At 43.3% G+C, this 144179-nt stretch overlaps 3 protein-coding genes and 1 non-coding gene across 6 annotated transcripts in view; 3 read left to right on the forward strand and 1 right to left on the reverse strand.

Moving 5' to 3' along the window:
- Window positions 1–2069: 2069 nt before the first annotated feature.
- On the forward strand, window positions 2070–56887 carry ZFAND6 (zinc finger AN1-type containing 6). 2 transcript variants are annotated; one of them, XM_070358418.1, is made up of 7 exons: window positions 2078–2226; window positions 33197–33357; window positions 47348–47518; window positions 48736–48844; window positions 49745–49845; window positions 53520–53633; window positions 55974–56887. In XM_070358418.1, the coding sequence occupies exons 3-7, from the start codon at window positions 47365–47367 to the stop codon at window positions 56120–56122; spliced, it is 627 nt and encodes a 208-aa protein (XP_070214519.1). In that variant the 5' UTR covers window positions 2078–2226; window positions 33197–33357; window positions 47348–47364; the 3' UTR covers window positions 56123–56887. The 2 variants fall into 2 exon arrangements, with proteins under 2 accessions (XP_070214518.1, XP_070214519.1); XM_070358417.1 differs by lacking the exon at window positions 33197–33357 and having other exon boundaries at window positions 2070–2226.
- Window positions 56888–68088: 11201 nt separating this feature from the next.
- FAH (fumarylacetoacetate hydrolase) lies at window positions 68089–99107 on the forward strand. Of its 2 annotated transcripts, XM_070358420.1 has the most exons (14): window positions 68592–68711; window positions 72329–72439; window positions 74144–74271; window positions 74781–74830; window positions 80630–80720; window positions 82899–82996; window positions 83102–83154; window positions 85374–85473; window positions 86745–86875; window positions 89229–89304; window positions 89734–89780; window positions 91187–91288; window positions 92082–92199; window positions 98863–99107. In XM_070358420.1, the coding sequence occupies exons 1-14, from the start codon at window positions 68631–68633 to the stop codon at window positions 98940–98942; spliced, it is 1266 nt and encodes a 421-aa protein (XP_070214521.1). In that variant the 5' UTR covers window positions 68592–68630; the 3' UTR covers window positions 98943–99107. The 2 variants fall into 2 exon arrangements, with proteins under 2 accessions (XP_070214520.1, XP_070214521.1); XM_070358419.1 differs by lacking the exons at window positions 74144–74271; window positions 74781–74830; window positions 80630–80720 and adding an exon at window positions 68089–68217.
- Window positions 99108–107573: 8466 nt separating this feature from the next.
- CTXND1 (cortexin domain containing 1) overlaps window positions 107574–144179 on the reverse strand; it is a 49577-nt gene continuing 12971 nt past the window's right edge. The window contains exons 2-3 of the mRNA XM_070358421.1: window positions 112621–112783; window positions 107574–112418 (exon numbers count right to left, since the gene is read on the reverse strand). Of these exons, the coding sequence (XP_070214522.1) occupies window positions 112177–112356 (180 nt within the window). The 5' untranslated portion in view covers window positions 112357–112418; window positions 112621–112783 and the 3' untranslated portion in view covers window positions 107574–112176. The remainder of the gene's footprint in view (window positions 112419–112620; window positions 112784–144179) is intronic.
- On the forward strand, window positions 116827–116898 carry TRNAC-ACA (transfer RNA cysteine (anticodon ACA)). Its single transcript has one exon. It is a non-coding gene; the product is annotated as a tRNA-Cys (tRNA).

Below are 144179 nucleotides of genomic sequence, written 5' to 3' on the forward strand. Positions count from 1 at the left end.
TTCACGACTATACCTTCATCTCTTACAATTCTGTTCAAACCTCACTTTCTCAGTGAAGCCCACCTTGACAACCCTGTTGAACATGGTGACCCACCCTCCTCCATCCACCACCCTGCTCTACTTTTTCTTCAAGCTATACTACTTATCATCTTCTTACTCACAGCACAAAGACCTAATTGTGTTTTATATTTCCCCCATGAGAATGAAGAATCTATAAAGAGAGTGATCTTTGTTTGCTGAGGTTTCCCAAACTCATTAAAAAACTGAAACCCAAGGAGATTATGAGTATTGATCAAGGTCACTGAGTGACCCATCTGATTAGGAACCTGAATCCTGACCAAAATCCTAAGTTCCTTCCTGTAGTTCTTCTACCTGGAGACAAGAGGGCAGTGAATAGCTGAAAGTACCCCAGGTAGCCCAGGCTGCAATTATTCCTAGTATCGGAAGAATCCACCAAATTGTTCTAATTCACCATTTGATGCTTTCCTATTTCCCACTAAGTCAACGACTCAACGTGGCTTTGAAGATCTGTCAAATAACTGACCCCAAAAGGGTCTTGTCTCCATTATAACCTGATCTCCAGGTCTGCATTATCAGGGATGATGACCTTGGGCAAAATCCTCTTGCGCTGGGTGAGTCCATTGTTTGTATGTATGTTTTTACAATTAAATTTGAATGCCTTTTAAATCAACATTCCTGGGCAAGTCCCCCTTCTAATGCTCACACTAGGTTTAACTTTACAGGATGTTCCTTACCTTGCCCCTAAAGCATCTGTTTGTCACCTCACAACCTTTCACATTCGGTCCTTCCAATCCCACACTGCATTTTCCAGCCTCTTAAGGAGAGCAAGAACATGTTTCTCCAGGTTGCCAGCAGGCTGAGCCTTACACACTCTCAGTGCCAAAAACCAATGCCACCTCCTCCTTGAAAACTTTCTGGCCCCTATCTCTCCTCTATAATTAACCTCTTCTTATCCCAAAGGCCTATTGCAAAATACCTTAGTCAGTCACATCAATCTCTCTCTCCACACAAGTGAGATCCAACTAGGGTGAGGATAGTGAGATTTTTGAAACGGAAAATTTTAAGGGGCACCAAAAAAGTTCAATAATCAAATAATATTTTTTACTCCATTTTTTTAACATGAAAATTTCTTCCAAAATATTCCTAAGCAAAACATCAAATATAAAACCAAAAAGGACCCGCAGGACCCGGTCCACCTTCTACCTGCCAGCCCCATCTGAACCCCTCTAATCACGGCAAGACTGAATGACCTCGAACTATAAGCTTATATTTCTTGTGCTGCATCGGAGACCAAGGGTGAGAAGCTGCGGGGGAGCCATTCTGCTCAGCACCCCACGCCCCAGCGCAGTAGCTGGGAAGTCCACTCAGCTGGGAAGTGGACGTGCACTTCTGCAAAAAGTTTTGCAAAGGGGTCCAGGTGCCTGTGGGGGCGTGTGCATCCATGTATGTGTGTGTGTTGGGGCGGGGAGGACACACCTGTGCATGCTCGCTTCTACTAGTTTTCCTTATCTTTCCAAGCAGTGGCTCAGGACCGGGCAGAGTAGTGCCCCAGGCCTTGGATTCTGCGCTTGCAAAAATGGGGGGTGGGGGCACAATGTTGCACGTGGGGGAAAGCTCAGAATTCCTTCTTGCACAAGTGGCAGGTGAAGCGCAACTCTTTCTGGCTACTCGATCCGGCACAGGAACATGCAGCCGCCTTCGAGGTAGCAGAGGGACCTGAACCTACCGCCCCAGACTCGATGACTCTCCTCTAGACCCCAGGAAACGCCCTCCTGTTGTCGGCCCCGCTACCACCGGGAGGAAGCCCCAGCGGAGGAAGGACAGTGGAGGCGGAGAGGCCGGAGGAGCGTCTCCCCTCGCTTCGCCCCGCCTCTGCGTACGCTCCAGCCAATCGCAGCTTGCTCCGAGCCCTGGCCCCGCCCCTCTTCGCCGGCTGCGGCCTGCGGCTCCGCCCCGGCCGGTAATAATTAGGCTGCGGGCGGGGGTTGCCGCGTCAGCGCCGGGCGCCAGCCAATCGCGGAGCTCTGCCCCGTAGTCGCGTCACAGGCCGAACAACCAAACAGAAAAGTTTAATAAACAGCGGACGGAGGGGCCGGCGGCGGCGGGGCCGGAGCTACCAGGGGTTTGGCGGCCTCACCTGTCCCCATTCACCGGCGGCGACCGGCGGCGGCAGGCAGCGCGTCAGGCGGAGGGAGCCGCCGCCAGGTGAGGAGTGGGGCCCGTGGGGCCCCGGCGACCGGCGCTTCCCTTCCCCCTCCCGCTCCCTTCCCCCACCGGCTCGGGCGACGCCAGGCCCGCCCCCGGCCCCTCCCGGCCCAGGGGAGCAGGAAGCGGAGGGCAGCCGGCGGGCGCAGCAGGTGGTGGGCCGGCCGCAGGCCCGGGCCGGGCTTTTGCTGAGGGGTGAGGGGCTTCCTGGCCCCGGGGGCAGGGGCCGAGGTGCAGCGGACTCCCTCGGACGCGCGGCGGGCCCTCGAGGTCCTGGGCTTCCCGCTGGGGGCGGGGGCGGCGCGCCGAGGTGAGACCCCCCCTCCCCATTGCCCCCAGGCCTCGGGGGTGTGGGGAGCCGCCGCTGTCCTCCGATTCCGAGCAGTTGGCGGGCGGGGGCTGGAGGGACCCCGGGCGCCCTCTGGCGCGTCCCTGTCACCGGCCCGGGTCAAGTTCCTCGCCTCACGCCTCCCAGCCCGAGCCCTTCTTGGAAGGATTTTTCACCTGCCGTGTTTCCAGCCACCGGCCAGGGGGAAAGTCTAGCAAGTCAGACAAGGAAAGGGGGTCGGGGGGGGGGTGGTCCTCTCTTTCCTCTGCTTTTGTTGGGTGGACTCAGAATTTCTCGATTTTCCTCTGGAGTAGTGTTTTCACGTTGCCGTCTAACTACGTAAACAAAGAAGAATAATGCGTCTGAGATGATTTTAACTTTTATGTAGAAAGTTTTGCCAAATCAACCACCCGATTAAGACGCTGCGATGATTTATCTTCACACTCAGATTAGTTCAGCAGTGTGAAGAAGTTACACACAGTTGTTTGGTGGTTAAAACAACTGGTTCGTTATTAATGATTTAATGCTCCGAGCAAGAGGTTTAAAGTCGTCTGTCAAATCAAATTCGGAATTTGTTTTTTTAATGTAAAATCCCATAGACTTTTAAGGTTAGTTACGTAATATTTATGTTACCAATTTTAGGACATTTTGCCGAGTTACCCTTAGTCCAGGGCTTCAAGGGAAAATGTTTTCTTTCTGCAGAATATGCACATTTATATTTCCCAAACAGATTATCTTTTAAACTTTTTTTTCTTTTACGTTTTAAAATGTATTTAAGGGAAATAGGGATTGCAGAAGTGTACAGGAGGAGAATTTCGGGGTTGTTGGCTTGTTATCTCAATTGTGATGATTTAATTTCCTGTGTCAAAACAGATCACATTTTACACATTTAAGTATATGCAGTTTATTGTATGTTAATTACAGCTTTTTAAGCAAAGTATTCAAAGTGTATTTAATACCACAAAGGTATGAACACACACAACACAGTATTAAAGTATGCTGTACACAATAGAGTATAAAGAGATAAAAATGTAATAAAAATCCATGATTTCCATCTCCAAACCAAAAGTTGGAATATTACCAAAAGTTGCGTATGTTTATGAGTTTCTTATCTGTCTTACACCTCTGCCTGTCCTTACCGAGGTAATCATTTCAGTCTAGTGTATTTTGTTTACCACCCCTTGCGTTTCACAACATAATGTCTGTGTGCTCAGACTGTGTGTTTAGTTTGTTTTTCTTTTGAGCTTTTTATAAAAAGAATATGTGGCTGTAGTTCACTGGTTTCATTGCTCTGTTAATATAAAGATTAATACTGTGTTAATCTTCCACGACTCATGGGCCTTTAGCCTATGGCTTTGATTCTGTTTTGCTGTCACCAGCTGTGTCCCATGAACATTTCTTGTTTCCTGGCTCCTGGTACACAAGTGCAAGAGTTGCTTTAGAGTGCATGCAGATTTCATTGGGACATTTTAGGTACTCAGGAGTAAAACACATCGAAATACTGGAAATAAATGAAAAATTTTAGGATTCTCTTTTATCTTTTGATGGCAAATTCATATCCATAGTAATTGGTTCATAGTTTTTGAACATCTGCATGAGAAACCAGGATTCCTGTCAATCCGAATGAATCTTGTCCTTGGAAATCCCATGCTAAGAAGTCTGGCACTATTTACTGTCAAACTTTTCACTGCAAAAATGTAAATACAGTAGAAAAAAACACTTGATTGGGTATAAAATAAATCACTTTTCTGGGGTTCCCTTTCCCACCTTTTAATCTCTGGCAAGTTTCTTAAAACTTCTCTTGTGCCAGTACACGTGTAAAAGAAACCTGTTCTGAGTTTATCCTATCAGTTACGCAGACTTTAGTTAAGTGAAGCACCTATCAAATGACAGAGCTTTTAAGGAAAATGATTAGGGCCAAGGTATTATTCTCTGAAATTACATTGGTTGTGTCCTTTGGAACACTTTTGAGAAAGGTGTGTGGTGAGTATTGATCAGGATATGTTAGCAACACACAATTAAGTACTTTTTATGCCACCCTGCCCCCCGCCTCAGATTTGGGATTTATTGTGTGAACAGCAATGCAAAGATAAATTATGAAGCAGTATTAACTTCCTGAAAATGGTGTGTATATAAGTAATAAGAGTTTATGTATATCTTTGAATAAACTTTTTTATAGACATGAGAAGTGGTGTTTTTTGTTTTTTAAGAACAGTGCACGCAACCTGCAGACAAGTTGTCAGGAGGCTTTGTTTTGATAGGACTATTTTATCTTGCTTTAAAAAAACAAAAACAAACCTCAGTTTTGTATTTCATTACGAGGGCAGCTTTTTTTTCCCCTAAACCATCAGAAAAGTTAACAAAGAATGAGTAATTATTAATATTTTGGCAGGTATCCTACCAGTCTCTCTGTTTTTGCTTTTCTTATCCTAAACAATTAAACGTTGAATTCTAAGCAGTACTAGGCTGCTTCTGTGTTCAAAACTTAAACCAAATATGATCCATCTCAACACCTTTGTTGTACATGGTATGGTGGTGGTAGTCACCTCGATGGTATCTTTGCTTCAAGGTTCTCTCCCTTTCCTGTGCAGAACAATCGTTTCAATGTGTAAATTAGATTATCTTATTCTCAGACTCAAAACAAATCCAGATTTTTTAATACTCTTGACCAACAGTGTCCAATGAAAATACAATAGGAGCTACAAATGGGAACCACATAAGTAGTTAAACATTTTCTAATAGCCACATTTACAAAGAGAAACAGGTGAAATATTTTTTAACCCAAAATACTGTGATTCAGCAAGTAGTCAGTGTAAGAAATTACTAATGGGATATATTTTACTTATCTTTTTTCAGACCGTCTTCACCATTGGTTGTGTGTTTTCCGTTTAAGGTACCTCTTGGGCAGGCCTTGTTTGTGGCTGATCTAGACTGTTGGGCCTATCAGCCTCACAGGCTTATCTTATGCTGCTCACCCTGACTCCTGTACCCCCAGCAGTGCCGTATGCCAAGCTTAGTTTTCTTAAAATTGTTTTCTGCCTGAACACCCAGTCGTGTTTTGCTCAAATGTCACTCCTTATGAGACGCCATCTCAGATCACTTTCCCTGTCAGCTGGCTGTGTTACCTTCTTTGTGTCCTTTGAGAACCTAGCATCTGAAGTGATTTATCTGGTTATTGTCTGTATCCCCTGCTTGAAGTAAACTGCTTATGGGCAAGGATTTCCTCAGCTTTACTGTTCAGTTCAGTCGCTCAGTCGTGCCTGACTCTTTGCGACCCCATGGACTGCAGCACACCAGGCCTCCCTGTCCATCACCAACTCCCGAAGTTTACTCAAACTCATGTCCATTGAGTCGGTGATGCCATCCAACCATCTCATCCTCTGCGTCCCCTTCTCCTCCTGCTTTTTTTTTTAATCTTTCCCAGCATCAGAGTCTTTTCAAATGAATCAGTTCTTCACATCAGGTGGCCAAAGTATTGGAGTTTCAGCTTCAACATCAGTTCTTCCAATGAATATTCAGGACTAATTTCCTTTAGGATGGACTGGTTGGATCTCCTTGCAGTCCAAGGGACTCTCAAGAGTCTTCTTCAGCACCACACAGTTCAAAAGCATCAATTCTTTGGCGCTCAGCTTTCTTTATAGTCCCAACTCTCACATCCATACGTGACTACTGGGAAAAACAGCTTTACTGTTAGGTCCCTATATATTGAAAATAAGATTTTTAAAAGGTACATGGCGTTTCATTTTATGAAAGTACTGTTAATTTAACTAGTCACTTATTGTTTATAACTTGCTTCTTTATCCTTTTTTTCACTATTACAATGTGTGAAGAACATCTTAAGAGCTACATCTTACTATGTATTTCTTATTTCTTTAGGGTTCAGCCGTCTTAAAATTGCTTAAAGTATATGAACATTTTTTTTACTAATGAATACTGACAAATTTTATCTTAAAAGTTTGACTAACATTGCAGTATAAGTTGACCAAACCTGTATGAAGTTCGATGAAAAATATGAGAGAGTACACATTTCCTCTCTATCTTTACCAGAAATGATATTTTTTCTTTCTTTTCATAAATTTATAATTTATTTCTTAGTGAGTTATGATAATGAATAGAGGTATAGGTTCTGGACATCTTCTGGTTTGTCTTTGGCTCATTGGAGTGGTGTTTATATTTAGGATAGCCACCCTTTGACTCATCCTACTAACATTTTCCCTTGCTCTTCATTAGCCTTTTGTTTACTTTTTTAATAATTAAAAGTTTTTGTCTTTTAAGAAGTTTAGGTTAATAACATTGTTTTTACAGCTTCTACTTTCATAGTTGATAAACTATCCTACCCAGATAACTGTTTTCTTCTAGTTCTTTGTGGTTTCATTTTTCACATCTCTCTCTTCTGTTCATCCAAGATTTATTTTGACATAATATGTAAAGTGAAAAAATTGTCCTTAGTTTTCCTTAGTAGTTAATCCGTTATTTTAGGCCCATAAAAGAAAACTTTTTCTTTTGCCTTCAAATAAAGCTGCCTTTGTCATATACTAAATACATTTATGTTTGGTTCTTTTTAGCTTTTATTCAGTACCAGTCAGTGCACATTGTTTTAGTAACTGGGAGTAATAATGTGTTTTCCTTTTGTTATTGTTAAGTTTTACCATCCTCTTCCCCCAACTCCCCCTACAATTTTTAGTTGTTGCTTTGTTAGTCCTCAAGTTTTTAGTTGATTCCTTAGGGTCTTCAGGTTGTTTTTGGTCTTGAATTTTTTAATTTAGAAAATACTGTTATTTCTACTTAATGTTTTATGTTGTATAATGAAAAAAATTTAATGCCATTAAGTTTTCCTTTGAGCCTAGTTTAGGTATTTTTTCCTTTACATTTAACCTGTAATATCTTTATTAAAATCCCTGCTGTTGCAGTTTTCTTTTTTGTTGTTGTTGGCAATTTTCATTCAGCTGTTCCTCTATGCTACTTGGGCATTGTGCTAAGTGTTGAGGAGACAGAGATGAATAATACAGGATCTTTGCTGTCATGGAGTTTACTGTCCGTTGGAAGAGCTAGGCTGTTAACAGACCACTGCGTAGAGTTTTCAGATGACAACTGCTGGGAAGGAGAGAAGTAGGGTGTGCTGATAGAGATTGGAAGGTGCTAGTTGGGATGTTCTGAGAATGTAACGTTTAAAGTTAGTGATGGTGTGTGTTTTGGAAGTTTTCTTAACTTCCCCAGTCTGTCACAACGTTTAAAAAAAAAAAAAAAAAAAGTGACACACTGAATTAGTTCTGTAAACATGTTTTGTAAAAATTGTCTTGCAAACAGGTTCAAGTCCCTGTCCCACCCCCTCCACGCCATATCCTCCAGTTGGATTACTGCCTCAAACCCTGTATGGAATAGAAATTTTGGAACTGTGATTCTGACTTCTAAGATCTGAAAAATACTGGGGCAAGTTTCCCGAGTAAAGGGGACAAAAAGAACCTGGCTCAATTTAGGAGGTGACCGGAGATTGGAATGGCTGGAGTTTACTGAGTGAAGAGAGTGGGGCAGACTTTATTGCAAGACTTATTTCCAAGTGCTAAGGCTGCTTCCGCTTCACCACCTTCCTATCCTATTTATAGTCTGTGATCCAAATTGGTCACTTACAAATAAGCTGGATTATTTTGCTCCTTGGTACTTTACTTCATTATTTCTACTGTATTTTCACTTTCCTCCCACTCAGGATATTTGCATAGGCTGTCCGCATTTGCTAAATTGTGATTTCCTTTGATAAATTAACCCTTAATGCTGGCAAAACAGGTTAAGTTCTCTGTTGGTTATATTTATTAATTTCCCATTTCCCATTGGACATTTCTTTTGTAAATACTTGTAACAACTGCAATTCATTAAATGCATGTGATTTGTTTTAGCAGTCTTTTTCTCCTAGAGCTGTACTTTTCAATCTTGTAGTTACTAGCCACTTGTGGCTATTTAAATTAAAATTAAATAATGTAAAATATTCATATCCTCAGTTTTACTAGTCACATTTCAGGTGCTCAGTATCCATATGCAACTAGTGGCTATTACAGTGGACAGCAGAGATAAAGAGTCTTGTGCAGTAATGAAAATTTATATTAATTTCTGAATAATTATGTGGCTAAAAGCTACAGTATTTAAGTAGCCATATCTGGCTATTGAAATATGGCAAGTCTGAATTGAGATGTGCAGTAAGTATGAAATATAAGCTTGATTTCTAGCACAAAAAAGGGAAAAGAGCTCAATTTTTAAGATATTGATTATATATTGAAGTAATGCTACTTTACATATTTCCTGTTACAGAAAATATTTATGACAGTTAATTTAACTTTATTGTAGTGTTTTAATGTGGCTACCAGAAAGTTGAAGATTGCATGGGACTCACATTATTTTCTAGGTGGTCAGCACTGGTCTGACTCTAGATCGTAAGTTTCTACAATGGAGGGACAGTTCACTATGGCGTTCACAGCAGCCAGTGGTGCCCAGCATATACATAGTAGGTGTTCAAAATGTTTGATGAATGAATAAGCTTTTCAGTAGGTAGAAAACATTACCTATTCAACTTTTGCTTTTTAAAATTGTTGGTTTTCTTCTGGACTGTAATTTAAAATTTTTTTCCTGTGACTGTTGAGAAAAGAAGCTTTTCTTTTGATAGCTAAATAAAGAACTGTCCTTATTAAATAATTGCTGTGTATCATTCATCTTTTGGTTATGTTTTTCTGGCTTTAGGCTGCTAACCAGAGAGGGAATTTAAAGTCTGCCAACCTGTTTTCTGTCATTTTTCTTTGTGTAGCAGTTAACTTAGATGATCGATTGTGTGTTGTTTGGCACATGAAAATTCATGACTATTAAATCTAAATAATTGAGGACTATGAATGCTTTTCTTTTACTTATACTTTCGTCTCCATATTATGATCCCTGTTCCTTTTTAATTTACATTTATTGGTGACCTTGTCTGTTTCTTTGGACTTAGAACAATTTACTGTCTTACAGAAAGATATCTCTTTTTCAGCTTGGTTTATGCTTTTTTACCTGTTTACTTCCTAAATGTTTCCTTTGTGTTTTGTATTCTCCTGAATGGACCCTCACTGCCCCCCTCCTTCTCCCCCATACTCACTTTGTATTTTTTTCTCTTAATGAGAAGATAGTCATCAGGAGTTGCAAACTCAAATACATAACCTCACTTCTGTAGACACTGTGTATTTGTCAGGGAAATATTTCTTAAATATTTTTTTCCTCCATCAGTTGATGGTTTTCAGACTTTATCCTTAGTGATCCTAGTCATGTTTTGCTATTGTCACCAACTATTTCACCAGCTGTTGCCTTAACTACCTGTAGCACTCAGGGATATTACTGCCAAGGAATAATTTCTGTTGTAGGAAGAATATTTTGAGCCATTCTCAGTCCCTGAAAATTCCGTGGAAGTTTTCCCCCTGCTCTGAACGTACCAAAGGTTATTCCTAAAAGTCTAGGTATTGCCTTTTTATATAGGGTCTTTTTAATAGTAAGTGAAATGAGACCAAGTTGTTTAGTGGCTCGGTCTCTTCTAAACTGTTTTCAGTTGATAGATTTGTGAAAACCTCTGAACTCTCACAAAGAGTACACCCTTTGAATACTTGATGTTGGAAAAGTGATGTCACAAGCAATCAGGGAGCCTTGAGGAAGCCTTGACCCTTTTGCTGCCTCCCTGTTCCCAGGAAGCAGAGTTACTTTCAGATAACCTCAGTTGTGGTATCGCTCTCTTTTTAGTTATTTTTTCTGTTGTTTTCTTCTATTGCGGATTTAGAAGAGGAATAAAATGCTCTTACTTTTAATCTGTAAGCCACCTAAAATGATATTTATCAACTTGCAGTTCTTTTAAATAGGTCCTGGAGGTCTTTGAACCATCTGGAATAGTTCAGTCTATATTTCCATCTATATTTTCTTTTGGTTATAAATGGAGGGGATTTTGGTGTTAGATTAGTGTATGTTCTACGTCTTTGTTGTACACAAATAGTTAAACTTTGATGTGAAAAATTGATGTTAGAACAAAGGTTTCATTTGGTTCCCATAGCTGAATACTAATTTTATGTTTGCCAAATTTTAAAAGTAAAATGTTTGCTGTCTCTTTTTCTATAACCCTATAAAATTTTGGCCATCTGAAACTTGTTTTATGATGTAACTCAAGTTTGATGCTGTAACTCAAATTGTGTATTTTTTCTACTGTCTGCTCCTGTACCTCTTCTACTCCCAGGGTCTTTTTACATGTGTCCACACAGTGGGAAGAAAACCTGAACTTGACTTGTGAAGTACTGGGCATTCAAAGCTGTGAATCCTTGCAAAGGATCTTGGGACTGGACCTCTGTGAATTGGCTCTTTCAATTTGTCCACTTAAAAGGCATAATAGATTATGCAGCTGTTTGGGCTTCTGTGGGGTATTACTCCATATTCATGTCTAGTTGCAATTATGTGCATTTTCAGTTTCTTACAAAGACTTCCCGTTGTATTCAAAATAAGTTTGTTGGCTTTATGTTGTTTTAATGTATGAATTTTCTTTGAGGAAAAATGCTTGCAAGATTTTTAACTCAGAAAATATTGTTTTAATGGATGAATTTTCTTTGAGGAAAAAATGCTTGCAAGATTTTTAACTCAGAAAATGAAATTTAAATGAAAAGTTCTTATGTAAAGTAACTGAAAATATATTTTAAGAAGGAGCTACTCTGATTTGTTTTAATTTTGAGTTTTTTATAAGTTAGTCAATTTTGGTAGAGGTGAATACTCTTTAAATTTGTCATTCAATCAGATAATGATGAATGTCAGAGTAATAGTTAATGGATCAATCCTAAAAACGTAAACGGTTCTAATTTAAGCATACAGCAAAATTTAAAATACAGCAAATTTTGTAATGTACAAAGTGACCAAAGATCTTTGTTCAAAAGTCAGAATCTCTTTAGAATCTCTGTAGTAAAAATAACATTTAATGTAACTTATATTTTAAGAGGAGGATACCCTTCAGCTCTCCCTTAGGGTTACTGTGCCACCTTAGAGTAATATCTCAGTAGGATGCAAAATAGTGTCCACTTTTCTTTTAAAAAAAACTAAAAAAGAGAATGACTTGAACCATCCTGAAGTTTATACTTGAACATGTTCATTAGAACAAGTTGTCTTCTCCTTGTTTTTGCAATGGATAAGCATTAACCTTGCAAAACATGACATCAGACCTGTAAGTGTGGTGACATAGAAATAATATTTGCCTCATTTTTCTTCAGTTTTAAATAGAAGTATCAGTCTGATGTCACTGAAAATTTTACTCTATTCTTGTGATGTTGTATTTGATATCTTAGAAATTTTTGCATTCAATATTTTAGTGCTATGTATTTTCATTTAAGATACAGTTAAGTCTTAGAGAAAATACTATTTTGTTCTCATTAGCAAAATTTTTGCGGTGGATTTCTGTTGCTGTTTTAGAATTTTCTTTTTTTTTTTTTTTTTTAGAATTTTCATACCAAATGTGAACTCTATTGAAAAAGGAATCTTGGCTTTATAAAGCATAACTTCACTCTCAGGCTCTGTTAAAAAAAAAAAAAAAATCAAATAATTTCATTTGAAGGCATTGTATTTTAAACACTTGGTCACTGAACTGCAAATTAACACTTCTTCTGTGAGATTTTCATTGCTGTTACTTGGTTTATTTATTTTTTACCTAGACAAAAGAGTAAGCAAATAGTATATGATGGGAAAACTGAAACATTACCTACTGTTTCTTTAAGAAACCAGCTTATCCAGGGGGTTTTAGTATGTTTAACCTAACCTGCTAGCAAGGAAAAGTTCTTTAAAATAATGGATATTAGCCGTATCCAATCACAATTATCAGTTTCACTAACAGGGAGGAGATTTGACTCTTCAGCCACTAGAATTGGAGAAGGTGGAGCTTGGTATTCAGGTTTGGTTGCTTTGGAGTACAGCTTCAAGTGAAGTTAATCTGAGGTGAAGCAAACAGAAAATTGTGGAGGTTTTGTTGGTAGGATTTTTGTTCTAATCTTTTAATGATCCTTTATTTTACACTTTTGCTCCTTTGTGCTTCTGTGTATGCTAGCTTTTGTCATTGTTGGTATTTTCTGATGCAAACTGAACATTAAAATTAAGCAGGGAAGCAGAACAAAAGGGCTGTTTGGACAGGAAATAGGTGTTCAGAGAATCAAACTTGACTTTCTTTTATCATTATTTTTAATTCAGAATTTAAGTGTCATTAAAAAATACTTGCATAAAAACCATCTCCAGTAACAGTCTTTTCTCTCGGATTGGATGTTTGAAGAGTCATTTGTCAGTTTTTATAAATGACATCTTGAGGAGAAGGTCTGTTTATGTCATTTTCCTTAAACTTAAGATGTGAAGTTGCTAAAAGACAGATATATGTAGTAGGTTTAAATGTGTCCTTTTTAAAGAATTGAAATGCCAACTGTTAATTTTTTTTTTTTTATCCCCAGCATACATCCCCTCTTTTTAAACTTCAGTGTATTTTATATCTACCAATGTGTTGGTGCTTTTTAGTATGCTCATAATTTTAGTTTTGCTTTTTTAAAAGATCATAGATTCATTTTATATAGAACAAGGTAAAACTTTGTCCTCCTTTCAAACTTCATTTCTTTCAAGGTGGACGTAGCAACCAACACCCTTTTGAAACAGCAAATGAATGAATTTATATTTTTAAGAAGTATAGATAGGCTGCCAAAACTTAAAAAGTGTCTATGAATCTATTGACATTTCTTACTTAAGAAATAATTGTACTATGTTTCAGTACCAGAAGTTTCCTTTAGAGGCCCTTGTTTTTATATTGTTGCTCTTTGATCTCATAGAAATTAAGGTATAGAATAATTTGAATAATTGGCCCAAATGCCACCTAAGCATTTCAGTCAGTATACTTGTATTTACTATGCTGCTTCTTTCAGATCACGCAAAAGGTTTTAAATTAATGCTTTCTGCTCCATCTATTGCATAAGCAATACTATGTAATAAAATCAAGAAAAGTCACCCAAATATCCACAAGAGCGTTGTGAGATGGTCTTATTTATTTCCCTGTTCTATTCTGTACCTTACCATATTCTTATATTTTTCCCATAATTGTGAATAAAGACAGTTTTCTATTTTTTATCAAACTGTATCATTTATTATTAAAATTGTTTTCATTTCATTTGCTATAGAATTGTCTTAGGTTAATAGGACCTTAATCTACCTAGTTTTTTGCCTGTTTTACATTTAGATTGTTCCTAATTTTTCACCATTTTAAATGGTATTGCTGAATAAACCTCTTTGTGTAAATTTCAAGATATTTTCTTCTGTGTTTCTTTTGGGAAAATCCCCTTGAGTGGGCTTACCTAGATCAAAGGCTATAAACACTTCAGTAGCCAAATTGCTTTTTAAAAAGGTTATTCCAGTTTATATTGCCACCAGAAAAATGTGCTTCAAAATTTCTCTAATGGGTAGCCCCTAAGTGTTCTCATTAAAGTGTGCCTCTGAAGGTGTCTGACTTGTTGATTAGTTTTTGCCTAAACTAATAGGCTATTTTAAATTCCGTTTTCTAAGATGTAGATGAATCTGAATCCATTTTCTGGACATTAAAATCAGCTGAAGAAAATTGGGAGAATTTTTGCCTATTTAAGTGAGCAATTATATCTTTGTTGGTTGTATTGTGTGTGTTGCTATCAGTTAAGTACAGGGCTTAATGTTTTACATTGGAATTGTTGCTCACACAAGTTTTCCTCAGTACATGTTTCTTCTGGTAGCACATATCAGAGGATTTTCTTCTAAGAAAAACATCAGAAACATTTTTAGAGAGGGAGCTGTAATACTTAACTTTACTCTGAACAGATATGAATAGCCTTTGTCACTTTGTGCATTTCTGGTTTTTTAAGTACAATATAGAAACATAGATCTATGTTATAAATCCAGGTTTTAAAATATTAGCACTTTTCTAGTGTTCGTTGGGTTTTCAGTTGAAGGTAAGATGACTTTATGTACACATAGTGTGTTACTAGTCCTGTGTTCTTCCCGTTTGTCTTTAAGAGCATTCTTTGGCAATAACTACCGCATTGTGTATGTGCTTGGCAGCTAGTCTGTTAAATAGAATAGGCTAGGATTGTCAGGATGTGACCTTGTTAACTCATGTTCCAGAATAAACTTTTTTAAAAAGTTATTTTAAAGCAAAATTCTATAAGACATTAAAAAAATCTAATTTATAAATAGGAGTCAGTGATAAGTCATGGGTTAAGTTCTAATTCACTGGTGGAGCCAGTAGTTAAGCATGTATGCATAATCTTGAATTAAATAGTTCAGCTCATTTTTCAGTTTAAATAATTTACTTTCTGTAAATTTTTGCTGATAAACTTAAATCTTTGGCTTTTGGTATATTTATGGGGGAAGTTTTTTTTCATGTCTGTTTTGTTTGTTGTGGCTTAGGAGTGACTTTTTCCCCCCAGATATTTTGGTTTTCTTAACATTTGAAATGGATGAGAAAAAAATTAAAACTGATGACTTTTAATTAATGAAGCAGTTGTTGTGAAATACATTTTCTCCATTTAAGTTTGCTAGGTGTGTCAGGATTTTATACAGATAATCTAAATACTTGATTCATGAGTAGAACAATTGTTTCACCTAAATATTTAAAATTTATGTTGGTGCTTAAACATTTGTATCATATTTCCTTTGTTCTGAATTTAAGAAAATGTATTTAATTTTCTTAACTGATTCATCTTATTGCTGCCAGGTAGAGATGAAGGTAATTGTAAATATAACAGTTTTAGTGAAAGTCATTTCAAATTTGGCTATAGATTATATTTTAGTGAGTAGGCAAGATAAAGATTTACCTCCTCTCCTAGTACTCTGGTAACATTAGAACGTTGGGCTTCCCTGGTGGCTCAGACAGTGGAGAATCTGCTTGCAATGCTTTTCAGAACAGATAATCTTGCATTGTTTCTCTTCTGTACTTCTACTGCTGATTTCTGGTGGACAGTTTGAACTAAGGAGTATCCTTTTAGTACATTAGTTTCATTCCGAGGGTAGAGGCCAATTTTCTAGGGGGAGAAGAATCTCTAAATGACCTAATATTGAGACCAGATAACAGTAGCAGTAATTCTATTTTATTCTTTTAGAGTGAAAGAAAAAAGTGATTTAGAGGAAGGATATTAAATACATTCAGTGTCTGTTGTTAGTCTTCATTCAGGGAGAATGTATTGATTTCTTTTTCTTAATGACAGAGGAAAAAGGTTAATGGACAGAAAGTTGGTAAAATGTGAAAGAGCCTTGAAACTGTGGCTTAGTAGTTACAATGTCTCTTTGTGTAAAAGGGGACTTTACAGTTTTGCAATGGTTTCCCTTTATGGCTTCTTTATAAAAGTAGGTAAATGTTTTAGGAGTTTTTTTTTGTTTTTGTAACTTGAAAATGCTTATTTATTAACTGATAATGTATATTAACCTCTTTGGCTGAATCTGATTTTCTGTGTTTTTGTATATTGTTAGAAAAAAAATGAACTCAAAACATTATGGTTAGTACTGTTTTTGTAGAAGCGAACAGATCTTTCTATCCTTATACCCATTTTTTTCCTCCACAAATAAGCACCTTGGTTACTTCTCCTACTCCCACGTTTTTGGTAGGTCCGTGATTTCTTAGCAGAACTTAGTATATTGACTACGCTTTACTTCTTGAGACTCCTCCCCTAAGTTTAGTGAGGTGCCTGGGCTTCCTTTTGTTTTTGAGATCTATCCTTGCTGTTTCCTCATTACAGCTTTTAAGTATTGGAATTTCATAGGATTCTGACCTTAACACTATTCTTACTCTATACTTCTGAGATAATCTCCAGTCCCATATCATCAGTTAACATCTTTATATATTAATGGTTCTGAGATTAGTGTCTTAAATACAGATTTTTTGTTTGCACCTAAGACTCCTGTTCATCGAACGCTCCATGAATGTTTCTTCCACACCTGTGTTAAACTCATCAAAGCTAAGGGGCTTATTTTGTCCTCCCCAGCAGTGTCCTTCAAGACCTTTTCCCCTACTCTCAAATGTGCGGTGGTATAACCATGCATGTCAGAACCCAAATGTCGCTCTGAGCCTTCCTTCTTTTCTTCCCAGTTAGCCACAACTTCCCATCGATTTAAAATCCATAGTAACTCTGGAATCAATCCTTTTTTTCTTCACTGTTTTAGCACACATGACAGTTTGGTTTCTTAGATTACTAAAACAGTACCCTGACTGATCTTCACTTTTAGTTTTGGCTCTCTATAATACATTCTTCACTGTTCATTCACGTCTGTCTCTGCTTAAAGTTCTATAGTGATTTCTTATCACCTTTTGAATTTTTTACCAGCTGATTCTGTCCTAAGGGTTCTCTGAGGTAGTTACCCAACAACCTTAAGAGGGGGAAGTATTGTTACCTTCATTTAACAAGTGAGATGATTTAGAAACACTTCCTATTAATAATTTGTCTAGGGTTGCCTTAGCTTGTGAGTGGCTAGCATACTTTGAACTGAAGTTTGCCATATCAAAGTCCCTTTTTACCACCCAGCCATGTGACTTCTAGGCTAACCCCTGCTTACTAATGCGTCTCCCCGGCCCCTTCCTCCTCCCCCCACACACCATTCTGAGCTGTTAGCAGTCCTTCCTTCTAAGACAAACTCAAAACCTGTTGCCTGTCAGAATGGCTGCGATCCAAAAGTCTACAAGCAATAAATGCTGGAGAGGGTGTGGAGAAAAGGGAACCCTCTTACACTGTTGGTGGGAATGCAAACTAGTACAGCCACTATGGAGAACAGTGTGGAGATTCCTTAAAAAACTGGAAATAGAACTGCCTTATGATCCAGCAATCCCACTGCTGGGCATACACACTGAGGAAACCAGGATTGAAAGAGACATGTGTACCCCAATGTTCATCGCAGCACTGTTTATAGTAGCCAGGACATGGAAGCAACCTAGATGTCCATCAACAGATAAATGGATAAGAAAGCTGTGGTACATATACACAATGGAGTATTACTCAGCCATTAAAAAGAATATATTTGAATCAGTTCTAATGAGGTGGATGAAACTGGAGCCTATTATACAGAGTGAAGTAAGCCAGAAAGAAAAACACCAATACAGTATACTAACACATATATGTGGAATTTAGAAAGATGGTAACCATACCCCTGTATACGAGACAGCAAAAGAGACACTGATGTATAGAACAGTCTTTTGGACTCTGTGGGAGAGGGAGAGGGTGGGATGATTTGGGCGAATGGCATTGAAATACGTATAATATCATATATGGAACGAGTCGCCAGTCCAGGTTCGATGCACAATACTGGATGCTTGGGACTGGTGCACTAGGACGACCCAGAGGGATGGTATGGGGAGGGAGGAGGGAGGAGGGTTCAGGATGGGGAACACATGTATACCTGTGGCGGATTAATTTCGATATTTGGCAAAACCAATACAATATTGTAAAGTTTAAAAATAAAATAAAATTTAAAAAATAGATTAAAAAAAAAAACAAAAAAAAAACCTGTTGCCTGAGGGAATTCCCTGGCGGTCCAATGGTTAGGACTCTACTTCAAGGGCAGGGGGGCGTGGGTTCCATCCTTGGTTAGAGAACTAAGAATCTGCATGCCATGAGGTTCAAGAAACAACAACAACGACAACAACTTGGCAAAGACTAATGTTTTCAAAGATGTAGTTCTGACAGTTTTTTGGAACCTGCCTAAAAAGATACAGAACATTTTAGCATCCCTAGAATGTAAGAAGATAAAAGATTGAAATATAGGAAAAATTAAGGTAGTTTTCCATGTGTGGTTAGTTTTGAATTTCATAGCTGTTGAATTCCTCACATATAATAAAAGCATGAAACCTGGTTGTATAAGAGGATGATTAGGCAAAGTGTGAACGCACTTCATCTGAGAGATTTAAAATGCTAATAATCTCCTTAATGTTAGCCAGAACCTTGTGTTCATTTTTGCATCCGGGTGTATAAAGAATCTATCTATGAACCAAAGTCATATAAGCTTCTGAGTAAGTTACAGATAGGGAAATAGGCTGCATGTATTTTATATCAAATATTGTATCATCAAAAAAGTTAAATACTAAAGCTAATCTTGTCTAGATTAGCTGGACGTTCCAGTTTTAGAACATTTCTATCACTCCAAAAAGATTCTTTGAGTGTTTCTAAACAGGTCTTATTTCCATCCCCAGTCCTGGGTGACCAACCAATAGCCTGCTCTCTTCTCTGTAGATTGTTCTTTCTCAGCATTTGATATAAATTCAATCATTAAATACATGGTGTTTTGAGTTTGGCTTCTTTCACCTAGGTTGTTTTTGTGAGGTATATCCATGTAGCAATGTGTGTCATTAGCTTGGCCCTTCCCTTTCTTTTTTTTTTTTTTTTGCCTCTTCTTTTTTTCCCTTCTTTTCTCCACCATCCTCCGCACCCCCCACCCCATGCCTTTTTTAATCTAAGTGGAATCAAACAGTGTTTATCCTTTGTGTCTGACCCATTTCACTTAGCATAATGTCTTCAAGGTTCATTCATCTAGTAGCATATATGAGAATTTCATTCCTTTTCAAGGCAATAATATTGCATTGTATGTATGTTTATCACATTTTTGTTTTTTTATCCATCCACGGCCATTGGGTTGTTTCTGCTGCTGCTGCTAAGTCGGGGCAGTCGTGTCCGACTCTGTGTGACCCCATAGACGGCAGCCCACCAGGCTACCCCGTCCCTGGGATTCTCCAGGCAAGAACACTGGAGTGTTTCTACCTTTTGGCTATTGTGTAATGCTGGTATAAACATTGTAAATATCTGTTCTAGTTTTTGCTTTCAAATATTTTGGGTATATACCCAGAAGTGGAATTGCTGGATCATAAGTAATCCTATATTTAACTTTTTGAGAAGCTGCCAAACTTTTCCACAGAGGCTGTACCATTTTACATTCCTACCACCAATGCAGAAGACTTCCAATTACTCCACATCCTCAGCAAAATGTACTGGTTTTTTGAGAATAGCCATCTTAATGGTATGAAGTGGTATCTCATTCTGGTTTTGATTTGCATTTCTTAATTATTAGTGATGTTTTCAGCACTAATCATGCTAAATGATTAGCATCTTTTCATGTGCTTATTGGCCATGCTTGGGTATACCTTCTTTGGAAATAACGTCTATTCAAGTCCTTTGCCTATTTTTGGATTAAATTGTTTGTTGAGTTGTAGGAGTTCTTTATATATTCTAGATATTAAGTATTTTTATCTTTTGCCATGTGTTTCCTCCTAGAAGTTTTGTAGTTTTAGCTCTTTTGTTTAGGTCTTCGATCCATTTTCAGTTAATTTTTGCACGTGGTATAAGGTAAAGGGTTCAGCTTCGTTATTTTGCATGGATATTCTATTTTCCTGGCACCATTTGTTGAAAAGACTGTCTTGGGTTAGTCCTTTATTGCCAAATAGTAGTTATTTTCTTTATCCATTTACCAGTTAATGGACATTTGCTGCTGCTGCTAAGTCACTTCAGTCGTGTCCGACTCTGTGCGGCCCCATGGACTGCAGCCTACCAGGCTCTTCCGTCCATGGGATTTTCCAGGCAAGAGTACTGGAGTGGGGTGCCATCGCCTTCTCCGAATGGACATTTGGATTGTTTCCAATTTTCAGCTAATCTGAATAATGCTGCTATGAACATTTATGTGTAAGTTTTTGTGTGGCATACATTTTTGTTTCTCTTAAGTAGAAACCTAGAACTGGAATTACTGAATCATGTGATAACTCCATGTTTAACTTTGTAAGAAATGGTTTAACTGTATTCCTAAGTTTCTTTTGTGTTCTGTGTTCCCATCAGGAATGTGTGAGTTTTTCTCTTTAACCTTGCCAACACTTGATACAGTAGTAAGTCTTTTTAAATTTTACTGTTCTAGTAGACATGATGGAGAAGGCAGTGGCACCCCACTCCAGTACTCTTGCCTGGAAAATCCCATGGACGGAGGAGCCTGGTAGGCTGCAGTCCATGGGGTCACTACAAGTTGGACACGACTGAGCGACTTCACTTTCACTTTTCACTTTTGTGCATTGGAGAAGGACATGGCAACCTACTCCAGTATTCTTGCCTAGAGAATCCCAGGGATGGGGGAGCCTGGTAGGCTGCCGTCTATAGGCTCGCACAGAGTCGGACACGACTGAAGTGACTTAGCAGTAGACATGAAGTGGCATCTCTTTGTGGGGTTAATTTATGTTTCCTAAATGACAAATGTTGAATGCTACCTACTGTTCCTCTGGCTTTAGCCTCCTGTCATTCCAATTCTCACTCCCCTTTTCCCCGCCACACTTAGTCTTAAGCTCTATCAAGACCTCACTCCCAGTACTTCCTCTTTCTTTTCCTTCGCTTCAGTTCCCTCTTCAATCATTTTTCTTCCTAGTATTCTTAGCTTCTAGTCTTGGAGCAGTTCTACCATTTATATACTCTGCTTTTAAACCTAAGCCACTGAATGCGACCAGAGAAAGTCACAAAATTTTTTGTTTTGATACCACTGTGAGTTTTTCTGTAGCTTTTTACTTGGATTTAGTTTCAAACTTAAATAGAAGCTGCATGAACAGTACAAAAAGGTCCCATTCCCTCTTCACAGATTCTTAGTTAATTGTTATGCTTTTTCCCATCCGATTTATATTGTCTCTCTCTCTCTCTGTGTAAAAATATAGGCATATATATATTTTATTTTCTGAGTCATTTGAGAGTAAAGCTGGAGACTTACCTTGGTTACATAGCTATTAAGTGGTAAAGTGGAGAATTAAATTCAGATCTCTTTTTTTGGTCTCCTTTGTATCTGGCACATATGTGGTGCTCTGAGAATGCTTCTTGACTTGACCAATGACTACACCTTACATGCTAGAATCTGTGTATATCTCGTCTCCTTTTGCGGTTTTAAAAGTATAGGTGCTTGAGCTTTGAAGTTAGACTCGCTGGATTTAGATCCTTGTTTTACCAGTTACTTACTAGCCGTTTGACCTGAGCAAGTTCCATAATCTCACTAAGCCTCTGTTCCCTCATTTCTGAAGTGGAGATGATAATAGTCGTACTTGTAAGGGATATTATTGTGAAGATTGGAGGAGACATTGCAGGTAAAGAATTTATCATGGACCCTCTTATTTCTGTTCTTCTTTTGTCCTACTACTCTGATTTAGCTATAAGCTTCTGGTTTGTCCTGGGCCATGATCTTTTACTGGCAGAGTTGATAAGACATCTAAGTGAATTTCTAGGCAGTTAGCAAAGAGAGACCTTTTAGGAGAAAGGTCTGGGCTAGAGTCATGTTTTGAAGACATTTGTGCAGAGCTGCTACTTAGAGCTTTGAAACTTGAACTTTGTACATAGGAAGACAGATTGCCGGTGATAAGATACTGAGATACAAGTCCAGGACCCACACACCTTTGGACATTTCAGTTTTCAAGTATTTTTTTATTGGCTTCTCAACTTCTGAAATATTTCAGTAATACCAACTTTTTAGCATCCATAAAATGCAGGGTCACATACCTGGAAGTAGTATAGAAATTTCAGGTAGTCTGATATTTCTGCCCATTCCCTGCACCCTTTCCGAAGGTACTTTTTTTTTTTAATAAAATATTCTATCTTGTTAGATCACATATCCTAGGTTTTGATTCAGAAGATAACGGTCATTTAACGTGGAGGGGGGAAGAGAAATCATCAAAGGAATTAATTCCAAAGTAAGATTTCATTAATGTTGTATTGTCTTTTTAGTCAGTAAGATGTCAGACACTATTCATTAGGTGATTGATTTATCAGAGAAGATGAGTAAAGGGAGATGCACCTGAAATGAGAGGAAGTGTAAATGATAATGAGAGAAAATGTAAAAAAATCACAAAAATCTTTGATGAATCTAGATGTTTAATTGCTGATTTGTATATGATTAAACTCCAAGCCATATTTTATCCTTTTAATGATTTGATAATTTTCTCAGAATAATTATCCCTTTGAAGGAAATGGGTTGCCAGGGCAGGACCTGTTGTCTGATTCCTTTTACAGAATGAGTTCCATGTAGATAAAAATTTTAATATTATTCTTTATGATGCTGTCTTCCTACGAAAATCAGGGGTAAAATATTCTAGAAAAATAGCACAGAACCTTGCTGATTTGTCACCAATATCCTTGGTTTGGTTGTCTCTAATAAGGAACAGATTCTGGGATTTTTCCTGGTGGTTCAGTGGTTAGGACACCCACACTTGCACTGCAAGGGGCTGGGGTTCAGTCCCTGCCTGGTTAGGGAACTGAGATCGTGCATGCCTTGTGGTACAGCCAACAACAAAGAAACAGTCCCAATTATAGGTATCTCTTAATACCTCACTCTGACTGAGCGTTAGAATTTTACATTCTAGAATTTAAAATTTTACTGTCTGATAATAGTGAGGAAGCTTACTTCTCAAGACCAAATCAATTGCAGTGATTATTCAGTTGACATTTTGGGATGGAAGCTGTTTTATATTTTCAGTACCATAATTCTTAAAATGAGACTGCTGCATAAATTGAGGGTGTGTGTTAATAAAGAGAGAACAATATCCTGTTTTGCTGCTTGTGTTTGCTTGATTTCACATTCGTGGTCCATCTTAAGAGAAAACAGGGGCTTCCCAGGTGGTGCTGGTGGTAAAGAACCTGCCTGTCAATGCCAGAGACATAAGTGACTCTGGTTTGATCCTTGGAGTGGAAGATTGCCTGGAGGAGGAAATGGCAAACCACTCCAGTAGTCCTGCTTGGAGAATCCCACGGACGGGGAGCCTGGCAGGCTACAGTCCATGGAGTCGCAAAGAGTTGGATACGACTGAAGTGACTTAGCACAAAGACAAAACAAAAAATAAATATATGAATAACACAGAAACAAATATATTTCATACTAACCAGAAATCTTGCATGTAAAATGAGTCTAAAGTGGCTGTCGGGTTTTTTTTTTTTAAGCTGAGGGGAAGGAAACTTGAGTGTTTGTTAACAGGAAAAAGAATTATTTTGTATTGCAGGTAAAATATTTTTTTCATTACCTGTCATTTGTTAGACCTAGCTCTTTAAATAGTTAGAAGAGATAAAAAGGTATTAAGTAATGTTCAAAGTACATAGGTAGCAAGATAATTGTACCCCAGAGCTTCTGTAAGGTGTTAGCCACAGCTGAACATTTTTAAATGATCGTAATCCCAGGAGGTCTAATTATTTCATAATTCACATTTGCTTAATTGGAATGTGTATTGAATGGACATTCCATCTTTTCAAGGGAAACCTTTATTGCATAGTTAGTTGGTTTTAGAAGTTTAGAAAAAGCAGGGAAAGAAACCACATTAACCACAGAAGTTATTCTCTGCAAAATACACCCACCTTGCAATAATACTGGCATAATGGCATAATTTATTCTATGAAATCAGACATTTGTATACCTGTCACGTGTGTATGCTAAGTCGCTTCAGCCATGTCCGACTCCTGGAGACTCTATGGACTGTAGCCCACCAAGGCTTCTCTGTCCATGGGATTCTCCAAGCAAGAATGCTGGAATGGGTTGCCATTCCTTGTCCAGGGGGGATTGAACTCACGTCTCCTGTGTCTCCTGTATTGCAGGTGGATCCTTTACCACTGAGCCACTCACTGGGGAAGCCCCACATGTCGCATATGTTACCTTTTTTATTTAAAAAACAAAACAGAGAAAAGTTCATAAAATCCTTAGTTGTTCATGAGAAATAGACATGCTGAAGGACTTGTTTTGTCTCTTCCACTAGTACAGGAGGGTAACACTGACAGTATTCTCATGTGGTTTGGTTCTCACCCTCTGGAAAGGATTGAGGCAGAGTGTGTGATACCAGGGTGCTTTTTTCTCTCTAAAATGTTTGTTTTCTCATTGGGGTGCCTTTATCTTTTCGAATTAGTGTTTATATGTGTATGTATCCTATATAGAGTGGAGTTGCTGGGTCATAGGATAGTTCTATCTTTAGTTGTTTGAGAAACCACGTATCTTCCACAGTGGCTGCATCAATTTACATTCCCACCAACAGTGTATGTATGAGGGTTCCCTTTTCTTCACATCCTCTCCAGCATTTGTTATTTGTGTCCTTTTTGTTTGATGACGGCCATTCCTGTTGACAGGTGTAAGGTGATAATCTCATTGTGCTTTTGATTTGTGTTTCCCTGGTGATTAGTTGCATTGAGCATTTTTTCTGCGCCTGTTGGCCATCTGCATTTCCTCTTTGGAAAAATATGTGTTCAAATCCTCTGCCCAGTTTTTAATCTGGTTGTTTGTTTTTTTAATGTTGAGTCGTATGAACTGTTTATATCATTTGCAAATATTTTCTCCCATTCAGTACTCTGTCTTTTCATTTGGTTGATGGTTATTTTTCCTTTGCTATCCGTAAAAGCTTTTAAGTTGAATTAGGTCCCGTTTGTTTATTTTTGCTTTTATTTCCTTTGTCTTAGGGGATGGATTAAAAAAGAATTGCTATAATTTAGGTCAGAGAGTGTTCGGACTATGAGGAAAACTCAAGACTTTTAAAACTTGCTTATCTCTTGAAATTTTGAATCATACTTTCCTTGGTCTTGGGTTTTCCTGGTAACTCAGAGGTAGAGAATCCACCTGCCAATGCAGGAGATGCCGGTTCAGTCCCTGAGTCAGGAAGATCCTCTGGAGAAGAAAATGGTAACCCACTTCAGTATTCCTTCCTGGAAAGTGCCATGGACAGAGGGGCCTGGTGGGCTACAGTCCATGGAGTTGCAAAGAGTCGGACACAGCTTAGCGACTAAACAACAAAAACAACAAATCCTTGGTCTTTGATTCTATATGACTTAAAGCCAGGTTCTTGGGACTTTTAACTTGCTGGCAGTATTTTGAGGCTGCTAATGGAACTAGTTGGACTTCATCCAGCAGGTGTGAAACAAATAAGGAGCTGTTATAGGGCCCATTGTTGATGAAGTAGATACAATTTCAGCTGAATGCTAAATGGCTTCAAAGAGTATGGTGCCCAGTAGTTTATTTTGTGTTTTATAACTGCACATAGAAATAGAAGAGGAAAGTCTGATCTTGGAATGGCATGTATCCTAACAGGAACTTAAAATTATCAAAATGATCTCTATGTATTATTGAAACAAGATCCAATGCAGATTTGTGTGTTGACTTCTAAGTAGTTTTAAAGTTAATATGCTGCTTTTTTTTTCTTAATTTAGGGAGACTTGAAAATTACAGGTGATTTTTTCAGCTTTTGAAGTAGTGAAAAGATACATGTAGGATATTTTAATGGTGTGGAAAAGGGACTACATTGATTTTTCTTGAAAGGGAAAGTTGCTCAGTCATGTCCGACTCTTTGCAACCCTATGGACTAATACATAATACCAATATAGAATCCATGGGATTCTCCAGGCCAGAATACTGGAGTGGATAGCCTTTCCCTTCTCCAGGTGATCTTCCCAATGCAGGGATCGAACCCACGTCTCCTGCATTGCAGGCAGATTCTTTACTACCTGAGCCACAAGGGAAGCCGTTCATTTTACTTATGTATAGTAATAATGTCTGTCTTAAATGACCTATCAGTTCAGTTCAGTCGCTCAGTCGTGTCCGATTCTTTGTGACCCCATGAATCACAGCACGCCAGGCCTCCCTGTCCATTACCAGCTTCCGGAGTTCACTCAAAGTTGTGTCCATCGAGTCGGTGATGCCATCCAGACATCTCATCCTCTGTTGTCCCTTCTCCTCCTGCCCCCAATCCCTCCCAGCATCAGAGTCTTTTCCAATGAGTCAACTCTTCGTATGAGGTGACCAAAGTACTGGAGTTTCATCTTTAGCATCAGTCCTTCCAAAGAACACCCAGGACTGATTTCCTTTAGGATGGACTGGTTGGATGTCCTTGCAGTCCAAGGGACCCTCAAGACCCTTCTCCAACACCACAGTTCAGAAACATCAATTCTTAGGCGCTCAGCTTTCTTCACAGTCCAACTCTCACATCCATACATGACTACTGGAAAAACCATAGCCTTGACTAGACGGACCGTTGTTGGCAAAGTAATATCTCGGCTTTTGTGCTGTCTAGGTTGGTCATAACTTTTCTTCCAAGGAATAAGCGTCTTTTAATTTCATGACTGCAGTCACCATCTGCAGTGATTTTGGAGCCCAAAAAAATAAAGTCTGACACTGTTTCCGCTGTTTCCCCATCTATTTCCCATAAAGTGGTGGGACCAGATGCCATGATCTTAGTTTTCTGAATGTTGAGCTTTAAGCCAACTTTTTCACTCTCCTCTCTCACTTTCATCAAGAGGCTTTTTAGTTCCTGTTCACTTTCTGCCATAAAGGTGGTGTCATCTGCATATCTGGGGTTATTGATGTTTCTCCTGGCAATCTTGATTCCAGCTTGTGCTTCTTCCAGCCCAGCGTTTCTCATGATGTACTCTGCATAGAAGTTAAATAAGCAGGGTGACAATATACAGCCTTGATGTACTCCTTTTCCTATTTGGAACCAGTCAGTTGTTCCATGTCCAGTTCTAACTGTTGCTTCCTGACCTGCATATAGGGTTCGCAAGAGGCAAGTCAGGTCGTCTGATATTCCCATCTCTCAGAATTTTCCACGGTTTATTGTGATCCACACAGTCAAAGGCTTTGGCATAGTCAATAAAGCAGAAATAGATGTTTTTCTGGAACTCTCTTGCTTTTTCAACGATCCAGCGGATGTTGGCAATTTGATCTCTGGTTCCTCTGCCTTTTCTAAAATCAGCTTGAACATCAGGAAGTTCACGGTTCACGTATTGCTGAAGCCTGGCTTGGAGAATTTTGAGCATTACTTTACTAGTGTGTGAGATGAGTCAATTGTGCGGTAGTTTGAGCATTCTTTGGCATTGCCTTTCTTTGGGATTGGAATGAAAACTGACCTTTTCCAGTCCTGTGGCCACTGCTAAGTTTTCCAAATTTGCTGGCATATTGAGTGCAGCACTTTCACAGCATCATCTTTCAGGATTTGAAATAGCTCAACTGGAATTTCGTCACCTCCACTAGCTTTGTTCGTAGTGCTGCTTTCTAAGGCCCACTTAACTTCACATTCCAGGATGTCTGGCTCTAGGTCAGTGATCACACCATCGTGATTATCTTGATTGTGAAGATCTTTTTTGTACAGTTCTTCTGTGTATTCTTGCCACCTCTTCTTAATATCTTCTGCTTCTGTTAGGTCCATACCATTTCTGTCCTTTATCGAACCCATCTTTGCATGAAATGTTCCCTTGGTGTCTCTAATTTTTTTGAAGAGATCTCTAGTCTTTCCCATTCTGTTGTTTTCCTCTGTTTCTTTGCATTGATCGCTGAGGAAGGCTTTCTTATCTCTCCTTGCTGTTCTTTGGAACTCTGCATTCAGATGCTTATATCTTTCCTTTTCTCCTTTGCTTTTCACTTCTCTTCTTTTCATAGCTATTTGTAAGGCCTCCCCAGACAGCCATTTTGCTTTTTTGTGTTTCTTTTCCATGGGAATGGTCTTGACCCTATCTCCTGTACAATGTCACGAACTTCTGTCCATAGTTCATCAGGCACTCTATCAAATCTAGTCCCTTAAATCTATTTCTCACTTCCACTGTGAGTTACATTAAATTCTTGAAAAGAATATCATACAAACTAGAAAGTTTTAAGCACAGACTTGTCTTCTGGCATACTATTTTTAGATTGTCATAGGTTAATCTGCTGGTTGTTTAATGGCTTGGAAAGGGGAAAGGAACTAATTTAAACTGGATTTGTGTGTTCTACACGTGTTAAAGCATTCCCAGATTCTAAAAATTAAAGATGGAGATACTGGTAATTTGATTTTTACATGGGTGATTGGATTTCATATAATTGATATATAAAGGTTCAGGGCTTGTTTTTGTGATGTGGGTAAATGCAAGTCAAGTATTAATCCATTATATAAATATTTGAGTGCCTAGAACACCTGTTCTATGTAGGTGTGCCAAATACTAGAAATTTAGAGGTTAGCAAGACAGATGGCTCCTAAAATATGTTGTTATCAAAATATAGTGGGGCTGAATTACATGGTCTAACTTTGACCACAAAAGTGACTTGTGTATTAACATGTCTTGGAGCCTTTTTTCATTTCTTTCTATAGCACTCCCTTTCTCTTCAAAGTTGGGACCTGTATAATACGGAAGAGCTAAGGAAATATGGCAAATACAGGTAAAGGTTCATGATTTGCTGTGTCCTGTATTAGAGGTTTGCTGGAAATTCAGACGAAGACCATGTTGATCTGACTTAATAGAGCTCTGAAGTGGGCTGTATTTTCTGACTCACATGTGTATGTGTTAACAGTCCCTTGGCAGTGTAGGTTAAGAGTTGATTTAGAAGCAGGTAGGTGATACCTGAAAATTTGCTCCCTGTCCTCCAAAATACATACACAGGTATACATACAGATGCCCATGTGCACATCCCATATTTGAGCTAGAGATTTTAGGTTTAAAATTGGATTAAATTTTTAGGCTTGAGTTGGTCATATTTCATTCACAGTATGAGTTGTTCTGATCCTTTTATTATAACTGTTTGCCTGCAGCATTTAGGGAATTGGAGTTTTGAATCGAGATCAGAGGAAAAGTTTGTAGAGCTAGCAGATAGGTTTGGTACTGGAGAGTATTTGACACATGCTATCTGAGAAAAAGTGAGAGAAGGCAGGGTTTGGGATAAAATAATTTTGCCTGTTTTCTAGTTGGGTAGAATCCATACTAGAAGGGTTAGATCCCTGGCTGGGGAAAATCCCCTGGAGAAGGAAATGGCTACCCACTCCAGTATTCTCACCTGAGAAATCCCAAGGACAGAGGAGCATGGTGCGCTACAGTCCCTGGGGTCACAAAGAGTCAGGCACAATTTAGCGACTAAACAACAACAGTTCTACAAGTGCCTATTCAAGTGCCTTTTTTTTAAACAAGGTAGCGTTTGGTGCTATATCAAAGATTAATCTGATACAGAGCTTGCCTGAAAGAAGGCCACGGTTCAGTAACAGTGCTCCTGACTTGGAATTAGCTTAAGGACCAGTGAATATTCTACCAGTTAGGTTGCTCATACCTGACAGAGGGTGTATCCAGATTAGTATAAGAGACTAAATCATCCCTTCTTCTTTGTCCTGACCCTTGTTTTCCCTCCAGTTCCTGCCTTTGTCTCTTTTAGGCTGTGAGCGAGGTGATGTGTTTTTCTGTTCCTTTTCAAGGTGAACCGTTTGTGAGATTTCCTACTAGAGAGACTACTGTTCTGGGCCTCCTGACAAGTAAAACAAAAATGGAGTATAGGCATAGGATGCAAATGATTGTGTAGTCAAAGCTGTGCTCTTAACAGCTCTTGCCATCTTGCGGAGACTGACTCTTACAGTTAGTAAAAGACAATTGAAGATAAATTAAAGTGAGGGAGAGTGTGTTAAGCCATTGGAGGGAAAGGAGAATGTGAAATCAGTGAAGTGGTATGTCGCTGTCAGGATTTTCTTCTTTCTTGCCTGTGTTCCTATTTTCTCTTTTTTTTCTCCCCCTTTTTTCCTCCCTCTCTTTGTGGATTTAGACCACTGAAATGTTGTATATTATCCATTTATACCTGGGCCTCTCAGTGATTAACATTCTCTTGTCTTTTCCAGGTGCTCTGTAGTCATTGTGGCATGTCCGCTTATTGTGGGCAGTGCAGGATTTGCTTGGGTGGGACGTTTGTTTTATTAACGGTATTTCCCTTGTAGGTTACTGATCACTGATTATCTCTTGGCTTTGGTAATGCTTTGCTACCTGGCATACCCAGAAATTAACTTAATTTGGAGTTTTTAGCAAGGACACACCCGCTACCGCGTATCCAGTTGAAGAATAGCTGTGCTGTCTTGTAGAAGTTTGTCTCTAACTGCATAGAGTAACAGGGTTGAGAAGAGGTGGACATTCACTTGAATCTTTAGCTCTCACATCGATGTTTTAAATGAGAGCACTGCTTCTTATAATTGATTAAAATGGATAGTCACAAATCAGTTTAGACTGCTGTTGGGTTGGATTTGAGTGTACAGAGATGGCTATAGGAAATGATGGTTCTCTTGTTCGGTATCTGGTTGAACTCCTTGAGAACATCAGGTCCAAATATTTATTTTTCTCAAGTATAATTTTGAAATTATAGAAAATTGCATTAATAATACAAATAGTTCCCATCTACCCCCTGGCAAGATTCACTCATTGTTAACATTTTGCTACATTTGGGCTATCACTTTATTTTTTTCTGAACTTTTTGAGAAGTTGTGTGCATCCTGTCCCTTTACCATGTAGTACCTAAAGACGTGTATTATCTAAGAACAGCGTTCTTATAGTTTCAAGGACATTCCAGTTATCAAGGAAATTGATACAATACACTTCTTTAACACACAGCCCACATTCAGATTTCTCTAGTTTCCTCAGTAACGTTCTTTAATAAATTTTTTCCAGTCTAGGATCCAATCTTCAATCATTTATTGACTTGTCATGTCTCTAGTTTCCTTTAATCAGAACCCTATCCTTAGCCTTTCTTTGTCTTTTGTGACACTGACACTTCTGAAGAGTGACAGACCATTTATTTACGGAATCTCCCTCGATTGGGATCTGTCTGATGTGTCCTTGTGATTGAATGTAGGAGGTGTCGCAGTGATTGGATGTAAGAGGTGAGCAGGAATGCTGCGTTACTGCGTGTGATTCTCAGGGCCTCTCATCAGGAGGAGTGTGTCCACTTGTACTCTTTGCAGTGATACCAGCTTTGATCTTCCCATTAGTGTGGGAAAGTTACTGTTTTCCTTTTTCCAGTAAGCAATTTCTGGGGAGATACTTTGAGATTTAATATATGCTCTTCATCATCAAACTTTCATCCTCAAAAAATTTTAACATTCTTTGGCAGTTTTGCCAGAATCTATTGTTAGTATGGTGGTTGAAGTTCAAATCTTTGATTGCACAAACCCAGTAGTATAGGAGGGAGTCTGTTCCAGCTGTTGGTTTCCTTGGCTTTATAAAGTATTTTTTGTTGAACTGGATTTTCTCTTCTGAGACTTTGACACATTATTTCAAATTTTGTACTTCTATGCCACTTGTGAGATAAGCCTGCTGTTTTCTTCTTTGTAACAGCCCCTCAGAATGCATTCCACTTTTGTCTTTTCTCTCAGTTACTACTCCCATTTCTAACAGTTGTTTGTTGTGAGAGAGAGCTTTCCTGAGTTTATAATCATACTCTTGGTTTCCTGCTAACACTCATTTATTAATGTCATAGATCTAGCACCAAATCCAGATACCAGTTCCAGATATGGTTTATATCAGTTCCAGATACGGTTTATTCACTACAAAAGATTGCTGTTGCTTATAATCTAGTTTGAGCACGAGGCTTTGGAGTCAAATAAATCTGGATTCAAGTTCTGTCTCTTCAACTTATTAGCTCTGTCCTCTTCAGCAAGTTCGTAACGTCTCTGAACTTGAGTTCCATAATCTGAAAAGAGTTGGTAATAATTGCAGCTACCTTTTAGGGGGGAATGAGGATTAAGTGTGCATGTAAAATTCTGGGAATGGTGTCTGTTGCACTGTAATCACTCATCAAATGTTTATTGTTATTATATAGAAAGGATGCTTCTATTTTTACACCCAAGATTGGTGCAGTTTATTTTTAGCTGTTGTTTTTTATTGTAGGCTCATTTAAATCTGTGGTGAAAATGAGAACGTTTTAGTGTTACTGAAGCACAGTTAGACTCTTGAATAAATATTTTAACTTATGTGAATATTATTCTATCAGTGACAACTTTGATAAAGTTTAGAGTCATTTCTTAAATTATTTATATGTCCATTATAAGTAGATTATAAAGTAACAAACATTTGAGTTATTTTGACTGAATCCTAAAACCTTTAGCCTTTTAGTGCATAGCAAATACACAATCAGTTTTTCAGCATTAAATAATATTTTAAAAATTAGCCAGTGAATTTTGAGTGTTTGTATGCTATTTCTTACAGCATTTTAAAACCATGTTGTTAATATAAATAGTAAATTACTTTGTGAAATCCTAAAACTTTTCCTAAAATTTACTATGGAAACTGAGTTTATTAATACACACATACTGGGGGAACAGTTATCCAGGTATTTTAGGACATATTGATTGAACACAATTTTATTTTCCAGATAAGCTGTCTAGAACACTTGGAGAACCTGTTTCAATAATTATAATATAGGAATTTGAGTCTGTGGGGAAATGTGCTGTAACCTTTCATTGTAATGTTAGAAGTATAGCTCCTCTTTGTATCACAACAGGACCAAGAGTCTTATTCTCCTTAGTCAGAGGGTCCCCAGGGATATTCTTGGTACACTCAGGGCACCCCATTGACTGTCTCTTTACAAAAAAAGTTCTTTCACTGGTGGTTATTTATGCCAAAGAAATAAGCTAAACTTTAGGGAAAAAAAGAAAGACCTAGTTTTGCTTACTTTGAGTATAAATGATTATAAAAGGTAGAAAAATCTATATGTCACAGTTACATATTGTTCTGTTACATACATTGGTGTCAGACAGCAAGTGAAATGTTAGTCCTGATTTTACATTGCACCCCTTTTTATGTAGCTGTAAGAGTGAAAGCACTCCTTAAACTTGTAGACAATTAAAGTGTGCATAGTTAATTTGAACTGTCTCAACTCTCTTTCATGTTAAATGTGTTACAGGAATGAATCTGAAGTCTGCTGCAATAAAACACTGAAGGCTTTAAAATGTTTTCTTGCATAAAACTCAAACTTTAAGTAGCTGCTTATGAGGCTAGGGAAGGGAGGAAGCTAATGTCTGTCTCAAGATACAGGACAGCTGTTTGCTCATCAACCTCAACTGTGTGAGTAGACTTAAGCCTGTAACACTGTGTACTTAGGCATAATAATAACTTACAGTTTTAAAATCTAAAGTACTTAAAGATACACTTAAGTCAGCATGATGAGGTATTTTTTAGGGTCTATTTTTTTCTGGTGGGTAGAATGTTGAGGGTGGAATGGGTGATAGGTTTTTATTTATAAAGTATTTTTGAGAATAAAACTTAACAACTAAGTATCATTAGTGACCATGCTCTTTTTTCATTATTCTATTATTGTGAAGCAAAAGAACTCTATTTTATAGTTGATTTCATCCTTTTAAAATAAATATTTTAATCAATCATAAAATGTATTTTGGAAGTATGATGTGTTAGATATTATATAGAAAATAGTTCTTGGAAATAATTTAATAACTTAAATTGTAATTAATAATTTTTATAATGTCTGTGTTTAATCAGAGAGAGTATGTACTTCAAAATAAAGGAACTCTAGTTTATTGAATGTAGTTAGAAGTCTTTTACACTTGCCAACTTTGTTTTTAACATACTTAATATAAATTCCTGTGGAAAGAAGAATTCTCCTTTTTCTCTTACTAAAAGCTATCACCTTAAGAATCATTTTGGAATAGAGGGGTCTGATTTTTTTTTTCTACTTTCTTTTTTTGTTTTTGTATTGGGTTTTTTCCTCCTCCTTCATGGATTTAGGAGTAAGACTTTTTTTTTTTTTTTTAGGAGTAAGATTCTTAATTGAATGTTTCCCGCAGTAGAGAAATGTATGGTTTTATAGAAAAGATAATTAAAATATAAGACATTGCCATGAGCAGTGTGATGACCATGGAGGTTAAGATTTATCAAATCTTATTAACTATTTAGGGAACTATGAAATAAAAGAAATGCTGTTTGCAGTAAGATGAGCTTACTTTCTCTTTCACATCAGAATGTGTTGACTGAAGGAAAATAAAAATTGACTGATTTTAGAATCAGTGAGTGAGGAGGCTCTTAGAAAGCATAATGAAGAACATGTAGTGAATATGGATATTCTTATGAAAGTAGTCAAAGAGTACATGCCAGAAATGAAGAGAGGAATATAGATACATTCAAAAGTAGTTAAAAAACTTGAAGTTTCAGTCTGGTCGATTTTTTTTTTTTTTCCTTTTCTGGGCTGGTCAGTAAATGGACAGTACTGTATGAATCCCCAGGGGTTACCTTGGTCCTAATTTTTCAGTAGCTCTAAAGAAATCATGTTTAATGATGACAAGTCTCACTTTAGTAAGGTTTTAAGGTCTATAATATGAGGTTTAACTCTACAGTTTACAGTCATTTGGTATTTCCCCTGTAAAGGGTGAGTTTAATTTGGTACTATTTTGTGCAGTACTCTAGCACTCTATGCTCTTCTCTTAGTGTTTCTTTATTGTCGAATAAAGAAAATGTAGGTGAAGGAAGCCTTTAGTACATACTTAGTGAAAGTTTGATTTATTTATTTTTTTATTGAAGGATAATTGCTTTACAGAATTTTGTTGTTTTCTGTCAAACCTCAACATGAATCAGCCATAGGCGAAAGTTAGATTTTTAAAGATAAAATTAGGCAGAAAGGACACACAGTAGGAAACAAGAGAAGCTTGTATATAACTATGGAGGATTTGGGGGAAACTGTATGCCAATAGATTGGTCCTGTTTACATTTCTCCTTCTATCGCTCTGAGATGATTCTTCGTGTCTGTGTTATTATTCTACTGAGCAGGTAGAGCAGAGTGCTGAGGAGCTAATTAAGTTTCCTGGGCTAGGAAGTGCTTGCAGGAGAGAGTGAGCACCATTCGTAAACTCTGCTTCTGCTCTGTCCCTGGCCTGCCCTACCCTTAGCATACCACATAGGCTTCTTGTTGATCTTGCACTCACTTCTGTGACAGAGTTTTGCCTAGATCATATGTATATTTTAACTTCTTATGTTGTTGTGTCTTGCAATTTGCAGTAACATGGAGTTCCTGAGTTACACTGAAAGCCATGTAACATGCATGGTTAAGGGCCCAGGGTGTACAGTCAGGCTGCCGATTCAGATCCTAACATGATAGTGAACAAATGACTTAAACCTTTCTGTGACTCACTTTTCTAATCTGTAAAATAGATACAGTAATAATTTGTTACCTGATATGGGGTATTGTGAGGTTTAAGTGAGTCATCGATACTTGCAAATTATTACTTTTATTATTAATCTTTTGTTTCTTCTTTGAGAGGAATAATAGTAAGTGGCCTATTCCAAGTCCTTAAAGTAATGAGTTGTAAGGCTTTAGGATCTAGAATTGGAAATTCAGAAAGGAGGGTATTTTCAGTTGGGTATCATGGAAGATCTCTCTTGATCAGTAGAATAGAGAACCTTACTCTCCTGCCTTCTGTTCTCCTTCTGCTGTATTAGCTAGCCAAGTTTCAGTTTTCAGTACACATATGTGGCTAAGTGTGTTGGACAGTGCTGTTCTAGATGGTTGGATTTGAATCTGTAATATATTTACTTTAAACATGGCATATCTTGATGACACGCAGCTGTATTTGTCTAGAACATGAAAGATTGGTCTTGGTGTCAGATGTAACTCCACACAAGAGGAAGAAAGGAAGGGAAAATACTTACTGAGGAATATTGGTTAAAGTTAGGAATATTTTCTCTGAGTTTTAGGTCAAGTGATTTTTAGGCACTTCAGCAAAGTCAGTATCAGTTTAGTCACTCAGTCGTGTCTGACTCTGTGACCCATGGACTGCAGCACACGAGACTTCCCTGTCCATAATCAGCTCCCGGAGCTTGCTCAAACTCACGTCCGTTGAGTTGGTGATGCCATCCAACCATCTCATCCTCTGTCATCCCTTTCCCCTCCTGCCTTCAGTCTTTCCCAGTATCAGAGTCTTTTCCATTGAATCAGTTCTTGGCATCAGGTGGCCAAAGTACTGGAGCTTCAGCATCAGTCCTTCCAATGAATATTCAGGACTGATTTCCTTTAGGATGGACTCACTGAATCTCCTTGCAGTCCAAGGGACTCTCAAGAGTCTTCTCCAACACCACAGTTCAAAAGCGTCAATTCTTTGGCACTCAGCTTTCTTTATGGTCCAGCTGTCACATCATACATGACTACTGGAAAAATCATAGCTTTGACTAGAGTCATTATAATGATATTTTAAAATAAGGCATGGATGGATGAACTAAGCAGTATTGAAGGTCTTGAGTTCTGTCAGTTTAATGCTGGAAGAGTGCTTTCTAATCTAGAAGCACCTTTGAAAGCTTGGCAATGTAATGGATGGCAAACTTAAGTCTCTCAGGAAGGACTCAGTACCAGTGTTTTATTATAAGAGAATCTTCCTCTGTTGGAGATGGTCCTGCTAAACCTTAAAGTAGTCTGGAGTCAGCACTGGTCATCACTCATTGTGTGTGTAGAAATGTGTGTGTGTGTGTGTGTGTGTTTCTGCTGCTTCTAATAGGAAGAAGTAGAAACATGGTTTTATGTTCTGTAAGATTTTGCTGTTTTCTGGAGTCTAATCAGGGGCCAGAACACATTGGAACAGATATCCATTCTAACTGAAAAAGGGAAATGGGAGATTATTTTAAAAGAGATGTGAAAAATCTCAGGGAATTGGCAAGAAGTTTACAGCTTTGGTACCTTTTTCTGTGTTTGGTGTTGTTCCTCTTCTCCACCACCTTTTCAGATTGGGCCATTGGGTCAGGTTTTCCCCCCTCTCTACTTAACTTTTCTGGAAATATCCTGTGGTACCAGTGGGGCAGTTAGAGTTAAGACCTGAAGGTTGTACATATTGTATTAAAAGGGAGTTGAAGGAGTCAATTGACATGCCTAACTTCAGTTTCTTTAACTGATTAAAAAGAAGGGAGGAACTCTATGAAAGTAGAGTGTTTTGGGTGCATTTTATAGTTTTGTGGCTCATAGGGATTATTGAAATTAAAAGTGACATCTGTGTATATACATGAAAGTCACACATCCGTATTCCTATCCTAACACTTGCACTGATCCTTATAAGCAGAGCCGTCTGTCATAACTTTCATCTTTTATGGTACCTCAGAGAGCAGTAGGCAGCACAAGTGTATAAGCAAGGCCCCTTAAATGAAGAACTGGGATAAAAAGAAAAATCGACCTATAATCATTTAATTTTGCTATATCTTTTCTGATCACACTCTAAACTGCATAGTTTTGAAGGTGTTTTTTCATGTCTTACATTTGAGTGCCTCTTGTGTACCTGCCATTGCTCTGGAACAGGAATTGGCAAACTGAAGCCCATTACCACCTCTTTTTGTTAATAAAAGTTTTATTGGAACAGAGCTATGCCCATTTATTTAGTCGTTTGGAGAAGAAAAGTAAATGAAAACACATAAATATGGGAACCAATGGGAAAATTTGAGTGGGTTCCCTATTTTGCAAAAAAAGGATATTGAATTGTTTTGTGCAGATAATGACTATGTCAAATTCTTTAAGATATGCAATATGGAACCTGCATAAAATTGAGAACATAAAATTGACTACAACTTTCATTATAAAATAACAACATGGTGTGCCAGCTTAAGCACATTGCTAAATGAAGCCCTCTCTGAGTGAACTGAATTAGAAAAAATACCCCGAAGCTCAAGAGAGTGAGGCTGAGCATCTTTGTTCAGGGCACAAACTGTATAACATTTAGTGGTCCTTGCTGGCAAACCTAGATCCTGTCTCGAACAGCAAATTCAGTTTCTTTAGAAGGAGCCTATTGCAGCCTATTTGCTTTGGGGTAAATGCTTATTTCCTGCAGGTTGTAGTACAAGGCTGCTACTTTGCAACACAGTTTAATTCACGTATTCAGCAAATACTGAATATCTACCATGTGCCAAGCATTTTTGTAAGTTATCAGTGGACAAAATGGACAGAGTCGCTGCTGTTACAGAGATAACATTTTAGTAGAGGGAAGATAGATGAAATAAGTGTAATTTAATAGTAAAGATTAAGATAAGGGCACTGAAGAAAAATAAAACTGGATAGGGTAATAAAGGATGCTGGTGGTTATTTCAAATAGGGGGATGAGGGAAACCCTCCTTCAGAAGATGACAGGTGAGCAAAGGCCTGAAGTAGATGAGGGACTCCTGTCCTCCTAGTGACTTCTGGAAGGTAGAAGTTATAGCAGTTACAAAGGCCTTAAGACCGGAGCATACCTGGCAGTGTATGTGATCCGGAGGAGTGGGAGAGAGGAGGTCAGGTAATGGGGGAACAGATTATAAAGCGCCTCTATGTCGGTAGGGAGTTTGGCTTTTACTTGGTCAACTGGAGGATTTTGAGCAAGCATGCAGTGTGCTTTGTTTTAGATTTAACATGATCACTGGCTGCTGTGTTGAAAATACACCATAGGAAGGTAGTAAGAGAAGCAGGGGAGACAGATGTATCAATAACTGTATTGGTTATCAATAACCATATAGCACATTACCCCCAAAACTTAATGGCTTCAAACAACAAACGTTTATTGTCTCACATGGTTTCTGTGAGGAATAGAGAAGCGGCTTAGCTGTGTAATTTTGACTCAGGGTCTCTCATGAGGTTGCAGCTCAGATGTCAGCAGAGGTTGCAGTCATCTGAAGACTTCACCAGGACTGAAGGGTCTGCTTCCAGATTCACTCACATGCCTCGTGGCCTGAGGCCTCAGTGACTGAGCAGTTGGGTCCCTCCCTACAGCACCGTCGGGCCTTCCCCAGAGCGAGCGATCCACGAGAGAGAGTAGGGCAGCAGCCACAGCGTGCAGCGTCTGCCGTGACTACGGACCATCACGTGCACAGCATTCTTTTGTTATCCAGACCAACACCCAGAAAATGCGGGTGGGGACTACCAAGGGCCTGAATGCCAGGAATCCTGGGGCTCTCTGGGGGTCGCCTTGGAGGCTGGCACCTGGTTTACATGGTATTGTCTCAGTGTCATCACAGCAAAGCCTGCCTCTCTCTCAGCAGTACCAGTGAGTTCCAGGGAGGAGTGACTGAGTCATAGGCCAGACTCGGGTCACATGCCCACCCCTGAGACAGGTCTGGCTCTGAGGAGGCGGGGTTAGACCTATCTCAGCAAGTGAGAGAGAGGTTCTACTATCTGAAAGGGTAAGGAGGAAAATGTACCAGGCAGACAGAAACTGTCAGTTCAGGAATATGATATCTTCATGTCCAGTTATTAAATGCTTTTATAATGATTAAGACACCATGGATGTTATTTATATAGCCTTGGTGAATAGAAAGCAGTGTGCTAAATAGAGGACAGTTTGTACCAAGAACCTTGCTGTCCTTTTTCCCATCATAGCTACAACTCTGTAAACTATACCTGCTGTTAAAGATTTGTGTGAAATATTGCCTTTCATAGTTTTTTCCCCTTATTGGGTGATGAACATATACTTAATTAAGAGATGAAGGTTAGGGAGCAAATAATACTTTAAATTTACATTGTCTGGATTAGAGAGAGTCCCACAGTTAGTAGGACCTCTGCCCCTGGGAGTCCCAGGCCCACCTAGACTCCCCACATTCTCTCCGGTGATGATTACATTAACACCATTTGCTTATTTAATCCAGGAATTGGCAGACTTTTCGTTCATCACCTATTTTTGTTCAGCACATGACCCAAGAATGGCTTTTGTATATTTAAGTGGTGAAGGTAAAAATCAAGAGGGACATTTTATAATGTGAAAATTCTAGGAAATTCAAATTTTGGTGGTCATTAAGTTCAGTTCTGTTGGAACATTGTTGGTGGCTGCTTTGATGTGACAACAGTGAATTGAATAATTGTAACAGGTTGCATGGCCTTGAAATCTAAAACATTTACTATTTGGTCATTTACAGAAAGGTTTGCTGGCCCCTGATTTACACATTTTTGAGTGCAGCAGAGTAGAGTCATCTAAGGTGGGAATGCCAGTCAGTTTTCCTGAAGCCTATCTTCTTCACCTGGAAGCACCATAGTGGCCTCAATTTGTGAGACCTGTTGTGCTGGTCAGTGAAAACGTCTTTATGTCAATAACCAGGGAAGTGAGGTTTGAGTATACTAGAATTGGCTCAGAGGTCTCTTATCCTTGTATAACTTAGTGTGTTGAAACTGATGGATTATTTGCAGGGAAGGAATATGTGGTATCCCCCAGGATGTCATCCTCGTGTTAGCTGGACTCAAGCCATTTTGTCCTTCAGCCCACACAGCAGCAGGAAAGACAAGCTAACATAGGGACCTAGGAACTGCTGTACAGAGAGAGAGCTGCAGGGCACCCTCAGTACAGTAGGAACCCTAACTCAGAGTGAACAGGGTAACCCTAGACTATCAGAGTGAACAGCATCATCACCACATCTTCTACTCTTTGATCTGTTCACTTTATAAATGTCCCTAGGTTTTCTATAACCTTTGCAGAGATTCTTGACCCCCAGAACATATGTCTCTTGCCTATATGATAGCTGATGGAGCCAAATGCTGAGAACCTCTGTGGGAAATTACTATATGCTATCAGGAGACATTAATCTCAAACACCTGTGACAGAACGGGTATTCTTCTTTGATCAATTATTATTAATAAAACAAATTATAGAAGAGTGTTCAACTACTTTGCTCTTTTCTGAGATTTCCATTTGATAAAATTGCAGAGGATTAGCCAGTTTTGAGTGGTAAAGGCCAGGGGCAAAGGGAAAGCTTGTCTTATCACTTTGCGCCTGCAGTTTTAGTTCGAAGTTTAGTAGGCATTCTTATGTAACTCAGCATGTGTGTTTCTTTCTTCTCCTGAAATAAATGGTAATGATTCCAAGTTGAAAAGGTTGTAGGTGTTAACCTAAGAATTAAAACTCTGATGCTTATGAGCCAGGTAACTAACTGAAAGTGAAGGTAGCCTTGAGTTGGAGAGTATAGGCTCTCTCTGAGAAGGATCCAAGCTGATAGGTTTAATTTTGGGAACATCAGTCTACTGTTGTCAGGTTTTGCTATTTTCAAGAGGAGCTGAAAATCTGAGATTTTTTATTTGACATTTCCCCAACTTTTGGAAGTTAACAACTAATTAAAAAAAATTAATATGTGCTGGCTAACCAAACATGCCTGTGGGTCAGATTTCACTTGTTTGCCAGTTCACAACTTCTGTATTTAATTTGTCATTGTAAACCATATATCCTCCCTATTTATTTCAGGAGGAGGGAGAACAATGAAATGAAAAATTATACGTGCCTTTTATAACTGGTTTGGATTACTGATCATTCTTGCTGGGTGACTGTTTCAGTATATGAATCATGGGTACTGTGGTTGAAACATTTTTCATCAGTCTGTTTTCTCCCCCTTTCAATGGAAAATAACCCTTTTGGGGGGCCTGATGTGAATAGTCCAACAAAAATGAAATGTGTGTATTCAACAAAATACTTTGTATTATTCATAGTAGGCAAAAAGGGAATTTGAAAAGGGAAATGACTTGTGTACCTGTAAAGCATTTGAATAATGGGTGAGCTTAAGTGCCCCCAAAAGGTGGTACAGAGAGTGTGTGTTGGAATACAAAACAGAGGAGGATCGAGGTGGACAAAAACGAAACCAGAAGAGGTAGAATTTAAGCTGATTCCTGAATAGGATTGTTGTAGGCAAAGTGAAGAAGCGGACGGCATTTATGAAGGAAGGAGCAGTATGAGTTAGATTTTTGTTTCCAGCAATGAGCATGATTTGTTTCAAACAGATGGGAGCAAAGGAGCCTCTGCTTTTAGGCAGAGCAGAGATAGAGCAGTTACTGAGTTTCCACTCTGTGCCAGGTACTCTATGGATGCCTTCTGTATACATTGTATTACTTAATCTAGTTATATAAATATGAACACCCTTTTAAGGAGTTGAAACCTAGGGAAGTTTAGTAACATGTTCAAGCTCTTATAGGCAATAAAAACAGCAAAGCTGGGCTCTGACCCCAAGCCTATTCACTTTGCACTCGGCATTTACTTTGCAGGGAAATTGGACTGGTTACGGTAAATTATGTAGAGCTCAGAATCCCAGGTCTAGTACTCCTTCCTGGGGCAAATATAGAATAACTAAACTGGAAGAAATATGATGAGAACTTGGTGTTCTAGGAGAATTTAAATAAGTGGATTTTGAGGAGAGGCAGTAGAACAGAAGGAAAAATACTATTAAAATAGCCCAGGTATGAAATGAGAATCAGAATTGGGATGAAAAGAAAAGAGCATGAGATATTTCCAAATGAAAATTATTGGAACTTGGTGACTGAAGTCTAGGGAATGAAGTAGAGTGAAATAAGTTTGACATGTATTTGCAGTTATAATTGAGTCTATGTTGCATTCATTCATTGCCGTTCTTTTGTCAGAATTTTAATAATTAGTAATGAACTTTCTTTGTCGTCTTAAAAGTATTTGATCTTGAATTTTTTATGCTAATGAAAATTTCTTAGGTTAAAAGACATATAGGAAAAAAGTTTCTCAAGAACTTAGTTAAGCTAATTAAAGCTGCATAATGAAAAATTTTAAAAAGCTGCATATTCAACCTTAAGGTTGAATATGAGTAAATGAATGAAATTTTAAATTATCTTTAAATGAAAAGAGTAAGAATTCGTGAATGTTCCCAAATTTGTAGGTTTGGCAGGACAGGATGGACTTTGAAAGTCATCCTCTTTTAATTTTGTTTTTGATTGGAAAAAAAAAAAAAAAAGGACATTGACCTCAAAGCTTACAGATATGTGGCCTTGGGCAAGTTACTAACTTTCTTTGAATATCAGTTTTCTCATTTAAAATGGGGATATCACTAATACTGACATCATAGGGTTCTGGAGAGAATTAAGTGAGGTAATATAAATAAAACAATGAAAGTGGTTTGTGGCCCATAGTAAGCTCTGAGTAAGTATCTGAGGAAGGTAGAGAGGACAGTCAGGTGTGGATTTGATAATGAATGTTAAGAGTCAAATCACATTTTCTGAAGTCTCTTCTAATTCGTACTTTTTTTTTTTTTTCAATTCCACCGTGCTGATCCATTTTTCTCTGGCGATCTCAGTCTTTACCTCCTTGGATTTGTGGTTCTATCTATAATCCCACAATACCTAGAGCAATCAAGGAATTGTTCTGCTTTCTCCTTCTCTTTCCTCTTTTCCTTCCTGAATGCCAGGTTTGTGGGCCCTTCCTAGTTACCTACCAAAAAAGTACCAGAGCATGGGGACACCAGACTTTCAGTTTCTCCAGAGCCACCCCATCTTTGCCACTACACTTAAAGATAAACTAGGACACCCTTTTGTGGCTCTTGGTCTTTTTTCTGAATCCTCATGAAAAGTTACATTTTGTGGCCTAACCATGAATAAATAAAACTGATTTTTTTCCTTTTATTTCTCTCTTCTTTTCCTGTGAAATCCTTTGTGCTTTTTATCTGCCATGATAATAGTTTTTGAAAGCTTTTGACTTAAAAAATTACTGCTGATTTGCTACTGTGCAGGGTATTTTGGCTTGGGGAAATTGTTACAACATTTTGAATTTTAGTCTTACTGTTCAAAAGCAGAGGTTGTGATACAAAAAGCTTCATGGTCATGTTGTACTTCTTACCTGTGACTCTCTGCTTGAGTTTTTATAGATATAAGATAGTTCTCTTTTCTGCTGCTGCTAAGTCACTTCAGTCGTGTCCGACTGTGTGACCGCATAGACGGCAGCCCACCAGGCTACTCTGTCCCTGGGATTCTCCAGGAAAGAATACTGGAGTGGGTTACCATTTCCTTCTCCAGTCTCTTTTCTGGATGCTTGTAATTGCCAGCATATACTGAAAAATTTGTCAGTACTGGTAGGGAAAGTTTTTAATTCTTATATAATTTTAATGTCATTAATATGCAGTATAGAATAGTTGGTGATTTAGAACAGTGTTTCCTGAGAATTCCCTGGCTGTCCAGTGGTTAGAACCCGGCACTTTAACTGCCCGGGCCCAGGTTTGATCTGTGGTTAGGGAACTAAGATCCAGCAAGCCGTGAAAATAAGTAAGAACACTGAGTCTCAATCTTTTTCCTTTATAGCCCCCCCACCCCACTCCCCAGAGTCTTTTGAAACAGTTTTTTCCTTATTGGCTTCCTACCTCCATAAAAATTTAATTCCACAGATGCAGTTATCTATAGTATATATTATATGTACATCTGTTTTATACATACAGAGTAAGGGGGTTTTGTATTCCCATCTCCAGGGTCAGAGTCTGTCTTCTTGAGCTGGTGCTGCTTGCCGTGCTGGTTACAGCAGCAGGTTCTCAGAATTTTTGGTTTCAGGACCTTTGAGTTCTCAAAAGTTATTGAGTACGTTGAAGACTTTTAGCCTTTGTCTGTCATATCTTGTGAAAATTTTATCATATTACAAATTAAAGTGTGAGAGAAGCACAAATATTTATTAGTTATTAATTTATTTAAAAGTTATTGTGAAAAATAACTCCACCTTCAAAGGGTTCAGTAAGAAACATGATATTGTTATGCATTTTTGCAAGTTCTTTAAGGTCTGGCTTAGAACAAACAGCTGGATTCTCATGGTTGCCTCCGTATTCAGGCTGTTGGTTCATGGGGTTGCAAAGAGTCAGACACGACTGAGCAACTGAACTGAACAATGTTTAAAAAAAGAAAGCTGGTGTCATACAGATATGTAGGAAAAGGAAGGAGTATTTTGATAACCTTTTCAGATAGTAGATGTCTCTCTTCTTTGGTATTACACCAAAATGTGACAATTTGTAGTTTCTTAAAGGGATAAGTTACAGTGTAGAATCTCATACTGTGTAAAAATGTTTTGTCCTGTTACTCTGAAACCCATAGGTCTATCTTTCCCTTTGAGTGAGTGTTTTGTTCATGAATAATTTTGTACCGTAGTATGTTGGTCATTTAGAAAATATTGATTTCCTGGCTTATGCAGATCTCCCAAATGTTGATAATAGAACCAGTACTCACATGTCATTAATATCACCACTAATCAGCTTCCCTGGTGGCTCAGATGGTAAAGAATCTGCCTGCAGTGCAGGAGACACGGGCTTGATTCTTGGGTTGGGAAGATGCCCTGGAGAAGGAAATGGCAGCCCACTCCAGTATGCTTACCTGGAGAACCCCATGGACAGAGGAGCCTGGTGGGCTACAGTCCATGGGGTCACAAAGACTAGGACATGGCCGGGCGACTAACACTTTCACTTTCACTTTTTTCACTAATCATTTTAAGAGACTCTCTAAAAATTATTTGTCAAGCTTTTTTACTTTATTATTTAAATATTGTCCTTGGCAATAAATACCATTAGTTATTTTTCTTGAAGTAACAGGCTTCATTCATTTCTGAGAAAATATCTGATATAATCAAGTCTGAATAATCAGAAACAAAAAACCTGTTCTGTGAAGATGACTCAGCTTGTAACTCAAATAATTGTTCAAGTGCTTTTTCTTCACTCACCATACCTCTGTATGCCACAGGAATGCTTTATGTGTATTTCCCAGTTTGTCACACAAAATATTAACAAGTTGTGTGTGTTCGGTCTCAGGATTTAATAAATTAAGAATTTTGCTGTGACAGTATGATGATCAAGAATTTAGTAATGGTACTGTATGTCATGGTTTGACTCCTTGATGAGGCTCCAGGTTCTTACCACCTTTGCTGTTTACTCATCATTGGATTCTGAGATGACTTGGCTTCATAAAGTAAAAAAGATGTTTTTCAAAATCTCAGATTCTATTCCTAGGCCTAAAGGTCTAAAGATTATCAACAGTTTTAGGTTTTTCTTTTTAAAGGTAAATGCTAAACCTAAACCTGCTTTGTTTTATAATTCAGTCAAATGCATTATTGCTCTTGGTTCTGAAATTTGCATTAAACCCACCCCATTCACCCCTCAATCCACAACAGTGTTTGCAAATAATTTAGGTGAAAAAAAAATCTGTTAGTGGGAAACAGTGAAGGTTTCTTTCATTGTTTATCAATTCGAGAAGACTTCAGTGGCAAAACACTGTCCTTCATTGTTAGTCTTATCATTTATGATGTTTGAACATAGACTTCTCTGTAAAGACACCTATACCCATTTTGGAGTAACCTTCATTTCATTTGGGAGGCTTTTTGTTGTTGTTGTTTTTTAAATAAGATAGAACTTGTTATTACCTTCTGTCATGTTATTCATGCCAAAGAACCACTTGCTGTATGGGAGGAATGGCACACAGGGTTCTTCTGTCTGCTGTAATTGATTATTGCCTGTGGTTCCCAAACAATTCCTCTGCCTGTTTTTAAATTTTAAGTACTTTAAATATTCTGTCCCCAATTATATAGTAGTATCTTCATTTAAGAGGATTTTAAAAGTACAAAGAAGATACACATTAGAAAAAAAAAAATCTGTTAGCTTTCCCATCCTTAGATTTTTTCTTTCTGATCCTTGTTGATGATTAATAGGTTTTTAAGCATTATAAATAAGCTGTGAAATACATGCCGTGTGTATATACACATAATGTATTTATAATTTTTTTCTGATTCTACCCAAGTTATTCTGTTGAAGGAGATGATGGGTTCAAAAGGGCAGTCTTTGACAAGGCTCTTAAGATGAATTGTCAATGTCGCTTTCTAAAATGGCTGACTCACTTTCTCATTTTACCAGTGTTCTATTTCTCCACATCTTCACCAGCATTGATATTATGTTAAATGCTTTTTAAACAGAAAACATTATGCAAGTTAAAACAAACTTTTTTAAGCAAAAGTTAAGTGATTAGGCCTTACTAATACAACAAAGAGAAAACTGTATTTCTCATTCCTAGGTGTCCAAGCTGAACTAGACTTAAAGGATTTTTCTTAACATTCTGATGGTGTGCAGTCTTTAGATCTTTCTCTAGTTCATAACATTGTTTGAGCCAGTACAAGCCTCCTTTTGTACAGTGAGGGTCGGAGATAAAAGTTCAGTTTTTGTATCCTTTCGATATTTTTTTTTCCTCTCTCTATGCCAGACAGCTGTAGAGTGGTTTGGGGAGGAGTATATGTGCATTTTCCTTTATTACATAAAGCGGATTTGGATAATATATGATTGTAGTATGTATCAGAGTTCTCTGCTCATTCTGTGTAAATTTCAGGTGTGCAACAGAGGAACATGGCTCAAGAAACTAATCACAGCCAAGTGCCTATGCTTTGTTCCACTGGCTGCGGATTTTATGGAAACCCTCGTACGAACGGCATGTGTTCAGTGTGCTATAAAGAACATCTTCAAAGACAGAATAGTAGTAATGGTAGAATAAGCCCACCTGGTAAGTAGTTCTTACCTGGTAAGTAAAACACAGCGCTGTTCATAACTGAGATACACCTGAGTAGCACAGGATACCCAGCACCTCTTCCTGCTTCCACACTGTACTTAAATTACTACATTTACATCAGGAAAATGTCTCATTACATATTGTAATGATCAGTGGTAGGGCAAGAGAAAGAGGAGTATCTCCACTCATTGAAAGGAACTACTGTAGATCCATCTCAGTCTTACGTGCGGTGCTCAAGAACTCTTATCTTACTAATTAATAAAATAGATGCACACTCCAAGTATGTAGAGCTGTCTTGGAAAATAAGCTCTGAAGGAGTGGGGGCTGTAGGAGGACCTTGATTCTTTTCTCTAGGATGACTTCTGAGGCCAAGGTAGTTGGAGGAGAGAGTTCCACATGGATAGCCACAGATGATTTCAGAGAAAGCCTTCCTCCATTCTGCATAGGAAGGAGAGGTGGGGGCAGTTTGACTCAGAGAAAAGGGTGTTTGTTCATCCCCAGTTCACTTGAGTTCTTTATGCGTTTTTTTGTCAGAGGATTCTCCTGGAATTGATGTGGCTTTTGCTTCAATGATTGTGTAAAAAGGGATTTTGAACATGAACTTTACTCATTTAGGATAGTTCTCATGTAGGTTAATGCCTGAATGTAGGTTTCTGTGGTTAATGAAAGTGCAGGCTGTTACTTAGTTCATTTAAAATTGCTTGTGGAGTCTATTTCATCATTGCTTCCTGTTCAAGCTGGACTTTAAATTTTCTTGAGGCTAAAATCAAGTGAATATAAGTTACTATATTGTTTTGTAAAATCATTATCTACATTTTTGCCTTATGAAGAACAGGTAAAATAATATAACCTGAGTGCAGATTTTAATTCTGAACTTAACATTTGCCTTACTGCTGAATTCTTTTTTATTTTAAAGATCTCATTGTGCACTATTATTTGGAAGACATTTATGAATTAAAGAGTTTGTGCAATAATCCTAAAAAATAGTAGTTTAGGTCTTGACTATGTATATTTTGTATGTGGTAAAATTAGCATCCTTTTCATAGGAAAATTATTGAAAACTTTTAGCTAAAGTAATGAACTGGTATATTACATAGTAAAACAAAACCCGTTTACTGTATTTCCTGGGAAACTGGTCTTGGTTTTTTTAGATAAGGTGCTGGCCCGCCCAGGGCACAGAGTCACTAACATGCGATGTGCTCCTGTTGCAGCGCCTTCTGTCACAAGTCTGTCTGAGTCCTTACCAGTCCAGTGCACAGACGGTAGTGTCCCAGAGGCTCAGTCAGCGCTAGACTCAACAGCTTCATCTATGCAGCCAAGGTAAGAGGCCGCCTCGGAACTGTGGCCAGAGAGCTATCAAAAAGTAAGGCATTTTTTCCATATCTGGTCAGTTCTGTTATTTAAGGAAAACTATTTAAAGTCACTTTAGGATTAACTAGCAGAAACTTATATCTATCTCATTATCACTGACTAGTCAAAAAAATCTTTTTATTGGTATTACATTACAGTGAGAGTAGGGAGTTGTCTTAAAATTTAATGAAAAGATTTGTTTTTCAGACAGCTTTTTTCTTTATTTTTCTTCATATGTATCCTGACCAACCCCTGAAGTCCTTTTGAAGCATGTTAAGTTCTTCTAGTCATAGGCCTTTGATGGAAATACTAGTGCTTTGTATTAAAAAACGGTTTTGTCACAGGTTCTCTGTTTAATATCGTGTGATCCTGTTCTCTGTGTAATATCATGATGTCATCCTGGTATCTATTTGTATTATAGTGTATTTTCTTTTTAACTGAAGTCTTTTAGAAGTTGGAAACACAGAAATATTTGTTTCATTCTTACCCTGCTGTTAGGAAACATATACTAAGTTTCTGCTCTGAAGTTCCTTTTTCCAGTTTTCCTGAGTCCATCAGTGCATCATATACAACTTTGTGTTAGGGTTCCTGAAGCATGTCTTTATCATACTAGTGTTCATTTAGTAAATTCATACACAGTGGACACGTACTATTGCTTTATTTCAAAATCAAAAAATTTCTGGTCCAAATTGGTCTCAAGTTTCAAAATTCTGTAGTTATGTGAAAGTTATTTTTTTAAAAAAAGCATTTCTGGTTAATTCCTGTCTTAATGATCTGCTTAGATATATTGAACTCTTACTGATTAATCACTTAGTTTTTAGTCATGAATAGAGATCATCTTTTAAAATCTAAATATTTTTGCTTTTCTAGCCCTGTGTCAAATCAGTCACTTTTATCAGAATCAGTAGCGTCTTCCCAAGTGGACAGTACATCTGTGGACAAAGCAATACCTGAAACAGAAGACCTGCAAGGTTTGCACATGATCTAGCACATGTTTGGTCATTTATTTAACGTTTGAGTATTCCTAGCCAGGCACTCTCCTAGATGCATGTATTTTTAAAATTACCTGCCTGATACATATTTTTTATATTTGTTTTCTTTATGAGCAGGGTGTTTTACATTCTTAAGTATTTAATTGACTGAAATGTAGGGAGCCCTTTCCCACTTATATGTAATTAGGTCATCAGCATCAACATAGAAATTTAAAATCTGTTTTGTTTGAGCAATATAATTAAATGAATGAGTGGTTGTGTTATACTGTTCTCTTTTACTGTTTTGTCTGTTTTAACCTAAATATTCTTCCCTCTCCCATGAACCAGGGCTGCTGGTTTAAGAGGAATCTCTTGCTTTGGACTTGGATTATCTATTTACTTTGACTGGCAGTGACCCCCCCTTTCCCCACATGTGACTTCCAGGGCAGCAGTCACACTCAGTTACTCTTATTTATAGCATGGCATCTCAAGTTCTTGCCCATGCTCTTCGTATCCCCATTATGTGAACCAAAGTGAAGTGAATCTAGGAAGACTGGAATATGTGTATGAAGGCTTTCTTCATGGGCAGAGCTAGTAGAGGAGGCATTTAGGATGCTGTGAAAAATCTGTGCTTGGTTAATGATATTCTACTAGTGTGTGGAAACGATGTATTAATTGAGGAGGATACTCTGGAAAGAAGCCTGAAGATGAGCTGTGTGTCACTTGACCTGTGACGTGATTTAAACAGACACGATGCTGTACCTATTGAACCCTTCCACTGTACATGGTGTTCACAGGGTGACGACAGATATGCCTGGCAATCTTAGCTGAAGTTTGCTAAAGTTTAGTTTAAAATTTAGTTAAGCTAGCTAATTCGCCTTCCTCTGATTTCATGCCCAACAAATGATTGGCATAATTTGCCTCCTTACACATTTTGCTGTAGAAAGAGAATGTAACTGTTTGATCAGGATAAATATTCCATGCAATTATGAATATTGTAAATATTCATGATTACTATAAGTGAATAATTTTTATTTTTAGTTAAATAGAAAAGTTTAAGGATGGGTGGAGACAAAGGGTATTTTTTAAAGGAGAAATAGAAAAATTCCCCAAATTTAGTTATCCATTAGACATGGGAAATAAGTAAAGGGTTGATGTTAAAGCTTTCAGTTGGATGACAGTTGAAAACGGCAATGATGTGTTTGTTCTCAACAGGGAGGTTGAAAGAAGTGATGGTGAGACAAGATTTTAGATAGAGCAGATTGGAAGTGGTCACATTTCAAAACTTAAAGACTCAATTGGAGGCAGTAGATGGGTAAATGGGTGTTTAAATGTATGAGCAGTCTGAGGTTTGGAAGTCCTTGGCCCAGGTTGGAAGATGAGAGGCAGAATGGAGAAGAGCAGGTAGGGTACCAAGTCTGCACCGGGGAGAGGATACATTATCTGGATCCTGGTTACTTTCAGGCCCTAGATGCAGAGAATTGAGAAACAGGGGTTGCTTGGCAGTCTCCAGAGAGAGCTAGGGATGGAAGAATGAAAACAGGCTGCTAACTATGAAGGTGTTATTTACGTCTTAAAGTTGAACAAATTTTAGAATGTTGATAGTGGGAAGTTACATGCTGCTTAAGAATAAAACAGCAGTGGTTTTACAAGTTTGACCAAAAAAAAGATTTTAAGTTGGTAAACTGTTACAATACAAAGACCCATTTATGGTATATGGATAATAATAAGTTTTATTTGCCTAGTGCTGAGTACATTAATGGAAAAGATGGTCTTGATGCTGTGTTAGGAGAAATTGTGCATGCTGAGTCGCTTCAGTTGTGTCCAAACTCTTTGCAACCCCATGGACTGTAGCCTGCCAGGCTTCTCTGTCTGTAGGATTCTCCAGGAAAGAATACTGGACTGGGTTGCCATGCTCTCCTCCAGGAGATCTTCCTGACAAGGAATTGAACCCATGTCTCTTATGTCTCCTGCATTGGCAAGCGCTTTCTGTACCACTATTGAGGTTTTAAATAATGGGGTTTTAAACTGTATAGACTCCTTTTTTTTTCCACATGTAATTTCAGTGACTTAAGTTAAACCAGTATTAAGTACCTTTCAAGAACTTAGCATTCATAATTTCAGCATAGCAGAATTATTGAACAATCAGGTATAAGTTTCATATGAGTTTGAGAGGGTTAGTTTTCCATGTGTAAAATCTCTTAGGCTAGTTTTTTTTTTTTTTTTTCTAAGTCTTGCTTATACTGTTGAATTGAAAATGTTTTATTATAAACTTGCATACAACTGTGTATCTATACAGGTACACACACTCATGACACACAATATACCTGTGATTTCCCGATTTGATAGGAATAAATGCAGAGAATATTTTTTCCATCTACTTAATAGATGGACAAAAAGAAAAGATGTCTTTGACTCAAGTGCTGTAGTCATTTGAGCTGGAACTGGAACCTGGGCACCTGACTCCAGGCCATTATTCTTTCCACTAGACAGCTGTGGTGCTTCCTGGAGTAGGCTGTCTGTGTGTGTGTTCCTGCTGCCAGCTCCAGCCCCCCTCAGTTCCCAGGGTAGGGTCAGCTGGTTTGGTGACTTGCCCAGGTATCTGTTCTTTCTCTTCCTTATTGTTCCACTTGTATCCCTCAAGCAGAATTTATTGGATAGGAAAATCATCTCAGATGGAAGAAGGCACACGAGTAGCTGCTGTGTGCCTAAACCAGAATTCCCTAACATTGTTTATTGGAGTTTTCAGAGTGGTGTCCTTGAAACAGCTTTTTTAGATATTTTGCTTCTGTAGGTATTTTGCTCATAATCAGGATATGTTGCCACCAGGTGGGTGGTACTGCTTCCATTTGGTCCTCCTGACTCTGAAGAATTTTTTTCATGTTTAATTGGGAATTTACTGTGTTAAAACATCTTTCTCTTTTAATTATGCCTTGTGATTTAATAAACAGCAGTATCTCACTTATACAGTGAGGAATGTGTATCAGTTAGGAATGACAGGTTTCCAGTGACAGGTTTCCAGTTTATTAAACCCATAAGTTAGGGTGTAGGGGCAATAATTTGACCTGAATTTTGGTGCAGATGGCCTTGGGTTCACTACTTAATTTACTATCTTAATTGTAGTGTTTTAATCAATATATCTTATTCCCCATATTTTAAAGGTTTTATATGAAATATTCTGAGAATTTTGAACATAGTAGTCCACTGAATCTTGGTTTTAGGATTTCTTTCCCTTGTACTCTTTGAAATCTACATAGTTCTGACTCAGCAATATTTAGAAGTTTGCATGTGACCATTTTCTTTGTTTCTCCCTTAGAATACCCAAGTAGTGTTTGTGTGTTGTATGTCTTTTATGGGTCAAATACATAATTACCAGAAAATTTTGAAAATACAGCACTTTCTAGAGTTATTGTTAAAATGTCAATGTATAGTTTAGCTTTTCTGCATGTGTGTATACATATGCAGAAAATATGTACATATTTTAACATACATATATGCAAAGGGGGTCATATTATATAAACTACATTGTAACTTAACTGTGGGCATCTTTCCATGCTAATAAATAAACACTCAATTATCTGAATAAACAGATCAGTGGGGGCAAGTTGGGGTAGCAACCACCTCTCCTCAGAATCTCATTGCACAAAGTTTCACTGCCTTCATATTTTTGTCAGCTTCAGTATCAGAAACGGCACAGCAGGCATCTGAAGAGCAAAGCAAGTCTCTTGAAAAACCAAAACAGAAAAAGAATCGCTGTTTCATGTGCAGAAAGAAAGTGGGACTTACTGGTAAGGGCCTGAGTCACAAGGTTTAAATTAAGATTTTATTTAAGATAATGTTTGACTTACTATTAATGGCTTCAATTAAGATTATTTCTGTTTCCATGTGAGTTAATAATGGATATGCTTCACCTCCTGAATTTTCTTAAGTAAAAGTGGCTTTAATTACATACCTAATAGTGAAATGAATAGCTTTTCTTTTAAAATTCATTTTAGCCACATTTGAGAATGTTAGACAAGTAAAGTCAGTATGCCAGGCTCTGTGAAAGGGCAGGGGTGTGTCTCCTGCCTTTAGAGAGCCAGAAATTGTTGTGTGAGAGAGGGTGTTTAAGTGCTTGGTGAGCTGTGTGTAAAACGGCCAGTCATTGGTTGGTGGTGCGGGCTCACAGAGTTCATACATGTAAGGTGATAGACCTGTCCTGCCACCCAATAAGTAATCAGTACATGCTGACTGCTGTAACAGAGCTATTAGATGGTATTAAGAGAGGGGAAAATGTTCGAAATACTACTTGGCTATTTGGCAAAGCAAGTACATTTAAATCCAGTCAAGTAGATTGCTTTGGGAGTTCAGAGATGTGCGTAATTATTGATAATTCGTAGGAGAGGAGCAGAGGCCCATCAAAGAATCTGGAAGGTAGGATGTTTCAGCTGGGTCCTGAAAAGTGAGTAGGACTTATAACTGATGGACATAGGAGCATTTCAGGCAGGAAAAAAGATAGCTTGAATGAAAGCTCAGAGAAAGGAAAGAATAGGGCATGTTGAGGGACCATAAATAGGGAATGTAGCACAGAATATGTGCAGAAGGGTGTTTGAGACCATCAGACAAGGCTGATGATGTGTACTCTGGTTACCTGATGAGGAAGAGTGGCAGCTGTAAATAGTTTCCATTTATTGTTTACTGTGTGAAGGGCATTCTGCTGAATACTCTGCCTAAGGAACTGACTTAAGAATAGATAGGATTTTGAGCAAAATTATGTTTTAGGAGGGTTATATGACTAAGGAGTAAATAAAAGAGGAAAGGAGATTTATAGCCTGATATCAAAGATGTTTTAAGACTGGCTCATGCCTTGGCGAGTGTATTTATTTAAAGAATACAAACATGAAAAAATAAGGCATTTTAAAGTGTGTGTATGTATATATATACTACCTAATATATATGTATAGTATCAAATACTGTCTTTCTAAATCTCAGAAACTTAGACTTCATGAATAGAAGGCTGTGACTTAGTAATTTCTATCTTGTCCAGTCTTGTTAGTCTGGTGTTACTTTTGTCTTCATTTTTCATTCATTATTACGAAGTCACAGGAGACTTCCTGGTGGTCCAGGAGTTAGGACTGCACACTTTCACTCCTGGGTTCAGTCCCTGGCTGGGGAACTAAGATCCCACAAGATATGTAGTGCAGCCAAAATAGTAATAATAAAATTTTAAAAATAGAATGTTATGAAGTTATAGAATATCTTTTGGAAGTTTTAAAAAAATGTGGTAAAGGAAGTTTGCATCAAATGTCAACATTTAAAATATTGATTGCTGTGTTCCAACAATTCCATCATATAGTAAAATCCTTTTTAGGGGTGCAGGACTAGTTTTATTTAAAGACTATTCACCCTGCTTATTTCTCTCTTTTGGCTTCAATTCTTGGGGCATTTCCCTAAAATAAGTAGCATTTATTGCATCTTCACTGTATGTTAGGCAGGTAATACTTCCTCGTTTAATTCTTACTATAACTGATTTCCAGAATTAGAGGTGCAGAAACTGGGGCTCAGGGAGGCTTGGAATTTTGCCTGTGTTAGTAAATAGATTCATGCTTAGGCAACCGCAACTGGATCTCATGCTCTTAGTCACTGAGCCAGATTACAGTTCATATCTCCATTAGAGATTGGCCAAGGAGAGCTGTTTACAGTTCATATCTCCATTAGAGATTGGCCAAGGAGAGCTGTTCTATTTGTTAACAGTTCTGTCCAAAGTTTCATCTTTCTTAACTAAATCTTAAGGTTGTCTTATGACAGTATGCTTATTTTTTCACATTTTAGTATTTGAGAAGTGTCTTACATTTTCAGTTTATCAGTCCTGTTTTTGATAGGAAGCAGTTGTGTTTCGGGTGAAGAAACTTGAGCTCAGAGAAGTGGCTGTGACTTGGGCTGGCACAGACCTGTGTTTGTAGGTGGTAACGAGAACTGAAGCCATCAGCTGGTGAATTTGAGAGTATACTAGGTTGTGCAACTGCTAGTTTGGAATGATTCTTTAGATTGCTGCCCTACAGGCATGATCTTTTTAACATTAATTATGTAGAGAGTTTAATATTTAGACCTTGCACTCAACTCATGTACGTGTATTGATCCATTTTCAGGGTTTGAATGCCGGTGTGGAAATGTTTACTGTGGTGTACACCGTTACTCAGATGTACACAATTGCTCTTACAATTACAAAGCTGATGCTGCTGAGAAAATCAGAAAAGAAAATCCAGTAGTTGTTGGTGAAAAGATCCAGAAGATTTGAACTCCTGATGGAATACAAAATCCTTTGACCATCTGCAAACTAAAAACTGACTTGAGGTTTTTTTTTCCTAGTCATTGGGAATGTAGAGCAATGTATCTTGCATAGACCTTTAATCATACATGTCATCAGAAGAATAGATTTTTGTTTTTGTTTTGAAAATGACTCTGAACATTTATTTCCATTGCAGTTTCTGTGGCTGAAAAAAGTAAACTTTACGAGTATTATCCTTTTAAGATCATTTAAATTTTAGTTGAGTGCAGAGGGCTTTTATAACAAATGTGGAGAAATTTTGGAGGGCTGTGATTTTTCCCAGTATTAAACATGCATGCTTTAATCTTGCAGTTTATTTTCTCATTGTGTATGTATATATAGCTTTTCTCTGCAGCACGATTTCTGTTTTGATAATGTCCTTTAAGGCACAGCTAGTTATCAGTAACTGAATGTATCTTAATCATTATGGCTGCTTCTGTTTTTCCTTAACAAAGGTTATACATATGTTAGCATATAGTTTCTTTGCACCCACTATTTATGTCTGAATCATTTGTCACAGGAGAGTGTGTGCTGATGAGATTCTAAGTTTGTGTGTTTTTAAGTTTTTTTGAGCGAAGGAAGGAAAAGCTGTATGCATTTCATTGCTGACTGCAGGTTTCTTTCAGATAATGTTCATTGGTCTGTGTGTATACAATATGAAGAATGATCTGAAGTAATTGTGCTGTATTTATGTTTATCCACCAGTCTTTGATTAAATAAAAAGGAAAACCATAACGTGCCCTTGTATTACTTTTTCTCCGTTACTCTTGCTGGTAGTTCATTTTGACTTCTGGTCCTTTAGTTTTCTGCTTTACTGATTTTGTGAGATGAGCTCTCACGTCTATCTGTGACTGATACTTAACGATGATAAATTGTGATCTTACATTCCCATGAGTTGAACGTGTCATATTTTCAAGCTCTTGTTTGTTTCTCTGTTCTGAACTCTGTCACAACGAATTAGTATCTAGTAGAAGCTTCTTTTTCTAGTAGGATTAGAGAAACTGAAAGGGCACAACTCAAACACGGAGAGCTGGAGAACTGTGGAGTAGAAAGATCTCCAAAAAGCCGTTTGTTCTGTGGTTTTTAAACTTACCTGGCAGCCAGCCTTTTAAAAACTTGAAATAGTATGTAAAACAGATTAAATAGTATTTTACAATACAGATTTCTAAGGTTATATTTGTTTACTTAATACTTGTGTATTCTATCTTAGTATGTGTATTCTCCCTCCATATGTAATGATGACTTAGCATTGGAATCTGTAAATATTAAATAAGAGAAAACCATTATGACTGTCTTAGTAGATCCAATTAAAGTATATAACAGGATTTAACACCACCCAGTCATAATAAAAACTCTTGATAAATTAGGACTTGAAAGGAATTTCTTTAAGGTGATAGCTTCTGTGTAAATCTATAAAACAAAGAGCATCTACCACAAAGAGGAAATTTCATACCCTTTTAAATTCAGAAACAAAGGGCTGGTTTTCCACTATGACTGCTTATGTTCAAAAGTGTGTTGGAGATCCTAGTCAATAGAATAAAAAATTTTATAAGAAATAAAAAGTAGGAAACACTAATTATTTGTACATTACACGTTCTTATTTTGTAGAAAACTCAAATCTAAAGAGAAAGTACCAGAAATACCAGGGTTTCATTACAGAGGTAGGTGTAACATTAATTTTCTGAAGCCAGTTGCATTTCTTTGTATCAGTAACAATCAGAAAACTGGAGAGGACACGTTTTACAATAGTATTAACACCAAGTACCTAGGAAATTAACAATGTATGTTGAAGACCTCTTTTAAGAAAAAATTTTCCAACATTATTAAGAGATAATAACTAAGACCTGAAAAAGTAGGGACAGAGAGAAGTTTGCAGCTAGGCAGACAATGTCAAGAAGATGTATTTTGTACCCAAATAGCCCTATAGATTCAAAGCAGTCCCTATCAGAGTCCCATCAAGTTTCCTCCTGAAACTTGTTAAGGTGGTTCTAAATTAAAAGATAAAGACGAGCCCAAGGCTAGACATTTCAATAAAGAAAAATCAGGGAGGTGGGCATTTTTCCACTCTATGTAAGACTCATCATGAAGCCACGTTCATTAAAATAGCATGGTATTCACTAAGGGTCGTACAGAATCCTGATAGATTAGACCAATATACCCCAAAAAAAGCCATGGATGAAATGAACTGGGTGTAAGAGATATAGCACACCACACTGGGGGAAGGAGACTGTGATCATGACAGCTAGCCCAACTGGTCGTCAGCATAGAAAAGAGGTGAAAATTGCTCCCTATCTCATACCACAAGGAAAAAATTCATGTATTAAATGTAAAACACAAAATTTTCTAACTCTCAAAAAAAGATGATTACTGCTTCAGCCTTGGATATAGAAGGACTGTTTAAGACAACAAAGCATTGACTGCAAGTGTTACTGATGAATTTGTCTATTAAAATGAGGCATTTTAAACCAAAAATACCATATGGTAAATCCATCAAAGAAAGTGAAAAGCCAAGTTACAAACCAGGAAAAGTTAAAATGCAAATTAAGACCACAATAAGATACTATTTTATACCCATTCAGTTGGCAAAGATTTAAAAGTGTTTGGCAGTATCTAGTTCTTAATGGCACCCCACTCCAGTGCTCTTGCCTGGAAAATCCCATGGACGGAGGACCCTGGTGGGCCTCCGTCCATGGAGTCGCTAAGAGTCGGACACGACTGAGCGACTTCACTTTCACTTCTCACTTTCATGCATTGGAGAAGGAAATGGCAACCCACTCCAGTGTTCTTGCCTGGAGAATCCCAGGGACTGGGGAGCCGGGTGGGCTGCTGTCTATGGGGTCGCAAGGAGTCGGACACGACTGAAGCGACTTAGCAGCAGTGTTTGAAAGGTTGCTGACATTAACCAAAAGTGGTTCAGTCTTTAGGACGGTTTGGAAACTAGTACCTTTTAAAATTGGACTTTTATACATCCTACAATCCACAAATTTTACTCCTCTAAGAAAAACCTGCATATAGAGAACAGTACACATGTACAGCAATTTTCAAAGCCTTGTTTACAGAAAGCAAAAATCCAGAAACCACTCAGTTCCCCTTTGAAGAATGGATAAAATGTGACATATTCTTACAATGGAGTATAAACAGTGATCAAAACTAGTGGGCCCTAGATACAACAAAATAGAAGTACCCGAAGCCCAAGGTCTTAATTACAAGGATTTTTAGGTGACCACATGTTAAAGTCGGGAGTCTGGGTGATGGTTTTTTTGTTTTGATATGTTTTTCCCATGTACATCATTTATTCCTTAAAACTTCTAGGAAAAAGCCCCAGATACTTAAAGGAGGTCATCGTTTTTAAAGATTATTATACAAATTGCTTAATTGAGACTTTAGTTCTGAGTAACTCAGCTTACTAGTATGCCCACCGTTTCTAATGTAGACTGTTTCTAACGTTTAATGAAACACCAAAACCACGATTCATGGAAAGAAAAAAATGGGTAAGTTGAACTTCAAAGTTAAAAATTTCTCTGCAAAAGGCATTGCCAAGAGAACAGAAAGACAAGCCACAGACTGGGAGAAAATATTAGCAAAACACAGTGACAAAAGGCTTACCCTAAATAAAAAATAAGAAAACAAACCCAGTTAAAAAATGGTCCGAATATCCAGACACCTCATCAAAGAATACACAGATGGCAAATAAAACGAAAAGGTGGTCAATATGTCATTGGAGAATAGCAAATTAAAATGAGATGACACTAATACCTACAAGAATAGCTAAAATCCAAAATACAACACCAAATGCTATTGAGGATGTGGAGCAACAGGAATTTGAGTTCATTGGTGATGGGAACGAAACATGGGACAGAAGGAAGAAGTTGGGCAGTCTCTTAAAGTTAACCATAGTCTTACAAGCAATTAGTTGCATTCCTAGGTATTTGTCCAAATGAGTTAAAGACCATGTCCACACCAAAACCTGCACCCAAATGCTTTTAGCAGCTTTATCCATAATTGCCAAAAATTAGCCAAGATGTCCTTCATATGTACCGATAAACAGTGGTACATCTGTATAATGGTATTTAGCAATAAAAAAAAATGAGCCATCAAGGCACAAGAAGACGTGAAGGAACCTTAAATACATATTGCTCAGTGAAGCAGTCCAAAAAGACTTGCTAATATATGACATTCTGGAAAAGGCAAAACTACAGACAAGAGGTGCTCTGCGTTCAGGTAGAAAAAGGAAGGGATGAAAAGATGAAGCACAGGGGGTTTTAAGGCAGGGAAGCAGCTTCCATGACACTGTAATGGTGGATACATAACTATGCATCTGTCCAAACTTGTAGAATCCTACAACACAAAAAGCAAAAACCCTGGGACTTAACCTGGCGGTCAGGGGTTTAGACCACCTTTCAACACAGAGAGTGCAGGTTTGATTCCTAGTCAGGGAGCTAATCCCATGGTGCCTCCAGGCCTAAAAACCAAAGCAAATCAGAAGTAATATTGTAACAAATGCAATAAAGACTTTAAAAATGGTCCAGTTAAAAAAGGCCAACTCAGCTGGCATATGTTTAAAAAACAATGAGAAATAGCTTTGAGGCAGTATTCCATTAAAACATGGATGAACAGTATCTGCAACATTGGCTCAGACGGTAAAGTGTCTGTCTACGATGCAGGAGACCTGGGTTCGATCCCTGGGTTGGGAAGATCCCTTGGAGAAAGAAATGGCAATCCACTCCAGTACTATTGCCTGGAAAATCCCATGGACAGAAGAGCCTGGTAGGCTACAGCCCATGGGGTTGCAAAGAGTCAGACAGGACTGAGCAACTTCACGTTCACGTTCAAAGACAAAAAAAAAAAAAGGCAGGAAAGAAGAAAATTTGCAGAAAACCCAGCCCTTGTTGACCTGGTTCATTTAGCTCTGTTCAGAACAGTCGAGAAAAAGAGGGAACTATGATAAAAGACAAAGCACTTCAATGAAGCAAATGTCTTTTCTTAAGGCTCAAGCTCAGAAATGCTTATAGTCCATATTTTAGAGGGCACACTGTGTGGGTCGGGCTTCCCAGGTGGCGCTAGTGGTTAAGAGTCCAGCTGCCAATGCAGGAGATGCAAGAGATCTGGAGAAGGAAATGTTAACCCACTCCCGTATTCTTGCATGGAAAATTCCGTGGACAGAGGATCCTGGTCGGCTACAGTCCATGGGATCCCAAAGAGTCGGACACAACTGAGCAGAGCAGTACACGTTTTCAAGGGCACACCATGTATTTGGCATGTATACCATACACTTTAGCATCAGAAAGATACATTGTGCAAACGTGAGTGACATTTGGTTCTTTGCAAGGAGTTCAACATTTAGAGAACCTTGGAAATGAGCTCAGGTAATTCGTGTGCAAGTGAAATTTGTAGGGTGGGGAGAAGGGGAATGGATGGACTCCTGAGTGTTGCCCAAAAAGGCTACTCCCCTGCTCCCAGTGCAGGCAGCTCCACATCCTACAAATCTGAATGGCAGGGGCCAGCCTCTAGCAAGACTTTTTCACTCTGTATTCAGAAAGCCCTCTCCAGTTCTCAGAGTCCGGGCAGCTGCTGGAGTCTCCTGTGCTGCATTTTCACATCCGAGGGAGGCATTGAGCTTGGTGCTACAGAGGCTCAAACCAGCCCTTCATGATGGAGGTGCCAGACTCGCCTCCAGTCCTGAAAGCATCCAGACCCTGCCACCCAGGAATTTACACTCCAGCAGCAGAGTAGGAAAAGGAAAACATTTTGTGCGTGCAGATCTCCATGGCTCCAGTACTACAACAGTCTCAAGCACTGCAATTTCTTCAGCCGATGAAAATAATAACGAAGCTTATTTGGGCACAAGGAAAAATGTTCAGGAGAAAAGTCTAAGGAAAGACTGAAAATTAGCTTTGCTGTAAAGGTGGAAAAAATCATGCGCATACAAATAGAATGAGCAAATAACGTGAAAACTGCAGGATGGTGGGATTACAGACATGTTTTTCCTTAAAATTCTTTTTTATGATTGTTGTACATGCTTGACACACTCCCTCCCAGAAGAGGAGAAAGAAAATATAGTGTACTTGCAAGTTATTTACTTCAATTTTTTTCCAAACAGAGAACAGCTTTGGTACTTTTCAGACACTATATATAATTAGTGGGTTGGCAAGTCTATTTTAAAACTATGAAATCTTACTCTCCCTACAGCCATCTCACGCCCACACCCCTTCTCACACACACATCAGCCCTATGCCCTTCCCCCAAAAGGTTGATTTTCTCTCTACATGGCTTTTATCAGAGAAGGAAATGGCAATCCACTCCAGTGTTCTTGCCTGGAGAATCTCATGGACAGAGGAGCCTGGTGGACTACAGTCCATGGGGTCACAAAGAGTCTAACACAACTGAAGCTTTTGTAATCTAGGCTTTCACTAGGTTGTGTGTTCAGTGGAAGTTCCTGGCCCGTCGCTCACACAGCACACACTCAGTAAATAAGGAAGCAGTTGTGCACTATTCCCAATAGTGCCTGGATGAGGTGGGGGTGCTCATTGGTTATTGATTAATTGCCATTAGTCAACAGTTCTGTATTATTTACTTAAGTATTTATGGAGCACCTATTCTGTGCCAGACATTTTTGCTGGGCAATAACAAAGCTACAGAAAGAGTAAGACAGTTCCTGTCTCTAAGGGGAGAGACCAGGCCAGTATGGAACAAGCAAATAGTTCACTGTGTGTGCTTAGTCACGTAGTCGTGTCCAACTCTTGGCCACTCTATGGACTATAGCCCACGAGGCTCCTCTGTCCATGGGATTCTCCAGGCAAGACTACTGGAGTGGGTTGCCATGCCCTCCTCCAGGGAATCGTCCCAACACAGGGATATAACCCAAGTCTCCTGTGTCTCTTGCATTGGCAGGCGAAATCTTTACCACTGAGCCATCCTGCTGCTGCTGCTGCTGCTGCTGCTGCTGCTAAGTCACTTCAGTCGTGTCCAACTCTGTGTGACCCCATAGACAGCAGCCCACCAGGCTCCCCCGTCCCTGGGATTCTGCAGGCAAGAACACGAGTGGGTTGCCATTTCCTTCTCCAATACAGGAAAGTGAAAAGTGAAAGTGAAGTCGCTCAGTTGTGTCCGACCCTCAGCGACCCCATGGACTGCAGCCTTCCAGGCTCCTCCGTCCATGGGATTCTCCAGGCAAGAGTACTGGAGTGGGGTGCCATTGCCTTCTCCGCTGAGCCATCCTAGGAACCCCAAATAGTTCATTGCCTTATAGCTGAAGAGTCACTAGAATTCGGTAGATATTAGGTGGTACCTGGAAGGGGAACCAAAAATAAAGAGTCTGGCTGCTCCTCACTCAAAAGCCAGTGAAGAGGCCAGGTTGGTGGAAAGGAAAGTCTGCTTTATTTTGGATGCCAGCAGGGAGTGGGGTGGAGTAGGCAGATTCCTGTCCAAAGGCTGGCTGTGCCCCACTGACAGTCAGTGGGCAGGGCCTCTTATAGCCCAAGGGAGGGGGCTCCATGCAGAAACAACACAGTCAGCTCCGCAGTCATCTTCAAATTGGTCATGGGTGGTCTGACCAGAGTCATCTTGATTGTTTTAGGTACAGTTAATTTTCATTTCCAGGGTCAATTTGTTTCCGTTTCTTTGAGGCCAATTCTTGGAAGTGTGTGGCTACAGTCTGATCATCATGTAGCTAACTTCTTCCACCTGGTACCGGTTTCAGTATCTATCAATACAAGAGAGCTCAAACAATATGGCTCAGAATATTATCTGTAGCCCTTGAGAAGGCATGAAAGGTCCTTGACTTTGTCTACTGCTTAAACTACTATTGTTTTGTCCTATTTGACTCCTTTTCTTTGCTTCTGCATTTTCTCACTTCTCTGATTTTAAAAGAGAGAAAAGGCAGGCTGCGGACAGGGGAGTGGAGGGGAAGAGGCCTTCTGCTCTGTTACTCCATTGCAGAAGGCCTCTGACAATAAAGCCACAGAACAGAGCTGGGACCCTTTCCTCTTTCTTTTCCCCCTTTCTGGAACCTGTGGAGAGGTTCCAGATCCAGAGCCCTGTGCCAGGGTCCTCTCAGAACTGACTGACCCCCATAGCACTTGTTGCCATGAGTCCCCCTGACCTAAGCTGACCTAAGTCCCTCCAGCTCCCTGACTCCAAATTAGGTAAAATACCCACTCTATAGGGTTTCCCCAGTGGCTCAGTAGTAAAGAATCTGCCTGCAATGCAGGAGCCACAGGAGACATGGGTTCAATCCCTGATCGGGAAGATCTCCTGGAGGAGGGCATGGCAACCCACCCCAGTATTCTTGCCTGGAGAATCCGTATGGACAGAGGAACCTGGCGGTTTACAGTCCATAGGGTCTCAAAGAGTCAGACACGACTGAAATGATTTGGCACGCACGCATGCACCCACGCTGTAGCATCCTAACAAATCACCTACTTAATGCCACCCTCCCAGCAGGAATTTTCTTTATCTTGAGGCTATAAAAATTGGTTACTAGCCCATGAAAAGCGTCGGCTCTCCCTTGAGCCTGCCTGTTGTTCCAACAGGGGCTCTACTCTAATAAACTGTTCTCCTCTCATTCCACCTTATGTCTGAAAATTCTTTTCCAACCTGCACAGGGACCACGACAGAACCACGACAGAAAATGAGTCAGACCACCTACCATTGCCAGAGACTGCCCTTCATGCCTTCTTTCCCAGGGCAGACTTAACTAAAACCAAGGTCCAGCCTTGGCAGAGGTACTCAGAACAGGAGATGAGAACAAGAACAAGAAGAACAAGAAGAGGCTGAGCCAGACTGAGCCTCTTACAGGGTAATCACTGGTCAGCCTCAATCATCGCTGGGCCTACGGAAGGGGGTCAGCAGCCAGCCACTCTTGTAATGCCCCCTCATCCCAGGCCTTCTGATTCCAGGCCATCTTATCTCACATGTTCCCACCGACCCAGCCCCTCCTCCTTCCAAGCCAACCTGCAGGACAGCCTTCCGAACTCTGAAAACTTTTGTTTTAATTTTTAAAAACTGAAGTATAGTTATATACAATATAAGTGTATGATATAATGATACAGTTTTAAAGCTTATATTCCATTTATAGTTATTATAAAATATTGGCTATATTCCCCATCTAACTCTGCAGAGTTTACCCTTGCCTGACTCCTGACTCCTTTTTTTTTAACTGTGCTAGGATCTGACAGCATCCTGGATGGTTAAGTGTGCCTGAACATTTTTTTGTGTACCTTTTGGCCATCTATATGTCTTCTTTGCAGAAATGTCTATTTAGGTCTTTTGTGCATTTGTGGATTGGATTGTTTGGATTTTTTGATATTGAGTTTCATGAGCTGTTTGTAAAACAGATAGCTAGCGGGAAGCTGCTGTATAGCACAGGGAGCTCAGTTCAATGCTCTGTGATGACGTAGAGGGGTGGGATGGGGGCGTGGGAGGGAGGCTCAAGAAGGGCAGGATATGTGTATACATATAGCTCCAACATGAATTTGAGCAACCTCCAGGAGATTAGTGAAGGACAGCATGGCATGCTGCAGTCCAGGGGATCGCAAAGAGTCCGTGGACTGAGCAACTGAACAACAATAGCTGATTCACTTTCCTTGTACAGCAGAAGCCAAGGCAACATTGTAAAGCAACTAAACCCCAATTTTAAAAAAGTGTGTCTGAAGCGCCCACACAGATAACCTTCTCATGTTGTGTTCTCAGAGCCCTGGATGTAACTTTGTTTCTGAAAAGTTCTAGCTGACTGGACAAGAGTGATGACAAACAAAACCTTGAACTCTCCCTAACATTCTTTTCTCCCTCCCTCCTCTCCCCTTTCCTTTCCTCCCCTTCCCTTTGATCCCCTCCCAGCTTCCCGCTTTACCTGTTACTCACAATTTTAGTACTTGATTTTAACAGCAAGATACTTGGTATGCACATTACTGCTGATCTTATTGAAATGGCAGCATTGTTTTAGAGATGAGGACAGAGGCAGGAAGACAGGGAAGAACTGCTGGGGGATTTGGGACTGGCTGTTCACAAAAGCGTGCTTCAAGAATGAAGATAATTGAATCCGATTTAGGGAACTGGACAGTGGATGACAGGAGATATAGGGCAAGATGTTGCGGGAAAAGGAGGTGCAACTTCTTATTCACTTTCGGATCTTTCTATTATTCATTATGAAATGTTTTTGAAGGGAAAGGGTTATATTTACAAACCTTAGGATGATTCTTCAATCTTTAAAATGCTCTTTTAAAATAATTTCTAGGGGACTTCCCTGGTGGCCCAGTGGCTAAAACTCTGCGCTCCCAAAGCAGAGGGCCCAGGTTTGATCCCTGGTAGTGGGACTAGATCCCACATGCTGGAACTAAGAGTTCGAATGCTACAACTAAAGATTCCGTATGCCGCAACTAACACTGGGCACAGCCAAATAAATAAATAAGAAAAAATTTTTTTTCAAATAATAGTTTGTAGGATTTTGGCTTAAATTTGTTTTCAAATGTATTCAGTCAGCTCTGCTTGCATATCAATTAATTCATTAACTTTTGCCTCTAAGGTTGTGAGAATTTCCAAGCAAATTAATCAAAAGCCGGTGTTTCAAATACTGGTTTGTGTGTTGATATGTATTGTGCAGACTATACTTTAATAATTTTAACTCACTTAAAAAATACTTTGTGAGGTTTGTGAGAAATTTGCATTCCTATTATAAACGTCAGTGCTGACCACTTTACCTTAACAGCTGTATTCTCTCCTTTTTTGATTGTCTTCTAAAGAAGAAAAGCAAAACTCAAGTACTAAGAAATGGTTACCTTTCTGGTTGGATGTCCCTTGGGAGGAAGAAGTAGTTAATTGATAACCAAGTCTGTGCCAGGCTTTATTTGACTATCACAGAAATCCAATCTCTTTTTGGAGAAGACTCTTGAGAGTCCCTTGGACAACAAGGAGATCAAGCCAGTCAATCCTAAGGGAAATCAACCCTGAATATTCATTGGAAGGACTGATGCTGAAGGTGAAGCTCCAATACCATGACCATCTGATGCAAAGAATCAGTTCATTGGAAATGACCGTAATGTTGGGAAAGACTGAAGGCAGGAGAAGGGAGTGACAGAGGATGAGATGGTTGGATGTCATCACCAACTCAATGGACAGGAGTTTGAGCAAATTCTGGGAGATAGTGAAGGATAGGGAAGCTTGGTGTGCTGCAGAGTCAGACGAGTGAGCAACTGAACAACAGTTCTTTAACAGATGAGGAAACTCATGATTGGAGAGGGTACTGTCAGAGGTGGCTCTCAAATCTTCATACTTTTAGCTTCATCCTTTCAGCTTCATCCTTTCCAGAACTGGAAAGAGTGTTACTGTGTAAATTTGTTCTTCCTCTCTCCCTCCCTCCCTTCTTTTTTCCTCCCTCATTCCCTTTCCTTCTCTTCCTTTTCTTTCTGTATTTTTCCCCCTCAGTCTCTCTTTTCAACCTTTACACACAAACACGTAGAGCTACTGTATGCCAGAAGCTCCACAGGTGCTCCACAATTCATTCAATTCTATCAACTCTGTGAAATAGGAACCATTATCATCAACCTCATTCAGAGAAGAGAGCTGAGACAGAAAGGGGTTCAGTAACTTGTCCAAGGTCAAACAGCTTATCAATGTCATTTAAACACTGGAATGTGAAATAAACAGGTGACATATTTTCTAGAATATTAATTTTCATTAGTTTAGGCCTTCCAAACAGGCATGCCTGTTCCTTTCACCGATAAAGTGGAAATGCCATAGTTGACAGATGAGCATAGCTGATGAAGGCAGAAAAGATGCGACTGGAAACATAGCTCCAGCCCCGGAAGCGCCGTCTGGCTTCTGAGTGTCTGCTGTGACCAGGACACCCGACAAGACTCGTGTTGAACTCGTGCTGAGCTGAAGATCGGGCCATGCAGCAGGGGGCGGGGTGGGGTGGGGTGCGGGGAGTGCGGGATGAGGCTGAAGTCACCCGGGGCAGATCCTTAAATGCCAAGATGGGTGTTGCTCTCGGTAGGAACAAGGGCCCTGTCCCCGGCAGCTGGACCGAGGTCGGAGGGCCCTCAAAGAGGAAGCTGGGCTGCGCAGAGGTAAAGCTGTAGTGGGAGGGACAGGATGGATATTGAGGGGCTGGAATTTACTGAGGACCAGGCCTTGTGGAGGGGCGGGGCTCCAGGAGAGGCGGGGCCCGAGAAGGGGAGGTCTTGTGGTGGGCGGGGGCCCCGGGAGGGGCGTTCTCCTGGTGGGCGGGGCCCGGGAAGGGGCGGTCCCCTTAGTGGGCGGGGCTCCGTGAGGGACGTCTCTTGTGGGAGGGGATGGGGAAGGGGCGGAGCCCTCGAAAGGGGCGGGCCGGGCCCTGGTGTGTCACCGGGTCAGCTCTGGCGGGAGGCGGGGGGGTCTGGGGGGGCGGAGTCCGCAGGGGGCGTGGCCCTGCCTGCCAATCTCTGCGAGTCCTGTCCCGCAGGCCGCGCGCACACTGCCTCCCTGTTCCGTGCTCGCCAGCATGTCCTTCGTCCCGGTGGCCGAGGATTCTGACTTCCCCATCCACAACCTGCCCTACGGCGTCTTCTCCACCCGAGGCAACGTGAGCTGCAGCGCTCGCTTCCGGGCGCGGGGAGGGAGGGCGTCCCCTCCGCTCGGGACCCCCACCCTCCTGCCCCGCCCCTGGCCTCAGTCCAGCCTTGCCCCCTCTTGCCGGCACCCGACCGAGCTGGATGTGGGGCCCGGGTCGTCGCCCCTCGTGAAGACCCCCGGGGTCGCTTGGGCCCCATGAGCTGTGCCTCTCCTTCTCCTGGGAGGGGGCTGGAGGCTGGGGCTGATCGCCGAGGGTGAAAGTTGGTTCGGAACCTTCCTGCTGTTGGTTCAGATCCCTCCTGGTAGCTTTCCAGATGTGAGTTGTTGAAACCGTCAGCCTGTTTCTGCACATTTGCAAGAAAATTAAATGCAAAATGAAACGAAGCATGGCTCTCCCTCTCAGGCAAGCAGAGCAAGTTATATTAAATATTATTATTACAGAGAAGTTGAAACGCAGTCATACTGCCTACTCCGAAGTCATTTCGCTCTGTTTTCTTCCCTGGAGACACCACATTATGGCGGGTTGTTCACCCTCCATGTTAGCCCCTAACCCTAGAAATATCCATTGAACCGGTATATTTAGTAACTCAGAGGAATGAATTCATTCACATAAGAGCCCTGGGATCCAAGAGGTTAATTTCTTTACCTCCAACTGGCTTTCTTTCAGCTTCTTGGGCTTCTTGGCAATCAAAAGAAGCCCTTTACGGGGTAGGGAAATGAAATTTCACTTAGTGTAGTCTGATGGGCAGAAAGAAAACTGTGGGGTTTATCATCAAATATACAAGAATTTCCGTGGGTGGGAAAAGCAGATTCCCTTGGATTTATTCATGGCATTTTTGGCTTAGCTTTCTGCTCGCAACTTTCATGGTAAGCTCCTGATTAGCTCTGAGAAGCCTCGAACTCCCAAACCTGCTTGTACCCAACAATGTTCAGGAACCGTTTGCTAAACGGAGCCTGTGGCAGTTAGCACCTTCTGGAAAGTGGTTTCCTACCCCCATGACTGATCCTTGTCCCCATGTGCAGCAAATGCTTGGATCTAGAAGAGTCAGCGTGTGGTTTCACAACTGCCAAGCCTGACTAGATGTCGCAAGGATGCCAAAGGTTAACAGTCCCCTGAAGGGCCTGAGGCATGTTAAACCTTAACCTGTGTTGGCCAAGCACACTCTGTTGGCCAGCCCTCCCTCTGCACTCCTCTGACATTCTGCTCTCAGCCAAGGGTCCGCACTTCTCCTCAGGGTGCACATCTGGAGGACAAATCGCATAGGCTGAAGCCTTTGCAAGAGGCAGGGGGCGTACTCTGACTTATCCCAGAGAACTCTAGAATGAATGCTCCTGTGGCCAGTGGCTTGCAGACTCCATACCCCAGCTGTTTTCATATTAGACTGTGCAAGGACAGCCACTGTACAGAGGTTCACTGCCTTCTGAAAAGAATGCTGAGGGTTGTGAGTTGGCTCCCTTGGCATTCCAGAAGGCTGAGGCCCTTCAAGTGGAACTGGCTGTGTTGAAGCTCTGGCTGCAGGCGCTGGACATTCCAGAGGTGGTGACCACCTCTCCAGACTGGTCAGGTCGCCAAGGCAGAGTCCTCCCTCTCCTCTATGCCAGAGGCCAACCATGCATCATTTGGGTGGAACAGTAGTGAACAAGGGTTCCCAGGTGGCGATAGTGGTAAAGAACCCGCCTGCCAATGCAGGAGATGTTAAGAGGCGTGGGTTTGATCTCTGGGTTGGGAAGATCCCTGGAGGAGGAAATGGCAACCCACTCCAGTATTCTTGACATATGTACACTACTAGTGGAAAGCTGTTGTATAGCATAGGAAGCTCAGCTTGGTGCCCTGTGATGACTTAGAGGGGTGGGATGGAGATATATGTACATATGGCTGATTCACTTTGCTGTATAGCAGAAGCTAAACAAAACTGTAGAGCAAATATACTGCCATAAAAAAAAGAGAAGTCCCAACAATTAATGGAAGGACTCGCTATCTCGAGTCCTAGGGTCAGGGTTGGTCGGACACACGGGCTGCTTCTCACCTTTATTTGCAGCCGAGGAAGCAGGCAGCCACCCTTATGATTAGGTCTTGGCTGCTGCTAGTGGCCTCAGCTCCCTTCTTCCTCCAGCAGAGTGTGGGTGCCAGGGTCAGAGAAATGGCCCAAGGGTCTACCAGCAGATCAGCCTCTTCCCAGTTGGCCTGGGGCCTCAGGCCTGGGTAAGGGTGTGGTTCTGGTCTACACCTGTCCCAGGGGCTGACGTGCATGGAGAGGTAACCATCTTCTCTTAGTCCCCGAAAATGAGCAGCCAGTGGAGATAAAGCCAGCCGTTAGCCCTACCTCTTAAACTCACTGGACATGAGATGGCAAAGCTGGTAGTTCAGGAGAACTGGAAGCTCAGCTCAGGATGAGCCCAGCTGGTTGAGTCTGTAGACATGCTCTCAGGTTCCTTCTTTGTTTTTTTTTTTTTTTTTAAAGCTTTACCAAGAGTCAAACACTTTCTGTTTATTTATTTGGCTGTGCCAGATCTTAGTTGTGGCTCGTAGGATCGTCATTGTGTCATACGAGGTCTTCAGTTGCTGCACACTGGCATGTGGGCTCAGTATTTGTGGCATGTGGGCTTAGATGCTCCATGGCATGAGGGATCCTAGTTCCCTGTCTAGGGATCAAACCTATGTCCCCTGTGTTGCAAGGCAGATTCCTAACCACTGGACCACCAGGGAAGTCCTTCTTGAATTCCTCGTTGATAAACCAAGTTCAGCACTGTGAGGACAAAGGCCAGGCTTTGCCAAATACTTGAGACATCTTCATATTCAGGCTTGAAGCCTGGATCTGATGGTGCAGAAAGGAACTTCCCTTGAATGTTCTGAACAGTCTGGCTTCCTGCTTCCTCATGACCTGAACTCTGCTCTGATTGAGCCATAACAGAGTACATTAGCCCAAGCCCCTGACCCTCCTCTGTGCCTGGGACACTGTCTGCTCTGCTGTGCAGAGGAATTGCCCTAAGAAAAAGCCTAGGTTTAACCTAAGAAATAATCCAGTTGCCTGGTGAGGTGGTGAGCTCTCTGTCACCAGAGGCATTTAAGTGACACCTGAGAAACTTTGTTGGGGACTTGGCCTGGATAAGGGTCTTGGACTATGCAGGAAACAGATTCTTTCCTCTCTGTGTCCTCGAGGCAGAGATGGTGCCAGACTCTGCCCAGACATAGATGACAAGGTCAATTTCAGCCCTCTGAGAGGCAAAAGCAGCTGGGGTATGGTGCTAAGGATCCAATTCCTCAGCCCCTCTCTACAGTGTGCATCCATGCATAGTCGTTTCAGTTGTGTTGGACTCTTTGCAACCCCATGATTGAGCCCCCCAGGTTTCTCTGTCCATGGGATTCTCCAGGCAAGAATACTGGAGTAGGTTGCCATGCCCTCCTCCAGGGGATCTTCCTGACCCGGCAGTAGAACCCAAGTCTCCTGTATCTGCTATATTGCAAGCAGATTCTTTATCCACTGAGCCACCTGGAAAGCCCTTCCTCTCCACAGAGGGCCATCTATAAAGCAGGGCCCTTGGGCTCTTAGATAGACAGATTTGCTGGGTAAGTGAGCCCAGCCTGGCCAACTGCTCCCAGTGATGACCGTGCCATCTTCCTTCCAGCCAAGACCGAGGATTGGCGTGGCCATTGGGGACCAGATCCTGGACCTCAGTGTCATCAAGCACCTCTTCACTGGGCCGATCCTCTCCGGACACCAGGATGTCTTCAATAAGGTAGAACATTGGGATGTGGCTTGCACTGGATCTCAGTGGCCATTTGTTGCAAATGCCACTAAGAAAATGGTCTTTACTTTCCATTTCTTTTCTTTTTAAAAATCTATTTAGCTGTGCCAGGTCTTAGATATGGCAGGCAGGATCTTTGTTGCATAATGGGGATCTAGTTCCCTGACCAGAGATCAAATCCAGGCCCCCTGTATTGGCAGTGTGTAGTCTTGGACCACCAGAGAAGTCCCTGCCTTGCATTTCTGACAGCGGTGGTGCCTTGAGATCTCAGGGATTTTCCTTGGATAGTCAGTAATTCAGTTGTGTCCAGCTCTTTTCAATCCCATGGACTGTAGCTGGCCAGGGTCCTTTGTCCATGGGATTCTCCAGGCAAGAATACTGGAATGGGTTGCCATGCCATCCTACAGGGGATCTTCCTGGCCCAGGGATCAAACCTGGGTGTCCTGCGTTGCAGGTAGACTCCTTGGATAAGTTTGAGATTGTTATGAGATGGACAGTTTGGCAGGAAGCAGCCTTGGGACCCTGTAGGGTGAGTTCTGAGGTGAGATGACTGTCAGTCTCTCCACAGGCCTGGGCGCTCCCCAGTTGTCTCTGACATGAAGCTCTCCAATCCTCATTTTAAGACGCTTGAGTCTCTGCTTGTTCCAGGCTGAGTCTCTGCTTGTTCCAGGCTAGTGCCGGGCCCTCTGAGGGAGGGAGCCAGGAGCTCCGCTCTCTAGGTTTAAATACAGCCTAGGAGGAATGAACAGCTGGCCTCAAGTGCCCTCTGTGTTGCCACCACTTTAGAAGTCAGCCTGAAGGACAAGTACATGGGCAATGGATGTGAATGTACTTCCCTGTGAATGGTCAAATGCTCTTTTTAAAAAAATATTTATTTACTTATTTGCACAGGTCTTAGTTGCAGCACAGGGTATCTTTGTTGCTCTGTGTAGAGTCTTGGGAGCATGTGGGATCTAGTTCCCTGACCAGGGATCAAACTCAAGCCCCCTGCACTGGAAGTGCAGAATCTTAGCCACTGGAACACCAGGGAAGTCCCTGTCTAAGTGCTTTGATGTGCATCCTCTCCTTCCACGGAAGGAAGGTGATATTTATTGAGTACCTCCCTATGCGTCAGGAGTTTTACACATACCTCTCATTCAGTGCTCACAATGACCCTCTGACATAGGACTGGCATCCTCATTAGATTTGATGAGGGTCTAACTTGAAACAAGACACAATTTTCCCAGGTCACATGGCTGCAAGGATTGGAGCCAGGACTGGAACTCTGGCCTTGAAAATCCACAAGTGCTTTTTAGGCTGCACCTCAGTGGCTCAGAAACCTCTTCTTAGCTTATGTGAAGGGGGTTGGTGCAAGACCCCTGCGGACTTAAGGCCTCCGCTGGAGGAACGGGCCATTTTCATTGCAGGCTGGGCCGAGCTTAACGGGGCAGCCATTCCAGAAAGCAGCTCTTGGTCTTAGCCAATTGCCTATAAGGCCATGTGGGGATGAAACCCCAATAGGAACAATGACACATCTCCTCCACTTGATGAACAAATGATGGAACTAAGAACTAAAGTCCTGAGGGTTTGAATGAACTGGAGATAAGTGACAGGGGCCCCAGAGAGCTGCTAGGCTGGCTCCTGTCAACAGGAGGGGTAGCGAAAGGTGCTTTCGCACCAGTGATCTCCTTTTCTTCTTCCCCATCTTGGTCCTAGCCAACTCTCAACAGCTTCATGGGCCTGGGTCAGGCTGCCTGGAAGGAGGCTAGAGCATTCTTGCAGAACCTGCTGTCTGCCAGCCAAGCCAGGCTCAGAGATGACGTGGAGCTCGGCAGCGGTGAGGAGTCCGTGGTCCTTGGTGGGCAGGGATGAGGAGATCTGCCTGGGCAGAGGGGGACAGTGTGGTCATCAGGGACATTCTGAGTCATGGCCTGGCTGCTTTGGCCTCATCTGGCTCCCACCTGGGGTACATTTTGGTGGGAAGGCTCTGGGCCAACAGGAATTACTTCTCTGGCTGGACTGGGGTGTCCAGGCTATGTCCGGCCCCCCGCCCCCCACCCCCGGCCCCCTCCCTTTTCACTCAGCTATTCCTCATCAGCATCATCCGTGTGCTTGTCTGGTCTCTAAACTAGGGGAAGTTTGGTTTGTTTCCTAGAGTGGAACATAGAAGCAGGAGGGAGGCACCTTGCCTTTAGCGGGTGGACGTCCATCCTGGTGAGGCGCCAGGCCTGCCTGGAAGTGCTCGCTGCAGAGCATGAGCAGGGTTTGATCCAGGCTGAGTCTGTGGATGGCCAGAGCAGGGACCCTGCTTTGCTGCATGCTTGACCTTGATGCCCCTTCTTTGGTGTTTCAGTGCCTTCACATCCCAGGCTTCCGCTATGATGTATCTTCCGGCCACCATAGGTGAGTCTAGTCTCTTTAACAGGATGTGTTTGGAGCAGCTGCCTGCCCAGGGCCCTGTCCCTGCTTCCTGTGGGGAAGGTCACGGAGGAGGGACTCTGGGGCTATCAGTGCCTCCCCATCAGGGACCCAGGCCCAGCGTTGACCCAGGCGTCTCTAAAAGCCAGCACTTTCACCAAGGGTAGTTGCTCACTGCTTAGATATGTAGCTGGCTCCCTGGCTCCCTGGCTCCCTGTGTGTGCAGGAACTCACTCTCCTTTCCCAAAGGGCTGTGGTGGGGGTGCTCAGAGCTCAGTCCATGAGTCAGCAGCTTTGAGGAGAGAGGCCGGAGGGTCCTGGAGGGCCCCAGGTTGAGCCGTGTGTTGGATGTCTGATTGGAGTTTCAGTCTGAAATTTGCAGTTGTCCAGGGACTTTCCTGGGGGTCCAGTGGCTAGGAGTCCATGCTCCCAATGCAGGGGGCCCAGGTTCCATCCCTGATCAGGGAACTAGGTCCCACATGCCATAAGACCAGGCACAGCCAAATAAATTATATATATATGATGCTGCTGCTGCTGCTGCTGATACTTAGTCATGTCTGACTCTACAGGCTCCTCTGTCTGTGGAATTCTCCAGGCCAGAATACCAGAGTGGATTGCCAATTCCTCTTCCAGGGGATCTTCCTGACCCAGGGATCAAACCCACATCTCCTATACTGCGGGCAGATTCTTTACCCACTGAGCCATTCTGGAGAATTCCTACACATACACAAACACACACACACACACACATAAAAGTACAGTTGTCCAAACCCTCTTGGCCCGATCAGGCAGAGGGCTGAGCCCTTCCTCCTTGTCCACCAGCCCAGGGGGTGGGCGCCTGCCTGCTGTGTCAGCCTGGGCTCCTGGGTGCTGAGAGGCCAGGTGGTCCTGCCAGTCCTTCTGGGAAGATGTGACTTCTGCCTCTGCCCTCGTTTCTGTGGGCCACGTCCTGGAGCAGCACCCCAAGGCCTGCCTTGAAGATAATCTTCCAGAAGACAGGCACACACGGGTTTAGTATATTTGCTGCCCCTCATCTAAGGGTTTGAGGATGAAAGGCAGTTGAGCTGCTGTGCTCAGAAGCTCATAGCTCAAACCTGAGTGTAGTGAGAATGGAATTGTTTCCCTTCTAATCATCACCCCTGGGCTCCCTGCTTCTCCTCCCATACCCCTTTCATGTCCTTTCTCTTGGTTCTTCTCTTTTTCGACTTCTTTCTAAATGCTCCGCCTTTGCAGCAGCTTTCCTGAGGTATGATTTACACAGCCCACAATTCTCCCATTGTCAGTGTGCAGTTTAATGAGTTTTAGACAATATATACCGCTGTGCAGTCATTCCCACCATCACATTGGAAAACACTCAGTCAGCACAAAGCCTCTGTTTGTAGTTGGTCCCTGCTGTCCCTCCAGGCAACCGTGGCCTGTCCCCAGTTTTACCTCTAGTAATTTCATGTAAATAGCATTACCCCATATGCAGGTCTACTGTGTCTATCTCAGCTGGTATTCCCCCTCATTATTCTTCCCCTCATATTATTTTTTCATAACGTGTATTCTTTTATTAAATGAAAATCAGAGACTTCCCAGGTTGTTCAGTGCTTAGGACTCGACGCTTCCAATGCAGGGGGCACGGGTTCGATCCCTGGTCAGGGAACTAGAATCTCACATGCCATGTGGCGCACACCCACATAGAACAAACCACTCAGCTTTGTAGTCTAAGAGGTCTTTAAAAAAATGTTCTAAAATTGTGGTAAAATACACATTATACAGTGTTTACCATCTTCATGATTTTTAAGTGTATCACTGGTATCCAGTACATGACATTGTCCCCCATATTATTTTTAGCTTTTTGGAACAGGAGGTCCTGCCCGCTAAACTGGGCTGCGAGCACCACTGGCTGGGGTGTGGGGTGAGTGGGTGAGCGGCTGGGGTTCTTCCTCTCTCCCTGTCTTATAGCCTGGCCTGGACACCATCTTTTCCCATCCTTTTTAAGTGATCATGAAATGGACTTTGTGTATAGATACTGAAAACCAACAAGGAAGTAGAAGCTGTTAATTTTCTTTGGCAGGAATGCTCTGAAATGTGTGCTGGTTCTACCCTGGGCTCCTACCTGGGCAGGTCTTACTGCAAAATTCAGCACCGTGTTGTTCTAAAGTAAATGCTGGAGCGACATACACTTCTACTACGCTTTATAGTGTGTCAAACAAGTTTTTATAATTGTTTGGAAAGACTATGATTTAAAAAAAGATTCAGTCTTTGAGTCTGCCTGGATTCTCTCAAAGGAGAAATTGAAAGTGGAATAACCATGGCAGCAGTGACTCCCAGTGGGGGAAGGGAAGGGACTTTATTTGGGGCCTGCTATGTGCCAGGCATGGGCTTCCCTGATGGCTCAGTGGTCAAGACTTTGCCTGGGTTGGGAAGATCCTCTGGAGAAGGAAATGGCAACCCACTCCGGTATTCTTGCCTGGAGAATCTCATGGAAAGAGGAGCCTGGTGTGCTGTAGTCGATGGGGTTGCAAAGAGTTGGACGTGACTGAGCACAGCAAGAGCAACATTGTGCCAAGCACTATGATAAGATATATTATATAGATGTATTATTTCCTTTACTGTATCGATGTGCCTGTGATTGGCATCATTACTCCCAATGGAGAAACTGAGTTCTAAAGCATCAAAGGGACTATCTCAAGGCCACACATAGCCAAGAAACAGCAGAATCAGAATTCACAGGGAGGTTTGGGCATGTTGTCTACTGTGTGGGCCTTGCTTATCTGTGAACTAACAATAGAATGATCTACCTGAAGGCATCGTTTTAAAGCAGGTTCCTTCTGGCCCTGAGACCTATGATTTTATGAAATAAAAGGCACTTATTTCCATGTTTCTGTTACTAAGAGAAGAGCTATAATGTGGAGTTTTGTTTTTCTGTAAGTGATTTTCTGTGTCCCACATGCTTTCCATCATGCAAGAGAATTCCACATGTCCAGCGACAAATGGTAGGAACCCAGCCAGGCTTCCCCAGGGAGGGAGGAGGACAGGCAGGAGCCCAGGACCCCCTCCCTGACTCAGGTGGGCGCAGTCCAGCCACTTTTCATTTTTAAGATCCCAGATTATTTTTTTCCCCCAAAGACCTCTTCTTTAAAAATAATTTTTTTGTTAATTTTTGGCCACACATGTGGGATCTTAGTTCCCTGACCAGGGTTTGAACCTGTACCCAGTGCACCCCCTGCATTGGGGGCACAGAGTCTTAACCACTGGACTGCCAGGGAGTCCCCCAAAGACCCCTTCTTGATTTGTGGATGCAACATCCTTTTTTATTAGATATATTAAAGGATTCTTCTTCTTTTTTTTTTCCTGCCCCGTCATAAGGCATATGGGATCTTAGTTCCCTGGCCAGGGATCAAACCTGCACCCCCTGCATTGGAAGCATGGAGTCTTAACCATTGGACCACCAGGGAGGTCCCCTAAAGGATGCTTCTTTTTCAGTCTCCTTCTGGTGTCTCTATTAATCCTGCTTCCTCTCTTTCATTTCTTTTGTGAGTTGAATTAGTACGTCTCTCATGGTGAGGATTCTTCCGGATGTTTGGTGAGTCTGGGTTTTTTTGTGCTCATCTCTTTTGGGGTTGCACTGGGTCTTCTTTGCAACATGCAGGCTTAGTTGCCCTGTAGCATGTGAGATCTTAGTTCTTTGACCAAGGATTGAACCCACATCCTCTGCATTGGAAGGCAAATTCTTAACCACTGGACCACCAGGGAAGTCCCTTGTGCTCATCTTTATTTGGTTAGGAAACTCTCCTCCGTCAGGTGCTGGTGAATGCAGCTCTTCCTATAACCAGCCCCAAGGAAAGGGGCGTGGTCTACTTCTGATGGGGAGCTCTGGTTTTGTTTTGTGGTTGTGGGGAGACTGCCCTGCTTCTCCCTAGTGCTGAAGTCTCTGGGGGCATGACCTCGGCTCCCTGGACCCACCCCTTAGCCCGGGCACAGTCTCCTGCTATTGGCTGCTTGGGCGAAGCTGGGTAAAGATGGGGATGGCCAGCAGGGACTCAATCCCAGGCAGTCTCTTCAGCCCTGCCCTGCCTTCCCATCTTTCTGGCGGCCGCTGGATTTTGGCTCACTGCTTGACTTCCAGGATCCCTTACGATTTCCAGTTGGCCAGTGGTGCCTTCTTGTTATGGATTTATGCTTCTAACAAATATCTCAGCTGTTCTGTCTGTGCTTTGGGACTGAAGATGGAAAGCAGCCATGAAAGCTCAGGGTTCCCCTGCTCTAACAGACCCTCGTAGACTTTTCTCTCTTCTCATCCTTCATCAGGTGGCTCAGTGGTAAAGGATCCGCCTGCAATGCAGGAGACTCAGGAGACCTGGGTTCGATCCCTGGGTCAGGAAGATCTCCTGGAGGAGGAAATGGCAACCCACTCCAGTATTCTTTCCTGGAAAATCCCATGGGCAGAGGAGCCTGGCAGGCTACAGTCCGTGGGGTCGTAAAGGAGTCGGACACGACTGAGTGACTAAGCACACACTAAGCATGCATCCTTCACCACTGCCTTTTCTAGTCTAGGCTGTTGGTACTGGCCCTGTCCAACTTTTTATTTATCTACTAGAAATAAATTTTTTTTTGAAGAGAGGTTGTGGAGGATAAACAGGCAAACTGCCCCGACTTACTATTTGTGCATATTTGAGCAGTGCCCTGTCTATGGGAGCCTGTGCCTATAGCGTGCAGCCCACCTCGTCTGCTCCAGTCTTTATCACCAGGCCCCACTGAGGCCTTGCTCTTGGCACTACGTGTGTGTTAGTTGCTCAGTCATGTCCAACTTTGCGACCCCAATAGACTGCAGCCCAGCAGGCTCCTCTGTCCATTGGATTCTCCAGGCAAGAATACTGGAGTGGGTTGCCATTCCCTTCTCTAGGAGATCTTCTTGATCCAGGGATTGAACCTGGGTCTCCTGCATTGCAGGCGGGTTCTTTACTATCTGAGCCACCAAGGAAGCCCCTTTATTCTTGTCACTGAGAGAGAGTCAAACAAAATGCGGCCTGGGCTAGGCTGCTCTGAAATGACTTCAGTCTTGCAGAGGGAAAAGACCTGCACACACATGACTGGGGCACAAGTGGGACATGGAACCCTCCGGCCGGGAGAAGGGCTGGCTTGGATGCTGAGTGGTCTTGGAGGAGGGGTGATCCAGCTAGGGAGAGTGGGTGTGGCTTCATGCTCTAGGGGGCGGGGCCTAAACTGAGCTGCCAGGATCTGGACACGCAGACACAAGGAAGACGCCAGTCCCCCCAGGGGTAGTCACAGCTTGAGCAAAGGCCTGGTAAACAGAGCTGGTGGGTGGGAGGGGTATCAGCTATTCATTCGAAAATTTCATTGTTTCAGGAAATCTATTTTATTTTTATTATTATCTTTACAAATTTAAGAACTTATTTTTTATTATTAACTTGGAACTATTTTTGATACCCTTTATTTATTTATTATTATTAGGCCATGAAGTGCTGCTTATAGGATCTTAGTTCCTGGACCAGGGATCAAACCCGTGCCCCTGCAGTGGGAAGCTTGAAGTCTTAACCACTGGACCTCCAGGGAAATCCCCTAATTTGTTTCTGATTTTTCAATTGGGAGTTCTCAAAACAAATTTTCAGTGGTGTGAATAGCTTTTGGATGTTCCAGTGTTGCCGGGCATGCGCCTCCAACCCCTGTTGGCTAGCCTTCCTGGCTCAACCGCCCGGACCCTGACCCTTGGAAGCGGCCCTTCCCCGTCCTTCAGCGCCCAGGTTGCTGACAGCATCTCCGTCCTTTCCCCTGCAGGTGACTACACGGACTTCTATTCCTCTCGGCATCATGCCACCAATGTCGGGGTCATGTTCAGGGGCAAGGAGAATGCACTGATGCCAAACTGGTATGTCCTGTACCCTGGTGTGGCTGAGCTCCAAGTCTGTCTTTCTGTGTCCAGCAGCCTGTGGTTCTGGGAGCCGCCAGGTCCTCTCAGGTTAAAGGAACCAGGGAGGAAAGCCCACAAGGGTCATGACATCACCACATCTGGAAACAGTGACCCCAGCTTCTGGTTCTCCTCTCGGCTCAGCCCTGGACCTGCTGTGGAATTGCGGGGTAGTCCCTTGAGGCTTGATCTAGAGAACATGGGTTGGAATTAGATACTGAGTCACCAACATCCTTCCAGCTCCTTTGATTTGTAAGCTGTGAATTATAGTTCTATTGGTGAATTCTAGTGCTGGTTCCTCTGGGAGGCTCTAGGGGAAGAATCCATTTCCTTATCTATTCTGGCTTCCAGAGACTGCTTGCACTGCTTAGCTTGGGACCCCTTCCTCAGATGACTGCAGCCTCTCGGTTCCATCTGCAACAGTGCTAATTCCTCCTTTGACCTTCTTCCCTTTATAAGGATCCTTCCAGGTGGCTCAGTGGTAAAGAACCCACCTGCCAATGTAGGAGACATAAGAGACTCAGGTTCAATCCCTGGGCTGGGAAGATCCCCTAGAGTAGGAAGTGGCAACCCACTCCAGTATTCTTGCCTGGGAAATCCCATGGACAGAGGAGCCTGATGGGCTGTAGTCCAAAGGGTCGCAAAGAGTTGGACATGACTGAGCAGTCACACACACACACATGGTTACACACATGTAGGGACCACCTGATAATTCAGAGTAATCTCCATAATCTCATGATCATTGACTTAAGTCACATCTGCAAGTCTCTTTTACCTCAGAAGGTGATATTCACAGCTTCCAGAGGTTAAGACCTGGATATCTTATTTTTTTTTTAATGTTGCAGTATAGTCGACTTACAATGGTGTGATGGTTTCAGGTGGACAGCGAAGGGACTCAGCCATATATACACATGGATCCATTCTTCCCCAAACTCCCCTCTCATCCAGGTTGTCACATAGCACTGAGCAGAAGTCCCTGTGCTGGACATGGATGTCTTTGCAGGGGCTATTATTTAGCCTCACACACATACATGCACACTCATACATGTACACACATACATACATACATATACCTACATACATACAGGCTTCTCATTGTGGTGGCTTCTTGTTGTGGAGCACAGGCTTTTAGGGCACATGGGCTTAGTTGCCACATGGTATCTGGTATCTGGCATGTGGTATCTTCCTGGAGGAGGGGTTGAACCTGTGTCTCCTGCATTGGCAGGCAGTTTCTTAAGCACTGGACCACAAAGGAAATCCCTTCTTTTTAATGTTGAGCAATGGCCACCTGAGGCAAAGAGCTGACTCATTGGAAAAGACCCTGATGCTGGGAAAGATTGAAGGCAGGAGGAGAAGGGGACGGCAGAGAATGAGATGGTTGGATGGCATCATTGACTCAATGGACATGAGTTTGAGCAAAATCCAGGAGATGGTGAAGGACAGGGAAGCCTGACAGACTGAACAACAACAGAAAATATTCCATTGTCTTATCGAGACCACATTCTTGCTCATCCATTTATTTGTTTCTGGACACTTGGGAGTTCTTTTCGATATTTGAACCATATATGTGTTGACTCACTTTCATTTTTATTTTGAAAGCATCTTGAAATTTAGTCACTCAGTCGTGTCCGACTCTTTGCCACCCCATGGACTGTAGCCCACCAAGCTCCTCTGCCCATGGGATTTCTCAAGCAAGAATACTGGAGTGGGTTGCCATTTTCTACTCCAGGGGATCTTCCCACCCCAGGGATTGAACCTGCATCTCTTGCATCTCCTGCATTGGCAGATGGATTCTTTACCACTATGCCACCTGGGAAGCCCCAGGTCCTTATTACTTATCTATTTTATATATGTGCGTGCGTGCTAAGTTGCTTCAGTTATGTCAGACTCACTGTGACCCCTTGGACTGTAGCCCACCAAACTGCTCTGTCCAAGGGATTCTCCAGGCAAGAATACTGGAGTAGGTAGCCATTCCCTTCTCCAGGTGATCTTCCCAGATCTCCCACATTCTTTACCATCAGCCACCAGGGAAGCTCATGTATATATATGTTGACTCCCTTTCATTTCATCTGAAAACATTTTGAAATTTCATTTGTACATGTAACAGCATCAAAGCTTCCTCTCGCCTTCCTTCCTCAGGCTGCACCTGCCTGTGGGCTACCACGGGCGCGCTTCCTCCGTGGTGGTGTCTGGCACCCCGATCCGCAGGCCCCTGGGGCAGATGCGACCCGACGACTGTAAGTGCCCCCAGTGCCCAGGCCTTGCGGGGCTCTGCTCTTTGTCCCCACACGCCCAAGTCCATGCCTGGCACCCACTAACCTCTCTTTCTGCTGTTATTCCAGCTAAGCCTCCCGTTTATGGTGCCTGCAAACTCCTGGACTTCGAGTTGGAGATGGTAAGCCTTGTCTCGGTGTTTTACTGGCGTGGGGTCTGTATATACGCTAGGGCAAGAGGGCTCTCCCAGTGGCTGCCCTGGACAATGGGCCGTTCCCTCATCTCAACCATGTTAATGGCAGTTCTGGGTCCCCACCTGGCCATCAGAAGTACCGTCCAGCCTCATTACTCACTGATTCTGTATGTGTAAGTTCATTAACAGTTCATTTGTAACCTCCAAATCAGTAGTCGGAGAGGTTTTGAGGGGTCACCTGAGGACACACACAGGGTGGCAGAAAATTTGAATCTCAGGTTTAGGTGGTCCTCAGAGTGTCTCCTGGTGTGGGTTCCCTGGTGTACGCTTTGGGGTCCCCTGGTTGGACTGTGAGAGTGGGCCTCTAGGTTGATTGGAGGCAGGCTGGATCTCCGTGTATTTCCAATCCTGCCTGGTGATATCTTTGGATTCCATCCAGGGGAGACAAATAGTCACTAGTCCCAGGAGGGCGTGCCGAGCCAGCCCTCTGCCTCTCACTGCCTTTGTGAGGCTGCCACGTGGCCCCTAAGAGACGGTCTCCCCAAGCCGGATGCCCCAGAGCAGGGTGCAGAGCCCCAGTTTAAATGGGACCAGGGTCTTCTCTCTGGGAGTATGGAGGACTTTGCAGGCAGATGCTTTACCTATGTTGGTTCCTGTCGGGGGGCAGAAGGGGTGGGCAGAAGGTAAATGGAAAGTCGGAGTGTGAAGAAACGGTGTATTGGGTGGGTAGCGAGCACAGATCATCTTGATGATGGTGGTGAGATTCTCTATAAGATGGCATCTTTCTTTTTATAATCTTGACGAAAAATGTGCAATGTTTAAACACCATCATAGAATGAATATAACTGGGACTTGGGTCTTGCAAACGTCATAGTTGATTCTGTGCGATTCTGGTAGTTATTTTCCCAACATGTTCCTGCAGTGATGTCTAGACGCTCTCTTGTTTCCTGGATGTTGTGTTAGCGATGCTCTCCTTTCACAGATATTCTCGGCTACTATCTCCCAGTTTTCTGCACAGTGCTCTCTTATCAGTTTGAAAGTCTGTTTTGTATTGAAGTGCTTCCCCGGGGGCTCAGATGGACAAGAACCCGCCTGCCAGTGCAGGAGGTATAAGAGATGTGGGTTTGATCCCTGGGTCAGGAAGATCCCTTGGAGAAGGGAATGGCTATCCATTCCACTATTCTTGCCTGTAGAACCCCGTGGACAAGGGAGCCTGGTGGGCTATAGATTATGGGGTCACAAAGAGTCAGAAATGACTGAGCGACTAATACACTTTTGTATTTAATAGAAATTAACACTTCACTGTAATACATTGTAAATATGTTACTCCCAATGTGGTATCATTTTGCCTTTATTTGTTGTCTTTCTTTATGCAGAAATTTTACAGTTTTATAAAGTCAAACATGTCAATCACTTCCTTTATGGCATTTCCTTTTATGTCATCTTAGGGGTCGCTAAGAGTCGGACACGACTGAGCGACTTCACTTTCACTTTTCACTTTCATGTATTGGAGAAGGAAATGGCAACCCACTCCAGTGTTCTTGCCTGGAGAATCCCAGGGACAGGGAAGCCTGGTGGGCTGCCGTCTCTGGGGTTGCACAGAGTCGGACACGACTAAAGCGACTTAGCAGCAGCAGCAGCAGCAGACTCTCTCCACCTGAAGAATTTGAAGACTTGAGGGGTGTTTTGTTTTTCTAGTACTTGTTAGATAGAACCTTACTCTGCAAAAATTTAGATCTCTCATCTACTTGGAATTGTACGATGGGTTAAGGGGTGGAGTTTGCCCCCATGGGCTCTCTTTGCCACATCATGGAGTCAGCCTTCTGATTTTTTATGACATGAATACAAACCCTGGTATTTTCACTTTTCACAAGGCTTGTGAAATGCAGTGTGGGAAAGGGCAGAGGTGTGGGCTGAAGGAGATGAAGAGGGCTGCCGTGATCAGGGACCACGTGCAGGGGTCTTGGGTGGGCACTGGCCCGCTGCTGCTCACTATGGCCCCGGCTGTGAGCAGGGCTGTGAGCAGGGCTGTGAGCAGGGGTGTGAGCAGGGCTGTGGCTGTCTGTCAACTCAGGTGCAGTGTAGAAGTATGGTGGATTTGTACGTAGCAGTCCAGGTATCAGCCAGGGTTTGGAAATGCCTGACCTTTGCCTTCCAGGCAAGGGCAGCAGGTCAGAGCCAGATTCTCATCAGCTTTCCCATGTCAGGCTTTCTTTGTAGGCCCTGGGAACAAACTCGGAGAGCCAATCCCCATTTCCAAGGCCCACGAGCACATTTTTGGAATGGTCCTTATGAACGACTGGAGTGGTAATTATGGGGAGCCGGGCATCCTGGTATTGAGCATCCTGTGCACTCTTGGGTCTGGGGGAAGGCTGGGTGTTTGGGACACTTTTTGCAGAAGCCAAGGTGGTCTCCTGGCTCTGGTTTGGTCAGAGGCAGCAGGTGGTCAGTGGTTGAGAGCACAGGCTTGGGTATCCAACAGACCTCTCGGCTCTGAGCTCTTGGCCAGTCACTTGACCTCTCTGAGCTCCAGTGTTCTTGTAAGTTGAACGGAGGGACATGACCAATATGTTTGAGCAATTTTGTGCCAGGCCCCAGGGCTGAACTCCTCCTGTGGACTCTCCTGCCAGATCCCAGTTGGGCACTAATAATATTTTTGTTGTTTAGTCACTAAGTCATGTCTGACTCTTGAGACCCGTTGGACTGTAGCCCACTAGGGTCCTCCATAGGATTCTCCAGGCAAGGATACTGGAGTGGGTTGCCATGCCCTTCTCCAAGGGATCTTCCCAACCCAGGGATTGAATCTACGTCTCTTATGACTGCTGCATTGGCAGGCACTTTACCACTAGTGCCAGCTGGGAAGCCCAATGATAATATTACTATTCCCATTTTACAGAGGTGAGGAATGAGGCACAGAGTGATTTCAGCTGGTTGCTGAGCTAAGATTTCAAACCAAACAGCTCCATTTCTGAGTTCGTCTCAACCCCTCTGCCTTATATAGGAGGAAACTGGTGCCAGGTATCCCAGGAACTATGAGGTTGAGATTCCAGACCCTTCATGAGGAAATATCCTGCCTGCACCTCCCTTTTAGTTAAACAGCAGGAAAACAAATATAATTTGTAAATACAGGAGTGCACAGAAGAGAATTAAGGAAGTGAACAAAGCAGGCAGATTTTATACCTTTTTACAAACAAATAATAAATTTGTAAACAACAGACAAAACACAGGATTTTGGGTCTGGGGTGCTAAATTATTGAAGAAGTAACAAGATTTGTTTGCAGTCTCTTCTTGGCCTTGAATTCCTGTCTTTTGTGACAAATATGTCTCTCTCCCTCCTGGTACTGGAAGAGTACTTTTCTTTTTCCTGCCCTTTGGTCATTTCACTCTTGGCCGCAGCCTGGCACGGTGACCTCAGAGGACCTCTGTCCTTGATCCCGGGGCAACCAGTTCATTGGGGTTGGAGCACCAGGGGTCAGCAAGGCTGAGCCAAGCGTCTGGTCCTTCGTCAAGGGGAGAGGGGAGACTTGGCCGGTGGCCCCGTCGGCTTCTGTCAGCCCTCCTTGTCCCTTCTCCTGTAGCTCGAGACATCCAGAAATGGGAGTACGTCCCACTTGGGCCGTTCCTTGGGAAGAGTTTTGGAACCACCATCTCTCCGTGGGTGGTGCCCATGGATGCCCTCATGCCCTTTGCTGTGCCCAACCCGGAGCAGGTAAGACGTCCTCTATGAGAAGTCCCAAATCCGGGCCCCTCTGCCTCCCAGCTGTTTACCCATCCAGTTTGGAGAGGGTCTGGAGGGTAAGTGCTGTGTCCCCAGCATGCCCACGTGCTGGGGGGTCTTGACTGCAGGGACCTCTAGGCAAGCATGGCGCCAGTCATTCTGCCTTGTGTTTTCCCTGTTCCTTGCACAGTTCTGGGAAAAAACATGGAATTTTGTAACCTTTAGAATCCTCTGAGGCTACAGGAACTGGCCAGTTGGCAGGAGAAGGGGTCCCTTCCAGTATCACATTGCACAACCTCCCGGGTTGCCAAGTTGTGTTCTGTGTGATGGCGCCCCCTGGAGGCCGACTGACAGACTGCAGTGTGGAGTCAGACCACAGGGCATCCTGCTGCCGAGCCTCCTGGTCCCTGTACCACTGTCCTGGCCTGACTCCGGATCTTGGTCCTCACTCCTCAGGCTGTCACAGTCTGCTGCTGCCTCCATCCCATCACCCCCAGTGACCTCCACCAAAGTGCACTTGACCTTGACTGACACCATGGTCTTGTGCCCTCTTCAGTATGGACCTCTTTGCTGTTGTCCAGTCGCTCAGTTGTATCTGACTCTGCGACCCCATGGACTGCTGCACACCAGACTTCCCTGTCCTTCACCATCTCCCGGAGTTTGCTCAAACTCATGTCCATCGAGTCTGTAATGCCATCCAACCATCTCATCCTCTGTCATCCCCTTCTCCTCTTGCCTTCAATCTTTCCCAGCATCAGGGTCTTTTTCAATGAGTCAGTTCTTCGCATCAGGTGGCCAAAGTGTTGGAGCTTCAGCTCTGGCATCGGTCCTTCCAGTGAATATTCCCAGGGTTGATTTCCCTTAGGATCGACTGGTTTGAACTTCTTTTGACCTTTTGGCAGCCCCCTACTGTTCCTAGACACTCTGCCCCTGGCTTCTGGCATGTGACCAGTCTCAGTCCTGTATCTTCTGCAATGCTCCAGTGGACTCTATTCTCCATGTGGGGGTAGCCCGTGCTGAGCACTCAGCCTTGCTCTTCCCTCACTCCCAATCCTGCTCCCCTGAACATCTGACCCTGCTTGCTCATGGCCTCTGCCCCCACCTCACATGTGGCTCCCTGGACATGTCTCAGCCTGCTGTCTTCTCATGGAGCTGTACCGAAACACTGGGAGTCTTTCCCTGCAGACCAGTTCCTCGTGAGGCTCCGTCCTCCACCACTCCTGCCAGCATCTCCCTCCCCATCTTTTTCAGTCTCTGAGATTTGTCTCCTCCCTCCTCGGTGAGTCCCACTCTCCGAGGACTGCCTGGCCCGCAGTCACATCCCTGGCTTGTCCCCTCCAGGCTTTATCCCTGGTCCAGCTCTTTGCTCACAGGCACTGCTCACCCTCACCAAAGACCTTTGGGCTCTATCTCCTTATATACCAATCCTTCCCAAATACTGTTAAAGTGCAACCTTCAGGATTCTTGCCACTTGTGAATGATGACTTACTGAATGCTTTTCTTTTTCTTTCTTTTTATTTTCCCATCCCTACACTGGTTCTTTGGGCTTCCCTGGTGGCTCAGTGGTGAATCTCTCTGCCAATGCAAGAGAAGTGGGTTCAATCTCTGGGTTGGGAAGATCCCTTGGAGAAGGAAATGGCAACCCACTCCAGTATTCTTACCTGGAATATTCCATGGACAGACGAACCTGGTGGGCTACAGTCCATGGGGTTGCAAAAGAGTTGGTCATGACTTAGCAATTAAACAGCAACAAGGGTTCTTTATATTGAGATTTTATGGTTACAACCCAAATAGTGCTAAAAAAGAATAAATCCATACACTGCAAAAATAGCCACAGAATTGTCTTAGATATAAATGTATGCAAACATCTGCAAAGGATGCAGGCTGAATGCTTTTCTTTAAAGCAGCTTCCATTTGAAAACATAGTATATTTAGAAAAGGAACTTCTAGGTCCCTATCCATGTAACTAGCCACCAAGTCAATCATGAAAAGAAACACATAATCATGAAAATAAAGTCACCCCACATTAGCTCATGGATCACTAGGGAGTCACAGATGGCTCTTGGGGGAGACATTGCTTTTGGACAAAGTACAGACCTTCTGGCCTGGCTGTCAAAGTGGCCTGTATCGCTGAGTCCAGGAGCACCAGGGGGACTGTGCACCCTTTGTTGATCACCCTGTCTTCTGCCACCCTCACCCCCCAGTGTCCAGGGACACAGCACTGTCCTGGAAAGAGGGGATGCCCCTTCTTCTCAGGTCGTCCTGGCCAGCTGCTCTGCGGTGGGGCCAGCCTGGCCAGCTCGGCCAGCCAACCCAGCCCCTCTGTGTTCCTCTGCCCTCACAGGACCCCAAGCCCCTGCCGTATCTCTGCCATGACCAGCCCTACACATTCGACATCAACCTCTCTGTTGCCCTGAAAGGTACTGCCCGGGGGTCGGAGGCTGTGTCAAACTGGGTGGACCCCTGAGGCTGCTCGGCTGGGCTGAGTTAAAGGCCAGTGGATCAGTAGTGAGAGAGCCCAGCTTTGAAGGCTACAGCTGAAGTTCAAGTCTTGGTTCTTCCCCTGACCAGCTCTGGGACTTTGGGCATATTACTGAATCTGTCTGTTACTAAATCTGTCTGGTTTGTCACCTGGCAGTGGGATAATGATGGTATTGACTTCTCTGTGGAAGTCCCCCAGCTCTGAGACCCTAGCCTATGAGCTTATTGGTTCATAGACTCTTTAGGTGGAGTCATATTAGACAATGGAAAGCCTAAGCCACAAAAGGGTTCCCCTTACAAGGTGGGATCCCCACTCCTTGATTAATGGAATTAAGTTTTCTGGTCAATGTTACTTGTCTTCCTAACAGGAGAAGGAATGAGCCAGGCAGCTACCATATGCAGGTCTAATTTTAAGGTAAGCTTTAAGGCTGGGCAGACTGCTTTTGGAGACGGGGGAGACCTTTCTTCCTGGCAGGACCAGGAGAAAAGCATCCATGTCGGGATGTGATGATGGGTCAGCGTGTGGTGGGTTGTTTCCATTTTTTTGGTAGAGCTACTGTGAACAGTCTAGTCGATGTCTCTGTGTGCATGAATGTGCATATGTCTGGATATCCAGGGATAGAAGTGCTGGGTCATAGAGGGTGTATATCCATACTTGGCTGAGGAGTCCTTCCAGAGACTTTGCCAAAGGGCTTGTTACAATTTGCACTCACCACGGGCAGCATCTGACATTTCGGCTGCTCCACATCCTGGTCAACAGGTGAGCCACTGGCATTTTCATTTCAGCTGTTCTGGGGATTGTGATTTCGCTTTGCATCTCCCTAAAGATGAATGCTGGGAAAGACCAAGGGCAGGAGGAGAAGGGGGCGGCAGAGGATGAGATGGTTGGATGGCATCACCGACTCAAAGCACATGAGTCTGAGCAAACTCCAGGAGATAGTGAAGGACAGGGAAGCCTTGACGTGCTGCAGTCCCTGGGGTTGCAAAGAATCGGACATGACTGAGTGACTGAACAACAGTGACAAGGACGAATGCAGCTGGGCATCCTGTCATATGTTTGCTGACCACTGAACATCCTCTGATTCAATGTATTCCTGTTTCTTCTAGTCTCCCTCTTAATTTAACTTTATTCTGGGCTCCTTAGGCTGCTAAGAAGGAATGGGGGAGCCTGCTTAAGGGGGCTTTTGTGCAAAAATCCATTTCTGAGGTTTCCTTTTCCTGGGTGTGTAGCTTCAGGAGGGGCAGACCTGAGGAGCTGTGGGCTTGAGGCGCAGGAGTGCAGCCCCTGAGATGCTCAGCGGGCACATGGTCCTTGGTCACTTCCCACCAGGCCTGACCTCCCGTAGTGCTCCCTCATCCTTTAGGCTGCTCTGAGGTTCTGTTTGAGTTGTTCAGCTCTGTTGCCCAGTGTCTGTTCCAAGGCCTGAGGTCTTTGCTCACGAGACACTTTTGCTCTAGTGAGGACCTAGACCTTGTCAACTCAGGACTCTGGGGTGATTTCAGGACAAAGTGGGATTATGGACTCCTGAGCATGCTGCACGTTGAGGGTCTGAGCAGTGAGGTTTGCAACTCCAGGAGTGCTTCTTGGAGAAGGTGGGTTAGGGTTGGGCTAAAAGGAGCCCAGGAGCTAGGGCTCTAGCTGGTGAAGGGGCAGGGAGAGAACTGGGGTAGGTCACAGGGTAAGTGCAGGAGGACAGCTTGTCCTTGCTCTAGGGACTGGGAGAGAGCCTGGGGCGGGCTGCTGTGAGTGGGGCTGGCTGCTCCGGGCAGCTCAGGAGAAGCCTGTCCTGCCCGTCCCCGTCTCTGTGTCCTCGCCCGCAGTACATGTACTGGACAATGCTGCAGCAGCTCACCCACCACTCTGTCAATGGCTGCAACCTGCAGCCGGGCGACCTCTTGGCTTCTGGAACCATCAGCGGGCCGGTGAGTATGTGATTGGTTCCCCTGGGAGCTGCCTGCATGGAGCATCCCTATTCCCTGTACAGACTGGAAGGTTCTCCCTTGAGAGGGGAGTCCAGCCTGAGCATGCATATCTTACGACCCTGTCCACCTCATAGCTTCATCCATCTCTGGGTGCAGAAGGGGCTCCTTTTTCAAATGCAGAAGAGATTGGGATAGGGGAGAGAGGCTGCCTCTGTCTACTGGGGGGAGTGAGAATGACACAGGGGGCCACTGTTGTATCTGGTTGTCACCACCTCACAGCACATCCTTCCAGGATGAGGTGGCCCCACTGCTAACCGCCCCCACCATGAACCTTTGGTGATGACTTTGGTTGGTGCACGGACTAGCCACTTCCTGCAAGGCCAGACCTCAGGCTCTTTTTGATGGAAAGTCTCTTCCTAGCAGGGGGGTGGGGTGGGGGGGGGGGTGCCAAGCATAACAGCATCTGGGTAAGCCCCAGCCTCCAGAGTGGGCAGGGGCCTGGCAGGTGCCTGGCAGGATGGGCCTGGGCAGGTTGGCCCAGCATCCCCCCAATGCCCAAGTCCTGAATGAAGTAAGCAGGGCACGTAAGGTACCTGGACTTGAGGACATTTCCAGGGTGATTCCCACCAAGGCAGGGTCTCTGGGGGCTGTGGGGTCCCTTGCTCCTTCCCAGGCCTCACCCCTACCCCTCGCCTTGCTAACCACTGTCCACACCAGATCCGACCCACCCACCGTGATGGAAATGCCATGATGTAAATGCCTGTGACAACTTATTCCCCTTCTTGCTATGAAGGAGCCAGAGAGCTTCGGCTGCATGCTGGAGCTGTCGTGGAAGGGCACAAGGGCCGTAGAGCTGGGGAATGGCCAGACCAGGAAGTTCCTGCTGGACGGGGATGAAGTCATCATGACAGGTGAGGGAGGGCGCCAGGCCCACGGGCGGCATCTCCTCCTCGCCGTCCTCACCGTCTGCCGGGAAGCCATCTGTCCCAACTGTCCCCACTCCGGCCTTCCCGGCTCTGTGTCTGCTGCTTCTGGCCTTCACCCAAGCCCTGCCTGACAGGGACTGAAATGAAGTGAACTGAAAGTCGCTCAGTCGTGTCCGACTCTTTGCGACCCCATGGACTATACATACAGCTCATGGAATTTTGTAGGCCAGAATACTGGAGTGAGTAGCCATTCCCTTCTCCAAGGGATCTTCCCAACCCAGGGATCAAACCCAGGGCTCCCGCATTGCAGGCAGATTCTTTACCAGCTGAGCCACCAGGGAAGCCCAAGAATACTGGAGTGGGTATTCCCTGGGAATACCCTTCTCCAGGGGATCTTTGTGACTCAGAACTCGAACTGGGGTCTTTTGCACTGAAGGTGGATTCTTTACCCGCTGAACTACCAGGGAAGTCCCAGCTCTGTGTCTGCTTGTTCTGGCCTTCACCCCAGCCCTGCCTGCCAGGGACTGGCTTTATTTACTTTTAATCTTTTAATCAAGCTGTGTTGCATGTGGGATCTTAGTTCCCCGACCAGGAATCACACCCGTGTCCCCTGCAGTAAAAGCGCAAAATCTTAACCACTGGTCCACCAGGGAAGTCCCTGCCAAGAACTTTAAATCAGAATCTTCCTGGAGCAAAAAGACCAAGGAAGTCCAGCTCAGTGTCTCCTTCCCCCCAGATCAAATTGATAAAATAATAGCAGGTTTCACGTTTTGAACTTTGCAGTGCAGAGACCCTGTGCCTTCTGACCTTGTGCCCTTTGACCCTGTGCCTATTACCTGACTGAGTTAGTGACAAGATTTCTAGCGGCCCATTCTGAGGGGCTTCCCAGGTGCTGTTAGTAGTGAAGAACCTGCCTGCTAATGCAGGAGATGTAAGAGATGCAGGTTCGATCCCTTGGTTGGGAAGATGCCCTGGAGGAGGGCATGGCAACCCATGCCAGTATTCTTGCCTGGAGAATCCCCAAGGAGAGAGGAACCTGGAGGGCTACAGTCAACGGAGTCACAAAAGAGCTGGACATGACTGAGCGTATGAGCACGCACATTCCAAGCAGGTTAGGGCACCCTTACCCCTTGAGGGGCCATTATGCCTATCATTTAATATTGCTGGAGAGGAAGGCGCCACCATGGTCAGAGTCACACAGATTCAGGTTGGACTCCCACATCGCCAGTAGCCCTGGGACCTTCCTCAGGTTATTGAATCTTTCTGAGACTCAGTTGCCTTATCTTTAAAATGGAGCTAAGGATACAGTGCCTAGTCTCACAGCGTGGTTGTAAGGATGAGTTCAGTTCAGTTGCTCAGTTGTGTCCGACTCTGCGACCCCATGAACTGCAGCACGCCAGGCCTCCCTGTCCATCACCAACTCCCAGAGTCCACCCAAACCCATGTCCATCGAGTCGATGATGCCATGCAACCATCTCATCCTCTGCCATCCCCTTCTCCTCCTGCCCTCAATCTTTCCCAGCATCAGGGTCTTTTCCAATGAGTCGGCTCTTTGCATCAGGTGACCAAAGTATTGGAGTTTCAGTTTCAATGTCAGTCCTTCCAACGAACACCCAGGACTGATCTCCTTTAGGATGGACTGGTTGGATCTCCTTGCAGTCCAAGGGACTCTCAAGAGTCTTCTCCAACACCACAGTTCAAAAGCATCAATTCTTCGGCACTCAGCTTTCTTTATAGTCCAACTCTCACATCCATACATGACCACTGGAAAAACCATAGCCTTGACTAGACGGACCTTTGTTGGCAAAGTAATGTCTCTGCTTTTTAATATGCCATCTGCTGCTGCTAAGTCACTTCAGTCGTGTCTGACTCTGTGCGACCCCAGAGACAGCAGCCCACCAGGCTCCCCCGTCCCCGGGATTCTCCAGGCAAGAACACTGGAGTGGGTTGCCATTTCCTTCTCCAATGCATGAAAGTGAAAGTGAAGTCGCTCAGTCGTGTCCGACTCCTAGCGACCCCATGGACTGCAGCCCACCAGGCCCCTCCGTCCACGGGACTTTCCAGGCTGGAGCACTGGAGTGGGGTGCAATTGTCTTCTCTGAATATGCCATCTAGGTTGGTAATAACTTTCCTTTCAAGGAGTAAGTGTCTTTTAATTTCATGGCTGCAATCACAATCTGCAGTGATTTTGGAGCCCAGAAAAATAAAGTCAGCCACTGTTTCCACTGTTTCCCCATCTATTTGCCATGAAGTGATGGGACTGGATGCCATATCTTAAAGTCTTCTGGATGTTGAGCTTTAAGCCAACTTTTTCACTCTCCCTTTTAACTTTCATCAAGAGGCTCTTTAGTTCTTCTTCACTTTCTGCCATAAGGGTGGTGTCATCTGCATATCTGAGGTTATTGATATTTCTCCCGGCAATCTTGATTCCAGCTTGTGCTTCCTCCAGCCCAGCATTTCTCATAATGTACTCTGCATATAAGTTAAATAAGCAGGGTGACAATATATAGCCTTGACGTACTCCTTTTCCTATCTAGAACCAGTCTGTTGTTCCATGTCCAGTTCTAACTGTTGCTTCCTGACCTGCATACAGGTTTCTCAAGAGGCAGGTCAGGTGGTCTGGTATTCTCATCTCCTTCGGAATTTTCCACAGTTTATTGTGATCCACACAAAGGCTTTGGCATAGTCAATAAAGCAGAAATAGATGTTTTTCTGAAACTCCCTTGGTTTTTTGATGATCCAGCAGATGTTGGCAATTTGATCTCTGGTTCCTCTGCCTTTTCTAAAACCAGCTTGAATATCAGGAAATTCACGGTTCACGTATTGCTGAAGCCTGGCTTGGAGAATTTTGAGCATCACTTTACTAGCGTGTGAGATGAGTGCAATTGTGCGGTAGTTTGAGCATTCTTTGGCATTGCCTTTCTTTGGGATTGGAATGAAAACTGACCTTTTCCAGTCCTGTGGCCACTGCTGAGTTTTCCATATTTGCTGGCATGATCCAGTTTAATCCCTCAGGGGCAGGGGCTGTGGATTCCCCTGGGGTTCCCATGGTGAACTAGGAGGTGCAGGGCCCACGTCTGGGTTGTGCTCCACCACCACTGCAGTGCTCTTTTACAGACGTGAAAACAAAGGCCCAGCAGTGGGTAAATGACTTGCCTTGGATCTTGCAACCAGTAAGTCAGGAAGAGATTTCCCATCCAGGTAGCTGGTTTTCAGAACCCGGATTCTTCAGCCCTTTGATAACATCTAAAGAGCCTCACAAGGCACGTGTTACTTTGTGAGCACTTAAAATTGGCAACGGTTGTCACCGCTGTCCTCATCATTATTGATGTTTTTTCCAGAACCCACTCTTGAGAAGGCCCAGCATCCTGACCCCTTCTTCTTCTTCTTTTTTTAAAATGCATATTATTTTTAAAATTTTATTTATTTACTTGTTTTAATGACTGCACTGGGTCTTTGCTGCTGTGCACAAGCTTTCTCTAGTTTCTGCAAACTGGAGCTACTCCCTAATGGCAGTACTCTGTACTCCACAAAAGAGAAGCCCCTGCAATGGACTCCCTGGCACCCCAACTAGAGAGTAGTCCCTGCTCACCACAACTAGAGGAAGCCCTCGTGCAGCAGCAAAGATCCAGTGCAGCCAAAAATAAATAAATAAAAATTTTTTTAATTTTTAAAAAGAAAAGAGGAAAATGGAGATAGATGGATGGAAGTCTCAGGAACAAGAATAAAAATGATACTTTGGCAGGTGGGGCATTTTGGGAAGCTGGAAAACTGAGCTGTCACTATGGACACTCGTTCCCCTTGGGATGCAGTGGGGAGCAGGCAGAGGGTCTATGCTGTGCTTAGCCACTCAGTTGTATCCAACTCTTTGCAACCCCATGGACTATAGCCCACCAGGCTCCTCTGTCCATGGGATTCTTCAGGTAAGAATGCTGGAGTGGGTTGCCATTTCCTTCTCCAAGGGATCTTCCCAACCCAGGGGCCAAACCCAGGTCTCCTACATTGCAGGTGGATTCTTTACCATCTGGGCCACCAGGGAAGCCCCAAGCAGAGGGTCAGTCTCCAGGAAAAAGCCAGTGACTGGGCTGACATCCCAGAGGAGATGAGCACACTTTTCCCTTCCGTATCCACAGTTGATGGAACCCAACTCAGTGAGGCCAGGGAGCTGCCTTCCCGTTCTGCCCAGGTCTCGGTGACATGCTCTGACTTGGTGTGGACTTTCCTCACTCTCTGGCCTCTCTGGGCCCCTGGGCCCTGCCTGGATACACCTGCCCCCAGCTTCTCCTCCCTGGCCTGGAGAGCAGCAGCCTGAGGGCCCAGAAAGACGGTCCTGGGTGCAGAGCATCACTTCCATCCTCAGGGCCATGGTCTTTGAGGGACATTTGGCATCAACTGGAGCCAGTTTTGCCGACTCTGAAGGGCAGCCAGGGATGCTGCTAGATGTCCCAAGTGCACAGGACAGCCTGTCTTGAGAATCATCCATCCAGCTCTAACTGTCACTAGTCACTAAGGTTCAGAAACCCTGTTCAGCATCTGCCCTCCAGCTGTAAAATGGGAAGTGGCTGGCTCTCCTACCAGGATGTCATTGTGTATCTGTGCTTAAGGAAGCAGGCAGTGCCATTTGCTGGGAGGGTTGGTGCTGTTGTGCCCAGGGCAGGAAGGAGCCATGTGACTGACAGTGCCCAGCGTTGGGGGTGGGGAGGAGAAAGACACTCCATCAGTGTTTGCAGCTCTCCAGGAAGAAGGCTCTTAAAAATACTGCCTTTTGGAGTGACTTGTCTTGATAGATGATTGATGCATTTCTGCCAGGTTTTGCTTTTATAGGCTTCCCCCCCACCCCCGCCCCAGGGACACAAATGTTTCTGAGCATCAAGATTCAAAAGTGACTGATAGAACAATAATAAAACTGAGCAACAGAATAGGCAAGGATATTGCTCTGGACCAAAGGTGACCCTGAGTGTTAGGGGTTAGTGCTGGGGTGGCCAGGATGTCCTCAGGGATGCCAGGGACAGTGAGGGGCAGGTTTGGGGATGTAGTTGGAGTAGCCCACACAGGGAGAATGAGGTGGCTGGGCTCCAAAATTACTACAGATGGTGACTGCAGCCATGAAATTAAAAGACGCTTACTCCTTGGAAGGAAAGTTATAACCAACCTAGACAGCATATTAAAAAGCAGAGACATTACTTTGCCAAAAAAATTCTGTCTAGTCAAGGCTATGGTTTTTCCAGTGGTCATGTATGGATGTGAGAGTTGGACTATAAAGAAAGCTGAGTGCAGAAGAATTGATGCTTTTGAACTGTAGTGCTGGAGAAGACTCTTGAGAATCCCTTGGACTGCAAGGAGATCCAACCAGTCCATCCTAAAGGAGATCAGTCCTGGGTGTTCATTGGAAGGACTGATGTTGAAGCTGAAACTCCAATCCTTTGGCCACCTGATGTGAAGAACTGACTCATTGGAAAAGACGCTGATGATGGGGAAGATTGAGGGCAGGAGGAGAAGGGGACGACAGAGGATGAGATGGTTGGATGGCATCACCCACTCAGTGGACATGGGCTTGGGTGGATTCCGGGAGTTGGTGATGGACAGGGAGGCCTGGCATGCTGCGGTTCATGGGGTCGCAAAGAGTCGGACATGACTGAGCAACTGAACTCAACTGAGTTGACCCATCTCCCAAGGCTGCCTTCAGTCTCATGCTATTTCCTCTGTTGGGCATGCCCTTTTCATTGTCCCCCTCCTGGCAAACTCCTACCCACCCATCAAATCCCCACTCAGGTGGGGTTCCCATCAGCAGCAAGTTCCCTCCTTTCTTCTCCTGTCTCCTCCACACTGCTCTCCCAGCACCTCATAGACTTTTCTACTCTAATTCATATTAGTTGGGCAGCTCCTGGTGAACGGACCCTTCTCAGGTACAGGGACAAGGGCCTCCTGCTGTCTGCCTTTCTGGAATTGATTGAATTTGTTAAACATCTGCTCTGGGGGAGGTGTCATGCTGGGACTTCACCCAAGTGTGTCATTAAATCCTCGCCACCCCAAGAGGAAAGGATTGCTATTCCCATTTGTAGACAAGGGAGTAGCTGAGCTCAGAGGTTAAACAAGCTGCCCCCAGACCCCCAGCTTATAATTCTCCTAATAGCTGACACTGAGCATTTGCCCTGGGCCAAGCACTTCTGGGAGTTCTCTGTGTATTAACTCACGTCATCTTTGTTATAGTCTTGCTCAGTGGGTACTATCATTAGATCCATTTCACAGATGAGGAAACTGAGTTCCCAGGAGACCCAAGTGGGTGCAGGAGCCAGACTTTGAACCCTGGCCTCAGGCTAATTAGCAGACCTAATTAGGATTTGAACTCAGACTCACAGAGGGAGAGTTGACCTCTGTCTCTTCCTTTGCCTCTCAGGAGAGCCATCGCTCCATCCTTGCACTACTTTCTGGGGTCCCTGACAGTGGGATGGGCCTGGAGTTCCATTTTGGTGCTCTGCCCAGGACCTGGGGAGGGTAGTTTTCTGTCGAATATACCTATTTGTCATCCTGATGGTGCCTTTCTGCCCCGAGCCCAGCCATGTGCTGACCAGTGCTGTGGCTGCCTGGGCGTTGGTTCCCTGAGCTTGGCGGCTCTGTGGCTGACCCCCTGTCCTCTCTCTGTTGCAGGGCACTGCCAGGGGGATGGGTACCGCATTGGCTTCGGCCAGTGTGCGGGAAAAGTGCTGCCTGCCCTCTCGCTCGCCTGAGGTCCTCTCTGCTCTCCCAGAAACACCAGACTGGCACGCCACCCCCTCCACCTCCCTGGGGGGACCAGGGGCCCCCACTGTGGCTGCGGGCCTAGTTCTTCATTCAATAATAAAGCTGCTGTGCTCTGTCTTCATGCTCTGAGCCTGGCACGGCTGTGCACAATGGCTACTCATGTTCTTGGTTTGTTTTTGTTCTGTTATTTTGTTAGTTTGCTTTTTTTTTTTTTCATGGCCACACCATAGACATGCAGAATTTCCCATCCCAGGGACTGAACCCATGCCCCCTGCATTGGAAGCTTGGAGTCTTAACCACTGGACTACCAGGAAGTCCTTGTGTTCTTGGTTTGACTTGGTGGGTCAAGGTGTGTACTGCTTCCTTGAGAGGCATTCTTTAACTTGTTTTTCGGTTTTTATTAGTGAGGGTGAGGGTCTGATGCTTTTCATCAGACATCCTGGGCCTCCTGGTATTTTCCGGAATATGGGAAAAGAATGACACTTGTATTGGTGAAGAGTTCTCCAAAGAAACAGAACCTATAGGAGATTTATAGGGAGAGAGGTTTGTTTCAAGAAACTGGCTCAGGTGATTGGGCTTCTCAGGTGGCACTATTGGTAAAGAACCTGCCTGCCAATGCAGGAGACATAAGAGACATGGGTTTGATCCCTGGGTCGTGAAGATGCCCTGGAGGAGGGCGTGACAACCCACTCCAGGATTCTTGCCTGGAGAATCCCATGGACAGAGAAGCCTAGTGGGTCCATAGGGTAGCAAAGAGTTGGGCACAACTGAAGCAACTTAGCGTGCACATGTGTGATTGTGGAAAGTCCAAAATCTGCAGGGTAGGGTGGGCTGGGCAGCCCGAGCCTCAGGGAAGAGCTGCAGTGTGAGTCTGAAGGTATCCCCTGCAGAGTCCCCTCCTCTTCCAGGGAGAGCAGGCCTTTTTCTCTTAGGGCTTCAGCTGACTAGATGAGGCCCACCCATATTAGAGAGGATAATCTGCTTTACTCAAAAGTCACCGACTTCAGTGTTAATCTCATATGAAAAATACTTTCACAGCCACATCTAGACTAATATTGGACCAAATTTCTGGGTACTGTGGCTCAGCCAAGTTGACACACAGATTTACCCATTGCAGTACCTCTCACATTTGTGGAGTCCTATCCCAAGGTCACAGGTGCGAGGTCTTGTACCAAGGCCACAGATGCAGAGCCCAGCACCAAGGTCACCTCTGGAACTGACTGAGCCCCCTAGCCAAGGTTGCCGTGAGTCACCCTGATCCTTAGTGGTTAGCTCCCTGACCAGTAAAAATACCCACCCTAACCAACCACCTAATGCCACCCTTCCAGCAGGAATTTTCCGTCTTGAGACTATAAAAGTTGGCTATTGACCCATGAAAATGGTTGGCTCTCCCTTGAGCCAGCCCGCTGTTCTAACAGCATCCCGTGGGGTCTCCCTGGTCTGTCAGGAGGTCAGCCTGCTGTGCTTGCAGAGCTCACATCATCTCTGCTCTTTGTTCTTAATAAACTCGCTTCTTTCTGCAATGCTCTGTGTCTGGAAATTCTTTTCTAACTTGTGCTTAGACAGATTGTATTCATAGGTCCACCTCTGCCTAGCCAAGAATATACATGGAGATTCACTTATGTCTCAATATTTAAGAGAAATGAGCGAAGCCAACAAACTATTAAATACTCTTTATTCTTCTCTCTTGGCCTATATGTTTTCATAATACAAAACAAAAAATATTTGCAAAGCTATGGTTTTTATATGATTGAAAATTCACCAAATATCAACTATAAATGAATATAATTATCATTGCCTTTGAAGAATGTTAATGGGATGGTGATTGTGGGATGAGCACTAAAGATGTACAAATTCATGAATTGCTATATCAATATTTTTAAAATAAAATTTTATTATTTAAGTTAGTTTTTCTTGCCTTAATTTCATTAGAATCACTAATTATACTCTCTTAAGCTATTCACATAATTTGGGTTTTATTGACAGACTAATGTAAATGATGATAAAGTAAATTGAGTTACACTCAAAGTGTATGAAATGTAAATATTTTCAACACCTTAAATGTTAAAAATTGAAAAATTTATATTCATTTCCAGTTATTCTTTTTTAAAAAGATTTTTTGATGGGGACCATTTTTAAAGTCTTTATTGAATTTGTTACAATATTGCATGTGTTTCATGTTTTGGTTTTTTGGCTGAGGCATGTGGAATCTTAGCTCCCTGACCAGGGATTGAACCCACAGCTCCTGCATTGGAAGGAGAAGTCTTAACCAGTGGACCACCAGGGAAGTCCTCAATAATTTTTCTTTGACATTCAAAATTATCTATTAAAATTAAAAGGTAAGATACAAATTATAATTAAAGAACATTAACATCAAATTTATTTAAATCAAGTTGAAATGTTTAAATTTATTTTAATTCAATTAAATTCTACTAAATACTTGTTATAAAAATAAAACTATTTGCAATCCTAGTGTTCAGTGTCACCTAGTTGCAAAGTAAAAAGTTAATATCACTCTGTTTATTTTATGTAAGTATAAATTAATATAAATTAGTTGACATTGCAAAATGGGCCCTAGTTGCCATGTGCAGCTGTTGTGAATGCCATGCCAGGACCACACATTGAAAAACAAGGAAATGAATTTAGGGTAGGACTGAGGAATGACACTGGGGCAATCATCTGCTGCATTCATGCTGTAGGAAGTAGTTAATGACCATCAGGTTCTCTTACCACAGTGCTTCTGCTGCCCTGCGCCCCCTGGAGGAGGGAGGAAGTGTCCATCGAGAGTGTTGGCACTGACCCACCACACAGCTGTGTGGCATTCACATGGCATTTTGTTTTGAGGGCACAACCCAGAGGTGTGAAGAGTCCCTGGGGCTTGAGTCCCAAGGAGATAAGGGCCCATGTGTTCTTTATTTATTTATTTTTTTCTCACTTTTTGGCCACACCGCTTGGCATGTGAAACTTTAGTTCCCTGACCAGGGATCGAACTATTGCCCCCTGCGGTGAAAGCTCAGAGCCTTAACCACTGGACCACCAGTGAAGCCCCCCATGTGCTCTTGAATACATTCATGTGTGTGTGTGTGTGTTTGTGATGGGCTGGGCCCTCTGGAGCATGGATCCCAGGGAAAGCCTGCCTCCTCCCCAGGCCTACAGGCAGTCCTGCGCCTTTACCTCTCTCTCTGGACCCCCACACTGTCTCAGACATCTTTTTGTATAAATGAAGACACTGGAGGACTTCCCTGGTGGTCCATGGTTAAGACTTCTTCCAGTGCAGGGGTGTGGGTTTGATCCCTGGTCAGGGAGCTAGGATCTCACATGCCTTTTGGCCAAAAAACACAAAAACATGAAACAGAAGCAATATTGCAGCAAGTTCAACAAAGACCTTGAAAATGGTCCACATCAAAAAAAATCTTAAAAAGAATAGATGAAGAGACTTGTTCATTTCACATACCTAGAGAGTGGTAGAACGGAGCCTGGACTCCACAGCCTTGGACTTCTAGGGCTAATTGTGAAACAGTGGTTGGAACCTTGATTTTGATCCTTGGAAGTGAGCTTCTCAAGGCAGGGTTGTGCTTGACTTATCTTTGTGTCCAAACCCCTTTACACAGGTTGCTATTTAATCACTTCAGTCATGTCAGACTCTGCAGCCCCATGGACTGGAGCCCACCGCTCCTCTGTTGATGGGATTTCCCAGGCAAGAATACTGGAATGGGTTGTCATGCCCTCCTCCAGGGGATCTTCCTGACCCAGGATTCAAACCTGCATCTTCTGCATTGGCAGGCAGGTTCTTTATCACTGAGCCACCAGGGAAACCCAGCACAGTAGCTGCTCATAAACGTGTGTGGCATTGCATCACAGAGTTGCCTATCTCATCACTATGAGCTCAATATGAAGCTCTTCCAGATTATATTAGAGCTGCATTTGGTAATCCAAGAGAAGGAAAAGGGCTTCCTAGGTGGTGCAGTGGTAAAGAATCCAGCTGCCAATGCAGGAGATGAGATTCAGGTTCGATCTCTGGGTCAAGAAGATCTTCTGGAGAAGGGAATGGCAACTCACTCTGGTATTCTTGCCTGGGAAATCCCATGGACAGAGGAGCCTGGTGGGCTACAGTCCATGAGGTCACAGACAGCTGGACACAACTGAGTATCTGAGCAGAGCAGAGAAAGAAAAAAATCATGTGTTTAAGGATGGTCATTGCAGCACTCCTGATGTAGCCCAAGTTTCAGCCCTGTGGGTGTCATCCCATCACAGCCCTCTGGAGTCATTCCTTCCTTAGTGTCTATTCATAGGAAGCTAGAGCCCCCATTCCATCTTCAAGGTGACACCCAATATTTCCCCACTTAATGGACTGACTGATATGAAATGGGGCTGACTTGTAATATTTGTTGTTGTTTAGTTGCTCAGTCATGGCTGACTCATTTGTGATGCCATAAACTGTAGCCTGCCAGGCTCCCCTGTCCATGGGATTTCCCAAGCAAAAATACTGGAGTGGGTAGCCATTCCCTTTTCCAGGGGATCTTCCTGACCCAGGGATCAAACACTCATCTCCTGCATTTGCAGGTGGATTCTTTACCACTGTGGAGAAGGAAATGGCAACCCACTCCAGTACTCTTGCCTGGAGAGTCCCATGGACGGAGGAGCCTGGTGGGCTACAGTCCATGGGGTCGCAAAGAGTCGGACACGACTGAGCAAATCCTCTCTACCACTGAACAAGCTGGGAAACCCCCACAGAAACAATGCAAGAATGCAAAAACCAGATTTAGCACTACAATATTTTACGGCAGTAGAAGGTAGCTGGAGATTCTACATGCTATCAAACAATATGATACATGACCCCTGGGGAGGAGTATAATTACTGGGAGGAGTTGTAGATTAATCAGCTGCTTCTCTGTGTAGTCAGGCTGAAGGAGTCTGAGTTTCCCGGTCCCTCTTAATGACTGTATTAGGCCAGAGGACACCCTTTTTCTTGGAGAAGTGAGCACAACAGAACCTAGTGAGGTCACCCTGTTCTTGGTGCAGAAGGGAGGAGAGAGAGTGGACCAAACTTCATAAGAAGCCTGAGAGGCATCATTGACTGACACTGATCCCCTCTCTCAGATAGTCACAGTTTGAAAGCCGGTTTAGAAGCTCTCGCTGGGCCATGCCTAAGATCTGCTGGCAGGAAGAGCATCCGGGGCTCCATGCAGGTTCCTCTCCCTCTGTTCCTCCAGAACTGCTGGTCATCCTTCCCTGTCCTGCCGTGTCTTGGGAGGAGGAAGACCTCCATGGATGACATCACCCAGGCTCCCGCCCTCTGGCTTCTGCCTGGGCTTCAGTAGAGGCACAAGCTGAGGGTGGAATGTAAGAGGAGAAAGAAGGCGGGGTATCCACGCTGCTCACCCCTTCCCTGCTGGGCTAGGGTTTGGGCGGCTCTGTAGCATCTCCCTGCCTACCTATGGCTCAATAACACTTGCTTGTTTCTGATTCCACCATTCCCTCCCTAAGCAAGGGCTGCCAGTGGCTTCTTGTGGTCATCAATCCTGAACTAGCCACCATCCTTTTCTCTCTCTCTCTTTTTAAAAATATTTTCAACATATTTTATTGAAAAATAGTTGATTTACATGTTGTGTTTAATTTCTGTTGTACAGCAAAGTGACTGTTACACATATAGGTGTGTGTGTGTGTGTATATATATATATTGTTTTTCATTCTGATTTATTACAGTCTACTGAGTATAGTTCCCTGTGCTATACAGCAGGACCTTTTTGCTTATCCATCTTACAGATATCAGTTTGCACCTGCTCATCCCGAGCTCCCAGTTCTTCCCTCCCCTGTCGCCTCTCCCCGCTTGGCAACCACAGCCTGCTCTCTATGTCTGCAAGTCTGTTTCTGTTTAGTAGATATGTTCATTTGTGTTGCATTTTTAAACCCTGCCTACATTTTTGAAAATAGTCCCTAAATTAGACCCTCTTCAATCAATCAAACCCTCTTCAGTTGCTTCCTGACTAATAAAGCCATTGGTACCAGGAGTGGCATCAGGAAACAGGCTCTCCAAATAAATGCTGGGATTGGGTTTCTTGCATATTAGATGAGCACAGAGTAACCTCCTGACTGGGGGAGGCAGGACATGAATAGTCTGTACTGTGTAATGCTATCACAGTTATTGGAATATTATCAGTGTTGGCACAGGATGGAGTGCAGGTTGAGAGTAAAGCCCTAGGAGAAGAGTTACTGGTGGGACTTCCCTAGTGGTCCTGTGGCTAAGGCTCTGTGCTCCAAATGCAGGGAGCCCATGTTCGATCCCTGGTCAGGGAACTAGATCACACAAGCCACAGCTAAAAATTCCACATGCCACAGTGAAGATTGAAGATCTCATGTGCAGCAATAAGACCTGGCACAGCTAAATAAATGAATGAAAGAACAAATATTTTTTAAAAAATCATTGGCACTTAGTTGCTAGGGGAATATTGCTGATTACATGGATTCTAGAATGGGTGGGCTGCTCTTGATTGCCCTGGAGAGTTTACGTAAAGAGCAAGATAAACTCCAAATCTTGAATTCATAACTGAAGTGTCAGATGGAGAAGCAGAAGGCATGCATGCAGTGGTAAAGTGACTTTCCTCAGCTGTAGGACAGACGAAGGTCTGGCTTGCAGAGTTGCAGTGCCAGGGAACCGTGCAATGCCAGGTAATTGTGTGTGTCAATAAAGTCTCTTAGCTGAGGCAAGGACCTTGAAACTTGTTAAAAATACAAATTATAGGACTTCTATTTTGCTGTACAGCAGAAATGAACACAACATTGCAAATCAACTATACTTTAAAAAGTAAACAACCTCCCCCCCAAAAAAAAAATTTATAGTATTTTGATTGACAAATTAAAGGACAGACAACAAGATCAACTGAATTAAACATTCTGGGGTGGGAGTCCAGAAATTGTGTCAGAACAAACGTTCCAAGTGATTCTGATGCATGCTAAAGTTTGAGAACCACTGTACCAGAAAGTACATTCTGCTGCATCCCGATCAATAAAGATAATAAAAAGAGTTCACCTTCATCAGGCAGGAGGTGGTGGCACACCTTAATTGTATTCCCTCCAGGGTTCGCCCGCTCTTCTCTTTGTTGTATTGTGTGGGACCCTGATCATCTTGTCAACCCACAGCAGCTCACGGATGGCTGCTATATTGATGCTTGTGCTCAGTCGCTCAGTCGTGCTGTACTGATGACATGGTGCTAACTATCTCTGCTGAGTGGAGTGTAGCAAGGACCGCAAAAGGCACGGGCTTGCCAGAAGGTGAGAGCAAACCCCTATGGACTGGCAGGAGGATTCTCTACCACTGAGCCCCCTGGGAAGCCCATCATCAATGTATACTAACGCCAATCAAAATGAACAAGTGAATATATCTCTTACTTCTTAAAATGAAAATCTTCGTTCCAAATAAAATTCGCTTTCCCCATTTCCATGGGGAAATGATTTGTTCACGCAGATCCTGCTGTCTCTTAAAGCCCACTCTCTGGAGCAATCTTTCTGGCCAAGCTCAACACTAGCCCTTCTGATCTGAATAGAAGATCTCCTTTCGGGTTTCTTACGACTTGGCTTTAAGTGTGTGCTGTGGTCTAATGTGGAAAGTCTTCAGCAGCCATGTGTCCATCTTTCTCTCCACCCACTGTTTGAAGGCAGGGACCCCCAGGCACCTCTCTTCTCTGTTCTGGTGCAGAGGGGCTGCTCAGTGGCTGGGCAGTAAGGATGGCAGCCCTGTCTCTAGTTTCTGCCATCACCCTGTGTCTGGAAGACCTGATGGGTAGCAGGCACCCTCCAAGGTCAGTGTGGGGCCTCTGCATGTGCCCTCCACATTGCAGAAATTTCTTGGGTTCCAGCGGCTGGGGGCATGTTGGGATATACCCTGGTAGGTGAGAAACCTCGCTTTTCCTTGTGCCATCCACTATGAAGAACGAGGCTCAGTGGTTTATGAACCTCTTTGGGTTTTTGAGGCAATGTGTAGTATCTTCGTGTGTACCACTCTGCTGCATGTACTGGGTGCATCCTAGGGTTGCTATGTTTTCTTATAATTTAATTTAATTTTTATTTTTTTGGCTAGAGGATAATTGTTTTGCAATGTTATATTGGGTTGTCTTAGCTGACAATGACCAAGGACCTATGGATTCAGGGCTGGCATGGCTGAGGCTGTCTGTCCCTTTGGACACAGCCAGCCTGGTGTACTGTTTGGACGGAATGACTGGGTATGTGAACGTGGACCAGGGAGCTCGGCTCAAGTGCCTCTCAGCAGACTGCGCCATAAACAAAGAGGGCACTGCAGGCTGTCCTCCTTCACACACGCAGGACTGTGGACATGGAAACACACTTGTGGACACGCCAGGCTTTGAAATTCTCCCCACCTGATATTTTGAAGCAGAACCAGCTCCTTTTGGATTGAGTTAGCCTCAAATTCTGTAGCAATTTTATAGGAGAGGGAAGCATGGATGTTTCAATTCAATAAGAAGGGACTTCCCTGGTGGTCCCGTGGCTAAGACTGCGCATCCAATGCAGTGGGGAAGGTTCCATCCCCGATCAGGGAACCAAGATCCTGCATGCAGCATGGCACAACTCCCCGCCAAAAAAAGAGTAGCAATTCAATAAGAACATGTAGATTAGAGCAACTAACTGGAAAAAATGAAACAGAGTTGATGGAAATTGATAGACCAGGCAGGTAAAACTGGTGTCCTCTATTAGTCATACCAGCCTGTCCGAGCATTCTCAGGGCTCATGTTTCTGCTAGGGACCGTCACTGATTTCTTGCTTCTGCTGTTTTTCTCCACCTCACCTGTCCCTAGAATGACATCCCTTTCCAGATAACATTTCTTCACATCACCCACTTCCCAGATATCTTCCCCCCAACCAGATGTCTTTATTGCCCCACAAACACCACGGCCACAAGGTGGATTGTGTATCAGACTTTACTGAGGGTTTGGGGTAACAGGAAGGGACTGGAGTAGAGCACAGAACAGGCAACAACTTAAAATCAACCACCAAACACCACTGTCTGGAGACCCCGTCACCCGTACCCTGCAGGGGGACTTTTTCTCTGATCATGTTTTGCCTTAAATCCTGGGTTGAGGAAGTCAACACCTCTTTCTCTGTGATGTTTTTCATTTTCTTTCTGCCAGCTTCCAGTCTTCAAAAATTCTCTCCATTTCTTTTGCTGAACAGTTTACCTCTCCATCCCAAGCCCTAACTTCATCTCAGCCAGCTACAAACTGGCTAAGATGCTCTGATGACAAAGGACCATCTCCTCCATCCTTTAGTAGCTAAAGCAACAACAAAAGCTTGAAATTTCAGTTGGGTTTTCCCTTATTATGATCAAATATTTAGATGGCTCTCCCTCCCCCATGTGTCTCTAAGGTGCAGCGGGTGTTATTTAAATATTTATTATCCACCATCCTGAGCAAGCCCCAGGGTTCATCATATCTGTCTTAAGCTTTCTTTATTTTTATTTTGCAACATATATACTAGGGAAAAATGAAAGCAATCCAAATGCTTAATAATAGGATTCTGGATAACTATGCACATGCACTAGATGGTATGGTTTATAGCCACTAAAATGATAAATAGGAAGACTGTAGCAGAAACATGCTTATGAAGAAATGTTATGAGATACTGATTAAAATACTGTAACAGAAGGCTTTTATGAAAAAATATATTTTGTATGTGGACAAAGATGAGAAGGGAACACATGGACGCACAATGGAAATCACTATTATCTGGAGGCTTATAATAGGAGTGATTTTGAAATTTTCCATCTTTTGCTGAAATGTTATTATTTCCCTTTGCCACCAAAAAGTCAAAAGAGATAGGGTGGGAAATATTAACAACTCTAGGTGTGGGAAAGAAATAAGTGAGACCAGAGGACCCTCAAGGCAGTGCTTCTCAAACTAATTGATCATATTATTGATATGATCCTTCTATGATCTATTGATATGATCCATACTATTGATCCTTCTCTAAAAACATATTGATGCATTTAATTAATGTGTGTGCATGCTCAGTCACATCCGACTTTTTGTGACCACCCTGGACTGTAGTCTGGGAGGCTCCTCTGTGCATGGGATTTTCCAGGCAAGAACACTGGAGTGGGTTGCCATTTCCTCCTCCAGGGGATCTTCCCAATTCAGGGATAGAACTTGAGTTTCCTGCATTGGCAGGAGGATGCTTTACCACTGAGCCACCTGGGAAGCTCATGTTCAGGCATAGAAATCACTCGGTGGATCTTGCTAAGAGATTTCTGGGCCCCACCTGCAGAGATTAGAGTTCTGGAGGTCTGGAGTGGGGGTCCATGATTTTGGATTTCTAGAAAGTTCCTCAATGCTGCAGGTGCTATTTGTCCTTCATCAGAGTTTGAGTAGTACAGCCCTTGGGCACCTGTTGTTCACTCCTTAGAGCTCTAAAATATCTCCAAGTGAGGTCTTCAAGACCTCTTGTTCCTCAGGATCTTTGCTGATTGGGAGTTGGTTCTGACTGGCACTGTAAATCCATGCTGATGAGCTGTTCACAGAAGTGCTTGGTATCTCTGAGGTAGTCTGCAGAGTGAAGGCTGCTGCTGGGCCTGAGGCAATGTGCAGGGTCCTTGCTCTGGTCCGTCCCCTCAGACGGAGCCTCCAATGCATTTTAGCCCACTGCCTTTGCCAGCTGTCCCTTACTGCATCCCACAGCGTGGAAGGTGGCATGGGGAACAGCTGGAAATGCCCTGGAATGCCGCCTGAACAGCGGTGCCCTTGTTCACTTTCAAGGTGGTCACCTAGTGGTGATGGTGCTTTGGAAAGCTATTTCCCAGGTGACCCGGGATGGGGTGGTACTGATGGCGGGGATGTGGGTGATGCGAAGGGAGCCTTGAGCTTCTTCCCAGCTGCAGGTCACTTCTGAGGGAGATGGCAGGCATGCCTTAGAGGGATAGAATAAATACCTTCAGAATCAGGGGGTGTTCAGGCGGTCTCATTTAACTGCATATTGTGTTTGCAGGATTACTGATGATAATGATGATTATGTAAATTAATAAACACCATATTTCTTGAGGTCAGGTGCTGGGTGGGAGAGGTTGCTGTGAGCATTCCTCTGACCAGGTCCTGGCCAGGAGGTCTGGTCTTTCAGAAGGGCCCTGGGAACCAAGGAAAACCCAGGGTTCCAGGTTCCTCTGAGAGAGGGGAATCCAGACCCCTCATTCTCCCAGTTCAGACCTCTGGCTTCTCCTGGGGGTGGTAAAAATCAAAAAAAGACATGTTCTCTCATTTCATCCTCACAACAACCTTGTGAGGTAGATGTTATTCCCTCATTTTACAGATGAAGAAATTGGGGATCAGAGAGGCTGAGTTATTTGGGATCATAGGGCAAGAAAGTAGAGGAGCTGGGACTCGGGACCAGGTTTGTGGACTCTGGTCCACTATTCTTGCTGCAAGGTCGTAGATTTAGGTGATGGAGTGTGAGGGGCGAGAAGGGTGGGAAAAGAGGGAAAGGAGTCATTATAATCAACAACTTATTCCTTGTCTCCCCCCACGGCACATTTACATTCAAAGCACTCCCCTCCGGCCCTTTCATTCACATGAGGCTTACACAAAACAAAAAGGGCAAGGTTTTTCCTCCTCCTTTATACAACAAGGGGATGGAGGTACAGAGAGGTAAAGTGACTTGCTCAAGGTCACACAGCCTTAGAGTGACAGACATGAGTAGAACCCAGGTCTTCCTGTCTGATATTCATCTCATATACTGTGTGCTCTCAAGAGGTCACTGGGTGAAATAATTTTTCATGAAGAATAGTGGGGGAAAAAAAGAAACATATGACCAACAGAGATAATTATTACACCATGACCTATCCACCAATGGAATACTCTGTAGCCAGTAAAAATGATGGCTATGACCAGCCTAGACAGCATATTAAAAAGCAGAACATTACTTTGCCAACAGAGGTCCATCTAGTCAAGGCTATGGTTTTTCCAGTAGTCATGTATGGATGTGAGAGTTGGACTATAAAGAAAGCTGAGCGCCGAAGAATTGATGCTTTCTAACTGTGATGTTGGAGAAGACTCTTGAGAGTCTCTTGGACTGCAAGGAGATCCAACTAGTACAGCCCAAAGGAGATAAGTCTTGGGTGTTCACTGGAAGGACTGATGTTGAAGCTGAAACTCCAATATTTTGGCCACCTGATGCGAAGAACTGACTCATTTGAAAAGACTGTGATGCTGGGAAAAATTGAGGGCAAGAGGAGAAGGCGATGATAGAGGATGAGATGGCTGGATGGCATCACCGACTCGATGGACATGGATTTGGGTAGACTCCGGGAGTTGGTGATGGACAGGGAGGCCTGGCGTGCTGTGGTTCATGGGGTCACAAAGAGTCGGACGTGACTGAGCAACTGAACTGAACTGAACTGAACTGAAGAGTTTGATGACATGAGAAAGTGTTCATGCTCTAACATGAAGTGATGCAACACCATGCACACAGTTTGACTATTGAAAAATATATGTAAAAATACTGAGAGAAAATATATCAAGATGGCGGCTTTGGGGAAGTGGAATTATAAGTATTATTTTCCCCCTTTCCTTCTATTATTTTTCTGTATTTTTCCAAACTTCTAAAATACACATTTCATTTATAACAGGAAAAAATATACCCTTCTACATTTTAGTTTAAAAAAATATTGCTGGGAAGCAGCCCCTGTGCCTTTTGTGAATTTGAATCCATCTGCTTCCCTGGGTCACCACCCTGGCTCCACTGCCAGCCCATTGGGAAGGGGCTGGGTTTCAGGTGGATGTCTGTGCTGTGCAACCCTGGGGCTAGTACGTGTGCTTCTTGGCATGATCAGGGCAAGGGTCTCCTCAAAACTGGACCACTGTTATATGATATGTCCTGTATCCAATGCCAAATGGGGTTTGGGAGCCAGGGAAGGTGACCGCCCATAGTCTCACACTGAGTCCCCAGCCTGGAACCCGGGACTACTGACTTGCAGACCTCTCATCCCCAGACTGGCTGGCCATGGCACCGCCCACAGCATCCCACGCATCTCAACCTGCTGCTCGTGTGGGAGTGGACAAGGCTAAGTTGAGCCACCTCCACCCCTAGTAGCTGAATCTGTTCCCGCCTGCCCCCAGGCGCTAGCAGGCTGGTGGCCAGGGGACAGAGGTGTGTCCCGGGGCAACCTCGTCCAGAGAGCACCAGGGTCTCGGTCCCTCCCCACTGCCTCTGCCCGCCCGCGCCTCAGTCGTCCAGGTGCTGCTCCTCCCAGGTGGACGTGGGGATGGCGCTGTAAGGGTCCATGATGACCTTGGCACAGCGGATGATCATCACGATGAGGAACAGGCAGAGGAAGACGAAGCAGGCCAAGGTCAGTCCTTTGTCCACGTCCACGTAGACAGGCTCAGGCGTGGGGTCCTCCATCTCTCAGTGGCAGCTTCTGGCTCCTCCTCCGGCACAGGGTTGACTGGTACCATCTTCCACCCCTGCAGAAAGCCAGGGCAGTGCAGATCAGAGGGTCATGCCCACTTGCCTGTGGTGGGGGTAGAGGTGGGGGCAGAGCACAACCCTGGGTTCTTATATGCCCCCCTGGAGTGGAAGTTGGCTCCTTCCCCTTCCCTCCTGCACGTGAGAGCTGAGACCTCGTTTTCAGATGCCCACTGAGGTCTCTTCCCAGAGGGCACTCACCTGCTGGTCAGAGTGATCACCACTTCATAAGGGCCACTGGGTGGGCATGCACCCTGGGTGCGGCTGCTTCAGGAGGGAGGCGGGGGTGACCAGACATCACAGCTGGAAGCCAGAGAGAGCAGTGGCCTTTCCTTTAGAAAGCAGGGACCCAAACTGGCAGCAGCTGAAACAGAATATGACAGAACAAGGCTGGTTACTTCCCATGACACCCAGACTTGAGCTGGACTGGCAGAAAAGTCTGGCCTGGAGAGTTCCTGCCTGGGCATCGTGGTGGGAGCAGTCACACTTTACACCAAAGCTTTTTTCCTTTCCTTCTCTCTTTTAAAAAATATAACATTAAAAATTGTGATAAAATAGACATAAAATTTACCATGGTGACCATGGTTAAGTGCACAGTTTGGTGGCTTTAGGACATTCAAATCGTTGTGCAGCCATCACCACCATCCGTCTCCAGAGCTCTCTTCAACTTGCAAAACTGAAACTGTGCCCATGAAACCATTGGAATGAACTGGAAGATTGGGATTGACATACATACACTATTGATACTGTGTATAAAATAGATAACTACTGAGAACCTACTGTACAGCACAGGGAACTCTACTCAATGCTCCGTGGTGACCTGAATGGGAAGGAAATACAGAACAGAGGGGATATATGTATATGTAAGTCTGATTCTCTTAGCTGTATAGCAGAAACTAACACAACATTGTAGAACTATATTCCAATAAAAATTAAAGGTAAAATAAAAATACAACTGTAAAAAATTGTTTTATACATATTATAAAATTTACCAAAGTGACCATGGTGAGGTGAACAGTTCAGTGGCTTTAGGACTGTGTTTCACAGCTGGACTCAGTCTGGCCTCTCAAACACAGACTGAAATCCTCAGCTCAGCGTCTGCCCTAAGTTAATATCAGAGACCCCACACAGATTATAAAAGTCAGACCTTGGAAAAATTGTCTGGTGATTCTCCCCTGTCTTGTCTGGGGCCAGAACTGGGCCCTATAACCTGGCAACGTGCCCCAGAGGAAGGTTATCGGCATTTTCTGGATCCTTAAGCTGGGATGAAAGCCAAGAGCATGGATGCAAAGAACAGATTCTTCCACCCTCCAGATGGTGTGCGTTGATTAACGTTAATTACAGGGCGGACACACATCCCTTCCAGCCCCCCTTCCCAGTGAGGACCTGACGCCCAGCAGTGATGCAGCTGAACCCAGCTGCCATTCCTGGGAGCTGAGGGGCCGGCCTTCTCAGGGGTCAGCTCAGTGGTCCCCAGCAGAATGTAACTGTCCTTCAGCATGGAGCCTGCACAGGCCAGACACTCCATCTGCCACCTTCTCAGGGTGGCTGGAGGGGAACTTGCTCCCGAGTCAGGGTTTCTGATCTGGGCCAGTGAGCAACCCTGAAGGGAACAGCTGGTGGGCTGACCTGGCACAATTGTGAAAGCAAGCAGTTTTAGGGTTTGGGTGTAGCAGATCCAAATGGGGGCTTCCCAGGTGGCGCTAGTGGTAATGAATCCAATGCAGGAAATGCAGGAGACATGGATTCGATTCCTGAGTAGGGATGATCCCCTGGAGGAGGGCATGGCAACCCACTCCAGTATTCTTGCCTGGAGAACCCAAAGACAGAGGAGCCCGGTGGGCTGCAGTCCATGGGGTTGCAAAGAGTTGGACATGAGACTGAACACGTACTCTCCTAAATGCCTTATCTCCAACTACAATCCTGTTGAGTGTCAGGACTTCAGCATATGGATTTGGGGGTACAGAATGCAGTCAGAGCAGCATGTCAGTTTCTCAAGGGCAGGCTCCAAGACTGACCAAGGGCCACTACCAACCTGGACCCAGGACAGGCCCCTGCCTTGTGGGTTCACAGGAAATGCCAGAGAAGATGCAAACTTGCTTAGCTTCTGCCCTCCGGACACTAACGGTAGGAAGGCAAGGAGACTGAAAAAGCACATCACTTATTACTTCGGGGCTAAACAACCGGCTGTATCGACAGTGTGAATTCAATCAGGTAACAAAGACCAGAGCTGATCACGTGCAGTAATCTGCTGGTTCTATAAATAGTGGCGGAGTCATTATGAAAGGTGACCCATCAGAATCACTTCCCCAGATGACAGATGGGTTAAGTGGAAGGCGTTTGCTCAGGACACAGAAGAGGCCCAGTGTCATAACCCGACACTGATTGTGTTGTCCTGTGGGAGTGCACTTGGTGGCCCCACTCCTTCATCAGAGCAGTTAACAGGCTTGCCAGAGGGAGATGATGAGTCTGTGCTAAGAGATGATTAAAACCAAAAACAACTTAGGAATTTGTTTGGAAATCAGCGATTTTTAGAAGACGGCTGCTCTCGTCTCCCTATTCTAGGCTTCAGCTGCCACCTTTCCAGCCTCTGGGCAACCCTGCTTGCTTCAGACTGGGCCCCACAACCCGAACTGGCTCTGCCCAATCTATCCTGTTACTGTTCTGAAGTCGATTTTGGTATACTGAGTGGTATGTCTCAATCAAGTTTTGTATGTTCTGTGGTTTGTCTCAAGTTTGAAGTTGAGGGAGACTCTGCCAGCAACCAAGGACCTCTGTTCAGACCTGAATGGTGGGTATTTCCTCCACTGGCAGGCCTTGTCCCTATACTTGTGTTCTTAAGTGGACAGTTAACCACCCCCTACATCGTCTAGTTGCTAAATATACTGGGAATGTGTGTTCAGTCGTGCCTGACTTTTTCAGGACTCCATGGACTGTAGCCCTCCAGGCTCCTCGTTCCTGGGATTCTCCAGGCAAGGATACGAGAGTGAGTTGCCATTTCATCCTCCAGGGGATCTTCTGACCCAGGGATCAAACCCATGTCTCCTGAGTCTCCTACATTGGAAGGCAGATTCTTTACCACTGAACCACCTGAGAATCCCAAGTGAATATATTGTGCAGTGTTAAACACACTGCACCCTTAAGCTGTTTGTTCATTTTATCTTCATTTCAAAATCTGAACATAAAGCTAGCATATACTTGAACTCTTGGTGAAATTTAAATATTAATAAAATGGTATATCCATAAATACATACCATAACTACTACTAGGGCTGGAAAGATACATGGAGGGGATGGACTTCATGCAATATTGTGGAGAGAATTTGTTATTTTCTAATATTTAAATATTTTGATTCTTACATTTGACTTATAAAAAACATTGGCTATTTTTGTTCTATTTCCCCAGGTATGGAAAAATGCAAACAAATCAGTCAAAGGTGCATAAGAACACACTGTCCAGCTACTAGAGAAGAAGCAACTCACTGGGAGGCTGTTGGAAAAATGCATCTTAGAAGGGAAAGGAAAACTAAAATGAAGGTGGAACACGAGTATACCAGCTTTGGGCACTTTTGCAGTCAGACAGGGCTTCCCTGGTGGCTCAGATGGTAAAGAATCTGCCTGCAATGCAGGAGACCTGGGTTTGATCCTGAGGTCTGGAAGATCCCCTGGAAAAGGGAATGGGTACCCACTCCAGTATCCTTGCCTGGAGAATTCCATGGACAAAAGTAGCCATATAGGGAGGGGAAAGAAACTGCACAAAGATATGGAGGGTTTCATCAGCAGTCTTGCTGACACTGTAACATCAAGATCTGAGGCATGGGACTTCCCTGGTGGTCCAACGGTTAAGCCTCTGTTCTTCCGATGCAGGGGGCACAGGTTCGATCCCTGACTGGGGAAGTTCTGCATGTGGTGTGGTATGGCAGAAAAAATAAAAGAAGAAAGTCCGGTGCCCTTCCCAGTCTGCTGATCCACCAGGTGTGGCAGTCATAGCCTTGGTGGTGGAAAAATGACAAGAACAGTCAGAGGAAGGGCATCACTGAGAGACCGTGAGAGGCAATGAGAGGAGAAAAGGATCAAGGCTCTTCTTGTCCTTACACTAAAAGATCCGTTATTTGTGGTAACCTTAGTGAACTTCTGTTCCTTATAGAATCACTGTCAAATAGAAAACACGACTTTCTAGTGACTCTAGATGATTCTCAAAAAGAAATCTTCATTTCTGAAAGGCAGTAAATTGAATAGTGCCAAAAAGGGCACTAGCTTTCTACTGGTTATGAGGAGCAGGTTAAAAAAAAAGATAACGCTACATTGTTAAAGTGTATACGTTGCTTGTTAGTCCTAAATTTTTTATGAAATAAAAAGACGTTTACTCCTTGGAAGGAAAGTATGACCAACCTAGACAGCATAGACTTCCCTGGTGGCTCAGATGGTAAAGCATCTGCTTACAATGCAGGAGACCCAGGTTCGATCCCTGGGTTGGGAAGATCCTCTGGAGAAGGAAATGGCAACCCACTCCAGTACTCTTGCCTGGAAAATCCCATGGACGGAGGAGCGTTGTAGGCTACAGTCCATGGGGTCTCAAAGAGTCGGACACGACTGAGCGACTTCACTCAGACAGCATATTAAAAAGCAAAGACATTACTGTGCCAACAAAGGTCAGTCTAGTCAAGACTATGGTTTTTCCAGTAGTCATGTATGGATGTAAGAGTTGGACTATAAAGAAAGCTGAGCGCCGAAGAACTGATGCTTTTGAACCGTGGTGTTGGAGAAGACTCTTGAGAGTCCCCTGGACTGTAAGGAGATCCAACCAGTTCATCCTAAAAGAAATCAGTCCTGAATGTTCATTGGAAGGACTGATGTTAAAGCTGTAACTCCAATCCTTTGGCCACCTGATGCGAAGAGCTGACTCATTTGAAAAGACCCTGATGCTGGGAAAGATTGAGGGCAGGAGGAGAAGGGGATGACAGAGGATGAGATGGCTGGCTGGCATCACTGACTCAATGGACATGAGTTTGAGTAAACTCCCGGAGTTGGTGATGGACAGGGAGGCCTGGCGTGCTGCAGTCCATCGGATCGCAAAGAGCTGGACATGACTGAGCAACTAACTGAACTGAACTGAACTGAACTGAGTCCTAAATTGTATCCCAGTCTTTTGTGACCTTATGGACTATAGCTCACCAGGCTCCTCTGTCCATAGGATCTTCCAGGTAAGAATACTGGAGTGAGCTGCCATTTCCTTCTCCAGGGGATCTTCCCCACCCAGGGATGGAACCTGTGTCTTCTGCATTGGCAGGTGGATTCTTTACCACTGAGCCACCTGGGAAGCCCAAATATAGCTATAAAACAATGTAAATGTTAAAAAAAGAATTAAAAAAATAAAAGTTACATAACAGAAAAACTTCATAAAGATAACTTGTATCTAAAATTCTGCATTATTTCAATAAAAACTAGTAGAGGGAAGGTGGAACTAAATCAAAATGTAATAAAATTTTTATATCATTTGGGTAGTGTAAATATTTTAATAATTTTAATTAATTCAATAATTTAATGTAAATTTTAGTTTAATACTGATAGAACAGTGTAGATTAAGATACATGTTTAAACATTTAAAGACAACACTAGGAGAATGATATAAAATAATTGACTATTAAATTAGTTAGCTGAATAGACATTTTTATTGCCTATAGGGAATATACACTGATTTTAAATGTTTACAGAATAGTTACAAAAATTGATTTGGTGTTTATTTACAAAGAAAACATCTATACATTTTAAAAAGTAGAAATTTTACAGGCTATATTTTCTGACCACAAAAGATTAAACAAACTAACAGAACAACAAGCTATTTGATTTTAATAACGTTAAAAAATAATGATTGAGCTAATGAGAAAATTAAGCATAATTACAGAATATTTAGAAAATCACTCTAATGAGTATTCTACATATTAGAAGTTATGGAGTGAGGTGAGTGACATCTGTTTATTATATTCAGGGCCAAAACCATAGCTTTCATGATTGAACAAGAAGAATTAAATGCAGGGAAAGAAGAAATAAACTGAGACCATTATAAAAACAGCATCAAGGAAATCTGGAAGATGAAATAAGAATTAAAAGCAGAATTTAACAATTCACAAAACAGAGCACCAGTGAATTAAAAATAAACCACAGAGAAAGGTCTTTATAATAGTTTGAACCTGGAGAAACCTCTGGCAAAATTAATCTAGAAAGAAAGAGGAAAGACAAGTATACACCTTTAAGAATGAGAAGAGCCAACTGACTGGAAAAGAACCAGACGCTGGGAAAGATTGAGGGCAGGAGATGAAGGGGGCGGAGGATGAGATGGTTGGATGGTATCACTGACTCAATCAGCGTGAGTTTGAGCAAACTCTGGGAGATGGTGAAGGACAGAGAAGCCTGGCATGCTGCAGTTCACGGGGTCGCCAAGAGTCGGACACGACTGAGCGACTGAACAACAACAGGAGTGAGAAAGAGGCTATAACCACGGATACTAAGGAGATCAAAAACATAAGGGGTGGTGCTGTGTAAAACCCATCAGTACATTTGAAAAACTCAATGATATGGATGTTTTCTAGAATGTAAATGGTCAAAATGGACTAAAAATGTACTGGGACATAAAATTAAGCAATGTCCATGAGGTGTTTGTCAAGAGGGTCTAAGCAATCCAAGTTGGGCTGGCGTACAGCAGCCAGACCAAGGCCAAGTCCGTGAAGCTGCACAAAGTCCTCCAGGGCATCCTGGTCTACAATCCAAGTTGGGCTGGCGTACAGCAGCCAGACCAAGGCCAAGTCCGTGAAGCTGCATAAAGTCCTCCAGGGCATCCTGGTCTACCTGCAGTGCCCCTGGGCTGAAGGGCACCCCTCTTTGTTCTGAGAACTGGGGACAGCCTGGGAGCCACCACTAGGATTCCTCTCCTCTCGCACATCTGTGCTCCCCTTTGCCACTCTGAGATTACAAAACAACAAGAACACATTCCTTGCCAATATTTCTACTGAACAGCTCAAGCTCCAATGTCACCAAGTTTGAATACATTTCCTGGGACTAAGAAGTCCCGAAGGTGCTTATTTATGACCAAAGGGCGAGTTGGCTCATGCCTTCCAGATGGAGTGTCCTCTTAGTATCCGAAGGATGCCACATCACCTGGGGAAGATGGTTGATATTAACAGCTAGGAAGTTTTTACTTTACAGCATGGGTGGTTCTCCCAGGTGTGGGCTCTTCCAGCCTTCCCAAAAGCTCTGTCAAGAGACCCTGGGAAGAGACCTAGATTCTTCGCTTTGCTGCTATACACCAACCATATTCCTGGGCCTCTAGTTAACCTCCAGGATGGCTGATTGCCACCCATCCCAGGATCCACAGCCCCAGAGGTTCAAACCACTCCTCTCCTGGGACTTCCCTTCTGGTCCAGTGGTTAAGAATCCACCTTGCAATGCAGGGGATGCAGGTTTAATCCCTGGTTGGGGAACTAAGATCCTACATGGCTTGGGGCAGCTAAGCTCATGTGCCACAACTAGAGGACCCAAGCACCATAACGAAGATTCCATGTGCCTCAACTAAGATCTGATGCAGCCAAATAAATACTAAAATGCTACTCTCTCAATTCATCCCACTCTCTCCTTCCCCTTCAAGAGGGAGGGGATATATGTATACCTATGGCTGATTCACTTTGTTGGTATTGCAGAAACCAACAGAACAATTACCATCCAAATTAAAAAAGAAAAGCAAACGCAAAAAAAAAAAAAGCATTCCTCTTGCACAACGGAAACCAACATAACAATTATTATCCAATTAAAAAATAAAAATAAAAAAACAAAAACCAACCCATTCCTTTCTTAAGAGACCCCCAATTCCAGGCAAGGACCTGCCCCAAAGTCTAATGTTTTTATCTTCATGATGACTTTATTCTAGAGGCTGTGTTGCTCTTTCCTCCCTCCAGATACTGTTTAGGCAAGGCGTGAGCTACTGAGGCAGATTTCCAGAATGTGAATCTCAGGGGCAAAGGGTTAGAGTCTCAATCAGTATCCATTCATGAGGCTCTCAGACGACTCATGCAAATACGCCCGCCTCTCCCAGCATTTCTCTAGATCTGTGCATCAGCAGTTTATCTCCCAGAAAGAAATGTCAGAGTTCCACCTCTTTGAATATTCTGCCACACAGAACCAACATGACATTTAAAAAATGTCTGTCTGTATCTCCTCTAGCGATAGAAAACTTTGAAGACCGTCATCCTGTTTGAGAGGGCTGGGGCTCCGTAAACTGCACGGCACATATGTTTTCTGCCTCTACTTGTGTCACACATATGGCAAAAGAGAACACTTTCTGTTGACAGTATTTCCCCCAAATTCACGCAAATCCCCTCTGCAGAGCTCCACAAATTGCCTTCCTGCATTTGAAGGGTAAACTAGCAAGAGCCCAAAGTTTTGCAAACTGGCAAGAGATGTTTCTCTTCTGAAGAACATAATTCATTTCCAGCCATGAGTTGAGATGTTCTCACTTACTTCTTACAAATTTTACAAGTGTTATCTAGCAGCAGGGGGGCCAACAAGCTGACATTTCCTATGCTGCAATTCTCAAAAGTAATTTGAGCCTTGTTTTGGGTAATCAGTCTTTCAGTGTAAAGTCAGAAGCAATGAACTTGGACATCATCCAACCTACAGCCATTATTTTAGAGTTAGGGAGACAGGCTTAGAGAGGGCAAATGATGGGACTAATGATCCCTTTATAGGACCAGCACTCTTCTTTCTTTTTTTTGACCATACCATGCAGCATGTGGGATCTTAGTTCCCCAACCAAGGATCAAACTCATGCCCCTTGTAGTGGAAGCGTAGAGTCTTAACCACCAGACCTCCATGGGAATGCTGGTTGCTGGAGAGGACAGTGATGTGACACTTTCCATGATCTCTCCAACAAACATCTCTGGTTTTCCTGAATTCCTTCCAATGACAGAAGGTAGGTGTGAGTGCCAGGACCAGAGGGAGAAAATTCATCCTGTGTTTTTTGTCTGTGCCAGTGATAAGCTGGGCCTCTGTCTTACTCTGGATTGCAAAGCAACACAGCTCTAAAAAGAAAAATCTAGGAAATTGAGACAAAACTGCCAAAGATGAGGGCTGCTGGAGATTCAAGCAGGCAAGGGGTTGGAGTCCTATTTCAATGATTATGGTATTTGCTCACTACTGTATTTAAAATGGATAATCAACAAAGGACCTACTGTATAGCACAGGGAACTGTGCTCAGTGTTATGTGGCAGTCTGGATGGGAAGGGAATTTGGGCGGGGAGGGGGAGGAGAATGGATACATGTGTACCTATGGCTGAGTCCCTTTGCTGTGAACCTGAAACTATCACAACATAGTTAATCAGCTACACTGCCATACAAAATAAAAACTTAAAAAAAAAGACTATGGTATTGGCTATTGGTTCCTGGTAAATGATTTCCACCAAGTTAAGCAAGTTTTATTTCTCTAAGTTTTAATTCGCTTACATAGGAAAAAAAGGGGATGATAGGATTATTGTGAGGATTAAATAAAACATGGGAAATTCTCAACACAGAAACTGGCACCTAGTAAATGCTGAATAAATGCTAGCTGTTCCTATTAATTCTAGTATTCTAACAATTTTCATGGGACTTCCCTTTCTAGATGAACATGTGGATTTTTCACTGTCTATGAATAAATACCTTAATGTTGAACCAAATTTACATCCTGGAATAAATTCTACTTGGTATACCATTTTTAAAACACTGCTGGATTAAAATATTAATATTTTATCTAGGGGATATTACTACCATGACTAAGTAAAATGGATCTATTGATTCTTTTGTGTGTTATTCTATTAGATTTTTGTATCAAGGTTATGCTAATTTCTAAGCGCAAAAGGAAGATTTCTGTATAATTCTGTCTCCAGTAGTTCATATCTGTTCCTTAGAAGTTTTTTGAACTCAACTTGTGTGATCTTTTTTGGAAATGCGTGATGAAGAATACTTTTCAATTAAAAAAAATGTTTATGTTGGCTGTGCTGGGTCTTCATTGCTGCATGCAGGCTTTCTCTAATTGAAGCGAACAGGGGCTACTCTCTAATTGCAGATTGCAGTGGCTTCTTTTCGTGGAGCACAGACTCTAGAGCACAAAAGCTTCAGTAGTTGTGGTACAGGGGCTTATGGGAATCTTGCCAAACCAGGAATCAAACCCATGTCCTCTGCATTGACATGGGGATTCTTAACCACGAGACCACTGAGGAAGCCTCTCTTTCAATTTTTTAATGGATGTTGGCGTATTTAGATTTTCTTCTTCTTCTTATAGCAATTAGGGAAACAATTTTCTGCAGGAAGAAATTGTCCATATTATGTAAATATTCAACTTCAGTGACATAAAATTGTAATGGTCTGCTCTTACTGGGGTTTCCGTGGTGGCTCAGACAGTAAGGAATCTGCCTGCAATGCAGGAGACCTGGGTTCTATCCTTGGGTTGGGAAGACACCCTGGAGAAGAAAATAGCAACCCATTTCAGTATTCTTGCCTGGAAAATCCCATGGACAAGGGAGTCTGGAGAGCTACAGTCCCCGGGGTCACAAGGAGTCAGACATGACTGAGCCACTCACACTTTTCATTTCCTATATTGATACATGCTAGTTCATACCTTTTCTCTGTTGCATAGAATTCTGTGGTTGGACCACGATTTGTTCATTTCCCCTCCAAATGATGAACACTTTATTATTTCAAATTTTTAATGATGAAAATAATGTTTCAGTGAACTTTCTTATGCATATACCATTAGGCCAGGTTTTTTTTTTTTTTTTTTGCTGCTGCTGCTAAGTCACTTCAGTCATGTCCGACTCTTGCGACCCCATAGACGGCAGCCCACTAGGCTCCTCTGTCCCTGGGATTCTCCAGGCAAGAATACTGGAGTGGGTTGCCATTTCCCTCTCCAATGCATGAAAGTGAAAAGTGAAAGTGAAGTTACGGGGTGTTAACTGGACTGCAATTCTTTAGTCCTATAATTAGACTATCTCTAAAAAGACTCTGATGCTGGGAAGGATTGGGGGCAGGAGGAGAAGGGGACGACAGAGGATGAGATGGCTGGATGGCATCACTGACTCGATGGACATGAGTCTGAGTGAACTCCAGGAGTTGGTGATAGACAGGGAGGCCTGGCGTGCTGCGATTCATGGGGTCGCAAAGAGTCAGACATGACTGAGCGACTGAACTGAACTGAACTGAACTTTCTTGTGCTCAGTAGCTCAGTGGTGTCTGACTCTCTGTGACCCTTTGGACTGCAGCCTGCCAAGCGTCTCTGTCCATGGGATTTTTCAGGCCAGAATATTGGAGTAGGTTGCCATTTCCAAATCCAGGGGATCTTCCCAACCCAGGGATCAAACCCATATCTTCTGTGTCCCTGCATTGCAGGCAGATTCTTTACCTAATGAGCAATTGGAAAACCCCTTGTGCTGTGCTTAGTTGTTCAGTAGTGTCCGACTCTTTGTGACTCCGTCTCTGTCCATGGGATTCTCCAGGCAAGAATGCTGGAGTGGGTTGCCATGCCCTTCTCCAGGGGATCTTCCCATCCCAGGGATTAAACCCAGGTTTCCCGCACTGCAGGCATATTCTTTACCTTCTGAGCCACCAGGGAAGCCCCTTGTATATTGCCAATTTTTCCTCCAAAGTGGTTGTTCCAATCCCCACTTTCTCCAGCATTCTTTAGAAGCTGCTACCATTCATATCCTTTGTAGGACTTGGAATTGTCAGACTTGCATTACTGCTGTTCTGGTGGCGTGAATGTATGTCATTGTGGATTTAACTTGCATTCCCCTTATTTCTAATGACATTGGGTATATTTTTTACATTTACTGGCCATTTCATTTTTCTCTTTTTGAATTGTTGGGTTACTTTTCTTTTTCTTGTTTGTTTCTTCATTTTAGATATCATTCCTTTATTGGTCCTGTGCTTTGCAAAATCTCCCCACTTCATCTGTGGCTTGTCCTTTAAATTTGTTCAGAGAATCTTATTTGCACTTGCTCAAATTGTTTTAAATTTTAATATAGTCAGCCTCATTCATCTTTTCCTTTATAATTTATACTTTCTGTAACTTTTTTTTAAGGCCGTGCTATACAGTATGTGAGATGTGATGTGATGGATATGATGGATGTGATGTGATGGACATGATGGATATGGATATGAGAGTTGGACTATAAAGAAAGCTGAGCACCAAAGAATTGATGCTTTTGAATTGTGGTGTTGGAGAAAACACTTGAGATTCCCTTGGACTGCAGGAGATCAATCAGGTCCATCCTAAAGGAAATCATCCCTGAATATTCATTGGAAGGACTGATGCTGAAGCTGAAACTCAAATACTTCGGCCACCTGATGCAAAGAACTGACTCATTGGAAAAGGACTCGATGGACATGAGTTTGGGCAAGCTCCTGGAGTTGGTGATGGACAGGGAAGCCTGGCGTGCTGCAGTCCATGGGGTCGCAATGAGTCGGGCACAACTGAGCAACTGAACTAAACTGATACAGCATGTGAGATCTTAGTTCCCCAACCAGGGATCGAACTCTTGTCCCCTGCATTGGAAGTGTGGACCTTTAACCACTGGATCACCAGGCAAGTCCCATTTGTGACTTCTTAAATCCTTTCCTATCCTGATGTCTTGGATATATTCTCCTATATATATTTTCTAGAAGTTTGAAATTCTGTTTTTCTTAGATTTTCATCCATCTGAAACTGATTTTCATGTTATCTGATATGGAGTTTAGAGCTATGTCTCCCCCTCTGGATAAACTATCATCTTATCCCCATGTATTGACTAGTTTGTCCTTTCCCCAGTGATTTGTAACACAACCTTAAGCCTCCATCTACACACTTCTGGGCTGTCTATCCTTTTAAAATTTGTTTACTGTTTCTCCTTGTGCCAGTACATGCTGTCTTCGATTCCATTATAAAAACTTTATAGTACATCTTGATATATACTAGTCCAAGACCTCCATCTTGTAATTTTATTCAAGAGCCCCTTGGCTCCTCATATATGTTAGAATCATTTTGCTGGGATGTTGACTGGCAATCCAATGAATTCATAAATTAGTAATGAACTGCCATCTTGATGGCATGGAGTCTTTCTATTTGTGACAAATGTACTCAGGCTCTCATACATGTTCATAGATCATCTTTCATCATTTTCTCTATGTGAAAATGCTTATTTTCTGCTTATTTCTGAGTACTTAATATATATGTTATGATTTTCTTTGACATAATTGGGGAAAATTGAACATAGATTGAATATTGTATGATATTAGGGTTAAGTAGATCAGATCAGATCAGTTGCTCAGTCTTGTCCGACTCTTTGAGACCCCATGAATCGCAGCACACCAGGCCTCCCTGTCCATCACCAACTCCCGGAGTTCACTGAGACTCATGTCCATCGAGTCAGTGATGCCATCCAGCCATCTCATCCTCTGGCGTCCCCTTCTCCTCCTGCCCCCAATCCCTCCATCATCAGAGTCTTTTCCAATGAGTCAACTCTTCACATGAGGTGGCCAAAGTACTGGAGTTTCAGCTTTAGCATCATTCCTTCCAAAGAAATCCCAGGGCTGATCTCCTTCAGAATGGACTGGTTGGATCTCCTTGCAGTCCAAGGGACTCTCAAGAGTCTTCTCCAACACCACAGCCCAAAAGCATCAATTCTTCGGTGCTCAGCCTTTTCACAGTCCAACTCTCACATCCATACATGACCACAGGAAAAACCATAGCCTTGACTAGACGGACCTTTGTTGGCAAAGTAATGTCTCTGCTTTTGAATATGCTATCTAGGTTGGTCATAACTTTCCTTCCAAGGAGTAAGCATCTTTTAATTTCATGGTTGCAGTCACCATCTGCAGTGATTTTGGAGCCCATAAAAATAAAGTCTGACACTGTTTCCACTGTTTCCCCATCTATTTCCCATGAAGTGGTGGGACTGGATGCCATGATCTTCGTTTTCTGAATGTTGAGCTTTAAGCCAACTTTTTCACTCTCCTCTTTCACTTTCATCAAGAGGCTTTTTAGTTCCTCTTCACTTTCTGCCATAAGGGTGGTGTCATTTGCATATCTGAGGTTATTGATATTTCTCCCGGCAATCTTGATTCCAGTTTGTGCTTCATCCAGCCCAGCTTGTCTCATGATGTACTCTGCATATAAGTTAAATAAACAGGATGACAATATACAGCCCTGACGAACTCCTTTTCCTATTTGGAACCAGTCTGTTGTTCCATGTCCAGTTCTAACTGTTGCTTCCTGACCTGCATACAAATTTCTCAAGAGGCAGATCAAGTGGTCTGGTATTCCCATCTCTTTCAGAATTTTCCACAGTTTATTCTGATCCACACAGTCAAAGGCTTTGGCATAGTCAATAAAGCAGAAATAGATGTTTTTCTGGAACTCTCTTGCTTTTTCGATGGTCCAGCAGATGTTGGCAATTTGATCTCTGGTTCCTCCGCCTTTTCTAAAACCAGCTTGAACATCAGGAAGTTCACGGTTCACATATTGCTGAAGCCTGGCTTGGAGAATTTTGAGCATTACTTTACTAGCGTGTGAGATGAGTGCAATTGTGTGGTAGTTGAGCATTCTTTGGCATTGCCTTTCTTTGGGATTGGAATGAAAACTGACCTTTTCCAGTCCTGTGGCCACTGCTGAGTTTTCCAAATTTGCTGGCATATTGAGTGCAGCACTTTCACAGCGTCATCTTTCAGGATTTGGAGTAGCTCAACTGGAATTCCATCACCTCCACTAGCTTTGTTCGTAGTGATGCTTTCTAAGGCCCACTTGACTTCACATTCCAGGATGTCTGGCTCTAGGTCAGTGATCACACCATTGTGATTATCTGGGTCGTGAAGATCTTTTTCTTACAGTTCTTCTGTGTATTCTTGCCATCTCTTCTCAATATCTTCTGCTTCTGTTAGGTCCATACCATTTCTGTCCTTTATCGAGCTCATCTTTGCATGAAATGTTCCTTTGGTATCTCTGATTTTCTTGAAGAGATCCCTAGTCTTTCTCATTCTGTTGTTTTCCTCTATTTCTTTGCATTGATCGCTGAAGAAGGCTTTCTTATCTCTTCTTGCTATTCTTTGGAACTCTGCATTCAGATGTTTGTATCTTTCCTTTTCTCCTTTGCTTCTCGCTTCTCTTCTTTTCACAGCTATTTGTAAGGCCTCCCCAGACAGCCATTTTGCTTTTTTGCATTTCTTTTCTATGGGGATGGTCTTGATCCCTGTCTCCTGTACGATGTCACGAACCTCATTCCATAGTTCATCAGGCACTCTATCTATCAGATCTAGGCCCTTAAATCTATTTCTCACTTCCACTGTATAATCATAAGGGATTTGATTTAGGTCATACCTGAATGGTCTAGTGGTTTTCCCTACTTTCTTCAATTTAAGTCTGAATTTGACAATAAGGAGTTGATGATCTGAGTCACAGTCAGCTCCCGGTCTTGTTTTTGCTGACTGTATAGAGCTTCTCCATCTTTGGCTGCAAAAATATAATCCATCTGATTTCGGTGTTGACCATCTGGTGATGTCCATGTATAGAGTCTTCTCTTGTGTTGTTGGAAGAGGGTGTTTGTTATGACCAGTGCATTTTCTTGGCAAAACTCTATTAGTCTTTGCCCTGTTTCATTCCGTATTTTTTTGTTGGTTATGATAGAGGTATTGCAGTTATGACTATATAATGTAACTTCTTAGGCCTATTTGTTACACATACACACACACACACACACACATGCATGTATCCTGTTCCTCAGAAGAAATCAGTATTCTGATATCACCATGCATTAGTTTTATCTGTTTATAAACTTCATATAAATGAAACCAAGTGTGTACTTTTTTGTGTCTGACTTCTTTTGCTCAAATTATGGTCTATGACTTTTTAACCACATTTCCACATCTATCAATAGATCTTTTTTATTGCTGTGAAGTATTCCATTGTGTGACCACAGCACAATTTATTTATTCACTCCATAGCTGTTGGCCATTTGGGTTATTTCCAGCTTGGGCCTCTTATGAACTGTGCTGCTAAGAAATTGTTGTACTTCTTTGCTTATCTTTTGGTGAATATATGTACTCATTACGATTGGTTGTATTCCTTGAGGTCAAGTGGCTGGACTGTATAGTAGCTGTACGCTCAACTTCTGCAGATATCGCCAAAGAGTTTTCCAAGTTAGATGCACACTGGCATGCCTTTCAGCAATTCTAGTTCCTCTGTGTCCTCATCAGCATCTGATATTTTTAGACTTTTACATTTCAGCCATTCGGATGGGTTATATTGTGGGTCATTTCCTTAATGTGAAATGAGAAGGTTTTTTTTTTTAGCTATTTTGCTAGCCTCCTCTATGAAATGCCTATTCATGTCTTTTGAGCATTTACTTATTGGGCTATGTGTCCTTTTGATTCGTAGGCATGAATATATTCTAGATAAGAATCTTTTGTCAGATCCATGTATTGCAAATATCTTCTCTCAGTCTTTGTATTTCCTTTCCCTTCCCTTACTGATGTCTTTAGTGAACAGAAGGTCTACATTTTAATAAAATACAGATCATTAATTTTTCCTTTTATGGTTAGTGCTTTCTACATCCTATGTAAGAATTTTTTTCCTATCCCCAAATCATGAAGATCTCCTATGTTTGCTCCCTAAAATTATATATTATATCCCAGAATTAGAAAATATATAATTTCTAGGAGCAAATGAATGTCCGTGTTTGGTATTAAGTAAAGTTCACATTTTTTCCCCAGACATTGATCTCTCTTGCACCATTTATTGATAACACCATGTTTTCTCTTATTGTATTACAAGTCAAATGATCCATATAAGTGGGTTGATGTAATGATTTAAAAATACATCCCCAAATACTTCCAAAAGGGGCAGTCCATGGTCCCGCCCCCTGAATGCGGATGGGCCTCTGTGGCTGCCTCAAGGAATAAAATGAGGTGGAAGTGATGTCGTATCACTTCCAGGGCTGGCTGAGTTACAAAGGGTCACATAACCTTTGTGGTCTCTCTCGGACACTGGCTCTAGGAGCCTTTTGCCATCATGCCAGGAACTGCCTGGGGCTGCCACCTGGAGAGACTGCCTGAGACCACCCGTGGGCGAGGCTGTTCCTGTTCCAGTTGTGTGAGTCTTCCCAACCCACATGCCAGACAAGTGAGTGAGGAGACTTGGAGACCCCACTCCCAACCAGCATCTGGCTGCCATGACCTGAGAGATGCAGAACTGCCTAGTGGAGCCTACTTCAGCTCCCAGATATGTGATCAAAATAAATGATTACTATTTTTGAAAATTATTTTTAATTGGCAGATAATTGCTTTAAACGTAGTTCTGGTTTCTGCTATACAACAAAGTGAATCAGCTATATGTATACATATATCCCCTCCCTCTGAAGCCTCCCTCCCACTCACCCCAGCCCACTCCCCTAGGTTAAATAGTTACTATTAAGTCAAGATTTGGGTAATTGATTACACAGTAATAGATGACCAGAAACCGTCTATTTCTGGACTTCTTTATCCTGGTTCTGTTGTCTTTCTTTTTACCAAAACCACATTTTCTTGTGCTAGCTTTATCCTAAGTCGTGCTCAGCACGTTGGGATGTTGGATATCCTCATATTTCTGTCTGCTCACTTCTACAAAAGGAGCTGTAGAAACGATATTGGAAGCCACCGTGGCTCCTTCAGCAATTACTTGGGTTTGACACCCCAGTCATCTGCTCTAAGAGCTGCGGGGTTCCACCCTGGGCACAGTAACTGAAGCGGAGAGCAGTGGGCGAGTTTTATTTCAGAGAACTTGGGCCAGACCCAGAGGGAAGAGTTTAGTTCTTCCCTCCTCCCTGGGGAAGGTGGCAGCTCAAAAGCCACTCTGAGAAGCAAATCCCAATCACAGATAATAAAGAAAGAATAGGGCAAATAACCAACAAGGACCTACTGTACAGCAAAGGGAACTCTGGTCAATGTCATGTGGCAGCCTGGATGGGAGGGGAGTTTGGGGGAAAATGGATACGTGTGTATGTATGGCTGAGTCCCTTCACTGTCCACCTGAAACTATCACAACATTGTTAATTGGGTAGACCCCAATGTAAAATAAAAAGTTTAAAAAACCCCTGTGATGGGTTGAGGGCAGAGCTTTATAAGACCGTGTTTCTCTAACATCCATCCGCCTAACCTGGTTTCTCCTCCAACTCCTGAAGTGAGGTCTTTTTTTTTAAGATTTTTTTTGATATGGATCATTTTAAAAGTCTTTATGAAAATTTGTTACAGCATTACTTCCGTTTTTATGTTTTGGTTTTTGGCCCCAAGGCGTGTGGGATTTCAGTTTGCCGACCAGGCATTGAACCCGAACCCACCCGGGGACTGGAAGGTGAAGTCTTAACACTGCACTCCCTGCTGTGAGGTCCTTCCTGAGAGTTCTCCTCCCACTCAGTATTTGCTGGGGGTGGGGTGAGGGTAGGGCGCCAAGTGTCCCCTCCCCCTGCTTTTCTCCCTGGCTTTCCTGCTTGGGTTAGCAAGTCTCCAAGAGCATATTCTCTGCTTCATTTAGGAAGCAGTCCATGCACCAGGCCCTGGGGGCAAATGGCAAGCTTCTCCTGCAGGAGGCTCTGGCATGGTTCTCAGATTGGAGTTTTTCAGTTTCTCCTGCTCCCTGCGGCTGAGTGCTCCAGGGCTCCTGCTGCCCGTGCCTGCTGCTCTGGCCCTGCGCCTTCTGCTGCTGCGGGACACAGACCCCACTCCTGTCTTGTGGGAGTCAGCCTCTGACATAAGAGTTGAGCATTCAGTCATTGATGTCAACCTGATTCTGTCTGCTTCACAGCTTCCAGAAATTTTTATACCCTTCTGCTCCACTGAGGACACCCTAACCCCTTTACAGCACTGTTACAGATGTCTGTGTCTACACTTTGTCAGCTTTTTTTAAAAAACATTAATTTGTTTATTTGGTTGCATCGGGTCTTAGTGGTAGCACAACATGTGGGATTTTAGTTCCCCGACCAGGGATCAAACCTGTGTCCCCTGGATTGCAAGGCAGATTCTTAACCAGTGGACGACAAGAGAAGTACCTGTTTGGTCTACATTTTATTTCTTTGGTAATTTTAGTGGCTGTAAAGAACCAAGAGAAGGAAAAACACAATCAGTTCTTCATTTTGAAATGAGCAAGATTTGTCCCCCTCCCACCCATATCTTTTTTGAGAGTTCCCTGGTGGCTCAGGTAGTAAAGAATCTGCCTGCAATATGGGAGACCCACGTTCAATTCCTGGTTGGGAAGATCCCCTGGAGAAGGGAATGGCTACCCATTCCAGTATTCTTGCCTGAAAAATCCCATGGTCAGAACAGCCTGGCGGGCTACAGCCCATGGGGTCGCAAAGAGACACAACTGAGTGACTAACACTTTCACTTTCACCCATATCTTTGCTCTTTTGTCTATTAACCAGTCTAGTCTTCGTATCTTATTTCTGGGGATCATGGTTTACTGAGTTTTATTGAGTGAGCATAGCACATTCTATTTAAATTTTACCTCTGTTCCGTGAAATACATAATCTCCTTCGTGCTTCCCCCAAATCTTGAATTCCAGCTCCTTCCTTAATGTTACAAAGAGAAACAAATCAAACACAGTAAACTTGACATGCAAAAAAAATGTCCCTGTGTTTCCTACAGCAGATGGAATGTCCTTCACAGGCACCCACCTTGGCGAGCAGTCGGGGCACTGACTCATCAACAATATCACAGTCTTCCACTGTAAATATCACAGTCTTCTACTTCAGCTTTTTGGTTTCCTTTATTCATTCTTTATCTGTCATTCAACTGCCTGCTTCACACGGAGGCTGACTTCAATGATCTGTTGTTATTGATGTTGTTCAGTCGCTCAGTCGTGTCCAACTCTTTGCGACCCCATGGACTGCAGCATGCCAGGCTCTCCTGCCCTTCACTATCTCCTGGCGTTTGTTCAAATTCATTACCATTGAGTCGGTGATGCTCAGGTCGTCCTCCATGGTCTTACTTCCTCCCACCCCTGGGTTCTTGCCCCTCTCACATGTTACACCCCAGGATGTTTAGTGATGTCTGGGTGCCCTGCCCATTGTGCACAGGCAGTGGGAAGCCAGGAGCACCACCTCAGCCAGTGGGCCTCTGTTGGGTCCACTCCTTACTATTATTGATTAGACTATTTTACAGATCTGAAGAGTGGATGTAACTTGTGGAAGACTGATAGCAATGCAGATGATTCTTGCCTGGTAGCAAGGCAAAGAATTTTGCCTGGAAGAAAAATCACCCCAAAGGTTACACTTTATTGCTAACAGTAGCATGTTAGAAATTTTGCCTGTAAATCAGCAGTTGTATTCAAGCAGTCTTGCTTTCAGGGACTTGGAACAATTTACTTTTTCCAATTCTCTTGGAGTCAGCCTTGCCAGCCTGATAGCCCCTTCATTAATGAATTGAATAAATCATTGCTCACTTTATATACTGGGATTCCCAGGTGGTTCAGTGGTAAAGAATCCACCTGCCAATATAGGAGATGCAGGTTCAATCCCTGGGTCAGGAAGACTTCCCCTGGAAGAGGAAATGGTAACCCACTCCAGTATTCTTGCCTGGAGAATCCCACAGACAGAGGAGTCTGGCAGATTGTAGTCCATGGGGTTGCAAAAGAGTTGGACAGGACTGAGCTAATGAGCACGCACAGAAGGTGGTACCTGGGTTCCAGGGAGGTAGAGCGTGTGGATTCTGTGTCTCCTGGTCATCCTGGTTTCTGTGACCCCCAGCTCTTCTCTGTTCAAGCTGTCGGCTTGGTAACTTGAGGCTGGTGTTTCAGTGCTTTGGTTGACATAGCTTCTCACCAGCTTGCCTAGGCTGAAGAATCTCTGAGCCCTCTTCTCTACTCCATCTGCCTGACGGCTGTGCAGCTCCGGAAGAGGGTGGTGAGCCTCAGCACTGGCTCCAAGGACACACAAAACCCAAGGAGCTGGAAAAAGCCAAACTCCACAGCCACCTCACTGGGACCACTACATTCAGTAAGCTGTGTTTTTAAACAAGTCCACTTCATCCAAATTGTTAAACTGACCACAAGTTGTTTGTTTATACCCCTCTCTTACTATTCTGTAATATCTGTAGGATCTATAGTAATGCAGCCCTTTAATCCCACCCCGCCCTGTTTTTAACTAATGTGTATTGGAGTTGCTTTACAATGTAGTGTTACTTTCTGCTACTCAGCAGAGTGAATCAATCACACAAATACATACACTCCCTCTTTTTTGGAGCTCCTTCCCATTTAGGTCACCACAGAGCACTGAGAAGAGTTTGCTATACACTAGGTTCTCATTAGTTATCTATTTTATACGTAGTATAAAAATGCAGGGCTTCCCTTGTGGCTCAGCTGGTAAAGAATCCGCTTGCAATGTGGGAGACCTGGGTTCGATCCCTGGGTTGGGAATACATGTATACATATATATGTGTATATATACATATCTATTATATACACATATATGTGTGTATATATACATATGTATTATATACATAGTGTGTATTGATACTAAGGGTCAGCAGTATTCATATGATGGGTCAGTAGTACTGATATGATGGGTCAGTAGTATCAGTCAATAATATCATTCCCAATCTCCCAGTTCATCCCACCCACTCCCGGCCACCCTTAGTATCCATACGTTTTCAATGTCTGTGTCTCTATTTCTGCTTTGCAAATAAGATCATCTATACTATTTTTCTAGATTCCACATTCATTCTTGTTGTCAGTAATGAGCGTTTTCTTTCTGTTTCTTTACCAGTTTATCCATCTATGAATCCCTTCAAAATGCGTGTTTGGGTTTGATGGTTTGGATGCGTGCTTGCTACCTATAACTGAGATCTACCTTGACTTTCCTACATCCTTCCTTTGACATTGCCACTCATCTTCCACCTCCTTCAGCTGGAAGCATGTATCACTGATGCTGGGCCTTTCTTCTTTTCCAACCTGTGCGTTTAGGGCTATACATTTTCCCATAAGTAGTGCTTAGCTGTAACCCACAAGCTCAAAACATTTTTTTAAGCTTGTATTTACTTAGAGATTTATCTATCTATTTCTGCAGTGCTGGATCTTTGCTGCTACACGCAGGCTTTCTCGAGTTGTGGACAGCCTGAGCTGCTCCTCATTGTGGTGTGAGGACTTCTTATCATGGTGGCTTCTCTTGTGAGGAGCACAGGCTCTAGGGCACATGGACTTCAGTAGTTGTAGCTCCTGGATTCCAGAGCATAAGCTCAGTAGCTGTGCTGCACCGGCTTGGCTGCTTTGAGACATGTGGGATGTTCCTAGACCAGGAATCAAACCCATGTCCCCTGCATTGGCAGATGGATTCCTATTTACTGTACTACCAGAGAAGTCCTCAAAATATTTTTAAATCTACATCGCAATTCCTTCTTGGACATATAGGTATTTAAAAGTGTGTTGCTTACTTTCCAAGCATTTAGAGATTTTCTGGTTGCCTTCTTGCTATTGATATCAAGTTTAACGCTGCTTTGAAGTCCACCACTACTTCTCTGTGTCCATCCCACTGTCCTAAAGGGTTGGGGACCCCCAGTCCTCAGTCAGCCCTCAACCTGTCTAATGCACCTTGCCCCTCCAAGTCCAAGTGAGAAGAGAAGTTGGGAGTACATCTCATCACCTTCAATCTCTCTTTCCCATTTTGTCTGCCATTTTTTTGTCCTGCCTTCTTTTTTTTTTTTTTAATTTTACTTCCTCTGGGTCTAATTCTCCTTCTTGAATGCAGCTAATATCTCATTAAGAATATGGACAAGGCTCTAAACCACAGGAGAAATTTATGAGCCAAGTCCTCTAAATTGGTTTGAGAGACACTAAATAAAGAAGAAAATAAGGGAGTTTGAAATTTTCTTCTCAGGAAAATAGCCTGGCTTGCAAGGCTATTATTCTGCTGCATAATCATATTTTTGATTGTGTCAGGAACTGAATATGAGTGTGGCCTTCCTTTCTGCATCCCGCCAGTAGCATTCTAATCTCTTCCCCAGCAGATTGTTGTCCAGGATGAATCAGGTGAAGGTGAAAGAGAAAATCCCATTAACTTGGTAAAAATACTTCCCTTCTTGCAACCACGGAAGGGTCTGTGCACACTGAGAGCAGCCATGGTCAATACCTGTACAGAGTTTCTATTTTGGAACACGGTTTCCATTCACGGTTGTTGTTAAAGCAATAACAATGGACTGCTTTGGTTACTGAGCTAAGCAGGTTCATGAGATTATGTCCCAGTCTTGGGCACGTAGATGGTGCGATGCTTCTGGGACCAGAGTGGGATTGGAAGTGAGGATCCACAGTGACTCTGAGGAGTTCCTACCTTCCTGTGTTTGAAGGGTGGGCATGGGGACAGCCAGGCTAGAATGGGGTGCGGTTTGCCTGGAACACTGAACACCTAAAGACATGCTGTCAACAAGCGGAGCGATGCTGAGGATTGTGAACCAGGGCAGTGGCAGTGAGCGCCAGCAAAGTGTGGACAAAGAGGTCAGTGAAAAAGGGAAAATGCTTGGCTTTTCTGTTCCTCCCTTCTTTTCCTGAAGCACAGAGAACTCATTTACAAATCTCACTCATTTGGAGTGATTTAATTGTCTTACAACAGACCAGTAGCCAAAGAGATGTTTAGGAAATTGAACCTACATTTCTAATCTGAGTGCCATTTCATTTGCGTCCTTATGTAATTATTTACCTTTTCAACACTGGCAAAGAGCCTTTAACAGATTTTTCTTTTAAAGGAAGAGAATCAGAGCTTCCCTGGTGGCTCAGTGGTAAAGAATCTGCCGCCAATGCAGGACACACAGATCTGATCCCTGGTCTGGGTAGATTCCACACGCCAAGGAGCAGCTACTGCAACTACTGGGCCTGTGCTCCGAAACAAGAGAAACGATTGCAGTGAGAAGCCCTCATGCTGCAACTAGAGAGTAGCCCCTGCAACTAGAGAAAGCCTGTGCAGCGATTAAGGTCCAGCACAGCCAAAAATAAGTATAAATAAATCTGTTTAAAAAAAAAATAAAGGGAGAGAATCGGCCTTTTATCTTCTCATAATGAAATTGGGTTGCACGACATGGATGAGCAGTGAGTCCCTGAGGGAAGTGATACAACCAGCTCTGCTCAGTCTTCCTCTGCCCCTCCCCACCCAAAGCCTCAGCAGGGGGTCCTTTTCATAAATAATCAGGCTGACTCAGGTATATTGAGCCGTTTCCGCTGTTAATTCTCACCTGCTACTGCTGCTACTAAGTCGCTTCAGTCGTGTCCAACTCTGTGCGACCCCATAGACGGCAGCCCACCAGGCTCCCCCGTCCCTGGGATTCTTCAGGCAAGAGCACTGGAGTGGGTTGCCATTTCCTTCTCCAATGCATGAAAGTGAAAAGTGAAAGTGAAGCTGCTCAGTCGTGTCCGACTCTTAGCGACCCCATGGACTGCAGCCTACCAGGCTCCTCCACCCATGGGATTTTCCAGGCAAGAGTACTGGAGTGGGGTGCCATTGCCTTCTCTGGTTAATTCTCACCACTGTAGTTAAAATCTCAAAGCCCTTTCTCATGGGAAAACAGCAGACACTTGTAGGAAGTTCCTTTCTTAGGAGGGGAGAGAAGTGGTTACAAGTTCAGGTCCTAGAACAAGATGTCCAGACTCAGATTCTGGCCACCTGGCTTGCCGGCGAGGTAACCCTGGACAAGTAATGTAACTTCTTCAAGCATCAATCTTCTTATCTTTAAATGGGGGATAATGATAGCCCACAAATCTCACTGGATCTCTGAGAAGAATAAATGAGGATGTATGTCAAAAGTGCTAAGTGGAGTGTCCAACAGAGAGTAAACATGTTATGAAAACAGTCACTGTTGTTCTTATTTTTGATGGTTTCCCTCCATAGATGTCGCAGGGCTTCCCAGATGGTGCTAGTGGTAAAGAACCCACCTGCCAATGCAGAAAATGTAGGGATACTGGTTCGATCCCTGGGTCAGGAAGATGCCCTGGAGGACGGAATGGCAACCCACTCCAGTATTCTTGCCTGGAGAATCCCATGGACAGAGGAGCCTGGTGGGCTATAGTCCATGGGGTCACAAAGAATCAGATATGACTGAAGTGACTGAGCACATATACACTCCACAGGTGTCCGTGTCCCACGCTGACTGCCCGAGTAAACCGGATCCCATCCTTCAGCCTGCACACCTGCTCTCAGCGCTGGGTTCCCCGGGACACAGACGACCACACGGCCGATCACCTGGTGTCCTCTGACAAGGGAATATCTCACAGTGACTGAGTGACCTAGGCTGGATCAGAGGGCTGGCTGCACCTGCTGATACGAGGGGTTCAGGGGAGCCGCACAAGCCAGTGTCTCCAAAATGACTCAGACCAGCAGAGGCACGCTGCAGGACACTGACTTGGCTGTCCCCGGGAGTAATTAATCTCCCTGAAACTGACGGCCCCTTCAAGGCAGGCAGCCACAGTGGCTGTGTGCATCGGAGCTGCAAGACTCCTCTGCACATGTGAAGATGTTTGTGAGCACAGATGATGCCCCCGCGGGCATCCTTCAGAGTGGGAGCAAACTGCTATGGAAAGTCCAAATGACCTTGAGCAAGTCACTGAGCCCTGGCATCCTCACCAGGAAAACAGGCAGGTTGTTGTGGGGGATTCCATCCTTGTGCGCAGGGCACCATGTGGAAGCCAGAAACCAAGGAGCACCAGCCTTCTTCCTTCAATGCATTTGCAGACTTCTTGGTGGGGTGGGGTGGTGACAAGGATTGAATATGGCAACTTGACCTTTTGGAGGCTGACCCTCTGACCGGGGGCACTTGGATGAAACTTGGAAAAGAAATCACAAACAATAGGCAATGTGCTAAATGAGGAGGGTGATGGGGGTCAGGGGTGGGTGCGAGTCTGGGCAGAAGCTGGGTAGAGGGCAGAGCAAGATGGGCTACCTATTATTATGCACAACATCTAGAAGTCAAAATGAGGACTCTATGCTTTGTCTGTGTCATATTGCCTCTGTCAAAATGTCCCTCTCGGACTCCCCTGATGGCTCAGTAGTAAAGAATCCACCTGCCAAGGCAGGGGACTCAGGTTTGATCCTTGATCCGGGAAGATCCTACGTGCCTTGGAGTAGTAACTAAGCCCATGGTGCCACAACTACTGAGCCCACACTCTAGAGCCCATGTTCTGCAGCAACAGTAGCCATCACAATGAGAAGCCTGGGCACCACACCTAGCGAACAGCCATGGCTCTCCAACACTAGAGAAAAGCTGGTGCAACAACAGAGACCCAGCACAGCCAAAAATAAATAAATAAAAAAAATTTTAATGCCCCTCTCTTCACAACTGCAGCTTCACGGGTCTACTCCCCAATACCCCACAGTGTTCCGGATACCCCAGGTCAGCTCTGAACACAAGGCTGCTGCTTGGCTGTGGCCTTCTTCAGTGAGGCAGGGACAGTGAGCTGCAAAGAGCAGCAGGCTGAAGGGTAATCCCCGTGGAGTTTGAGTAATGGCTCTGCTTGTTGATAGCTGTGTGACCTTGGTCAGGTTGCATGGCCTCTCTGTGCTCTTCAACCAGAGTCCGTCCCCTTCCCCTGCCCCTCAGCTGTTTGTTCTTCCCTGTGGAGTCTGGGGGAGATGATGAGGCAGGAGAAGCTTCATCTAGTCAAGCAGGAGAACCAGTGTACAGGCTCCTGTGTTCCTCCATTTAGGGTGTCCTGTTGGGTTACCCCAGTGCCTCCAGGGACTCGGTAAGACACCTGAGTAGCAGAAACCTAGAGAATGGCTCTCTCTCTCTGGGTATCTGAAGTGCATTTCAATGTGAGTTAGAGAAGAGATTCAGGACAGAGGCTACCCCCCACCCCCCGATCTTTTGGCCATGTTGCATGCACATGTGTTTCCCAAGGAGAGGAACTGGCCAGCCTGACTGACCTCTTCAGCTCAGCATCTCAGAATGAGCTTGCCCCAACTCGTGTTCATCTGCATAACCTAGTTGTAAGCTTGTCTGGTGGGGAGCAGTGGGGGTGCGTGGCATCACGTCACTCTGGAAGGCTGCAGGGGAAACCAAGTCCCTGTTTCTAGTTCCAGCTCGACCTTTGTCCTGAGGGCCCATCTAGCCAGTTGGACGTCCTCCCTGGGATGTCCTGGTTTGTTGCTCCTGGCCACAGAGAGGTGCCCTGGTATAGTTCAGTGGTTAGATAGCCCTCCACCCACCCCTCAGCCCCCGACATCGCAGCACCACTCTGCCAACACCTTCCTCTTCCCACAGGCTTGAACCTATCTCTGTCCCCTCATGATGATGGCCTGGAGCAAACTATTGAACCCTTCTGAGCCTCAGTTTGCTCATCTGCAAAATGGGAACAGCAGAAGTAACTACCCAAAGGGGTGCTGATGAGAACTAAGAAGAATTAATATATACACAAAGCACTTAGAAAAGCATCTGGGGACTTCCCTGGTGGTCCAGTGGCTAAGACTCCGTGTTCCCAAAGCAGGGGGCACAGATTCAATCCCTGGTGTGGGAACTAGAGCCCACACGCCACAACTAAATTTCCCCTGTGCTACAACTAAGACTGGAGCAACAAAGTTAATTAATTATTTTAAAAAAAGAAAGAAACATGTCTGGTTCATAGCGAATACTATATAACATTCCTCAACCAGCTGTCTATATGGACTTATCTTTGGCTGAGGCCTCAGTCTGTTCTGGCTGCTATGACAAAACCCTGCAGACTGGGTGGCGTGTAAACAACACAAATGTGTTTCTCACACTTCTGGAGGCTGGAAGACGGAGACTGGGGTACCCGCATGGACAAGTAAGGGCCCTTTGTCACGTTGCAGACTTCCCACTGTGTCCTCACAGGGTGGAAGGGGCCAGGGAACTCTCTGGGGTCTCTATGATAAGGATGCTAATTTCATTCATGAGGGCACTATGCTCATGACCAGTTTGAGCACAACTAGGAGCTCCAGTGGCACAATAGTTTAGTACATGGTACTTATACGGTAGCACATGCAGAGCAATGCCAAGGTTGTGAGTTTGAGCCTCACTGGAGCATAACCCTTTTGGGCCTTCCCAGGTGGGTGAAAAAACATGATTGAGTGACTTAGCACACACACATGCAGACCCAAATAAATAAATAGATAAATACATAAACTTGTTTTTTTTTTTTTTTTAAAGAACACTGCCTCTTTCTACTCCAACTCCCTACCCCTGGCCTCATGTCCCCTCCAGTCTAAGGTCTTTGAGAATCAGCAGCATTTGGGGGATCAGGCCAAGAAGAAGCTCAGATGGAAACACATTCAGTTTGAATTACTGGAGTGGATTTCCATGGTCCACAATGATTTGTGTATAAAGAAGCCACTCATAACAAGGTTTCCCTGGCTATAAAGTGGCAAGATTCAAACCATGGCTTGACTGACTTGATCTTTAGACTCCACTGTATTGGCTTTCATGTGTTTATGGTGGTCATGACAGGCTTTTGAGTCTTTTTTTTTTTTAATTTTTGACCACACCCTGTACCAACGTGCTGATATCTGATCTGATAGAGTGCCTGAAGAACTATGGACAGAGGTTTGTGACCCTGTACAGGAGGCAGTGATCAAGACCATCCCCAAGAAAAAGAGATACAAAAAGGCAAAATGGTTGTCTGAGGAGACCTTACAAATAGCTAACAAAAGAAGAGAAGCTAAAGGCAAAAGAGAGAAGGAAAGATATACTCATTTGAATGCAGAGTTTCAAAGAATAGCAAGGAGAGATAAGAAAGCCTTCCTCAGCAATCAGTGCAAAGAAATAGAGGAAAACAATAGAATGGGAAAGACTAGAGATCTCTTCAAGAAAATCAGACATATCAAGGCAATATTTCATGCAAAGATGGGCTCAATAAAGGACAGAAATGGTATGGACCTAACAGAAGCAGAAGATATTAAGAAGAGGTGGCAAGAATACACAGAAGAACTATACAAAAAGATCTTCATGACCCAGATAACCAGGATGGTGTGTTCACTTACCTAGAGCCAGACATCTGGAATGAGAAGTCAAGTGGGCCTTAGAAAACATCACTACGAACAAAGCTAGTGGAGGTGATGGAATTCCAGTTGAACTATTTCAAATCATAAAAGATGATGCTGTGAAAGTGTTGCACTCAATATGCCAGCAACTTTGGAAAACTCAGCAGCTGCCACAGGACTGGAAAAGGTCAGTTTTCATTCCAATCCCAAAGAAAGGCAATGCCAAAGAATGCTCAAACTACCATACAATTGCACTCATCTCACATGCTAGCAAGGTAATGCTCAAAATTCTCCAAGCCAGGCTTCAACAGTACATGAACCATGAACTTCCAGATGTTCAAGCTGGATTTAGAAAAGGCAGAGGAACCAGAGATCAAACTGCCAACATCTGTTGGATCATCGAAAAGCAAGAGAATACCAGAAAAACACCTACTTCTGCTTTATTGACTATGCCAAAGCCTTTGACTGTGTAGATCACAACAAATTGTGGAAAATTCTGAAAGATGGGAATACCAGATGACCTTACCTGCCTCCTGAGAAATCTGTATGCAGGTCAAGAAGCAACAGTAGAACTGGACATGGAACAACAGACTGGTTCCAAATTGGGAAAGGAGTATGTCAAGGCTGTATATTGTCACCCTGCTTATTTAACTTATATGCAGAGTACATCATGAGACAAGCTGGGCTGGATGAAGCACAAACTGGAATCAAGGTTGCCGAGAGAAATATCAATAACCTCAGATATGCAGATGACACCACCCTATGGCAGAAAACAAAGAAGAACTAAAGAGCCTCTTGATGAAAGTGAAAGGAGAGTGAAAAAGTTGGCTTAAAACTCAACATTCAGAAAACTAAGGTCATGGCATCTGATCCCATCACTTCATGGCAAATAGATGGGGAAACAATGGAAACAGTGGCTGACTTTGTTTTTTTTGGGCTCCAAAATCACTGCAGAATGTGACTGCAGCCATGAAATTAAAAGATGCTTGCTCCTTGGAAGAAAAATTATGACCAACCTAGACAACATATTAAAAAGCAGAGACATTACTTTGCCAATGAAGATCCATCTAGTCAAAGCATGGTTTTTCCAGTAGTTATGTATGGATGTGAGAGTTGGACTATAAAGAAAGCTGAGCACTGAAGAATTGATGCTTTTGAACTGTGGTGTTGGAGAAGACTCTTGAAAGTCCCTTGGACTGCAAGGAGATTCAGCCAGTCCATCCTAAATGAAATCAGTCCTGAATAGTCACTGGAAGGACTGGTGCTGAAGCTGAAACTTCAATACTTTGGCCAAATGATGTGAAGTAGTGACTCACTGGAAAAGACACTAATGCTGGGAAAGATCGAAGGCAGGAGGAGAAGGGGACGACAGAGGATGAGAAAGTTGGATGGCATCACCAACTCAGTGAACATGAGTTGAACAAGCTCCTGGAATTGGTGCTGGACAGGGAAGCCTGGTGTGCTGTAGTTCATGGATAGGGTCGCAATGAGTCGGACATGACGGAGCGATGGAGCTGCACTGCTCCATGTGCGATCTTAGTTTCCTGAGCAGGGTTGAGCCCACACTCTCTGCATTGGAAGGTGGAGTCTTAACCCTTGGACCGCCAAGGAAGTCCCTGCTTCCTTAAGCAAACACTGGTTAGCCTGTTTGCAAAGCCTGGTCAGCGCCAGACACCGTTTCCCACTCTCCATCTCTTCCCATGTGCTTTCCTGTCTTGTGGCCTCTGAGCAGCCTGGACACCCCACTTCCCCAAAGTGGATTCCACACCACTGTCTTGTGTGGGAGCTTTCCCAGCCTGAAATGGCCTGGCCAAGTCATCTATGTGGCTCCTGTTGATTTCTTACTGGACTGGCATGCAATACTGACACCTGTGAAGCTGCGATGAAGCTCTGAACACATCATGCCACGCTCTCTGCAGCAGAATCAGTTTCTGATCACCTGGTAAAGTGAGACGTCTCTCCATGAAGGCTCCCTTCTGGAAGTCCTGAGGACTTTCCAGACATCTGTTAAGGGGAGAAGGATTTTAGAAGCTAATTTATCTCACTGATTCACTGATGGGAGCTCTTTAAAAATACATCTGTTTATTGGCAGCACTTTGTACAAGATATAAAAATCAGTGGCAACTGTCACATTTAAGGGAAAATAAAACAAGCATGTAAATGCTCAAGGAGCTCTTAATGACGGATGTTATTTTCTTTCTAGCAGCCAGCATCGTGATTCCGAAGTCCACCGGACATCCTGGGATGTGGGCAAGTCTGCAAGAGAAACCTGACTTTCTGCTCCTTTTGGTCCTGCTTCCTAACAGGCCCCTGGGAGACCAGCCCTACGGGGGGAAGTGCTGGAATTTGGCCAGTACCAGCTGCTACGTCAGAAAGACTTAGTGCTCACGCACTGTCCCCTGGTCAAGGTCTCGGAAGTGAGGGAGAATTATGGTACCTCAAGGCAATGGCACCCCATTCCAGTACTCTTGCCTGGAAAATCCCATGGGCGGAGGAGCCTGGTAGGTGCAGTCCATGGGGTCGCTAAGAGTTGGATACAACAGAGTGACTTCACTTTCACTTTTCATTTTCATGCATTGGAGAAGGAAATGGCAACCCACTCCAGTGTTCTTGCCTGGATAATCCCAGGGACGGGGGAGCCTGGTGGGCTGTCATCTATGGGGTCGCACAGGTCAGACACCACTGAAGTGACTTAGCAGCTTAGCAGCTGCTTTAGAAATAAAGAAACTGGTTCCTTAGGTATCACACAGATCCCCTGGAGAAGGGAAAG

This window comes from Bos mutus, chromosome 21, assembly GCF_027580195.1.
Source record: "Bos mutus isolate GX-2022 chromosome 21, NWIPB_WYAK_1.1, whole genome shotgun sequence".
In the NCBI taxonomy this organism is placed as follows: domain Eukaryota; kingdom Metazoa; phylum Chordata; class Mammalia; order Artiodactyla; family Bovidae; genus Bos; species Bos mutus.

Bases quoted from the DNA above. Each gene is read 5' to 3' on its own strand.
- ZFAND6 (XM_070358417.1), top strand. From the start codon at position 47,365: ATGGCTCAAGAAACTAATCACAGCCAAGTGCCTATGCTTTGTTCCACT. The intron at 48,845-49,744 runs GTAAGAGGCCGC...TTGCTTTTCTAG, and splicing joins GCTTCATCTATGCAGCCAAG to CCCTGTGTCAAATCAGTCAC. The intron at 49,846-53,519 runs GTTTGCACATGA...TATTTTTGTCAG, and splicing joins TGAAACAGAAGACCTGCAAG to CTTCAGTATCAGAAACGGCA.
- FAH (XM_070358420.1), top strand. From the start codon at position 68,631: ATGTCCTTCGTCCCGGTGGCCGAGGATTCTGACTTCCCCATCCACAAC. The intron at 74,831-80,629 runs GTGAGTCTAGTC...TTTCCCCTGCAG, and splicing joins GTATCTTCCGGCCACCATAG to GTGACTACACGGACTTCTAT. The intron at 89,781-91,186 runs GTAAGCTTTAAG...CCTCGCCCGCAG, and splicing joins TATGCAGGTCTAATTTTAAG to TACATGTACTGGACAATGCT.